We start from the raw sequence: 142,308 nt of genomic DNA on the forward strand, positions 1-142,308 counted from the left end.
TAAAATAAAACTGCCTTAAAAAGAGCCTGGGTGATGCTGCTCCAAGGAAACGACCATGCCGTCTGCAAATATTACCGCCGTACAATTTAAATAGATAAAGGGTCTGGACTGCAGTCGATATCGATGGGTTGCTGCTTATCGCACGTCAGCGAGGTCTCAAAACATTTATTCAATTATAAAGCGCTGACAAAAGTCCAATAAAAATGATGTCTTACTCATTTTGTAAAGAATGACATGCTAACTATGCTTGTCGGTTATTATAGGTACATTTACAAATCAAATATTTAGCCGCGTTCAGTGCCCCTAGCAGAAAAAGAACACGAATCAAAGTATACGACCAAATTACAGTCGCTACTGCGCGCTTCCTGCTGGGACGCATGGTGATGATTTAGTGGTATTTAGTGTTCGGGGCCTAAAACACTCATTCACCCGTTTCGTCACTTCCGGCTCCTCTTTCTACCATTCTACCTCCCCACTGGACTGTTGTTGCGCGTGAGTACGAAGGTAAGCGCTGCAGCTTCTGCGATACTTTTGCGCAGGTTCGTGCGCAATTACAGCCTTCCAGAGTGCATTGTGTCGATGGCCAGGGAATTTCAGATGGCATTGTGGCAACCGCCAGGAAGCTCCGGAGGGCATTGTGGTGACGCCCACGGAGCTGTTTGAAAAGGTCTCATATGCAACTCTCGGCGTCCCCTCAACCCCCCCGTCGCAGAGTGTAAAAGACAGCGCAGCAGCAGCGGAAAAATCGAGGGAGGAGGCAAAGAAAGCTGCGCTTTAAAGACGCGCCTTCACTTTATTCCTGCGCGCTTAAGTACGTGTACGGTGCATAAACATTGCATGAGATAGCACGTTTGTATAACATTTCATTATTCACTTTGCCAAAGCCTCACTTTGCATAGATTCCAACATGCACTTTAGATATGATTTGTTAGATATGCTTTAGATATGCAACATGTTTAGATATGCGTAATTTTATTTACAGAGAGGCAGAAAGGTCGGCTTGAACTCTGGTCGGCTACTCTGCACTGCAGGGAAGGGAAACGGGGAAGAAAAGAAGTGATGATGATGAAAATATGAAAGTCCCTATATACAACTGTGCGCCACGTTGCGGCATCTCTGAAGCCGCGTGTCAAGGCGAACGGCTTGTAAAAGGGCTAGAGCTGCCGCCCTTATAACCTGGGCTGCGCTGTGTGCGTTAGGCCAAGGACTCAAAACAGACTCATCAGATAGCGGTCTGCTATCGACACGTGCAGTCGAGGAGACTAGCTTCTGTCGTTCTTACGTGTACGCAGGACAAACACAAAACACGTGTGCAAGTATTTCTGCAGCACTTGACAGTGTCGACAATTTGCACCAGTGTCACTCCTGTGCGCCAATTCTGAAGAAAAACTGCAGTAGCGTAGGTTCCACCGGCTACCCATACAAGTATTCCTTCCGGAGCCAAATGGGTCCCTTGCTGTCGTTCGCGTCTATATCGTATGGGTTATTTGTCGGTAGAGTTATCGCTTATACAATGGCTGCATTATCTCCACTATCGTCGTAGAGGGAACCCTCCAATGTTTGGTGGAGTGTAGGTTAGAATCGCAGCTCTCACTGCCGTATATTTGTAGGCAACCCGCGATGTGCCGAACAGTGTCCAACCACTTTTCTAAAAAATGAACCTACGGGACGTCCGAAAAAAAAAAGCCCTACACGGCATTCCTACAGGGCATTCGTCTTGACCCTGCGTTTGGCTCTACGCGCAAATTTCTTGTTCAAATACTTCGCTACATGACTTAAAACAACAGGAACGTTAACAAAATATAGCAGGCTGTTGAAGTAAATGACCGTAACCGTTAAATAATTTCCTTAAATATGAAACTGTCTGCAACTTACGTCACATCAAGCAAAGTTTTATGCCTGAAGTTTCGACATTTCATAACCTGCATTAGGTTTCGCTTGCTCAGAAAGAAAACTAGAATCAGAAAACGTGCAATAGATCCTGTAGTAATGTTTTGAGAATTCTAATGACAGCGATACACACGATTGTCTTTTGACTATGGTAACAAAGTACAACGCCCAATAATTGATTATTGCTTGTTTATTTGGAAAACGGTGCTATTTTGCACAGGCGCAAGGAAACAGACTACGAAAGCAGAAATACCTGTTTACTCTTTCCTAAAACTCAAGCAAAAGTCTGTGTTCAGTATAACTAAATATACATATAAACAAATATAAACAAATAATTAAGTGCATTTACTTTCACTACAGTATAATATGTTGTTCTTATTGTTAGATCGATGCTCATATTGACACATTTCCATCTAATCACAGGGAAAATAGATATACAACGACTGCGTTTGGTTTTCAGCTGAAGGTTGTCGCGCTCCTTTTTTTTCTTTTCTTTCTTTCATCGCTCATGCTAGGAAGGCTCTTTCAGACGCAACGTAAAAGATGCGGTAAATGGTATACAAGTTGGGCCAACGTGGAAATGTTTCTGAACACTTTTGTGCCGTAATAAGTACTTACCTCTCCGATCTTTGCCCCCGAAAGATGCGGTTGACTTTTTTTTTTTCAATGTGACTCCCTTGTCGCTGGTTAAAGGGCAACTCCGGAGATTTTTCGATGTCAACGGATGTCGATGAAATTCGCTGGGTACATTCCTCTGGACAGTTCAGTCATGTCCTCAAAAAAGCAGGTTTGAGAGTTGCACAGATATATTACAAATTAATTTAATTAATTGCCTCGAACACTTTATCTAATTACCTCCTCAGCTACAGGCCACATTGTGTATGACGTCAAGAGTGTTCCATGCAGAGCATGCAGGGATCATGCAGACGACAGCGTCGACGATTGTGAGCTAGTGCTTGGCGAGAGAAGTTGCCGTCGCGAAAAGTTGCGTTCCCGGTAGACGGACAAGAGATGGGAGGCAAGTGGTGTTGCATTGTTGGCTACACGAACTTCAGCCCTCGCCATTCGCACACACAGTTTGAGCCGATGCCGATCGCGTTCAGTAGAGGTTAAGCCTATATGTCACAGTCGTGCAGTTCGTGCGTCTACTGCTGGCGGACCTCAGCGACTGACCTGAATTAAGCCACCACGATGAAGAAAATTCTTGTAGTTTAGTTTTGACCATACGGATCTGAAATAAACCATTACTCATTTCGTACAGTGCACACACAAAAAGCGAGAAGCGACGACAGGGATCTGTATCGACATCGGTACGCTGCCGCCCACGAAACACAGAACCTCTTAAAAATCTCTTGAAACGGCTACAAACGGCTATAGGCGCCTTGGTCTATGATAAGACTGAAAATAGGATTTCTTCTAAACATAACCTCAACACTTGGAATATGCTAGTACAAATTCTACCTGCGGTAAAACCCACTACTGGTGTCACTAGAGTTTATTTTAGTAAATACATTCAGAACGTCTAACTCAAGAACTTTTTCAGACCTTTTGTCTAAAAGTGCATAAAATGCCAAACGACGTGTTAAAAGTGCGGTTACCTTCAGCCGTCGGCGTTAATGAATAAAAGAAACCACAGACAAATCGAACTCGTTGGAAGCAACATAATAAGTTGGCTTTAATGTTAAATAATTTTACACCAGAACTTCAACAATCAAGGGCGTGTTATTGTTTTCCATACAGGGCGCGCACACGACGCGTGGAAACCATTCTTCTATGCTCGCGCAGCAAGTACCGACAGCAGCAGGAGCGAAACGCCGGTGTTGCAGTGACCACAGCGGTGTCACAGAGCCACCGCGCTGCGATCACTTCGGCGACAGTCAAGTAGGCACGCTACAAATTTGTCAGACATCTCATTCCGTGCTGGAAACACTGGGAGGCAGGAAGTTTGAAAAAACTGCCACTGCCGCCCGCAATGTCTCGGTCATGGGTTCGTTATGCCAGTTGTGCGTCATTCTAAGCCGTTCTGTACATTTATACTGGATATTAACTGGAGTCGTTTAGCTGTGCTGATGCTGTTTGCCGTGCGTTTTGTATCAGTGCTTCGTGGCATCGGCTGTATTGCGTGTTTTCGCCGATGGCTTACTACCACAATGGCGGGATCTGCGTTCGCCGCCTTCGTGTCTCGGTACGTCTTTGTACGTCGCACGTTCGAATAACACTTTATTTCCAGTAAGTGAAATGCATTGGACTTCGTTTTTCGTCAACAATGTGAATATTTTTAGGTGTTACCCGCGACAATTCTTGATGGGTGGGCTCTTCTGCCCTGCGGTTTTTCGTCGTCTTTACTTTTATACGAGGGTTCTGCTTGTTGCAAGGTTCTGGCTGGTGTTGTATAAGTCGCGGGCCGCTTTTCTTGTTGCGACGATTCTCGTTGCGACGATAGATTGGATTTTTTACAGGTACTGCTCCAGGAGGGCACATGTAACCGGCAAACGGAGGCCTCAGGAGAGCACCTGAGATTATAATAAAAGAGGCGGCGCAGGATCTCCAGGGCACCCAAGGGGTAGCGGGGGAATCAAAGGTGGAAGCCGGGCGGCCCGTGGGTTGGGGCTGTGAGCTCTTCGCTGGTTTCGTTCGCCCACCGGACGAGACCGGTATGCCTTGCGCGCCTTCCCCGCTGGGGACACTTGTGACGGCACAAGCCACCCTTATAGTCACTCAAAGAGGTTCACTTGGCAGCTTGGCCAGGTTTCGTTTTCGAGCTTTTTTGCTTATTTAAAATTATTTTCGAATTTGCAGAACAATGCTACTATCAGACACGTGACAGGGGGGTCTCGGGAACATAAATATTCCATTACCTCGACATGGCAAAAAAAATCCCCGAAGTTGCCCTATAAACACCCCACACTGTACACGTACAAATACCTACACTGCGAGACATACTCACCATTACACCACACAACGTGTGATGTAATGTTACCGCATAGCGAAACTTCTCCCCCACGTTCAACCCCACACTAGAAAAAGGGGGTTGCCGTGCTGTCCAGCTTGAACCTGCGTGACCTGCAGCAGCTGGTGTGACAGGCCCGGGAGGCAGCAAAAGCCGCAGGAGTCCAGAACTGAGGATCCCCTCCGCTAGATGCATGCTTAAGGACGGTTATTGCGTTTCACATGCGTTTTAATGTTGTTGTTTTTTTCGAATAACGTTATTTAGATCCTTTATTTAGATCCACATAGATCCTTCCTGAATTAGGCAACAAGCGAGCACAAGCTTAAGAAGTATGGTCAGCTTCATTCTGCTGTTTAATCTAAATACATGAGTTAGTGGACAATCTAAAAAAAAGGTTCAGAGGGCAGCATTTTTATAACCTCGTCCGCAGCTGTCTTATAAAGTAATTGACAGTGAACTCGGAGGTCGCGTTCTTGAGTTTCCTTACCAGCTTCAATGCATGTTTTTTGATGCGATCTCGGCCGGGTAAGGTGGGTCTTCACCACAAGAATCAGGAAACGGCGACGAAGCCGGGCATAATGATGATGAAAAAAAGCAAAAAAGATTGTATTCACTTCATTCGTACATGGTTGTGACTCTCATCCGAGTCTTGAGCGGTTCTGATTAACACGGGGCCAGGACGGCCCTTGCGGTCTTGCGGTCGTCGGCGTCTTCTTGGGAAGCCTGTGAAAGTAGGTTCAGCCATCGACGACCTCCAGCCCTTCGGCTTTTCTTTCCTTCGTCCTTCCTTTTGTGTCAGCTCGGGGAATAAAAGGGGTGACGCTGTTTCGGAGAAGAGGGCAATTATGTCGACATGGGGACTCCCACTTGAACCCTTCTCACACCTGACAGGTCGATCATAAACGTCTCATAAAATCATCATAAAAGCCTCATAGGTCTCATAAAATCAGATCATGAAAGTGTTTTCAGTATTCACCCAGAGGCTATTTATTGATTTATTTGTTTATTTGTACATACTGCAGCGCAAGAAGAGCTATATAGCAAGAGTAGGTTAACCGAGGGAAATATACACAGCAAAATACCATACATCTTGGATGCTGGATACAAAAGTTCGGGAGGGTCATGAGCGAATAGACCCAGGTAAATAATTCCAGTCTTCTATGGAACGAGGGAAAAGGCTGAATTTAAACATGCGCGCAAAGTAGGGCATCAAGTTTAAGTTGTGATGTCGCCTCGTCGATGACTGCGGCGCGGGGTTCGTATAGTTGTTTTTTGAAAGTCTAACCGAAGTGTTGATGATACCGTGCAAGAAATCCCATGATGCTATGCGGCGGCGTGAATAGAGCCAAGTTAAATTCAAGGAACCAAGTGTAGAAGAGGGTAAAAAGTCACGATCATAACGGTGACATAGCGCTCGTCATGTCTGCTTCTAGTCTCTGTCTGTGTCACTTCGCGCTACAATCCAAGAATAGGTGACATATAAATCTTACAGCTTTTTTCTTAGTTGCTTCTAGCCTCTTAATCTTACACTGCATATAAAGCGGGAGACACATGGTGCGATTTTGGGTGCGATCGGTCGTACGACCATTCGCATCGGCAGCCGCACTCAACAGGTTCTCAACCAAGTCCGCCGCACGCGGCGCAGAATTGCACGCCGCGCATGCGACCAACTTGCTGAATATTGTCGTGCGAGTGCCGCATCGGTCGGGCGACCGCAGCCAATGACAGCGCCGATAGCGCGAACGTCACGGCCACGTCGTAGACCCGACGGGGCGGAGCCGGCGAGCGAGCGCCTCGCCGCTCCGATCATGTCTGTGTTCTTTTTCTCCCTGGTCGAAACGAAGGCCTCTTTCGCCGCTGACGGCGGCACATAAATAAGCTGCAATTTGTTTCTGACACGAAATAACTTATAGAATAAAGTGGCCTCGAAAGAGTGCATGTTATAAAACTTTAAAAAGAAGAAAGGGGCTGACAGATGGAGTAGCACACTGTGGTATAAAGTTTGTAAACAGGGATAAGGTGCCTCAGAAAGGCTGGCCAACGTTTCGATAGGAGGACCTATCTTCGTCAAAGGCGGCCTCGTCATCCTCGGCGTGTTAGTTTTAAAGGGTTAGTGCAGTGACGTCACGTGCGGGTGTTGTCGCTGGCGGCTAGTTTTAAAGAGAGATTACCAGAGGAAACAAGCGCTGTCGTTCGACGTCTGTGAGCTTCATTCCCAAGACGAGGGGACAAGAGCGTGAGAGTAGGCACGCGGGGAGAAAAGAAAAGAAATAGAAGCAGAAAAAAAGAAAAAAAGGGGGGGAGTGAAAGAAAAAGAAAAAAGAAAAATGAATTTTTAAACGAAATACGGGGGCTTGGGAAGCGTGTTGGGGATGCGAAAGGTTAGGAGGTATTCAGGGGGAGTCGTTGGCGGCATGTTTTTGAGGCATTAGAACGGCCGGTCAAGCTGTCAGTGCGCGAGTAACACAAAAGACAAAAAAGAAAAACAGACACACAAAAAAAAAACCATGAGTTGAAAGTGACTTGAGTAGCATAGCAGCAATACGTCGAGTAATTTTGAAATAGTTAAGATGGCGACGAGGAGGCTGCGGTGCAATGTATGGGGTGACTGAAAGGCAGCGGCATGGTCTTTCAAGGGGCAGTGGCCCAGTCGCTCATCGTAGGTGTCGTTACGGCGGCATCCAGAAATGGCGATACTCTGGGTTGAGGCGCCGAAAAAGGCATATTGACTTCGGAATGTGTTGATGAGGGGGTTTCAAAAAAAGATTGATTTAAAAAAAAGGGGGGGAAGGGAGAGGGGGGACCGAAACCGGAATAACAAACAGGAGGGTGACGCGCGCAGAAGCGGGCGGGGGCAAGTGTACATGGAAGAAGGGGGTCGTACAGTTGGTATAGACGTAAAAACCTGAAAGAGTACAATAAATTGAGTAGTAGGCAGGAAAAAAATTTTTTTCGAAATGGAAGAGTAGGTGAGGTTAAAAATTATAGTTAGCTGGTGGCCTAATGTGTTTTGTGTCTTGGTTGATGATATGAGAGTTTCAGATTTAAGTTACCGCTTTTAAAGATTCTAAGTTGCCGCGTGCCAAATTAATTCCTGTCGGGTGTAGGCAATTAAACTTGTGTATGAGGTATGATTTCGTATACTTCCTTTCGCGAGGGGAACGGAAATTTATTTGTAGTATATAGAGCCTTGCTTTGTCAAATATATGACCATCTTCATTAAAGTGGCTGGCTACTGCTTTGGGTAAATTGTGTTTTGTGTCCGCGCGGTGACCATTGAGTCTTGTATTAATTTGTTGCCCAGTCTCACCTATGTATTGTTTGCTACAAGCGGCGCATTCTAGACAGTAGACTACATTGCTTGATGTGCAGGTGAAAGCCGAAGTTACCTTGTGTGTGTAATTCGACGCTGTACTTTTTACTGTAGTAGTAGATTGAATGTGTTTGCATGTAGAGCACCTGGGGCGGCCACAGGGATTGGTTCCCAACTTCCTCTTTTTCTGTAGTTTGGCGTGCACAAGAACATCTTTAAAATTAGTGTTGCGTCTGTAGGCTACTCTGGGAGGGTCGGGAAAAATCTTCTTAAGTTTCTGGTTGCTGGTGAGAATTGGGTAGTATTTACTTAGGATGTTATTCACGCTTGGGAGTGCGTTTGAGAATTTAGTAGTAAGAAGAGGCGTTGTTGTTCTTGTGATCCTCGGGCGGGGCTTGAGGACCTCGGCTCGATCAAGTTTGGTTGCAGCGATGTAGGCTGTTTGAAGGTCACTGTTTGGTTGGTTCCTGTTTGATAGCGTTTCTTTAAGGTGATCGAGTCTATCTATGTAGTCTTGGTTTTCAACGCAAATGCGACGTAGTCGTGTGGCTTGGCCTTTAAAGATGCCTTGTTTACAATGTCTGGGATGGTGGCTGGTATATTCTAGGTACTGTTGTTTGTCGAAAGGTTTCCTATACAGCGTTGTCTTTAGCTCACCATTGTCAATGTATATTGTTGTGTCCAGAAAGTTTATGCGCTCAGTTGAGGATTCTGATGTGAATTTTATTGTTGGGTGAACAGAATTTAGAAAGGCTACATATTTATCTAGACTGTCTTCACCATGTCCCCAGATTATGAGTATGTCGTCTATGTATCGTAGGTATGTGTGGGGCTTGGTAGTGCAGCGCGATAGGAAATCTGTTTCTAGAATCCCCATAAATATGTTCGCGTAGATTGGTGCAAAAGGCGTACCCATGCTTGTACCATGTATCTGCAGGTAGTAACTCTCTTCGAATTCGAAGTAGTTATGTGTTAGAACTAATTCAAGGAGAGACAAGTAGACTTCAGTAGAGTGTTGTACATTGTGTTTAGACAGCGTTTGTTTTATCGAAGATAAACCATCAGGGATTGGAATGTTGGTGTACAGCGCCGTGACGTCTAGTGTTGCGAGAATTGTGTTGTGGGGTAGTGTGCCTTTAGTATTAATGTCCTCTATAATTCTCAGCAGGTGGGGCGTATCTTGTACAAATGACGAAAGTGATTTTGGCAAGTCACCAAGGTAGTGGTTAAGGAATGTGGAGATGCTCTCTGTCGGGGTGTTGTTGTTTGATACTATCGGACGGCCTGGGATAATAGCAGTGTATAGTTCAGCGGATGGAATTTTATGAATTTTCAGAAGGAGGTAAAAACGCCCGGCAGTTTTGTTGCTTGGTTTAAGAAATTTGTATTCTGACGGTGTTATCAATTCATCAGCCAAAAGTGATTTCAGCCTGTTGGTAATTGTCACTGTGTAGGACCAATGTCGGATCGTTATCTAGTTTGCGGTAATGTTCTGGGTTGTTTGGTTGTCTGTAAGCCTCGTGCTTGTATTTTTCTATTGGCCAAATAACTATACTTCCACCCTTATCTCCTTCCTTAATAACAATGTCATTCCGGCAACTCAGATTTGAAATGATATGACTCTCCGACGCAGTTATGTTTTTAGGTCGCTTAGATGTCTTGGATTGGCTTATAATTTCTTTAGTGACAGTTTTAAGGTATATGTCAAGTTCTATGGCTTGTTCTGGTTCGCGAGTCCAAGTGGATTGGGCTCTAAGTGGTGTCGTCCCGGTGTCTGGTGTGTCTGCAAAAAAGTGTCGGATACGCATTCGTCGGGAGAATTCTGAGAGGTCCTTGTGAAGCTCGAATTCATTTATTGTGTTGTTCGTGGGGCAAAAGTTTAGGCCCTTGCTGAGTACGTCTATTTCTTTTTGACTTAATGTTTTTGAAATGTCTATAACATTGGAGCGGTTTAGTTCTGTGGAAGTTTCCTTCCTGTCTGGTACTTCTAAACTCGAGGTCCCTCTTGTCTGCGTGTGGTGGCTGTTTGGCTGGAAGGTTGTTTTTTGATTAAAATTTGCTTTTTTCCTTTGTTTTTGAACCAATTTTCTAGAATGTTTTTCGTCGTAATGTTCTAAATCTCTCTTCTCATCTGGTGTCAGGGTTATGTTCCGAAGTCTGTGGCTAAAAGTTTCGATTTGCTCTTCGCAGTGTTCTTTGAGGATATTCAAAAGTGAAAGTGAGGCATTATGTAATGTTGTTTGCCAGTTTGCACGATGCTGTGGTGGGAGTGTTCCTAGAGCTGGTACAGCCTTGAGTGTTAGACCTTTAGGAATTATATTTTTCTCTGTGCAGATTGTGTAGGTTTTCAGATGGGAGCCTTTGTGCGATATAGTAAATCGTTGGCGTGATTTCTACTCCGACGCGGTCAGCGCAGACGCGCCAGCAATCGTTTATACGAAGCGACTCGCCTGACTGGCGTGTTTACTCATCGCTACTAACGGCACCGAGAAAACTAACCGTATTTTCATAAATGTCTGAAATGTTCAATGTCTGAACATAAATGTTCAGACATTGATTGTGCTGATGAATTTAGGCGCTTTATTACGAGCTGCGGACGCATCGGTATGGGCCATCGGCCTCGGATAGACGGCCGGCGAACTAGGCCTACACAGTCTCCCAGCGATCGCAAGCTCGCCTGGCATGCTCGTTCGCTTCCGTCGGCGCCAATGAAATCAAATGTGCTGCAATTTAAGCGTGAGATAACTGTGTACATGTTGTGCCGACTAACATAGACGCTTCGTTATACGAGCTGCAAGCGATCGTGTCACAAGCGCCACCGGTGTCGGATTCGATGGCCGAGCGAGCTATGCCTGCCGGCTCCTATTGGCGGCGAGGAGTTACGGAGTCGCCATCTATCGGAAGCGCCTCGCTGGCGTAGTATGAGGGATCACGTGGCGCGCTCCTCATAGGTTTTGCTGTCAGCGCTCACTGAAAACACCACGCGCGAGCTCTCCCGGCCATTTCTGTAAGTACTTTCGAAACGAGAGAAGTTTCTTACTGTCTAAATAATAATCTTGGGCAAACTGAAAGCACACAATCGTTTACAGACGCTATCTCTTTACCGAATACGTATAGTGAACGCCACTGCGCGCGGTCGCCGCGATGGAGTCTCCCGAACCGGCTTCTTGCGTGAAAGGTAGGTAAACGCTGAGAGAAAACTATGTGAAATATGTTCTTATAGTGTTTGTATAACTAAATGGAGTGTAATAGAACGAAGCCTCAATGCAGCGATCGCGCAGATTCGCAGCGACCGAGTGCGCGTCTGCATGCTTGTCCGCGCACTGTTTCGCTTTCTCCGCGCGCGCGTTTTCGCTCCGTGCCTTCAGCTTTAGGCCGCAGAATATGAGCATTTGACAGTATACAAGCAACCATTGTTGCGTGGGCGCTATCAGAGCTGTTCAAAGATAATTTCATTGTAGAGAGTTCGACGCCTACGGGGACTGTGATGTGCCGTCGCGACGATTCAATCTTTTTTTCTTCTAAATTCTTTGACCTTTCAATACTATTTCTCGAGTTGCGTCGCACTGCATGTTTATCGGTGCTCTCAGCGTGCAATTTCCCTCTGCTCCTTTTTTGTAATCCAGTGCATTAATTTATAACACAAACATGACCATATGCCATGCTTTTTTTTAAATGTGCTTCTTACCGCTGCCTTTCCACTCCACTGAACTTGCCAGTATCTATAGCATCGACAAGTTCATACACCAAACCGTCATGACATTAGTCGGGCAGCGGACTCGGGCGAGCATCTCAGTGCGCGTTTTCAGAACATCGCAGACCGGGCGCCGCAGCAGAAATCTTCCTCGCGTCTGTGCTTGTTGCATACCCGAGTTGCAGCCGATGACTGTTTGCCGGTTTTATGTTTCGCGAGCCAAGCTTCACGCAGCGTCTTGTCCTGCGGCTACGTGTGAATAAGGCTGACACCGGCCTCCGTTACGTGCGTCCGGCCCTGCGGCACCGAGCAGTAGCCTACCATGTTGCGCGCCTTCAAAGGCAGCCACTACCTATTGTAATGCTTTCAAGCGTTGTAAAGGAGACACTCGAAGCGGGAAAATTTCGCCACTAAATGAGGACCGCAGCGTTCGAGGGAATTTAAACTCGTTTTCAGCTCCCTTCGGCGCGCCCGAAGCAGCCGACGCGGCCGCTATGTCCACGTGATCCCTCCTAGCACGTCACGCCGACGGTGGCGCCAGCTTTTCCAGTGGTGGAGCTCGAGGCCAATAGCCATCGGCGGCTGTCAAAGGAGCCGTTACTGCTAACGCGGCCTTGCGGAAACACGTCTACAGTGCTTCCATAGGCGTGTTTATATTGTCATCGTTTGTTTCAAACAAGAGAGCTGTGCAAATACGTTTGCTTTCACTTTCTGTTCGAAGTTATGCAGCATTCCGAACTTCCACGCAGGGGCGCCGGTTCTGGGCGGAGCTACCCGCCGCTCGGTCATTCGTACCACGTGTCCCGATTCGCCGCATGCGGCGAGTCGCACACGACGCGCCGTACGACAGATCGCACGGAAAATCACACCATGTGTCTATGCACAACATATGCATAGTGAACAACAGGACGGATTAGCGATTTATATAATAGTGGTTTAGTATCTTTTGGGGAGTTGGATAGATAACATAATTTTCATAGTGATTTGTTACATATGTAATCGGTATGCTTAGAACATGACATGTTATGCGTAAAAGTAACACCGAGATACTCAGATCCCGTAGCCCATAGCACGGGTACTGAAGGAGTAATGAAAAAGTGAACCAGAAGAGAGAGAAAGCAAGATTGTTACAAAAGGACATAAGGACGGTTTTATCAAAATTAATGTTCATTTGCCACGTGTTGCACCAACTGCAAAACCTAGCAAACGACTCCTCGAGGCGGTGATGATTATTATAACAGTTAGTCACTTCATATAAAACACAGTCATCGACATAAAGACGAAAGTTAGAAGAGATTTTACCAGGCAAATCATTTATGTAGATTAAAAAAAGCAGCAGCCTAAGAACGGAGCCTTGGGGCGCTCCAGATGTCACATCAATAGCAGTAGAGTTCGTCGAGCTGTAAGCAGGGCTGGGCAAAGATGCTTTGCAACTGTATCATGATACAAGATACTCGGGCAACAAGTATTTGAGATACATCTACAAGATACGGCCGCAATTATTGTATCGGATACGATACTTTCAATTTGTATCTTAAGATATTTCAATACATTCATAAATGTCTTATTATAGATCTTTATAATCTAGCAGCAAACGCACATGCACAAAAATGTTTGCTAGGAAATTTATTAACTCCGACCAACCTCGTTTCATTTGAATGAAATGTCTGTTAGTACTTCGTAATGTTTGTTTTCTTGTTCAAAGTATAATATTTTCATTCCGAAAAAAATTATAGGGGTTGCTTTAGGTGCTTAACATGAAAGCTCTTTGTACGCTGCGCTGTCTGCGGTTTTTGCTTGTCGCTTTTGTAATTGATGGGAGTCGCTGATCTGCTTGCCGAACGGCTAGCGGGTCGCCATCTAATTAAAAGAAATTCAATAAGAATCCTCTGCACGATGGCGCAAATACCGTTGTGGTGTTTTACCTTGTCTGTAAACGTATTGAAATACCACGGTCGAGACGACACTTTATTCCAGGAAAGAAAACTGGCACCGACTACGCAAAAGCGAACACGAGCCGATGATTGATTATGACTTTGTACAGATGAAGATGAAGTCCGCGTAAATGCTTCCACTAATTTCCCCCGTGGACGGAAGCGGCTAGCCTGGCCGCACATTAGACAGTGGAACGGAGATGAAAGGGCTTCAGGCGGGAAACGTGCACGATCTCTGTTCTGCGGCAGCGTCGGTCAGTTGGGGAATCAACAGGTGTAACCCGATAGTTCACCGGCAAGGTCTGCTCTATGACTTTGTAGGGGCCAATATATCGAGACTCAAGCTTCTCACATAAACCGAGTGTTCGTGCAGGTGTCCATAGGAGCACGTCGTCACCAGGGCGGTAGAAAACGACACGGTGAGAGGCATCGTACCGATGTTTGCGATCCTCTTGGCTTGCTTCAGTGCTCATACGGGCGCGACGACGAAATTGGGCAAGACGAGACACAAGCTGGTCGCAAATGAATGGTGAAGCGTTGATGGGGCCAGAGAAAAAAGAAACGTCGAGTGATGAGGTTGGGTGGCGGCCGTATACTAAGAAAAACGGAGAGTATCCGGTGGTCCGTTGAACAGACATTTTACATTTGTTACAAATGGGAGAATCGCATCCCAGTTATGATGGTCAGGTTGAATATACATGGACAGCATGTCGCACAGCGTGCGATGAAATCGCTCTGTGAGGCAATTGGTTTGAGGGTGGTAGCTAGACGTTGTCTTGTGCACGGTGCTGGACGCTTGCAGAAATTGATTAAGAGTGCTTGAAAGAAATGGCTTGCTTCGGTCGCTCAAAAGAACGTGAGGCGCCCCGTGACGTAAGTAGGTAGCCTGCAAGAACAAAGCCGCTACTTCTGAGGCAGCTCCTGAACGTACTGAGGCTGTTTCAGCGTACCGATCAACTGGTCAACAGCATAAACGATCCATCTGTTACCGTATGGAGTAGTTGGGAGTGGCCTCAAAAGGTCAATGCCGACGACAGAGAAGGGTTCTGCTGGACAAGGAAGTGGTTGTAGCGTTCCAACCGGAGCAGTAGTAGGTCGCTTGCGGTGTTGGAAAAGCGTGCACGAGGCAACATATCGCTATACTCGTGGAAAGACCTGGCCAAAAGAATCAGCTGCGTATGCGCTCGTGTGTTTTGTGGTAACCCAAGTGGCCTGACGTAGGGTCATCGTGTAAGGCCTGCAGAACTGCAGCGCGAAGAGAGCGCGGTATAACGGGAACCAATCGATGGCCTTCCAGGTGAAAAATGTAACGGTAAAGCGCGTCGTCTTCGAACTTGAACAGTTTGAGCTGTTTCCGTAGCCTGGCATTGGGTGGAGATGAAACACCGCTAAGGCGTTTGATGATACCATGGCAATAAGAACTGGCGCGCTGGTGAGCGGAAAGCACTGAAGGGCGGTTTGATGGAGTCAAGGAGGAAATCGGTGTAATAGACGATGCGTCCTCCGTGCGGCCAATTTGGCAAGGTGATGTGATGTGCTCTGATGGTGGTGGTAATGGGCATCGTGAAAGAGCATCGTCATTTTGGTGCTTCCTTCCGGACTTGTATATGACATCGAAATCATATGCTTGTAATCGGAGTATGCAGCGGCCAAGGCGTCCAGACAAGTTTTTGATTTTCGACAACCAACATAGGGCATGGTGGTCGGTCACAACCGTGAAAAGTCGACCATGGAGGTATGGACAAAAATTTCTGAATGGGCCAGACAATAGCCAAACACTCTTGTTCGGTGATCGAGTACTTCTTTTCCGCGGTAGTCAGAACGCGGCTTGCATATGCAACAACCTTTTCGCAAAATTCGTGGTCGCGTTGCAGCAGCACGGCACCAATTCCTTCACCACTAGCGTCATTATGCAGTAATGTGGTCGCCTTGTCATCAAAATTACAAACAGGTGGGGATGTTAGTGCGCGCTTGAGTTCTTGGGACGCGGCTTCACACAGATCGTTCCAATCGAAGGAACTGGAACTAGCAAGGAGCTTGTGGAGGGGCGAGGCAATGCTGGCGAAGTTCCGGATAAAACGTTGAAAGTATGAGGTGAGTGCAAGGAAGCTGCGCAGTTTTTTCGCACGAAGTGGGTGTGGAAAGTTTAGCACTGCGGAAATTTTGTCCGGATCGGGCTGGATGCCGTCTTTTGCTAACGAGATGACGTAGGACTTTATTCGTTGTGCTTGCCAAACGGCACTTCCTAGTGTTTAGTTGAAGTCCGGCATTAGAAAGGCATGTGAGCACTTCATCTAAGCGTTGCAGACGGTCAGTGATTCAAGACGGCAAGTTGGACCAGTTCGTTGGAATTCATAGGAAGGTTTGTTTACGAGTTTACGTTTACGAGTTTAACGTAATGCCTTTCGGCCTATGCAATGCTCCCATCATATTTGAAAGAATGATCGCCACTGTTCTTCGCGATCTCAAGTGGGAAACTTGTCTACGTTACCTCGACGACATCGTCGTGTTTCCTCGACTTTCACTGACCATAGTAAGGTACGTTACAGCTCAACACAAGACAAGGACAAAAGGAGGTATAAAACTACGACACGGCGCTGACTCTAAACTGATATTTTATTGAAGATATGTCTAACATATATATAGGTGCCAGTTGATAACCATGACATGCACGAGACACAGAGATGCATCGAAGCAACTGTGACAAACTGACGCATAATCAAAATTGACATATAGGTAACGCAGTTCCTTGTCATGAAGAGTGATAGACGGTTCGCTGATACATGCTTTGTCCCTAATCATTATATTGTAAGCCTCGGTGATTTCCCTTGTCAATAGGCTCGCGTGTTTAAAAATGACACTAGCTTTTTTTTAAATTCAGGGGGACAACCGCACGACTTGCAATGCCCCGGGAGATGAAGTGGCGCAACCGCTTGAAGCGATAGCTCATGATCCCTAAGTCGAACACTCACGCATCGCTTCGTTTGTCCCACATACTCTCTACCACAAGATAATGGAATGGCATACACACCCTGCTTAGCACAAGTGATGTACCTGTTCACATGTTTGACAGTGCATTTTCCCTTCACTTGCTTATCCTTCTGCAAATTATCAACTAACGGGCATATGCGACCTATCTTATGTTTCGCAGAAAAACGAACATTAATGCTGTCCCTTGAACCAACGTTCTTAAGCCCATGGGGTAACTTGTGTACATACGGTACTACTGCGTTGTTTTCTTTTTCCGTCTAATTTAGTTTTAATACCTTGGTCATTTATGCTCTTGACGCCGCGAACCATACTTTCACTCACAGATGAAATAATCGCTTCGGGGTATACCCAGCGTCCAGTAAACGATTTACCTGATCAGAAAAAGCAGCCTTCGACATATGAAAACACGACTTCTTTAATGCAGCATTTAGGATAGTCTTCGCTATAGCTCACTTCGATACTTTAGTATGACCGAATTTGTAGTTGAAAATGGGCTTAACCGACCTGGGATCATATTTCCAGCACACATGATTTTTACCAAAGATTAATCTCCGGTCTAGAAACTGCAGTTGGGGGTCCTTAGGGACTTCGAAGATAAAATCAAGGCCCATGCCGTGCTGCCTGAATAACGTTAAAATTTCATCAACACCCTCGGCGTGAATGTCACTGGTAAAAAAATATAACGAAACCATCAACATAGCGAAAAACCCTATTGGAAAGCTCAGCAAGGAGGCCCCCCATCTCTAGTTTCCTATCAATATAACCTAGAAAAATGTCACTAATGATAGGAGCTACGCACGAGCCAATGCATACCCTAGATTTTTGTATATAGAGACCCCCTCTCCATGAAACAACGGTAGATCTGAAGTAAAAGGAAAGAAGTTCAAGGAAGGCTTCTACTGAGATACCGCAACCATTGATGAAGGCTTCTTAATCATTGTCACACACTATGCAGCCTTTAACACATTTCATAACCTGGGCATGTAGAAGGGAGTAATATAAGTTTTACACATCTACGCTGAAGGCACGCCGAATGTTCAACGAACTGTCTTCCAGATACTTGAACACATTATCCGAATTGGCTATCCTGAAAGGATCAACTATTGTTCAGCTCACAATATTTCTCTGTAGAAATCCCGACACGCTTAACTGTCAGCTGTCCTTTTCCGAGACTATATATGGCCTGGAACGGCATGTCATCCTTGTGCGATTTCACAGTAAAGAAAACCTTTAGCTCCAGAATTTTTTGCTTTCTTTACGCTGGCCGCTAAACGTTGCAAATTCATTGCTTCCAACAAAGTTAATGCTTGCTGCTTGACTTTCGCAGCCTTAACCTTTACACTTCTGAAATTTTTCCGAATTGCATCCTCAGACTTCTGTCAATACACATCAGAATTCATGACAACGAAGTCCCCTTCTTTGTATGCTACTAACACATGTAAATTGTTTTCACACAGAAAGTAAACTAAGGGCCTAAACATGTCTTTGCCACCCTTACCACTTCCTATCCTTGCAATGGCATCTACACACTCCGAAAAACACCTTGAACGTTCGTCCTCTTTGGCACACCTTGAGACCTTGCTGTGGCCACCTTCTCAAAGGGGTTCAGGTGAGGTTCGATGCAGTACTTCGGGCCGAGAGCCAATACCCGCTTGTGTTCCTCCGGAATAGGCATCGTGCTCAGGTTAAACACATGACCCTGAACATGTTCTTTCTTCTTCACCGGGAGCGTACCGGCCTTGATTTTACCGTCGAAGTCCCTAAGGACCACCAACTGCAGTTTCTAGACCTGAGATTAATCTTTGGTAAAAATCATTTGTGCTGGAAATATGATCCCAGGTCGGTTAAGCCCATTTTGAACTACAAATCCAGTCATTCTAAAGTAGTGAAGCGGGCTATAGCGAAGACTATCCTAAATGCTGCATTAAAGAAGTCGTGTTTTAATATGTCGAAGGCGTCTTTTTCTGATCAGGTAAATCGTTTACTGGACGCTGGGTATACCCCGAAGCAGGGACGTAGCCAGGGGGGGGAGGGCCTTATGAGGCTTCAGCCCCCCCCCCCCCCCCGAAATTTTTTCGTGCTGTCATGCGCCGCCGACCAAAACAACTCCCGGCGCCGGAAATCATGCTCGATTTTGTCTAGAATGTCCTTTACACGCTAGAAAAAACATTTTAGCGCGAACATTGCCAAATCGGGCTGGATTTCGCGGCAACGCCCATGCATCTGGAGTCACATATCGTAACGCAAGGCGCCCCACCGAGCACAAAGTTTCAAGGGCGTTTTGTTGGCGAGCGGGCTCGTCTCGGCATCTCGCGGAGACCGCAGAATCTACGGAGCGCTTGGATTTCAGTTCTGAAACGTTATGGGTATAAAGTTCTCATAACCTTTTGATGCGAAAGGTGCATTAACATATCCAAAGTCGTGCTTTAGATTTTCAATTCCGGAACTTTGCGGGTTTAGTGATGTTATAAACATTTGACGCTAAAGGTGCATTGACTTTTCTAAAGTCGTATATCGGACCATACAAAGAGACAAGCCAAATCAACGCGCTATCAGACAAGTTGACAAAGCACGCAGCGAGGTCCGATGACACGAAGCGTTGTGGTGGTTCATTTGTGCCGTCATGTCACAGGAAAGAATATCATCATTTTTTTTTCACCTGTGCCAAAGCATCCATGTCAAGACACTAAAGCCAGCAAAGGTAATTAAGCTCTTATTAATTTTTCTACTTGGACTTTTACTCGCGATGACACATTGAGCCTCTTTTTCTTTTTTTCTTTTTTGTTCTCTCTACCCGCGGGCTGCCGATCCAGCCAGAGCGCATGCGTTTTTCTCGTGCTGCATCGACCACCGCGCGGCGCACTTCGATGCGCGTTCGTTTTTCTCTGGCCGACTGGATTTTCGCCTGGCAGAGTTTTGGACGCTTTCTGGCTCACAGGCGAGAAAACGAAACAATGCATAGTCGCTCGCCGCCATCACTGCGGGGACTCGACGGATTGCAACGCGTTCGCTTGAGCGCAACCTCTCCGGAAAATTTTGCCTCGCCGGTGTAGGATACCGCGAGCAGTGTGCGTATGCTTCTCTGTGGACCAAGCGTCTTACGTTTTCTTCGATATTCCTTCGGTAGCCACATTAGGTGCCCAAAGTAGGCCGTCGATTGTGGCCAACATGCTTTCCTTTGCGTTTTTTTTTTTCATTTCCGTGCCCCCACCCCACAAAAGAAAGACTGTTGCGGCGAAGCAAATTGTCGCATAGTGAAAGTTCGATTTTGTGACTTCTTCTTTTGCGGAAAGTAATGGCCCACGGGACGCTTCAGGTGCCGGATAGTTTTATTATATTATTGTGATAGCAATTATATGGGCACTCCAGACGCATTCCTGCCGTCGTCATGGCCCTCACGTTCCGTATAAAGTCCAAGGGCGATAACATCGTAACCGCGCGCCGCATGCTGCATGTGCGAGTGAAAGCGTAAGGGCGGGGTGGGGGTGGCATGGGTGAGCCGGCGATGGTGGCTCAGTCTTGTGTGCGCAAGGGAGAAAAGCAGGGAGAAAGCGCACCGCCTCCTTTCGCGCGCGATACAGCAGGGGGAGTAGATGCATAGGATGTACCCAGAATCGCACCCCAATGACAAGTGCAGAGCGTGCTGCAGGGAGACGACCACATTCGAGCACACTAGGTGCCCAAAGTAGGCACTCGACTGTAGCCAACATGCTTTCCTTTGCGTTATTTCATTTCGGCGCCCCCCCCCTCCGCCCTCAGAAGAAGAAAAAAAGACATTGTTGCGGTGCAGCGAATTGTCATATGGTGAAAGTTTGATTTTGTTACTTCTTTTGCGGAAAGCAATGGGCCACGGGACGCTTCAGTTGCCGGATACTCTTATTATTGCGATAGCAGCTATATGGAGACTCCAGGCGCATTCCTGCCGTCGCCGTCCGCCCTCATGTTCCGTATAAATAAAGTCCAAAGGCGATAACATCTTGACCGCGCGCCGCACGCTGTATGTGCGAGTGAAAGCGTGAGGGGGGGGGCGGCATGGGTGAGCCGATGATGGTGGCTCTGTCTTGTGTGTGTAAGGGAGAAAAGCGGGGAGGAAGCGCGCCGCCTTCCGTCGCGCGCGATACATCGGGGGAATGGAGGGAGGGGGAGGCTGTGATCTGTGAATCTGTGGTTGCGTAACATGTTTATTTGCCTTATTTAACGCATCATATATAGGGACTTTTTCTCAGCTACGTACATTTATTGGAGACTTATACGTATATTTAAATATCTTGTTGCGAGGTTTTGTGTGTATGCGCAGTTAACTCTGTTTCTACTGACAGCTTTTCGCCCTTTCTCAAGCTGTATCTTCACATTTCTATATTCGCTATATTGGATTGTATCGTCGCATTTCTAATTTACGAGGACGATTCAAATGAAACTGCGCCAACCAACCCCGCGCATTAATGGTTCTGTTCAATATCTGCGAGGCATGTGCATAGCACATAGGCATCTCATTTACAAAAGTTACAGGCAGGTGCGAGGATAAATGTTCTTTAATGCTCTCATACACTGGGTTGAACATGGTTGCGTGAAATAATGGACGCTCCAGTAGTTCAACATGGTGGTGTCGTGAAGTTTCTGAGAGATGAAGGTGTTTCCCAAAAAGAAATTAGTCGGCCGTATGGCTGTCGTGTACGTTGAACATTTCGTTACATTGACCACTGTGAAGCGTTGGAGCAAACTGTTCAAAGAAGGTCGTGTAAGTTGCAAAGACGATCCAAGACCGGGCCAAAGCCACCGTGCAATCACCTCCAACACAATTACAAAGTTTGATGAGCTGATTAGACAATAACGGAGGATAAGCATCAATGAACTGGCAGAGCTTATGAACATTAGTCACGGTTCAGTTCACACCATAATTCATTAACATTTCGGTTATCGACTCGTGTGCGCAATGGATGCCCAAGATTTTGAACCATCGCCAGAAGACGGAGAAGTTCAGCGCTGCCTTGACTCATCTAATCCGGTATCACGATGAGGCTGACGACTTTTTGTCTGCAATTGTGACCGAGGACGAATCACGGTGCCGCTACTACTAGCCTGAAACACTGCGGCAAAGCTTACAGCAGAAACATTTGAATTCACCACCCCCAAGGAAAGCAAAGGCCGTCATTACTGCCGGAAAAGTGTTGTTGACTTTACTTTTTTTGATCGTCAGATGCCATTATTGATCGAATTTGCTAAACCTGGAGAGACTATCAATCGTTTCCGATATTGTGAAACAGCAAATCGGCTGCTTGTCGAAATCAAGAACAAACGACGTTGAAAATTGAGCAATGGGATCATGTTGCTCCCCGACATTGCCCGTCCCCACGTGGCTGATGTGGTTAATACAAAAGGGGAAAAGTTCAAGTGGGAAACGCTGCAACATCCGCCATACAGCCCAGACTTGTCGCCTTGCGACTTCCACATTTGGGAGCATTTGAAAAAATTGCTCAAGGGAAGCAGATTCGTGTCGGACGATGACGTAGCCAGTTACAGATTATTGAAGCAGCAACCTAAGGAGTTTCATGAGATGGGAATTACGCGACTCGTTAGCCAGTGGGACCAATGTCTAAACGCTCATGGAGACTAATTTTGTATAAAGCACCCCGTTTGTCATACATTCGCATTGGCTCACTTTCATTTGACTCGCCCTCGTATATTTTGCAGAACTCCTGCTTTTTATATGTGCTCTCTGTTGCGACTATAATTCGGAGCAGTTACTCGCAATACACGACCGGTGACAGCTGCTCCTGCGCAATACATTCTAATAAATGACAGCGTCATTGAGATTTTTCCCTGGCCGTTGAATATGTAAAAAAAATGCAAACAAGGTTCTTGAATGAGAGAGAGAGAGAGATGCAAATGAGAGAAAGGTCGGGAGGCTAACAAATTTTCATTAAAAAATTTGTCCTCAACTTGTACAATTCATGGCCTTTACATTTTGCATATCAGCGGCATGCACTGCTTTGCTGGTTTCAAACTGATATAGTTCTAAGGTTCGTGTGACATTTGCTTCACTTATTAAATATACAGAAAATATGGAAGCATTGATATCAGTTATTTCGGGCACAATTTTGTGACATACGAGTATAATCTTTTATGGAAAAATACATACTTAACTTGTCTTGAATTCGTTTGCAGCATCTTTGGCAATGAAAACGCAGTTATTATTAATGTTTAATGTATTTGATCCCTCGACTATTTCTATAAGGAGTACGCCGAGCTGGAAAGTGAGCCCCCCCCCCCCCCCCCCCCGAACGAAATTTTTGGCTACGCCACTGCCCCGAAGCGATTATTTCCTCCGTGAGTGAAAGTATGGTTCGCGGCGTCAAGAGCATAAATGACCAAGGTATTAAAACTAAATTAAACGAAAAAAGAAAAAAAAACGCAGTAGTACCGTATGCCTCGGACAGCTTGTATTTTCGACGTACATGTTCGAACCGACAGCCGATACGGAAAACGATGGCGGCAACGGCGGCAACGACGATGTTGAGTGTGCCAAAAGCGAAAGCGATGTGCGCACCTTCTCGCGCGTTGGAAAAAGCGCTAATGTGTCACTGGGAACTTGCTGCTGGAAGAATGCCGAAGCACTAACTTCTCATTAGATTGTAAACACGGGTGCAATTCCGCGATGTCAAGCACCTTGCCGCTGCTTGTCTAAAGTCCCGTGGTTTTTTGAGTGTTGATACACGATCGCGAACATAAGTGCCGCGTTTCAAAGCGCGCACATGCAGTGCTGCGAGGTACAGTCATGGAAGTTGCTTATCATACACATCCAGAGATGGCCAGAGGTATTATATGTGCAATATTCATACTATGGTTCGACGACTTTGCGATTGTGGCTCAATCAAGAATCGGTATGCGTGCTCCATGCTAGTGTTGACATAAAGATATTAGGCAGTTTTAGCATCGCCGTGTGGTAAACACGATAACTGCAAGCGTACGTCGAATGTCGCTAGGCAAGCCTATATTCCATTTCATACCTCAGGTGCAACGCTGTGGAAGCTACGCACGAAGTCCGGTCACCAAAATTTATTACTGCGCGCGTTTCCGTCTATATGCTTCGCAGCGTGCCAGCGGCGTTTGCTCGCGCGAGCATGCACGTGAAGCTGCCGCGACGGGCTGCAATTAAAAAATGCCGAAAAGAAAATTGATTTAGAAGAACGTGTTAGCAGCCGTATTGTTTCTATGGGTAAATTCTTTTTTTTTTATTCAGAACTACACAAAAGCGGCTGCGTCTTCCCGTTGCCGAAGGAGAGTGGACGCATTTCACGTCGGCTCCATCGAATCGATGTCCTGCCGCCAAAAATTTGTTCTGCACCGCCCGAAACCAGTTGGACTACATCCGTGAAGTTACCAGGAACCCGTGAACATCATTATTATCCAGGTGGGCCAATTTTTGGCAGTTCTACGGGACTCTATTCTTCAACCACGCGAACGCCGTAGGCGCGGTAGCCGCGGACGCGGCACCAGACGCGGCCTCCATGGCTCTCGTACGAGGCTATGACCCAGACAGCATGCGAGAAATGGAGCTTTCGACCGCGGAGACGCCAGTTTTTGATGAAACTACCGAGTATACCATCCAGAAAAAGTTGGAACAGTGGGAGCGAGCAACCTCGACGCGCGCCCGTTCCGAACATCAACGCAGCCACGGCGGCGGCAGTGACGGCCACGTCACCACTCTGGCTCTTGGCAAGCAAGCTCAAAGTAAACGCTGGAAGCCACAAGTCATGCCAAAATTCGGAGCGGAAGACGTACGCTGTGGTCATCATCAAGCCAAAGGGAACTCTGAAACTCGCACAATTTAAGGGCAGCAACCAGATCGGGGAAGCAACGTACGCTGCCGCCGGCATTCCGCGGGCGTCGCAGGCGCTCGCTATTTGGCCGGCCTGGGACCAGAATATAATTATTATTGGCATCAAGAACGCCCAACTCATTCGTCAGGTCCTTGCGATCGAACAGCTCCAACTTGGAGGACAGGCCCGAGCGGTTCAAGCCTACCTCAAGTCATCGGACAACACAAGCCGTGGTGTTATTCAAGTGGATCCCACAGCCACTGAAGCGAATATTACTCAAGCCATTTATTCGCCAGAGGCTCCAGTAGTAGGAGTCCGAAAATTAGGAGAGACCAACGTAGCAGCGATCACGTTCGAGGGCCGGAAGGTGCCTTTCAACGTTTATTATTGGGGCGAAGCTGCGCCGGTTCGCTTCTACCGCAAGACGACGCCAGCCTGTCCCCGCTGCGGCACGATCGGACATCGCGCCGATGTTTGCCCTAATCCACAGGCCGGTCGATGCCAGGCTTGCGGCGAGACGGATCTAGAAGAGGGCCACGAGTGTCAACCCAGCTGCCTCATTTGCGGGGGCCCTCATGCCACGGGATCAATCCAGTGCACGCAAAAGTACAGGAGAGGCGGTGCTGGAACTGGGGCCAAGCGGAAGCCCGTCAATGGAGAAGCCAGTCAGCAACATCACTCCAGGAACGCTGAAGGGAGCGAAGCCCCCGACCTGCAAGCTCGGACGCAGGGGGTGACCCCTTCGCCTCGACCGCATGCAGGAGCCTTCAGAGGGGGCCCTAAAGGAGGCGGTCGTCCAGCAGACAAGCACGATGGGCCCGAGCCAGAACACAGTCCCGGAAACAAAACGAGCAGCAACAAGGTGAGCTGGGTCAGTGTGGTTGCCTCCCCTCCCCTCACGTTGTCTAATGAGAGACTTAGGGCTGAGAACGAAAGGCTCAAACTAGAAATACAACAACTTAGAGAGAAGACGGCAGTGAACGATACAGGAAACTCTAGAGCACTTCAGGTACCCTCAGCTCAGGCGATGGAGGAGGGCAACCCTCCCCCGCTGCCGTCAGGTAGTGCGACTAAGTCACCCCCTCGTAAGTCAGAATTCGGCCGAGGAGCGTCGGGCGGCAGCGTAGCGTTGGCGGCTGCACCCTCGACAGAGGAGTGTACGACACGCACAGATGTGGACGCAATTACAAAAAAAATTTAGTGCATGGATGGAAAGCATGGAAAAGCGCATGCGAGAGGAAATCGAGAAAATGGAATGTCGCATGCTACAAAGCCTACAGGCTAGCGTAGAAAGAATTGAAGAGACGCTAAGCAAAAAAATTGAGCAGAACTTACAAGGAATGACAGAGCAGACAATTCATAAAATGTTAGAGCCGCATCTCTCAAAACTCCACGCTTACGAGATTAGGATTGACCGTAAGTTACAAGAATTCGCTGAATGCTCGCGCACTAAGACACCTAGATTGACAGGAAAAATGGGCACCAGGCAGATTGCGTCTGATGATGCGCTTGACCTGAGTAAAGAACAAGGACTGACCTCTTCCAGTTTGCAATATGGCTCGTCAAACTAAGTTAACAATATTACAATGGAACTGCAGGGGTTTTAAACGTAAGCGGGAATCTCTGCAACAGTATGTGGACTGTCTAGATGAGAGGCCGGATGTAATCGCGCTACAGGACGTTAATGTGGCAGTTAAACTCAGGTCTTACAGTACGCATCAAACTAACACTTCGACTTGCATACTTGTACATAAAGACAGTACGGCTTCAACTATAGACCTCGAACTTAATGCCGAAATAGAACATGTGTTTATTCGTATTCTCCCTAACACTCGTTCGAGTAAAGGGGCGTACGTACTTAACATATACAGCCGCCCTAAACACAGGACAGCAGTCTTCGACGAAATTTTTCGGAAAGCAATGTAGGCTGCAAAAACTGCGCCTCTCATTATAGTGGGGAATTTTAACGCGCACAGCTTTCTTTGGGGTTACAACAACGAAAACGTAAAAGGCAGGAAACTGGCAGCAGCAATATCGGATATGGCTCTTACTATTCTGACGGACCCGCAGCATCCTACAAGAATAGGCAATAGCTTTTCAAGGGACACATGCCCCGATTTAACGCTAGTCAAAAATGTTAAAAATTGCGAGTGGCAAAATAGGCACGAAACCTTAGGCAGTGATCATTATATATTCCGAATTTGCCTAGACCACAACAAGCATCGTAAACACAGGGGACAAGCCCGGCTTACGGATTGGTCGCTTTTTCGAGAGTCCAAGGGCCCTCAACTCTACTCGCCCATTGAAGATTATGAGCAATGGGCTGAGTCACTTCTAGCTGCCAGAGAGAAAGTCACGAGAACGCTGCACACCTCAGAGGATGTCCCGGCAGTCGACAACCACCTTCTCCACCTCTGGGAGACTAGGAGAGGCCTCACCAGAAGGTGGAAAAAGCAAAAACACAATCGCAAGCTTAAAATCAAGATCGCTGAAATTACACGACAAGCGGATGAATACGCGTGGACCTTAGCCAAAAATAACTGGCTAATCAAGTGCGACTCATTGAGAGGCGGGCTTGGCGTCAAGTCGACGTAGAGCCTCCTGCGATGCCTCATCGAACACAGCAAGACGAGCGGAGAGCAGCAGCGGAACCTCAAGAGAGCCCTCCACGGCTATGAGGGTACGGACGAGCAGCTGGTGGCAGCCCTGACGAGCAAATACCTCTGTACGACCAAAGATGACGAGCCTGTGTTGCAGTATCAAGGCAAAGATAATCCAGAACTCGACAGAGACTTCGAAGTAGAAGAAATACAGGCAGCGCTACTAACCATGAGAAGAGGTACGACGCCAGGACATGACAAAGTTACAGTCGGCTTGCTCGCCAACATGAACAAGAAGATGCTAGGCCAGCTGACGGATTATATCAATGAGTGCTGGAGAGCTGGCAAGCTGCCCCTGGCGTGGAAATCGGCAGACGTCAGCTTTATCCCTAAGCCGGGCAAAGAGGTAAATATTAAAAACCTCCGTCCGATTTCGCTCACTTCATGTGCCGGCAAGCTGATGGAGAAAGCAGTGCATGCCAGACTTTCAGCGTATTTGGAGGAAAACGATTACATGCCCCACACCATGTTTGGCTTCAGGGAGCGCCTATCCACGCAAGACGTACTGCTGCAGCTCAAGATGGAAGTTATTGACCCACCCAACAAACGCAGTAGCAGAGCCATCTTAGCCCTAGATCTCAAGGGCGCTTTCGATAATGTGAAGCACTCAAAGATCCTGGAGAACCTGCGGAAGACACAGTGTGGAAGAAGGACTTTTGAATACATCAGAGACTTCCTACTAGACAGACAGGCTCATGTAAAAATTGGAGATTTTAGGTCCCAGCCAATCCCTATGGGCACCAGGGGTACGCCACAAGGAGCCGTCCTCTCCCCTCTGCTCTTCAATATTGCTCTTATAAATTTGCCTGAGCAACTCGATCGCATAGAAGGAATTCGGCACGCCCTCTATGCAGATGACATCACGGTCTGGGTGACGAAGGGCAGTCTGGGGCAGATGGAAGAGGCGCTCCAAGAGGCTGCTTCGACAGTTCAAAAGTATGCCGAGGAGTGCGGACTGCGCTGCTCTCCGGAAAAATCGGCACTTCTAATCATGCGCAGACGAGAAGATGAAGCCCCGGTCAAAATTAGGGTGCACGACGCTGCGATCCCTGAAGTGGAGACAGTGCGTATCCTGGGATTACTGGTTAACAACAAGGGTGTCAACGCAGCAATGATTACTCAACTCCGTACATCCTGCGAACAAGTAATGCGAATGATCACACGTATCACCAATAAAACGAGAGGGATGATGGAGAACGACACTCTTCGGTTGGTCAAAGCCTTTATACTCAGCAGAATTGTGTACGTAGCTCCGTACCTTCGAATGAGCAGGTGCGATTTAAAACATTTCGATGTCATGATCAGAACAGCATATAAGAAGGCACTAGGACTGTCGGTCAAAACATCTACAGAACGCTTGTTGCAGTTAGGGGTGCACAATACAACAGATGAGATAATTGAGGCCCACCTATTAAGTCAATATGCCAGATTGGCAGGAACGAAAACGGGACGCAAGGTACTAGAGGACCTAAATATCAGCTGTCCTTACTATACGGCAACAAGAAAAGACATTCCGAAAGAGTGGAGGGGCAAATTCGCGACACTGCCCCTTCCTAAAAACATGCACCCAGAACATCATCAAGCAAGGAGGAGGGCAAGAGCCAAGAAGATTGAGCAGATCTATTCTAAATTAGAGGGAGCCTTCTTTGTGGATGCTGCAGGTCCGGTGGGAAGAGTCTCCACAATATCGGTGGTGCATCAAGGGCAGACGGTCAATGGACTTTCTGTTCGGCACGGGGAAATTGCAGAATTGGAAGAGGCGGCGATCGCCATGGCGGCTTCGCATCCTAGTTCAGAATATATCATTACAGACTCGCAAACTGCATATAGAAATTACACGCGGGGCCGAATTGCACCGCTAGCTTGCAGGATCCTCAAACAATCTGGGGTCTTCGCTCCACGCAAAGAGCTGATTTGGGTGCCAGGTCACGAGGGTGTAGAGGGAAATGAGCGTGCACACGCTGCCGCCCGAGCTTTTCTCCCCCGGGGTCCCTCCTCCTCCCTCCCCGAAGACTCGGACTTCCCAGTGCCATTAATAACTTATGCAGCCGTATTACAACACTTGCGCTTATCGCGACGAAAATACCCGGGCCCAACTAAGGGATTAGACAAATCAGAAGAATGTCATTTACGAAGGTTACAAACACTGTCATTTAATAACCCAGTAAAGCTACATGCTATTGAGCCACAATCTTTTTCGGCCGAGTGTAAATTCTGCGGGCAGAAAGCAGATTTGTACCATATGGTATGGGCCTGTCAGGCTAATAGTGCCTTCATCATCATCATCATCATCATCAGCCTAGTTACGCCCACTGCAGGGCAAAGGCCTCTCCCATACTTCTCCAACTACCCCGGTCATGTACTAATTGTGGCCATGTTTTCCCTGCAAACGTCTTAATGTCATCCGCCCACCTAACTTTCTGCCGCCCCCTGCTACGCATCCCTTCCCTTGGAATCCAGTCCGTAACCCTTAGTGACCATCGGTTATCTTCCCTCCTCATTACATGTCCGGCCCATGCCCATTTCTTTTTCTTGATTTCAACTAAGATGTCGTTTACCCGCGTTTGTTGCCTCACCCAATCTGCTCTTTTCTTATCCCTTAACGTTACACCCATCATTCTTCTTTCCATAGCTCGTTGCGTCGTCCTCAATTTCAGCAGAACCCTTTTCGTAAGCCTCCAGGTTTCTGCCCCATATGCGAGTACTGGTAACACACAGCTGTTATACACTTTCCTTTTGAGGGATAGTGGCAACCTGCTGTTCATGATTTGAGAATGTCTGCCAAACGCACCCCAGCCCATTCTTATTCTTCTGATTATTTCAGTCTCTTGATCCGGATCCGTGGTCACTAGCTGCCTTAAGTAGATGTATTCCCTTACCACTTCCAGTGCCTCGCTACCTATCGTAAACTGCTGTTCTCTTCCGAGACTGTTAAACAATACCTTAGTTTTCTGCAGATTAATTTTCAGACCCACCCCTCTGCTTTGCCTCTCCAGGTCAGTGAGCATGCATTGCAATTGGTCTCCTGAGTTACTAAGCAAGGCAATATCATCAGCGAATCGCAAGTTGCTAAGGTATTCTCCATCAACTTTTATCCCCAATTCTTCCCACTCCAGGCCTCTGAATACCTCCTGTAAACATGCTGTGAATAGCATTGGAGATATCGTATCTCCCTGTCTGACGCCTTTCTTTATAGGGATTTTGTTGCTTTCTTTGTGGAGGACTACGGTGGCTGTGGAGCCGCTATAGATATCTTCCAGTATCTTTACATATGGCTCATCTACACCCTGATTCCGTAATGCCTCCATGACTGCTGAGGTTTCGACTGAATCAAACGCTTTCTCGTAATCAATGAAAGCTATATATAAGGGTTGGTTATATTCTGCGCATTTCTCTATCACTTGATTGATAGTGTGAATATGGTCTATTGTTGAGTAGCCTTTACGGAATCCTGCCTGGTCCTTTGGTTGACAGAAGTCTAAGGCGTTCCTGATCCTATTTGCGATTACCTTAGTAAATACTTTGTAGGCAACGGACAGTAAGCTGATCGGTCTATAGTTTTTCAAGTCTTTGGCGTCCCCTTTCTTATGGATTAGGATTATGTTAGCGTTCTTCCAAGGCTCCGGTACGCTCGACGTTATGAGGCATTGCGTATACAGGGTGGCCAGTTTCTCTAGAACAATCTGACCACCATCCTTCAACAGATCTGCTGTTACCTGATCCTCCCCAGCTGCCTTCCCCCTTTGCATAGCTCCCAAGGCTTTCTTTACTTCTTCCGGCGTTACCTGTGGGATTTCGAATTCCTCTAGGCTATTCTCTCTTCCACTATCGTCGTGGGTGCCACTGGTACTGTATAAATCTCTATAGAACTCCTCAGCCACTTGAACTATCTCATCCATATTAGTAACGATATTGCCGGCTTTGTCTCTTAACGCACACATCTGATTCTTGCCTATTCCTAGTTTCTTCTTCACTGTTTTTAGGCTTCCTCCGTTCCTGAGAGCCTGTTCAATTCTATCCATATTATAGTTCCTGGTGTCCGCTGTCTTACGCTTGTTGATTAACTTCGAAAGTTCTGCCAGTTCTATTCTAGCTGTAGGGTTAGAGGCTTTCATACATTGGCGTTTCTTGATCAGATCTTTCGTCTCCCGCGATAGCTTACTGGTTTCCTGTCTAACGGCGTTACCACCGACTTCTATTGCGCACTCCTTAATGATGCCCATGAGATTGTCGTTCATTGCTTCAACACTAAGGTCCTCTTCCTGAGTTAAAGCCGAATACCTGTTCTGTAGCTTGATCCGGAATTCCTCTAGTTTCCCTCTTACCGCTAACTCATTGATTGGCTTCTTGTGTACCAGTTTCTTCCGTTCCCTCCTCAAGTCTAGGCTAATTCGAGTTCTTACCATCCTATGGTCACTGCAGCGTACCTTGCCGAGCACGTCTACATCTTGTATGATGCCAGGGTTCGCGCAGAGTATGAAGTCTATTTCATTTCTAGTCTCACCATTCGGGCTCCTCCACGTCCACTTTCGACTAACCCGCTTGCGGAAAAAGGTGTTCATTATCCGCATATTATTCTGTTCTGCAAACTCTACTAATAACTCTCCTCTGCTATTCCTAGAGCCTATGCCATATTCCCCCACTGACTTGTCTCCAGTCTGCTTCTTGCCTACCCTGGCATTGAAGTCGCCCATCAGTATAGTGTATTTTGTTTTGACTTTACCCATCGCCGATTCCACGTCTTCATAAAAGCTTTCGACTTCCTGGTCATCATGACTGCATGTAGGGGCATAGACTTGTACCACCTTCAATTTGTACCTCTTATTAAGTTTCACAACAAGACCTGCCACCCTCTCGTTAATGCTATAGAATTCCTGTATGTTACCAGCTATTTCCTTATTAATCAGGAATCCGACTCCTAGTTCTCGTCTCTCCGCTAAGCCCCGGTAACACAGTACATGCCCGCTTTTTAGCACTGTATATGCTTCTTTTGTCCTCCTAACCTCACTGAGCCCTATTATATCCCATTTACTACCCTCTAATTCCTCCAATAACACTGCTAGACTCGCCTCACTAGATAGCGTTCTAACGTTAAACGTTGCCAGGTTCAGATTCCAATGGCGGCCTGTCCGGAGCCAGGTATTCTTAGCACCCTCTGCAGCGTCACAGATCTGACCGCCGCCGTGGTCAGTTGCTTCGCGGCTGCTGGGGACTGAGGGCCGGGGTTTGATTGTTGTATTCATATAGGAGGTTGTGGCCAAGTACTGCACCAGGGTGGCCAATCCTGCTCTGGTGAGAGAGTGCGTTACCGGTTCTGGTCACCGGGATCAGGCCGCAGTGCCTTAGAAGCTATAAAACAGCCAACGTGGGAAGGATGGGAGGCAGCCCTGTCCAGCTCAACCCTCAAGGACCAGCGAGCCCTCGTGGAAAGAGCTAGGGCGGCGGCCTTAGCCAACGGAATTCTGGAATAAGAATCCGACCACCCTTCTCTAACTCCCCTCTCCTTTTTTTTCTTTAAATAAAACGTTTTCATCATTCAGAACTGAGCTTATATATGAGAAATTTTCTAAAAAATCGGGTCAAAAAACACCGAACTTTTTCTAAGTGCGAACTCAGCCACTGCAAGAAGTATCTCAAGCCTCCACAGCGTTGCACCTGATGTATGAAACGGAGTATAGCAACGCTAGCAACAACGCGTTTCCGCATTTGTCGTAAGGCTATCCGGCTATCGCGGAAATGGTCCGAGCACAGCACAGTTGATTTCGTCGGCATGAACTTATCTCTCCTCACCGCACGGACCCACTGCGCTGCAAACTTCTTGTCCTTCGGGAACCTGTGAAACATCACATCGTCTCGCCCGCCTGTGTTCGCGCAGCCGAATGCTGCACAGAACGAGGGCATGTTGGGCGCCCTTGGCTGTAGGCACTCACGCAGCACCGAAGGAAAGAACAGTTTACGAAAATCGCAAAAGAAAACAAACGTGAGCGGCGGTGACGGCGGCGGCAAATCTCTCGTAGCGTCGTTCAGTAAAGCGCAGGACGGAAAGAGGCATGCCAACACACGCCAGCACGCCGGTCCGGCAGCTCGGTCCCCGCGCGTGACGTCACTCTCGCCGGTTCTCTCCTCTGGCAACCACCTCACCCGGCACTCCGGGAAGCGATGGGGGCGTGTCCGCGGGGGTGATTTAGAAAGCGATTTCCGCCTCTTATAGTAACAAAACGAAGAAAAAGATTTCGGAACCGTAAATTATTAGGTCTGTTCTTCCCAATCCCAGCAATTCAATGAAATTGAAAACCGTTTCAGCTTCCCTTTAAGAACGTTGGTTCAGGGGACAGCATTATTGTTCGTTTTTATGCGAAACATAAGATAGGTCGCATATGCCCGTTAGTTGATAATTTGCTGAAGGATAAGCAAGTAAAGGGAAAATGCGCTGTCAAACATGTGAACAGGTACATCACTTGTGCTAAGCAGGGTGTGTATGCCATTCCATTATCTTGTGGTAGAGAGTATGTGGGACAAAGGAAGCGATGTGAGTGTTCGACTTAGGGATGATGAGCTATCTCTTCAAGGGGTTGCGCCACTTCATCTCCCGGAGCATTGCAAGTCATGCGGTTGACGCCCCGAATTAAAAAAAAAGAACTAGTGTCATTTTTAAACACGCGAGCCAATTGACAAGGGAAATCGATGAGAGAGAGAGACAAAAGGGAAGGAAAGACAGGGAGGTTAGCCAGTGTAAATACCGGCTGGCTACCCTGTGCTGGGGAAAGGGGTAAAGGGAAAAAAGGAGACGGAAGAGAGCGGAATGACGTGGGAAATCGATGAGGCTTACAATATAAAGATTAGGGATAAAGCATGTATCAGCGAACCGTCTATCACTCTTCATGACAAATAACTGCGTTACCTATGTCAATTTTGATTATGCGTCAGTTTGTCACAGTTGCCTCGATGCATCTCTGTGTCTCGTGCATGTCATGGTTATCAACTGGCACCTATATATATGTTAGACATATCTTCAATAAAATATCAGTTGAGAGTCAGCGCCGTGTCGTCGTTTTATACCTCCTTTTGTCCTTGTCTTGTGAACCTTACTATGGTCAGTGAAAGTCGAGGAAAACACGACGATGTCGTCGAGGTAACATAGACAAATTTTACACTTGAGGTCGCGAAGAACAGTGGCGATCATTCTTTCAAATATGGCGGGAGCATTGCATAGGCCGAAAGGCATTACGTTAAACTCGTAAAGACCGCCCGGAGTAGAAAGAGAGAGCGAGAGAAACAACTTTATTGAGCCGAGCTCGACATCTTCTTAGACGCCGTCGATGGAAGTGGTTCCCTCTTCACGGGACCCATATGCTTCCCTAGACGCCTGGCCCCTGTAGATCAGGACGAGCTGGTCTTCCAGGGCGGGGCTGGTTAGCAAGGTCTCCCATCGGTCGGTGAGGGTGGATGAGAGATGGGGTAGGGTAGTGGGGCAGGTAAGAGGTGGGGGGATTGCCTTGATGAAATCGCATACTCCAATGACGTGTTGAAGCGTGCCTAACTGAGTCTTGCAGAAATTACATTCCTTCTCGTACCCTTCCGGGTACATCTTCTTTTGAAAGTAAGGGTGCGGGAAGGGTCCTGCCTGTATGTGCCTGTAGATCGCTTGCTGTTCTCTGCTAAGCGATTTGTGAGGATCGGGGTAACGGCGCCTCTCCCTCTTGCAATGGTTCGTAATGTCCCTATAAGTAATTATGGACTGTGGCTCACCTTCCTCTACCCGGTGTTCCATCTCTCGGGCAAACTGGTGGGCAAGTTCGTTGCCCTCCAGCCTAGAGTGAGCCGGTGTCCATACCAACTCAACTTTCCTTTCAGGTACGTCGCGTTTACTCTTGAGAATATCTAGTGCTGCAAGAGACACCCACCCTTTTCTGTAGCTGTTATACGGCTTTTACGAGTCAGTGACAATTCTTCCTTGGGCTGTGCGAGTGCTAGCGCTATCGCGGCCTCTTCTGCCACCGCCGGAAAAGACGTCTTGATGGAGGCGCAGGTTACGAGCACATCCCGCGTCGTAACTGCCAGCGTGGCTTTCGATGAAAACTTGGGTAACGAAGCGTCTGTGAAGAGAGTGACCCCCGCTCCCTCTTCTACTATTTGATCTAAAGTCTCCGTCAAGGCCGCTATACAAGCCGCTCTGCGGCCGTCGTTACGACCCGACATCATGTTTCGAGGCAGCAGCTTACTGTCGATTTTATGCTCCCATAACCTGGGTAACGGCCCCGTTTCCTTCCGCTCTGCCTCTTGCCAGCCCAACTTGGCAAGAACGCGACGTCCCGCCGAAGTTTGACTGAGTCGAACTCTTTGGTTAGACAGATGTCCTTCTATTCACTCTTCAACGACATTGTGCTTGGCCATGCCGAGAAGCTTGTCGGTCGAAGAATGCTTCGGCATCCCCAACGCCATCTTGGTTGCCTTGCGTATAATGACGTTCAACTGGTCCCTGTCTTTCTTGAGTAACTTGAAGTACGGCGCCGCGTAAACGATGCGCGATGTCACGAAGGCCTGGACAAGCGTTTAGTGCATCGTTCTCCTTCAATCCTCTTTGTCGGGTTGTGACTCTTCTGATCATGTTCGAAATTTGTTCCGTTGAAACCTTGATTTTGTCGATCGACGCCCCCGCCTTGCCATTGTTCTGGAAGATGACACCCAGGATACGTGCTTGCGTGGTTGGCGTTATGGTCGTCCCGTCGATGGTGATGCGAATGTTCTCTTGGTCTCCTTTCTTTCTTCTTGGCTTGATGACGAGTAACTGATTTCTGTGGCGAGCAACTGAGGCCGCACGATTTAGTGAACTCGTGCACGGTCTTTGCCACTCTCTAAAGGGTCTCCTCCATCCAACTCTCCAACCCTGACCTCGACGTCCACACAGTGATATCGTTTGCATAGAGAGCGTGATCTATGCCCTCTATGTCTTGAAGCAAAGCCGGGAGAGGGAGGAGTGCCACGAAGCTAGTTTGGGAAACCAGCTGATGCGCACCGCCGGCAATCATTGCTAAGAGTCAATGTGTCCAAGACGAAATGCATATTATTCAGGTCAAAAGGAAGAAATGTAACTGCAAATAGAAATATAACCTTACACTCTACTCCGATCGAAATTGTTTCTACATTTAAAACGTTAGGAGCAATTTTGTCATCAAACTTTGAAGCGGCGGAAGAACCGATCCTTGTGGGATGCCTCTGTCTCCCAGGGCTATCGGTTTCGACTTTTCTTTTCTTTGTCCGCTTCGTGGATTGGAATTTGCCAACATCCGGAGCTAAGATCAAGGCTGGAAAACTATTGCGCTCCTTGCGAAGAATCGAGGGCATCTTCGATACGGGGCATCGGACATACATCCTTACGGGTGATCTTGTTTAGCGCGCGGTGGTCAACACAAAATCGTACCGATCCATCCTTCTTCTGCACCAAAACGACGGGTGATGACCAAGAACTGGCGGAGGGACGTATGATGTTTCTTTTCAGCATGTCGGAGACGTTCCCCTCGATGATTTTGCGTTCGGGAAAGAGACTCGGTTGGGACGACGGCGTACAATAGTCCGGCCATCGGTGTCGATATGATGGGACGCAACGGATGTCTGTCCGAGTGACTAAGTATTCATATCAAACGAGGCCTGATACTTCGTGAGCAATTTTAGCAACGCTTCACTCTGAGCAACAGTAAGGTCAGGACTTATCACGGAAGCAAGGGCAAATGAAGCAGATTTGCCCTGTTGAAGAAGAACTTGCGAGGCGGCAAGAGGAAGCAGGGAGACTGGTTGGGTGTCCACATAATAGGTCACTGCAGAGCCTTGAGGTAGGAGAATTGTCTCAGTGGTCGTGTTTACTCAATACCGTTTATCGTACTTTACCGTACAATACAATACCGTACTTTACCGTTTACTCCCTACCGGGTCACCGGACAGGTGCACAGCAGCAACAGTTAACACTGGTAGCGACATTTTTTTTTACGCATCGTGTATACACAGAGCACAAAGTTGCAATGACCTTTCATATTCTACTCATCTGCAGGCGTATAACGTTCGTTAGCGGCATGTACATTAACGTGCAATCCTTTTACGTTTTTTTTTCTTCTACGAGAAAACTTGTACAGCCCAAAAACGTTTCATACGTACTGTAGTGGCACAAATCGTCGCACATTACCGCCGCTATTCACATTACTGCCACTTATAGCCCCGGTTACCTGGTGCTTTGTAACAGTAAGAAATTTCAGGGTGAGCCAAAATAAGACAAATATGTAAGTAAAATAGAAAGGTGGTTCCGTATCAGACAGTCACAGTGAATACGCAGAAACACGCTACGGCCGGCACCGCTAATAGCTATGGCATTTAAGCATGAAGTATTGTCTACGTACCTGTTAAGGTCAGACAATAGAAAATTCTGTGCCTGTGGAAATTCAGGTGGCTGCGCGGCAGAAATATCAGCTTGGGAAGCGGAGTTCAGCCAACGTTTATAGTTTCGCACGGTGATGTTGCGATAGCAGTATCTTGCACCTTAAAATACACAATACATTTATTCATCTATCGGAAATACAGATACTGATACACGTCTTGCCAGACGTATCATGATACAGATACAAGATACCCAAAGAGCATCTTCGATACTGCCTAGCGCTGGCTGTAAGTGACAAACTGGGAGCGAAGTGAAAGAAAGCTTCAAATCTAGTTAACGAGTTGAGGATTGTACATCATATTGACCGCAAATAAAGACGGGGACAGCGGAAGAGAACACAAAAACGACACGGGCGGTGTCGTTTACAGCCCGTGTCGTTTTTGCGTAAATATGCAGTAAATACCAACTAGGCCAAACTGAAGTTCTTCTGTAGTTGAGGATTATTTAGTACAGTGTTAAGTTTACCAAGGAGATTAGAATGTCATACTGTGTCAAATGCTTTGGAGAAATCTATACAAATAGGGTCAACCTGGTTGCCAAGATCAAGGTTAAGGAAAATACCTTGCGTAAACTCAACTGCGTTGTCGTACTAAGTGGCGTAGCTAGGTCGTCTGGCACCCGGGGCCCATAAGTCTTCTGTCACCCCCCCCCCCCCGGCTGGGTGTAGTCAGGAAGGCGAAGATATCGAAAATTTTCGGGGAGGGGGGGGGTGATGTTTCAGCACCAGCACAGCCGCCTTGGATATCGCGCGTGTCTCCCCCCCCCCCTCGCTTTCGTTCCCAGAGATAGCGAATGTAGCAGGTATACACGTTGTTTCATTTTCTGCACCAAATAACACATGGTTCTGTACTGATAATTTGTGATACGCGCATTTGCACATCTGCTGTCAGACTGCAAGGCTTGGCAGCGAATACAGATGCGGCATTGTGGAAAATATGGCTCACAATTAAGAACAATATTTTAATAAAGTTTTAATTCGCGATTTCGGCGGCAATATTGCATTTGCAATATTGATGCCCGACAGTCATGTGTTGGCCAGCAGCAACTTCGCAGAATTCATTGTAGGACTACCGCGAGCAGTGTTTTGGATAGTGGGCAGTCCTAAACCCAAACGAAAATTGAATAGCGTGTCAGTGACGCTGATCTTACCAACCTATTAGAAAACACCACCAGCTTCGCTGTTGTGCGGTCGTCAATGCTTTGACAACTACCAGTTCTCTTCATTCTTATCCATAGAGCATTTCTTTATTTGTTGCTATTGTCAAACGTGATTATCCGAGCTGTGGTACCGCCACAATGTTGGGAACGGAATAGAGCGCGCTCCGTGTCGGTTCCTGGCTTCACCATGCAAAAAACGAGAAGGCCACCGTGAAGCCCATGCCAGCGAAAGCTTGCGCTACTGTTCGTCTGGAATCGCAAGGGAGAGGATAGAGAGATCGACATCACTGGCGCACTATTTCATATTTCTTTCGGTAATGCCATATACTGGGCCGCCCTTGGTGCCAAAGTACTGCAGGCTCTAGCAGCCATGACGATTTTGTTTAGAGAATAAGTTTTTGTTGAGTTACTAATACGACTTTGGGTCCTCAATTCCCTAGTTGCGATGTTTCCTCTATAATTACTATTTAATTTATTTAAGATATCCTATTTTAAGATGGTGCGGACTGACTGGAAGAGGAACCCAAGAGCCACATCGCTAGACTGTATATGTTTAGCGAGGCCCGCTCCGAGCACGAGCGCGCCGCACATGAAATGTTCCGCGAAGGCGAGTAGTTTAGCGACCACTTAGCGACTTAATTTTTTTAGCCCGCCCATTCGTGCAATTATTACGTAGGGTGTTGATAAAGCTTCAGCCGACAATGCTGCGGCACTATACACATCTGGTAAATCGGGTACATGAGCTCGGGCTGCTGGTTATACCGAAGCATTCTTTACCATTTACGCCCGGTCAAGCAGGCGGAAAGAGGGAGGTCTTCAGACATACATGTCACCTCCCCCCCCCCAACAAATGGCAGCCGGAGCCTACGGCTCCCCGCACCCCCCTCCCCTGTTACTACGCCACTGGACTCGTACTAAACCGCGCCTAAACCAATGTTGTATATTAGACAACAGATTATGCGATTCCAGAAAAAGCACGACGTGTTTATGAATGATATGGTCCACGATTCTGCATGACTATGATGTCAATAAAATCGGTCTGTAATTCGAGAAATACTGCTTAATTATCACCAGATTTATCAAGATGAAGCACTTTAGCTAACTTCCATGGAGAAGGAACAGTGACAGATGATAAAGATTTCTTGAATATGACCATCAGATATCTTGATGGCCACAAGTAATAGGGAACAAAGAATGCATTGTGTATCCAGTCTGGATCGGTGCATTTATTGGTATCCAAGTTTAATCAATGACAAGCTCAATCAGCTTCTCAAAAATGCGACACGAGGCAGTAATATATTAGACCTGTTGCTGAAAAATCTCTGATAATTCTGAAACTCACGTGCTAGAGGAACTAAGCGACCATAACATAGTGCATAGCGTTCTTCCAGCTCCGAGTCCTGATAAATCAACTACTACAAAAACGATTTTGAACTGCTCTAGAATCGACTGCAGTAAAATGAATAGTATGTTGCAGGAATTTGGCCTCATATTTAAAGGTTCCTACCGCATCCGCACGGTCAATCAAAACTGGTCGCTGTTTCGTGACAAACTAAAACAAACTGAGTGTGCCTGCATACGGAAGTTAACGATTAGAACAAGCGACAATGCTGCTTGGTTCACGAAAGAGGTAAAAAGCGCCTAAATAGAAGAAAAAAAGAGTATACCGTGTTACGTTTGACCGGCGGGAGCTGGCGATCTTCGGGGAAGCGACCGACGGAAAGGCGCCACCATTTCTGCTGCGACGACTCGCTTTGAAAGGGCAATACGTCAGTCCCCAGCCCATCGGCGCCACCAGGGCTGCGGCGGCGACTCGTTTTGTAGGGAGGACAATGCGCCGCTTCCTCTGCCGTGAGGCGCCGAGATGTCTAGACGCAGTCGGCGGAGCAAGTGTTGTTAGTGTGTACGCCGACACTGTCACGGTCTGTTTGGAGCAGGGGAGCTCCGGAAAGATTATTTGCGGTGCCGTCTCACGCAGCTTAGAAGTCGTCAGTCAATGGACAGACGCGGCGGCCATTGTCTGCGGAGTCGACTCTGGGATAAAGAGGCGCCTGCTCGGGGCAGCACCGTGTCTGCGAGAACCCACTCACCTTGGTGTGGTCAGTGCAACCTGTGCGGAAGTGTGTGTGTAAACCCTCCCCTCAAAAGCGGGTCGGCGACGATGACTTTGGACGCTCCGTTTGGTCGAACTGCCGTTTTTCCTCACCTAGGGATCTAGGGAGGACAGAGTGTATTTAAGGAGCCGTTGGCGGCTCCTCAGAGTGCATTCTCTCTCAGTCATGCTAGACTGATGAACCGTAACGTTCTCATGTAGTTACTGTAAATAAATCCCATATTCCTCGTTCTCGATGAGAAAAAGTCTCTCCCTTCAACAACGTCATCAGCGTGGATAAGTTGGACGACGGCATGGGCCAGCTACCATCTATTTCATGCCCGACCCCAAACATTACAACCGCAGGACCAAGCAAACAAACGCAGATCGGGACTGCGAAAACTATAAAGAGTCTTCGAATAATGTTGAGGCTTCAATTATAGCAGCTAAAGACCAGTAATTTACCCAAACGTTGCCCAGTTTACTCAAAGCCAAACCAGCAAAATTTTGGCAATACATAAATCCCAAGTCTGAATTTAAGACATCTGCTCTAAAGGGCGAAAATAGTGATGCGCTGTCCATTGAAACTACAAGTGAGATATTTAATTAACAAACATTTTGCACAAGTATTTGCAAATGAGGCTCCACTACGCGAATTAGCCGATGACGTTGACCCAATAATACTTCACCAATGTCAATCGATTTTAATAAGTGAATTTGGTGTAGCACGCGCCATCGAGGGACTGCCGCAGAATAGCAGCCCGGACCCTGACGGTATCAGCAATAAGCTACTCAAACTAACGTGCCACATGTCAGCTACATTATTAGCGCTCATATTCCAGCAGTATTTGGAATCGGCACGTTTTGCCGACGATTGGAAGATAGCGCACGCCGTTCCGGTATTCAAGTCAGGCGAACGCACGTGTCCCAACCATTATAGACCAATCTCGCTGACCGCAGTTTGCTGTAAACTGTTGGAGCATAATGCACATAATGTCCCACCTAATCGATAACAATCTGCTCCTTGATCAACAACACGGACTTAGATCCGACAACGGGCGCCAAGTCCGTCGTCGGACCACAAGCCCGCCGGCCAGCGCAGTCGCACGAAAACAGCTAGAGTAAACCATTATCTGGCGCTCGTAACTCGCTACTTTTTTACTGAACAGGTTAAGAAACGATGAAACTACCCGTGCCACCAAATTCAGACAAGCGCCCAAAAGCAAAAAAAAAAAAAAAAAGAAAACGCAACGTGTGAAGGGAGCGTACTGTAACAGATGAACTTTCTGTGCACTTCAGGAGCTGCATTGCTTTGCAAGTGAACGCGGCATCGGGAAAAAAGATATTTATTGATAATGATAAAGTAAAATAGACGTGTCTTTTCTTTCGTCACGCGTATAGAAAACTGATTAGGAATTTTATATTCCTTGAATTAATCTGTGTCTGGTCTTAATTACAAAAATATTTCCTTTCGCAATGTTTGTTCCCTCCTCAGCTAGTTGCACTTCAATCGTTGCTCCCATAACCACCCCTGCTGATGTCGGTGGAAATTCGTTCTGAACCACTTTTCGCCAGAAGCTTCGCGCGCGACCTATTTGGGGGCGCTATTCTCGACACGTATGGCGGCTGCACTATAGTGCCTAGAGCATATTCTAGGCACTATAGCTGCACGGCCGCCATTATCCACCATGTTTACTCTCTGATTGGCTGTCGAGAGCTCATGTGCCTTGAAATTTGTGCCGGGAAACGGAAGTTTGCATTTTGCGTTTTCATCAAGATAACTAAACGTGACGCGGAGCTGCAAATTTTATCGACTAATACATTTTTTGGGTCCTTAGTAGCTATATTGCGACGTTAGCGCTTGAAAAAGAAAGTGAGCGGTAGCGTACAGAAGCCAGTGAAATGCATCTGCAATTTCGCGAATATGTGGTGGCGATCCAAGATAGCCGCCGTGCCAGCTTGTTGAGTGGCTGAAGGAATATGCTGTGGGGAGCGTCACAGGAGCGCCTTGAAGATTCTTCCCGCGGTGCGAGTAACCAGTGAAGTGAACAAGAGATGGCAGCGCCGGCGCTTGCGTCGCGCTAGCGGAAATCTCTGGCGCGCGCAACGCTATCGGTGATAATCGGCCTTTCTCAGCCAGCCGAGTCGAGCTGAGTCACGTTTCACGAGACAGTGATAACGTGGCCTAGAACGTGCGCGCATCACCACTGGTAGGTCGCGTATGTTGTCTCAAGGAAGAAAACAAGCGCGTTGGCGTCAACGTACGATGACTCATTCCATTTCCCGTGGACAGGCATCCTAGCTAATGAAGCAGACGACGGCTTGTACGCAGCAGACGACGGAAGCAAGAAGCGTTTTCGATGGAATAATCATGCGCAAAAATAACGTACAGCGCAAAGGACCAGGACAGCGATAGACGACATACACAGCGCTGACTTCCAACAATATTTTATTGCGTTGCCACATCGTGTGTATATATACAAGAAGAGGCATGCGCAGAAAATGTACGACAGTCACATGGGGTGTTCTAACAGCAAGTCATTGAACGATACATGGTCACCTCAAAAAATAATAATAATAAATAAAACAAATTAAGCAATACAATTTCTATCTGTCTAGAAACGCGACTTCACCAGGGGTCAGCGCGATTGAGGGCGCACTAACGCAAGAACTGCCAAGTTTTCTGATGAAATCAGCTTCCACTATTTCGCGTGTGAGTTGTGAGCAGTGTCTCGCTAAAACTTGCGTATCTTCAAAGCATGGCACGCAGCCGCAGTCCCGGCAATGGATGCCCAAGTGGCCTTGTACAGTGTTGCGGACGTTGTTAGAATGCTCTCTTAGTCGATCATTTAAGCACCTGCCCGTTTGTCCTACATAATTACGGCCGCAAGACAGGGGAATCTCGTAGACTACATTGGTTATGCACGTCACAAACCGTTTTTTGTGCCCGACAGAACAACAACTCTGATGCGATTTAGGCGTGTTTACACGACTACAGAGCCTTGCCAATTTTTCCGGGGCCGAGAAAACGACTGCGATTCCTACACGCTGCCCAATTTTCTTTAGCCTATGGGATACATCATGCACATATGGCAGCACTGCAAATCTGCGTCTTTCAGCCCGCTGGTTTCCTGATTGAGCGGGATCATCACGTTTTGTGCGCCTCAGAAGCTGTTCAGCTATGGCTGAAATTAAGACCAAAGGGTAACCAGCCCAAGAGAGGCGATCAACCTGAGCAGCAAGACTATGTTGCATCTGGTGTGGGCACGATTTATTGAGGCTGTTAACGATACATAACTTTATAATACCTCGTTTAACGAGTTTTGAGTGTGCGGAGTTAAAGGGCAAGAGTGGCTTCTTATTTCTCGGCTCGAAGCACCAGCACACATGTTTGTTAGCAAGGCTCAGCCTGAGATCTAGAAAGCGCAAGGAATCATCGATGGGGAACTCATGCGTAAGTTCTAGAGGCTCCAGCTCCTTCTTAAAGATCTCCAAGACTTCAGAAACAACAGGCTCAAAAGCGGGATTAGTGCAATCAATAAATATCAGGTAGTCGTCCACAAACCTGCATACCTTGACAACAGGGGACGCGGCTAGGTGACCATGAATATTGCGATCATGATGAGCTAGGTAAATATCACTTAATACGGGCGCAAGACATGATCCTATACAAACACCATTCCTTTGTATGTAATTTTGTTCATTCCATGAGACGTAAGTTGATTTCAAGTAGAAGGTGAGCAATTCGAGAAAGCCGCTAACAGAAACACCCGTAGCATTTTGAAAGCCAACTGATCCAAAGTCATCAATGCATTCTTCAACAACCAGAAGCAACTTGTCATGCGGAAGTGAATAGTACAGATCTTTAACGTCGATCGAGAACATGTTGAGTCCCTTTTCATTCTCTTTTAAAAAGCTAGTAACTTCACCAGAATGTCTAACGAGAAAAGGATCGTCAATGATTAGAAGGTTTAGTTTGTCTTGCAAAAACAAGCCAACAGCTTTCTGCCAGGTCGTTGCTTCAGTTACGATAACCCGCAGAGGGCAGTCATTCTTATGCGTCTTAGCTGAGAAGAAAATGTCTAGGCTTAGCTTTTTAGTTTTTTCTATCACTTTTGCTAGCTTGTCAAGGTTAAGGGATTTGCATAGTTTTTTTGCTTTCAATTTCACGTTTGCAAGGGAAACACTGTCAACACGTTTAAAAACTGAATCAATGGCAACGGCAGCCTTCGCATTGAAGTCACCTAACGGCAGGACAGCAAAACCACCTTCTTTGTCAGAGGGTAAAAGTGATAACGAGTTCGCTTTCAGAAACGATGTAACATATCCGACCGGGAGAACCTTTGTGGAAGGTTTGCAACGCGTTAAAACATCAACACCTTAGGGTCTGCAAGATTCTGCGCTCGGAATGGCAACGCCAGGCCCACTTCTACCGTGACGTCTTGTTTCTTCGACTTCACAGTTCTGACAGACCGTCTACGGCAAAGAAAAAGTGGCGTGAGTTGGCGACCGGGAGAACCTTCCACAAAGGTTCTCCCGGTCGGATATGTTACATCGTTTCTGAAAGCGAACTCGTTATCACTTTTACCCTCTGACAAAGAAGGTGGTTTTGCTGTCCTGCCGTTAGGTGACTTCAATGCGAAGGCTGCCGTTGCCATTGATTCAGTTTTTAAACGTGTTGACAGTGTTTCCCTTGCAAACGTGAAATTGAAAGCAAAAAGACTATGCAAATCCCTTAACCTTGACAAGCTAGCAAAAGTGATAGAAAAAACTAAAAAGCTAAGCCTAGACATTTTCTTCTCAGCTAAGACGCATAAGAATGACTGCCCTCTGCGGGTTATCGTAACTGAAGCAACGACCTGGCAGAAAGCTGTTGGCTTGTTTTTGCAAGACAAACTAAACCTTCTAATCATTGACGATCCTTTTCTCGTTAGACATTCTGGTGAAGTTACTAGCTTTTTAAAAGAGAATGAAAAGGGACTCAACATGTTCTCGATCGACGTTAAAGATCTGTACTATTCACTTCCGCATGACAAGTTGCTTCTGGTTGTTGAAGAATGCATTGATGACTTTGGATCAGTTGGCTTTCAAAATGCTACGGGTGTTTCTGTTAGCGGCTTTCTCGAATTGCTCACCTTCTACTTGAAATCAACTTACGTCTCATGGAATGAACAAAATTACATACAAAGGAATGGTGTTTGTATAGGATCATGTCTTGCGCCCGTATTAAGTGATATTTACCTAGCTCATCATGATCGCAATATTCATGGTCACCTAGCCGCGTCCCCTGTTGTCAAGGTATGCAGGTTTGTGGACGACTACCTGATATTTATTGATTGCACTAATCCCGCTTTTGAGCCTGTTGTTTCTGAAGTCTTGGAGATCTTTAAGAAGGAGCTGGAGCCTCTAGAACTTACGCATGAGTTCCCCATCGATGATTCCTTGCGCTTTCTAGATCTCAGGCTGAGCCTTGCTAACAAACATGTGTGCTGGTGCTTCGAGCCGAGAAATAAGAAGCCACTCTTGCCCTTTAACTCCGCACACTCAAAACTCGTTAAACGAGGTATTATAAAGTTATGTATCGTTAACAGCCTCAATAAATCGTGCCCACACCAGATGCAACATAGTCTTGCTGCTCAGGTTGATCGCCTCTCTTGGGCTGGTTACCCTTTGGTCTTAATTTCAGCCATAGCTGAACAGCTTCTGAGGCGCACAAAACGTGATGATCCCGCTCAATCAGGAAACCAGCGGGCTGAAAGACGCAGATTTGCAGTGCTGCCATATGTGCATGATGTATCCCATAGGCTAAAGAAAATTGGGCAGCGTGTAGGAATCGCAGTCGTTTTCTCGGCCCCGGAAAAATTGGCAAGGCTCTGTAGTCGTGTAAACACGCCTAAATCGCATCAGAGTTGTTGTTCTGTCGGGCACAAAAAACGGTTTGTGACGTGCATAACCAATGTAGTCTACGAGATTCCCCTGTCTTGCGGCCGTAATTATGTAGGACAAACGGGCAGGTGCTTAAATGATCGACTAAGAGAGCATTCTAACAACGTCCGCAACACTGTACAAGGCCACTTGGGCATCCATTGCCGGGACTGCGGCTGCGTGCCATGCTTTGAAGATACGCAAGTTTTAGCGAGACACTGCTCACAACTCACACGCGAAATAGTGGAAGCTGATTTCATCAGAAAACTTGGCAGTTCTTGCGTTAGTGCGCCCTCAATCGCGCTGACCCCTGGTGAAGTCGCGTTTCTAGACAGATAGAAATTGTATTGCTTAATTTGTTTTATTTATTATTATTATTTTTTGAGGTGACCATGTATCGTTCAATGACTTGCTGTTAGAACACCCCATGTGACTGTCGTACATTTTCTGCGCATGCCTCTTCTTGTATATATACACACGATGTGGCAACGCAATAAAATATTGTTGGAAGTCAGCGCTGTGTATGTCGTCTATCGCTGTCCTGGTCCTTTGCGCTGTACGTTATTTTTGATCATGAATTACCAACTAGCCCAAGCAACCACCCTAATAATCATGCGCTTTGAGCCAGCTGCTTTGTTTTTGCTGCGGAGGAAAACTGCTATGCTTTACCGAAAACCTTACGCTCAGTGCCTCCATTTCAGTTTCTTAGGCAAAATGTCAAGTTAGCGTCACATTACGAAAGCAAAATGGGGCCATCAGCGCCATTTTATTCGCGTCGCGTCTACGTCACGCATCGAAGAAAATGGCGGAATGTCCAGAATAGAGCCCGCCCTGGGGCCGAATCTTATAACAGTTCGGAATACGAACCGATTGCTTCGCCGCTTACGTCACTAGATGTGCCACTCCCAAGCCGGTGGTGGAAGAAGGGGAGGACGCGACCAATAGATGAGAGGGTGCCACCTCTGAAGTAGACGCCATTATGTGACGAGCTAATTGAGGAATTGCAGAATGTTTCTGGTTGCTAAATAAATGTAAAATATAAATTAAATACCATACGCGAAGTTCTGAAGTGTAAACGTGTGGTGCCGGGTGTTTACGCAATGCAGAAGTAATTTATTAATGTCATTCTTTTTCATTCTCAGCCGACAGGCGGTATCGCAAGCGTAAATGAGTTAAAAGCGTAAAAAAGCATATGACCAAAATCACCCATATGACGTCAGTGGGGCGAGCTATCCGATTGGCTGACCAGGGCGCGTGATCGATAATTTTTCCAATTTTATGATAAACAAATGATCTTCGTAATAGTTGGAATGTTAGTTAATTTGTTTTTATGAAAAGAAAGTAACATAAAGAGAATGCACAAGAATAATTTTTCAGTACACTTAAGCACTTCCGGCACACAGCGTGTGTCGTCTGCTTGTGTTAGAACGTACTCCATTTTGAAGAGAGCTCCGCGGTCAGAGTCGGTCTCAGTCTTTTCGCGAGCACTATGATTCGACTTTGTTGCCTTGTGGACTGCAAACGTAGCGACTGGCAATATGCCAAGCTGCGACATCGTGTCCCTCTGCAAGGCAGCGTACGAGCGAACTGGCTGCTGCGCATCGGACTGCCGCTATCCGATCGGCGCCAGGATTTGCGCGTTTGTGGCCGTCACTTTACACCGGAAGATTACTAACGCAATAGCGTTTCCCGAGTCCGGTATTAGGGAAAACGCAAGCGCAAGGGGACAGAGTCTGGCCGCTTGACTTTGCCGTAACGGGATGAGCCACGAGATGAGCAGAAGGGCAAATGCGAATGGTCTAAAGCCCCTTAAACTTCGTAAAGTAGCGACACTCTCCTCCTCCGCCTTCACTCCTCCTCGTTTCTCCTCTCTTTCACGCTCCCTGCATGACCGTCGCGCCGCCTGCACTGCTCGAGCGTATCAACGGCGCCAACATGTGCTCCTCGCCACTCCGTAGATGCTTCTCGAGCAAAAATGGCGCTCATGCACGGCGCGAGGGCCCACGTGATGCTATTAGGCCAATAGCGACGCGGTGGCGGCCTCGGCCAGAGCGCGCGAGGAGGAGGCGGCATTCTTCAAAGCGTGGCACTACTTTACGAAGTTTAAGGGGCTTTAGAATGGTCTGCACGGTGCAGCCACCTGGTGGCACAGAGCTCAACCATACACAGTAGCAGCAACGAAGTGTATTCTTCTTTGCTGCTGGTGTGTATTTTTCGCAGGAGTGTAATCATGAACACGTTTTTATAAATGTTTAAAATGTTTTACACTTGGTTAGAGCAATATTAGCGCTTTGTTTGGCTGGTTAAGCTCTGCACCAACAAGTGTATGGACCGTGCAGACCGATCAGGCCACTCACGTACGTCTACGCTGAAGTTCCTTCATCAGCTTGAGTTTATGCCTACAGTCATTTGCCGAAATGACCAGCTTGCCTGTGGTTACCGGAATACAAGACACGTTCGGCGCTACGACAGAATGCTCGCAACGCACGCTGCTTCGATAGCTCTCGCTTGGGGTCGACGGCCAAGCGGCTAGCGGAGCGGTCTCGCGCGGGCGGGGGCGGGCTCCAAAACAACCGGAAGTGGACGATGTGACGTCGCATCGTGACGCTGAACCAGTGAAGGCGGAGCTTAGCCCCGCTCGCTCGGCGAACGAGTTGAGGAGGAAAAGCATGGCTAGGGAGGAGGGTAACTTCTAATCGCTTGTAGCTCCATTAATACGTAACGCTTCACTTAAAATTCTGGTGCGAATGTTCTACTTAAGTTGTACCCTACGCGTGTACAAAATTTGTCCGAACCGTTTCAGGGGCCCTTTAAATATTTATTTGCAAATCATTTTAAGTAGAATTGATTGCGAACGATCTTCACAAGTCTCCATTGAATATGTGCCACGTGCAATTTCATAACGACGCAAGACACCTTGTTAAATGAGGAAAAATTAACGTTTATTTTATTCTTTGTAAATGCTCGTCGCGGGCTTTTTGTGCATTCATCCAACGTTGTGGCACCAGGTAAGCAGTAGTTTGCGCAGGAAGCTCCACCAGACGACGTGAGCTGAAAAAATTACAAGCGTTATTTTGGTATTAACATGCAAGGATAATGCCCGTAGAGGCGAAGCGTGCGAAAGTGGTGAGTGGGCGGCATTACAAACGAAAGTAGTTCGTATTTACACACACGGCGTAGAAAATGCCCGACTTCCAACCCAAGCAATACCGTACATACCGCAAACACATACTAATTCCAAGCATTCCCCTCTTCCCAATAGACCTCAGACTCTGCCCAGGCGGCGCTGCGGAAAAAGCCGTCACCAGCGCCCCCATCGGAGCTTTGGCACGAACTGAGTAGTGCAAGGAGAGCTGTCCGCAAGCGAGGGTGCATAGGCCACAATGGACCCCTCTCTTTCGTTTGTGTTGAGGCACGGTTTCCTAAAAATCAAGGAACTGGAAAGCTTCTTCCGCCCATCCACGCTTCGGAAAGGAAGCTCAGCAGAGCGAAGTACGTGTACAATATAAAATAAAGTCTGAAGTGTTATTTCGGCGTGCTGCAATTCGCAAGTACAGAGAGCATCAGGTTTGTCTGTATGCACATCAGCATAAAAATCTGAGCATTTCAAATTGGTTCATATTGAATATGTCCTGAACATAAGACTTAAGTATCTTTAATATTTTTATGTATTTTATCGTAATGTTTTGTCTCGCAATTATTTAGAGAGAGTATCCTTTCATAACTTTTTCCAGGGCAGCAAACAGCGTGAGACCATAACGAAAGAAGCTTCCTACAGTGCTTACGCGCTGCTTCTTTCTTTCTCGCAGGAGCTACAGCATCGCTCATACCTTAATTTGAACTTCTCGCAGACGCTTCGAGCAACAAGCGCGCACAAATAAATGTAAATACACGCGACATTTTTTTTTTCTTTACACACGTGCGTTACTTCGCAATTACTCGTCCAGTGCTCCTACAGCAACTTCATTGCTCCCATTTGAAAAACGCAGTCGAGCAGGCTCAGTACATTGCGAAGCGTGCTTGTATCGGCGCAGGACATACAAAATACCGAAAGTAGAAATGAGCTCGCGATACAACGATGCTCTAGAACAGGATTTTGAGTTCATAAATGAACCAAAATGTTTCGTTAAGCTGACCTGCCAATCTCTCCGTTCCACTTGTTGAGTCAAGCGGAGGCGGACGTCTGTTAAAAGGTGGAGATATCGATGGCACATAAGCAGGATGGTTCGCAACGTTGTTTTTTCTGTTACCAACGAAGTGGCGGCTGCAAATTCTTGAGTTTTCGCTTGGTTACCACGGTCCTCCGTCAGGCCTACGCAACACAATTATAGAAGAACAAAATTGTCGCACTTTCTCGTGCGAGCCGCTGTGTTGTGGGGAATGCAAGTAACCCGATTACCCAACAGGTCGAACGGCCCGTATCCAGCGCTCTCGCCTTTCCCCTTCATACGATCGCGATGTAAATCGCTAAAACTGAACGTTGTTATTCCGTCCTTCACGTTCATGGCAATTTACAACATAACAGTAGCGTCGATTGCGGCGTTTCTTCGTAGCGCGCGGAGCTATCGCGGTTGCCGTCGTTTCCGCCATCAGTCTGAAAAGTGAGCCAGCAAGCGCTTTATGGCAGTTCGGCGGCGCGTCCGACTAGCGTAGAAATTCATAGCTCTCTGTCTGGGTGTTAAATGCGCAAAACACTCGCAATGTGGACCAAAATCTAGTTAAATTGTTGTTTCGCCGTCGCTAGCTGCATAGGCAACTTAGCAAGGGAGTCGGGCTTCGCACTACTCAATTACTGCCTCTTCGCACCGGCAGGTGGCGCTACGTGTCTTGCAAAACTCCAGAGTCTGACGTCCATACTTATTTCCTGCACTTTAATAGCGCGAATGCGCGGGCAACGGTGCGTTTCGCGAACTTGGCTACAACCGACGCGAAAGTACGCTACGAATACACAGAGGTGGCCACAACACAGGCTCTCAACCTGAGCATGCTGGACGCTCGCAGAATTCCTTCTACTCGCACTCAAGACAAAATGCGTGGGTGCCGTTCAGAAGACAGAATTTTCGAGTTACTAGTTCCTGGCGTTTGAGCTCCTTGGCTTATCTCTTGTGCGTTCTGCAAGCGCAAGCAACGCACTCCCGTGTTATCACTCCTCACGATTGCTCGTCGCGTTTTCGACAAGCGTGGGTACCGATAGAAGGCTTAAATTGTTGCGGGGACATAAAAATTGCCACAAACTTGTCGCAGTACGATTCAGTACGCGCCAAACTAACTTTGTCACCACGGCCGAGCTGCTTTTCGCTGCGTCACAAGAGGCGCGGCGAGCGGGCCTCATAAGAGTATCGAAAATAATTTTCAATAATGTTGGGCGTCAGAGAAAGAAAAGCGCCATGAACTTTTAAGTGCATTAAAGCGCGAAACCGCGCACCACGGCCGATTTGATTTTCGCTAACCGAGTCACAGCGCCAGGCGCGCCCACTGCGCTCGAAAGGTAGCCCAAAAAGTAATGAAATTTGTTTCAATAATCTTGGCAGTCAGAGAAAGCGCCAAAACTTGTCGCAGTAAAATTCAGTACACGCGAAACTTCGTCACAGCACCCTGTGCGACTAGCGTGCCCAAAAACAACCGAAATTAGTTAAAATAATATTGGGGCTTATAGGAAGCATCGCAAACATCTCGTAGTACGATTCATTAATGCAAATTAACTGCTCCACGACGGCCACGCTGTTTTTCGTTAACTGCGTCACAAGTCTAGCCTAGGTGCCGGGCAGTAAGCCTAATTGCTTGAAGTGCGTCGCAGACTGTCCAACAAAGTTTCTCACCTTGCCGTAGTCCAATAGTGCAGTGCTGCCATGTCGAAGTTCCGAAAAAACGCAATAATTCGCCGGGAGGCCACCAAACCAGGCTAAATCCCAAAATAGAAAAACAGGCAGACGGGTGCCCGAACAATCCAACGCTCAGATGCGCGGCCGGTCGCTCGCGCTTCGGCGGTGTGTCCGACGAATGACGCACACATCTGGCTCGTCATTCGCCGGTTCGCCCATTAGAGGTTCGCCTTCGCTAGGCAACGGAAGTAAGCCGCAAAGTTTATTTTAATTTATACGCAGATATTTTTAATTTTTCTCCGGGAAAGAATAAAAAAAATAAGACAATTTCTGTTAATCTCATTTCACATTCTTTTTTTCGATGCTCGCGGCCCCAATTCGTCGGATGTTAATACTATAGCGTGACGTGTTTCCTATTTCCAATTTTCGCCGAGTGTCCGCTCTTGTTCTATCCCTTTCTCTATGATATCAGTTTTCCTTCTTTTTTCGCCCTTCGTCATCGGCTCGGACATGACTCGCTCGCCGCCGCGCTGCCGCTATCACTGCGATCTTCCCCACGGCGCGTCGCGTGATAGAAGCAATGGAACTTGAAATCGAACATTACGATGTACGGGCCCTGTATGGGGCTCTTGCATTGCCCAGGGGGCGCTGTGAATGGATGGATGGATGGAAGGTAGGAGCGTCCCCTTTGAAACGGGGCGATGGCAGTTGCCACCATGCTCAGATTTTTATTTTGCCTTTTATTTTTATCTGTGTTGTGTGTTATTGAATTTCTCGATTTTCTTTAAATACGTCTGCCTACCCTTTTAACCTTATGTCACCTCTCTGCTTTTGAGCCACCAATCCTCCAATCGCCTTTTGCTAATTTCCACCGCATATTTATTTACATGACTATCATCTCTGAACCCTAGGGCCTCAGGAAGGGTGACTGTGGCCGCATCGACATCGGGATTGATACCATCACATTCTAGTATGAGATGTTCCATCGTTTCTACATATTTACCACACACAGTACATGTGTCTTCTTCTTCGTTAAATTTCTTTTTATAGCTCCGCGTTCTAAGACATCCTGATCTAGCTTCAAAGAGTAGGGCACTGCCTCTTGAGTTATCATAAAACGCTTCCTTCCTGATCTGCTGTTTCCAGTATCGATATAGTTCTACACTATGCTTCTTTTCCATTGAATTTATCCAATTTTTACCTTCCGCATTTTTAACCTGTCGTTTAATGCTCTGTCCTTTTTCGTCCTCGTGTCTGGCATACTTACTGGTTAGCTTCCTAGTTCTTATCCGCCATTGTGAGTCAACGCTCTTTCTGTATAGGTATTTAAACACCTTAGCTGCCCACCTGTTATCATCCAATTTCCTCAGACGTTTTTCGTATAGGATTTTACTCTGAGCTTCCCGTGCTTCCAATGATGCCCAGCCCATATCTCCCTGTACTGCTTCGTTTGTGGTTTTCCCGTGGGCACCTAGTGCTAACCTTCCCACAGATCTCTGATTTACTTCTAGTCTTGAGTGAACCTCTGGCCTTAAACACAGGACCGCATTCCCGAAAGTAAGCCCCGGCACCATTACTCCCTTCCAAATGCCTCTCAGTACCTCATACCTGTTGTAACCCCACAATCCCTTATGTTTCATTATCCCGGCATCTCTTCGCCCTTTTGCTATTAGAGACTGTTGGTGCTTTTCCGTGTACATCTGCCCTTTGTTTATCCATACCCCGAGATACTTGTATTCGGCCACTCGGGGTATTTCGTGGCCTTGTATTGTAAGCTCCTGATCAGTTGTATCGTTGAAAAACCTCCCACCGGACTTAGCTGCACTAAAACTGAAACCTAAACTGTCTCCTTCGTCCCCACAGTAATTAACCAGAGTTTGCAAATCTTCCTGGTTATCTGCTAACAGTACAATATCGTCCGCATACATTAAACCCGGTAGTCGTTGCTCAACAACCTTTTCGCCTAATCTGTACGACAGATTATACCCTAGATTGCTTCGTTGTAACCTTCTTTCCATGCTTATCATATAAAGCATGAACAGCAGCGGTGATAGAGGACAACCTTGCCTTAATCCTTTGTGAACCTCGACAGTTGTCGTACTCTTGATTCCTTCCCATGTTATTTCAACATTATTTTCTCGATATAGTTCCTGTAGAAAATCAATTATCTCATTACCGATACCTTCAGCTTTTAATATGTTCCACAGGAGTTCCCTGTTCACATTGTCGTATGCACCACTTATGTCCAGGAAGGCTAAATACAGAGGTCTATTTTCCGCCTTAGCTATTTCTATGCACTGGGTAAGCACGAACAGGCTATCATCTAAGCGCCTACCACTTCTGAACCCGTTCTGAAGTTCTCCAAGTATTCTATTACTTTCTACCCATGACTGCATTTTTAATTTCACCGCCTGCATCGCCAGTCTATATATAACTGATGTTATCGTAATTGGTCGGAAAGATTTTATGTTCTTCCTATCACCTTTCCCTTTATAAATCAAATTCATTTTACTCTGTTTCCAGCTGTGCGGAATTTGCTTATTTGTTATGACTGCCTCCAATGCTTTTATCAGCGTTTCCTTGCTTCTTGGGCCAAGTTCATTAATTAACTTGATTGGAATTTCGTCTATCCCCGCGGACGTGCATTTTGGAACATTTGCTTCCGCCTTTTTCCAGTTAAGGTTAGTCAATTCTAAGCTGTTTTCTATTATGCTATTCTGTGTTGCTCCCTCACTTGGGGCGATTACCCTATCGTCTTTCCTAAATGACTCTGCTATAACTGAACCGATGTAGTTCACAGCGTCATCTCCCTCTAAACAATTTCCTTCGGCATCGTGAATCTGTTCCTCTTTTCTGTGATTAGCTTTACCCAGCCAGCTTATATGGTTCCAGAATTTTCTTGACCCCCCTTTAGTTGCATCGCGAACTTCAGCCAGCCAGCGATCAGAGGACTGCTTTATTTTAGCCTGGACGAGGACCTGCACTTGTTGTTTCTTTTGTCGATAATATTCCCATTTTTGGCCTATTTCCTCTTCAGATAACTGCGCCCTCTTTGCTTCTCTGTGTTCCCGAGATGCCCACCGTCGTTGTTCGATGGCCTCTCTAATTTCCTTATTCCACCAACTTCGTGGCTTCCCCTTTCCTCTCCAGCATTTTACTCCTTTTACACCTGCCAGACAAATCTCCGTGCTCTACAGGCTATTCAAGCTCGGGCTCTCAGGGTTTGTCTTGGTTTGCCAAAATGCACATCGATAGCAGCGACTATTGCGATTGCTCGGGACCAACCTATACAAACACACATTGCGGTAGAAGTGTTGAGAGTGCACATTAGGCACGTTGCCCGTGCCTGTTCCCACCATCTGGCAACACTACCGTCAGAAAGGCCGCAGGCAGCATTTTGTACTACGATTTCGGAGTATTCCACCTGCCTCCCGTCAGGCTTCACCCCCGCAACTAAGCCATCGATTCCTCCCTGGTGTTTGGCTCGACCCGCAGTGCACCTCACCGTACCAGGCATCAGGAAAAAATCTGAGCTGTCATCACCTGCTCTTAAACAACTAACTCTGCTCCTTTTGCACGAGAAGTACGCCGAACACGTACATATTTATACTGATGGATCGGCAACTCTCCAGTGTTCCTCTGGAGCCGTGGTCTTCCCAGCGAAAGCCACCACCATCAGTTTCAAGACATGTCACCCAACGACACCGATGGCCGCGGAACTTGCAGCCCTTCGCGCTGCACTTCGTCTCGTCAGCCAAGAGCAACCTCGAAGGTGGTCAATATTCAGTGACTCGAAGGCTGCACTGCAATCTTTGCTATCGGCCCTGCAGCGCGGACCACACGAACAACTGGTATTTGAGATTAGAGAACTCATTCATACCTTAACTGAGAAAGGACACCACGTGACATTTCAGTGGCTTCCAAGTCACTGCGGAGTCATAGGGAATGAACACGCTGACAACGCTGCTCGGTCGGCTCTTCAAGGGGACGAAGAGGAGCCGATACCGTTATCAAGGACAGATGCCGCTCGAAAACTTCGAATGATCAGCCGTGACATCACGTTCTCCTTGTGGAACGCTGGAAGTTTTCACGACTACCGACTCCACAATCTTGACTACTCTCTACGCCTTTGTATTCCAGCTGGACTCTGCCGTCGCGAAGCTACCCTGCTTTGTCGACTATGGCTAGGGGTGGCTTTCACCAAGTCTTTCGCTTACCGAATTGGATGGGCCGACGACGCCACGTGTGAGGACTGTGGTAACGAGGAGACTTTTCACCACCTTCTTTGTGACTGTCCTCGATATAATTTACAGAGACAATCACTCGCAACCGCGATAGCGCGCTTTGACCAAAGACCTCTCACAGAGGAACTTATTTTACAAAACCGCCATCACAAGCCATCGCAGCAGAGGGCGACGAGGGCACTGTTGCTGTTTTTGAGGGCAACAGGATTGGACAGGCGGCTGTAGCCTGAACGAATGTTGATAGTGTGGCAAGTGTCACTGTGCTGTGCGATGACAGTATTCGGTGCCAGTGACCGATGGTGACTGTGTGTCTAGGCTCCTTCCTTTCCTTATCTCTACTTTGTTACCACTTTACCTCCCCTCCCCTCTCTCCCCAGTGTAGGGTAGCCAACCGGATCTTTTTCTCTGGTTAACCTCCCTGCCTTTCCCCTTTCCTCTCTCTCTCTCTCTACTCCTTTTACCTCTTTTATTTTTGTACTAATGAGTAGTTCTAACTGATTATAATCCCACCTTTCCATGGGATGTTTCTTTATTGCTTCCTCTATGCCAGCCGCTATTTGCGCTATTTGCGCGTCATTTAATTTTGCGTACTCTTTTTGGCTTCCCTGCATTTCTCTTTTGAGTAGGGCTCCCAACTGTAGACTAATACGCTTATGATCACTTCCGAGGCTGTACTTCCCCTCTTCGTCTATTTCCATTATTGCTAGCTTGCTATACAATCCCTGCGACATTAAGCAGTAGTCAATGGTCGTTTGTCTGTTACGGGACTCCCACGTGATTTGTCCCTCACACTTAGTTTCTCTATTTACTATAACTAGGTTGTGTCGTTCACAGAAGTCTAGCATCAACTTCCCATTACAATCTGTGTATCCATCCAGGTCCTCGGTGTGGCCATTCATGTCACCCAGCAGACAAATATCGGCACCTTCTCCAAACTGCTTTATATCGTCATCTAGACACTTCACTAGATCTTTGTTCTCTTGCCTGTATTTGTCCCCTGTCCCTAAATAAACTACTCCTAGCCATGCCTTTTTACCGGCAATTGTACCTGATACCCAGACATATTCTTTGCAAGTTAACTTTATTCTTTGCCAATTTGTTCCTTGGTGTATGAGCATACCTACTCCTCCTCCCTTCCTCTCCGTTGTTGTTCTATTGCTCCCTTCCCAGACGTAGCCTTCAATAAACGGTGGGTGTTCTAGATCCCTGAGATGTGTTTCGCATAGCGCGTATACACCTACTTCTTCGTCCTTTAACTGCTGTTCTATTTCTAACCACCTCGCTCTCTTTCTACCGCCTTGCATGTTTATGTACCTGATCCTGGTGTTAAATTTATTTGTAGTTTTCTTCCTGGACCTCATAGTGGCCATTTTATTGGCGTCAGCCTCTATTGTCGCACTTTCTACGCTGTTTCTACCTACCCCTACGCCCTGAGGCGCAGTGGACCCCCTAAAAAAGCTACTGCCCGACCTGCCAGGCGCCAGCCGATCTCGGCTCCTAGCCTTCCATTAAAGTGGATGCCATCTCGTGTAAAGCCTCCGCCAAAGCCTGCTCTATGCAATTCTCTGTTTATGTCTGCCACTTCAAATCCTTTCTCCTGGCTTAGCTTTCTTATTTCACAATTTACAGCCACAACGTCCTTGGCAATTGCTCCGTTCCTTCCTTGCACCTCCGGCACTGTGCATACCACGATCTGGACTTGCTGTGCTATCGCCCTTAAATCGTCAACTCCCTCCGCTAATCTTTCCACTACTTTTGCAGCTTCACCATTCAACACATCATTTAGCCCCGCCGCTACCACTACCAAACTGCGCTCTGCAACATTCTCAGAAAGCTCGCTTTTTGTTTCTCTCAGTACTGCGTCCATTGTCCTGCCTGGGAACGTCCCGACTGCTACCCGCTTATCACCCTTTGCACGCTCCATTATAGCTCTTTTGCACCTCCTCATATTTGAATCACCACCGACAAGTACTAGGGCATTCTTTCCCTCCCTCCTAACTTCCAGGTCGTGCTCATCATTGACTATGAGCTCATTCCTTGGGGTTAGCTTGTTCCCCTCCTCTCCTCGCGCTCGCTGGCGCCCCTGTGGCTGCAGCGTCGCCTCCCGCGGGGCGTGTTGCGCTGCTTCGCTATAACTACGCCGATTCACCGGCGGCGAGCTGACTACCGCTTGCTCTGCCACCCTGCCCCCGACTTCGCATGTAGGGTCTACCCTACTTTCTGTGCTTTTGCCACCGGCTTGGTGTCCCGATCCATCATTCTCCGCTGCGCTCGTCTCAAGCGCATCGAGACGCCTATGTAGTTCTGCTCTCCTTTCCCTCTCTTCTCCAAGCTCGGCCACGGTTCTTACTAATTGCGCGGCCTGCACCGCTTCCACCTTGACCAACTCGGCGACTTTCGCTTGCAAAGCTAACCGCCTCTCCCGCTCCTCCCTCAGGTCTGCTTTCAGCTCCTCGAACTTGGCTGTCCAATTTCCTTCCAGTTTTTGGACTGCTTCCCTGACCCCTTCGCACAGCCTGCACGTAAAGCTAGACTCCTCCGCGTCTGCTAAGCTCTGGAAACTGGTCTCGTCGAGGGAGCACCAGCGCAGGCACTCGTCGCACTGCACTTGCTCCGCGTCCCCCGCGGCCTTCCCTTTCTTTGGTTTCATCGCTAGGCCTACGTCCTTAGGCTCAACGAGCACGTCCGCCAAATCACTTCGAAGAGCTAGCTGAGATAGTTAAATAGGCCTATCAAATAGGTCCCGCCTAGCACCTAGGCCTAATGAGGGAAACCGCCAGACCTAGACAAAGCCGGTACGTTTACCACGCTTACCACGATTTCAAAATTTGCGCTCCTGCTCCATGCAAAATAAAACACTTCAAAAACATCAGCTAATAAGAAGAAAAAAGAGTACTTAGCTACGAACGAAGTCGCTGAAGCCTCGACACAGGAGCGTCCGCACGCCCAATTACTATTTAAATGCAAAAAAACCAGCAAATAAAAACAGTAGCAAGCTCAAAGCATGCTAAAAAGCGCCCTCTGTCTTAAATGGGTCGTACCAAGCTCGGTCGTCTGCTTCGGAAAGCACGTTTACAATATGGACCCGCCACTTTCGGTTGTGTTGTATCACGGCCTGCAGCAAATATCGGGCGCCGAAGATTTTTTCAGGGGTGGCACGCTGCGTAAAGGCAAGAAATTATGCAGTGCCGAATACATGTACGCCGTTCAAAAATTAAGCGGCGAAGTTTTAGCGCGGTGTCAATCGCAAGTGAAGCGAGTCGCGTACGAAGTGGAACTTCAGTTAAGGTTTGCACGCTGCTAGATTCAGGCGCACAAACGCGAGGAAATGCTTGCTATAAATGAATCCACAGCAGCGGTAAGCAGACATCATGTGTACGGAACTGCTCGAGAACACGACGGTACGCGCCGCGATATACGAACTGATCGAGCGCACGATCGTACGCGCCGCGACGGCAGCGGTCTTTCGACATGCCGCGAAACGGCGGGCTTCCTGCAATCTTTGTTGACTGCATGCCGCTAAACAAGTAGTTATGCCTGCGTTGTAGTAGCGGCCATCTGTCCCTTTTAGTAAAAGGTAATAACTGATGCAATGCATATGAGCTCGCACGTACGTGCGAATCGCGCTGCAGCGCGAGCTCGTGCGCAGCTCGCTTGACGTAGCTTTTAATGACAGCGCTCGAACATCGATCTGCTGTAATCAATACTACCTTGCTGCGCTGCCTCAATATGCTGGCTTGAGGTCAAGTATGAGCACATTTAACTCTGTAACCTGTGCTGCTCGTAGTGGGGTAGTGAATTGTCACCGAATCAGCCCGGCCATTTGTGGTCATTTGCACACACCTGGTCACTTCACCACTTCGCATCGGTCGAATTGTTAATTAATCGCTGTGGCTGGGTCTCGAATCGTGAATTACCAGCCATGCCTGCTGCTATGTCGGTCTGCTGTCGGGACTGCAGGTGCAAAAGACCGAAATTTAGAACGCAGATAATCAAGCAAGCTTCAAGACAGGCGAAGCAGTCAGCATGGCGCGAAGTTTCGCTTACTCAGCGCGACGAACTGCAGCTGTGCAGCGCGCCCGTCGCACTACTTCGTGAGGCCTTGAAGGAAAACGGTAGAATCTGATGTTGGGATTTAGGCCTTCTTGTTCATGGCAGCCCACGACGCAGAAGTAATGACGGTGACGCCTTTTAGAGGCTGGGCTAGGTCTCTCCGGATCGGCGTCACCGATTCCTTCTGCTCCCAGCATTACGGCACACGGAGAGTCCGTTTTCGTTAAACTATAGGCTGCGGCGAGCTCGTAGCGTGGTCGGCATGGTCTGTGAGAAGTGACGAACCTTTTCGCACTCGCAAAAGGGCAGAAAAAAATTACCGACGATTACGTTACTTCCTAATGCGAAATTTGAGCGCAGCAAATAAGCTGTTTCACCTTTTCGATAGATTGAGGCAAAGAAATCGAGCAACACATGTATGCGCTATCACAGAATTTTTTTTTTATTTTTCACACGTATTCCTTTAACAAAGACTCCACTAGGTAAGCTTCTGCTTCGGCGGCACGCACCTCTGGATTCTGACGGCGACGGCGCTGGGCCTCTGCTCTGGCAGCTCGTTTAGCAGCAGCAGCAGCAGCAGCAGCAGACGGAGGACTTCCATCGGTCGTCTCGCTCATGGCTCAGAAAGAACTGGCAGATAATTTCGCAGTGGCGAACGGCAGCGGCAATTTCGGCTCGGGCGGTGCACATATACAGATCCGCCGCCACCGATCTGGCTCTCTGATTGCCACCGCACAGGGCGAACGGCAGCGGCAATTTCGGCTCGGGCGGTGCACATATACAGATCCGCCGCCACCGATCTGGCTCTCTGATTGCCACCGCACAGGGGTTGCATTGGAGGAGGAGCGAAGAAAGGAATTAAGTTCGAGCCGGCGCTTTGACAACCGGAGACTCGCAGGAATAGGGGGGAGGGGGGCGGCGTGTACACCCAGCGGCAAACGATGGGGGCAGAAGCGCGCGCAGCAAGCGGACAACTCTTTCTGCATGGCGGCGACGGTGTTCTATGCAGTCACGTTATCTTGACTCTCTAGCGGCGTCAGCGGCATCCAGCGGTATCAGTCGGTCGCTGCTAGTGCTGGGGGGATGAAAGGGGGGCGGAGCTGGTTACGAGGCCGACGACAACGCCGACGACGACGCGAAACCCAGGAACGGACGCCAAAGAGCTGCGCTCTAAAAAGTGCGAATCGACGCAAAACTCGGCCTAGAAACGTGCTTCGCCACAGCCAGGGCTTAATACGACCCAAGCTGGTACGACCCAGATGTCGTTTCCCGCGCCGCCACCAGGCGCCGCTACTATACCTCAAACTCTAGTGCAAGACGCCCATTGCCTGCGCGAAGTAAAATCGAAGAGTGTGGTCGTATATAGGTGTTCTGTGGTGTGTTGCTGACGGTGCGCGCTGTGCCGTGAAATTGAGGAACAAAGTGTGGCACTCCCGGAACTAGAGAAAAAAGGGCAGCCAAATAAGAGATCTCCACAATATCTTCCCATCCTGACTGTATAGTTTTATTAGCCGAACGAAGGAAGCGCTGAACCAGCCTAGTTTGAACCCTTCTGATTGCTGAACGGCGATCTGCGAGCTATTCACGCTGGTGATAGCACTGGAAATTCGATCTCACCATGCAAATATCTCCTTGGCATTGGCTTTGAAGCGGCGGTCACGGGAAAGCTGACCCAGCCCTTCTACCGGCCAACACAGTAATTGCGAGAGCAACTTTGTGGACAGTGTTGGCAGCAGAGATCTAGGTCATTCCGTTAAATTCTTCGCGTCCGACCGACCTCTGGGAGCTGCAGGCCGGTGGCGATGAACCGCAGCGCTCAATATTCCTTCCTCTGCCTGGAATGACCACTGGTACGCTTGCACCCGAGTCTCTTCCATTTGATAGCGTAGCCTGCAAAAGGTCTACTTAGAAAGCCGGCAAGGGCGATGCAACTCATTATCCGTCACTTCTTCGGACGCGTATCGCACTTCCAGCCGTGGTCGACACCGAAAGAGCAACGCCAAGCAGACGACGAACGCAAGTAATAGCCTCCGAAGCAACCAACGCGCGGGCGTCGCAGCCGGGGTCGCGCGACCGGCGCACGCGGCCAGGGTCGCAAGCCAACAGCCAAGCCACAGCAACGGAACCCAAAGGGCCTGCTTAGGGCCGATTTACGCTCGAGCCGCCCATCGCCGCAAGCCGCACCGCACGCTTGCGGTCTCACGAAAAATTGCACGTATCCAGCACTTGTGCACAAATTGCCATTTACACTGTGTGCACAGTGTATACCTTACACATTGCAAACCGAAATTTGTGCACAAGTGTTTGATACATGCAATATTTCGCGCGACCGCACACGTGCGGTCGCGCGGAAAATTGCACATATCGAACACTTGTGCACAAATTTCCGTTTACATATGTGCACAGTGTAAACCGTACATATTGTAAACGGACTACCCCTTCGCCGGTTCCTACGACCGGTTCGCTTTGAAGATGATTGACAGATGCGTGACGTATTCATAAATTGCGATACCACCCCGCTGCCTCTGACGACCTGTGACGTAACCAAAATTTCGGCCAATCAGGTGAGGCCAAACGAACGGTTCCCCACAACCGAACCGTTATAAGATTCGGCCCCTGGATCTACCTTGGAGTGTGTTTGGCTGCAAAAACGACGATGCGATGTGGACACACCGTGAACACTCTGCTCAATGCGCCCGGTGGCGGAGGCAGGGCGGAGGCGTTCTGCATTTCCGCTGCTAGCTGGCATGAGCGTTGTGCACATGCTCTGGCCTGAGCAGCGGACGTCAAGCTAACGTTATCGCATATTTCACTGCGTACTCACTAACGCCGACGGTCGGTCTCGTCATCGGTCGGATCACTGAAGCTGCAACACCTTCAATGGTGACGTTCACCACGCCAGTGTTGTGAGACCCCAGAACCGTGTTCCTTTTGCCCCGCAGCAGTTGCTGCCTTGCCTGCTACGTCGTGCCAACATGTCGCACCCGCGTATAGTTACAACAATACAACGAGGAGTTCGAGCCCAACGATAAACCCAAATTTTTTGCTATATCGCTGTCCGTGCTTCGCCCTTCGGGCGATACTGTCATTTCTTTTTTGTGCCTTTAGTGAGGAAGCTCGGAAGAAAAACCGCTTGCTTTGCGAGGATTAGAAATTATTTTCCCCGTCACAGGTGGGCGTGCTGTGAAGCGTCGGTGCTTTAGCGGGCTGACGATATATTATGTACATGAATAATTGAATTATATGCACTGCAGGTTTGGACCATCACGTGTTCTCCGTCGTGTGCTGAATCAGCGGATATGGAGAAATGCTGGGGAAGGTTTGTCGCTCCTGATTTTGCCCGACTTATAGAATTAAATTAATATGGATGTTTAGAATAGGAGCCTAGAGCTATAGGGTGCCCTACCAAGAAATATGATTAAGTTATGAGGTTTTACATACCAAAATCACGATCTGATTATGAGGCACGCCATAGTGGGGGACACCGGAAATTTGGACCACCTGGGGTTCTTTGACGTGCACCCAAATCTAAGTACACAGGTGTTTTCAGTGAGGAGGCGTTGACGCGCTTTTGAGATGCTCGCGGAGACGTCAATTGAGACGACGCAGTTAAGCAGGGTTGGGGCGTTTGGGACACCCGAGCTATTTTTGAAATTTAGCGTTAGCGACGTGCAAGAACAGGGTTCCCAAACACGGTACAGTTCTATAGCGTGGGCGAAACGCCTTTCAATTTGGCAATGGCATCGGTTTGGAAGCGGTAATAAAAGGCGCAAAAGTATCGTATCTGGTGCAGGTTATCGGGGGCATCATAAGGGACCCAAGTGCGGCGGTGTCACCTTCTTGGTGGGCGACCGGCCAGCAGGACGCGGGAGTGCGCTCGCAAGAACCCGGCTACGCACGAGCCCGCGGGGGCCACGGAGTCGTCGCCGAGCGCACCTTGAGGCCGGAGAGGGAATCATCGCCTGGCCGCGATCTTTCCTCCTATCGCTCTCGGCCTTCGAACGACGAGAAACACTTCCTGGTATCGACATTGGCGATCGCGGTCGGTTGAGCGAGGTCCGGCGTGGCGCAAGCCTCCCGGCCTTGCGTGCTGCTGACGGCGCTACACGTACACCCATGTTGTCATGTCGGCTGCGATCATAATACTGCACGGTCTGCAACATATCCACCGCAGTGGACTCACACGCGTCTTGCCGTCGGCAGACACTACGGAATGTGGCACGCAACACGTCGAGCCAGGCTCGCGCTTTACCTGTTTTGGTGTCCTTGGAGGCAGGCATAATGCAAGCATGTGTCCAGTTTCCTCCATTCGCGAGTCAGGGGTACGCGTTTTCGTGCGTCTGGTCTGCGTTAACGGGCTGAGATTCAGTGAGGATATAGCGCTAGGCTACAAGAATACGCTGCATAGAAAGGCAGCCGGCATGCGTTGCCGCGATTATTTTTCTCTTTTGAGTGAAAGGCACTGAGCGAGTGAGAGTGAGTGAGACTGGTAACCAGCTCCCACAGCGTTTCCCATTGCCCATCGTCGTGGTCGAATTAGGAATCGCCCTAGTGCCGCACTGGGGCAGCTTGTAAATATCTATATGGGCTCGTAATTATATCAGCTCGATAAGTGGGTTGCCCCTTGTGCCACTTATCTGTTTCTTCTCTCTTTCTTTTTTCTTTTTTTGCGTGCCGTGTGGTGCATACGCAATCAGTGCAATTAGCCTAATTGTGAAGTGGCGATGATGACGCATTGTTGATAACTGTGGTCACCTCATGCTCACATCGCTGCCTCGACGCACATACCTATGGTATTCTCGCTATTATTTTCGTTTGCTTAGTGGATACTGTGACTTATGATGTCGCCTTGTAAGAGCATTGGACTTTTTAAAGAGATCATTTAGCTCTCGCAAGACACCCCTGAAAACCTCACGTTGGCAACGGTGCCTTGTGAATTGCGCACTTTTTAAAGGTGCTCCTCCCACACAAAACTAAAAGCACCATTGTGGGTGCAATTTTATTTTAGCATTCACAATGATTGGCGCAGCCTGAATCGTCCTAAGGTGCTCTCAAGTGAGCGCGATGTTTCTTGCCTTATATATATATATATATATATATATATATATATATATATATATATGTATATATATATATATATATATGCGAATGCTTTAGAGCAGACATATTTGTTCAGTATGGGAATACCCAAACAAATGTAAAGTTTGAAGACCGTGGTAGCAATTAACAATTTTTGGGGAGCTTTGCTCACTCGCACACCTTGCAGACCTTATCTTACGACGTCATATTTAACACATCAAAACCAGCTTTGTTGCTGCTAAAGCGTTTATTAAAATAACCAAAGTTTCCGCCCACAGGAGCTGGATCCATCAGGGCGGGGCGAACTATGCTTTACGCGATACAAGCCTTGAAGTTATCGATGGTGTCATTTTATTTATTTATACCCTCAAGGCCCAAAGGCATTACAGAGGGGAGTGGTATAGGATTCAAAAATAAAAGAGAAATTCCTGGTTATAGAATGTTGGTTCTTGGTTTTACATGTAATTCCTAGTTATGCAATGTTAGCTAATGATTCACGCAAACGGACAATATGTAGGGGGTGCATATTAGCGTGACGCGAAAACAAATACTTTAGTAGGAAGGAGCAGCAAAGAACAGAGCGGGCGCTAATAGAGCTTAGCGCCCGCTCTGTTCTTTCCTATAACTCCCTCCTTCTAAGTCTTTGTTTCCATGTCGCGCTAATATATACCGCCTAGACGTGAACCGACTCGCCAAGCAACATATTCTACAGGGTGATCATGTTTAAGCTTTACGGAATTTAAAAAAATCACCTGTGGCAGCTAGAATGCATAATTATTGTCCTTGAGCTTGATTATTCGAAGAGAGGGACATTACTAACACGAGAAATCGAAACACAGATTAACATAATTAACGAAAATTCAATAATTAACTTCTCACTTAATTACCTAATGGCACATATTACAATTTAATTACGAATTGTAGCTGGCATTGTGAAGTCGAGGGTCCGTGCGGCCACGAGGGTTACATGGATGGTGCCGCGCCAGGTGGCGGGGGAAAGAAAGGTCCCGAGCGATGTTCAAGGGACGAGAAAAAGGTTTATATATAACTTTACATGATCGTGGTTCACAAAAACGGCTCCATGACTCTCGGAGCACACTGCATGCTCAAGTCCTTGCATGTCCGAGCACTCCGACTACAGTCCAGCTCCGCTTTTTATCCAGTCCATTTTCCCCTTTCACTCGTCGAGATAATTCCCTGTTCTTCGCAATCACAATCGTCATCCTGTTCGCAAAATCCCGCCCATGACGTCGCGTCGTACCGCCGGACTCTGTCTCCAATGTTGCACAATCGCCCCCGCACATGGACAACCACGTGGCACACCGTGAACCTGACGTCGACGCTGTTCCCAAGGAAGTCCTCGTCAATGGCCCCTTTCTTCAATTAGTGGCCTCTCCGTGACGGTCAACTTGTCAGGGTCAGGAGACTGGCCTTCGCGGTAGTCGGAGGGCGGCGGTTGTTGTCGTCTCGAAGTGAGCTGCCATTGTTTGCGCATCACCGTCGGCACCGGGTCCAGTCGTAGTCCGGGTGGGCGCTCGTCTCGCCCGACAGCTCGGGCGGTGGAAAAGCCGAATATACGGAACTGCTTGTCCATTAGTCTCAGGTGACGCTGATTTATACGCCAGCTCCCTGGCGTTGCGAAAACGACGAAGCGTGAGTAACACTCCACAGCTGCACCTCGGCCGATGAATCGTCTTTTGTCCCGAGGGACTGCCAGGAACAACACCGGTGAGCTTGCAAGACGCATAGGAAGTATGCACTGACACTCGCCCGCAATGTGGCGCTGCGGTTCCCCGAGCCCGACGAGGTTGTACTTGAAGAAAAAAAGAGCATGAAAGCGACCCAGGTGGAAAAGGAGCTGGTGCTGACAAATTTCAACTGGAAGAAAGCAGAAGAGAAAATTCCTAAGCGCACAGTCACAGGGCTAGACGAGGTTCCCATTAGGCTGATTAATGAACTAGGACCAAAAACTGAGGAAGCTCTGGTAAAAGTAGTGGAAAACTTTAAAAGATAGACGAATACCAGACAGTTGGCGACAAAGTAGAATGAATTTAATTTATAAAGGTAAGGGGGAGAAAGATAGAATTCACTCGTACAGAGCGTTGAACATTACATCGGTAATATACAGGCTAGCAATGCAGGCAATCAAATTAAAGCTGCAAGCATGGGCAGAGAATAATGGCATTTGGAGAGAACTTCAGAATGGCTTCAGAATAGGTAGTGTTGCGTTCTCCAGGGTAGCGTACCCCACCGCTGCCGATCAGTTACGACGCCTGTTTCTCGAAGCCCGACCGGCGTTATATCAGTCATTCCAGCGACGCAGGAGGCGCCACGCGGCCGCCTTCGAACCAGTCACCCCGTGGCGTATTTCCAATTGCTAGTAGGTATAAGCGGGGCGTGGCACTAGCGGAAACGACGGACGTTTGCGCGCATGCGCGAGTAAGCGGGTGCGAGAGAGGAAATGTGGGGACTTTTGCTCCTTGAAAATACGACTCTGCCTAGGTACTACGGAGGAGTTTCTTGGCGCGCGTTGTATGCGCTTGTCCCTAGGCGTGGCGGCAGAAGTCGCGGGGCGCGGTAGTGCTGAACTTAGCATCGCAAGTTGGCGGCTCGACGCAATTATATTTATTCAATCATGTTTTAACTAATCAAAACAGCGTGTCATTATTTCGAATTATTGGCGGCGCCTCCAGGACACCAAAGCGGCAACGGGGACATCAAAGCTAGAACCCGGACTGGTCCGTGGGTTGGGGTTCGCGGAGGCCCAACCCACGTGCCGCCCTGCTTCTAGCTTTGATCCCCGCGCTACCGCTTGGGTGCCCCGGAGATCCTGCACCGCCTGCCTTAATATAACCTCAGGTGCTCTCCAGAGGCCTCCGTTTGGCGGTTACATGTGCCCTCCTGGAGCAGTGCTTATAAAAAATCCGATCTATCGTCGCGACAAAAAAATCGACCCACGACTTATACAACACCAGTCAGAACATTGCCCCTTCAGACGCAGCGATCACCAAGCGGCGTCCGCACCCACTGCCTCACCAAGAGGGCAGCCAGCGGCGGAGCGTATAAACTAACTCGAACGCACTCCGCAATGCCGGCATGTCTAGGGGACAAACGAATACAACGCGCGCTAAGAAACCTCCTCCGTTGTGCCTAGGCAGACTCACATATTCAAGGAGCGAAAGCCCCCAGATTTTCTCTCTCGCGCCCGCTCTTACTCGTGCCTGCGCAGAAACGCCGAGCGCCGTCAAAAGTGCCACTCCCCGTTGTACCTTCTAGCAATTGTAAAAATGCCACCCGGTGATAGAAATCTCCGACGCACTTCGGCGGTTCGGTCTGGCGGTGCGCATGGACGCGCCGATGAGGAAAAAAGGGAATAGTAATCACATATGCAGCTTGCCGCAGCACTCAAACAGTGCCGTAGCGACTGTTCACTGCTACGGTATCTTTAAAATGTACTTCAAGACAAGCGTAACGACCTGAGGCACTGCAACCAGTTATGAAGCTCGTACTACATTTGCATGACACTGAATCGCGTACGGAGAGGATCCCACTTGTCTACAGCGATCGAGCCGAGCTCTGCGCAAGAAGAAACAAATTTTAAGGGAGGTACCGAGCTACGAAAAAACAACTCGAAACGCAAGTGAAAAAACGTGAAACCCGTACAGGCATACGTACTTTGTCCTTAGTCAAAGAGCTACGCTAAAGTGCAGTTCATTTGCTCCGCCGTACGCTGCTCGAGGCTCTAGACGAGTGTGATCACCCCTGTACGTTACGAGTTTCGTAAATTGTTGTGTTGTACAGCCTTTCATTTAGTTTACATTTCGAAATGCACTAAAGCTTGTTTCTTATTGCACAGGATTAATTTGTTGAAAACAGGAGCGCTTGAAGAACAGCTAACGTTTGTTACCGGAATGCGCTTGCATTTATTAAGTGTTTGCGAAAACGCAAATATATGGCTTCATGCCCGTGAGCATTTTCAAGGCTAGTAACGACATACTGACCTTTACAGAGCCTCTACCTTCACGTACTGCGGCGTTAACGCAGTGCCGCGGGCCCTTGATTGCACTCGTCTGCAGGCACAGCGATTCCACGCTGGTCTCGGTGTGTCTAATGGAATAGTAAGCTGTTGGGCTAGTTAGTTTGAAATGATTTTTGCAAAGGGGAGCGCAGAATCATTGCGGAAAAAGGGAGACGTGGACAGGAAAGACGCTCACTTGCAACTACGTATATGTTCAGAGGAAAAACGATTTCACACAACCTAGAAAGAATCGGGAAAAAACACGGCGTTGACCTCCTCTTCGCAGCTCCTCTCAATCTTTCTCGGTTGTGCGCCTTTGCAAAGCGGCCACAACAAGAACAAGACCTGTGGAAAGAAACACACGAAACCGCTCGCCTCCTGTGCTACCGAAGTGGTATACAAGATGCCAGTCGACTGTGGGATAGCTTACATTGGGCAGACGGGGCGCTGTCTAAATGACAGGCTAAGAGAACATTCTTCATTTTTAAAGGCCCTGAGCAACTCCGCGCACCTTCCTGCGCACTGCAGCGATTGTGGCTGTAAGCCCCTTTTAGATAAAAGCGAGATTAAAAGCAGATAAAAAGGCAGACTCGAAAGGGAAATCCTCGAGGCAGGCCAGATTCACGCTCGTGTTAACCTTTGCATTGGTGCTCCGTCAGTGCATCTTATGGGTAAAGAATTTACATTCCTCGCCCTTGGCTAAAATTTCCGCCACCTCCCCTGTCACTCTCCCCACGAATGTTTTTTTGGAATGACTTGCACGTGCCGTTGTTGCTATCACCTACACTATAGCTGTCATTATTGATGTAGTGATGCATGCCCCGTTGTTAGGCAAACTTTATATATATATATATATATGTGACATTTTTTTAAAAATTCTGGATGACAGCGTATGCGCAATAACGTTCCTGGTGGTTTGTCTCTGAACATGTACTTAGCCGCGAGTGAGAGTCTTTCCTGTTCACGTACGTCTCCTTTTTCCGCTACGCTTCTGTGCTCCCCTTTGCAAAAATTGTCTCTAATGGTCTTGATGCCGCAACATATATCATGTGACCGGCGTTGAACGTAGCTTCGCCTTCATTTACACACCTTTGCGTCTCTTAAGCGAGAGAGAAAGTATAATTTGCAGCGAAATTAGAGGGCCTGACGTGCTTTGCTGCTCGATATGCACACGCTTGCGAGATCGCCTTATCACCGTCTCGGCAGCCATTTTGACCTACCGTCGCGCTGCCTATAATAGCTGGAATGACCGAATTGGGTAGCGTGGCGTTGTCGGCGGGCTGCAGGCATCCGGTAGACCATAGCGACTAGGCAAGGACGAGACGATTTCTAGTGCGAAACTTGCACGGTTTATTCAATGGTTAGTGAAAGATGAGAAGAAGAGAACGAAGTTAAAAAGTACATTGCGGGTCCCCTTAATTACTAAAATTGCAGGCGGGATCTTGCACACGTCAACGTCACATGATATGCAGAGTCCCACGGTGCTTGGCGGCGGCACCCACTCACCCGGCGACCTTTCACGAGCCTGCCTCCGCAGGGGGCAACCCTTTCCTTTCGCGCGTCGTTGGTTCGCGGGAAGGGCGTCTGGTTGTGGATAGGCGGGTGATCCACTGTCCCAGTGGACGTCTTCAAGAGCGTGCCTCTGCTGGCGGCAGCCGCGGTCCTGGGAATCGTAGACAGCTGAAACTTCCTGAAACCGGTTGACTGAAGTCCAGTGTTTCCTTTATGCTATTGGAAATTACCTTAGTGAACATTTTAATATGATACTGAAAGTAAGCTAATAATTTTTCAATTCTTTAACGTCTTAGTTTTTGTGAATTAGTATAATGTTGACATTCTTCCAGTTCTCTGGGACCCTTGAAGTCCATAGACACTCCATTTTTCAAGCATTATGTCTCCTCCATCCTTGATTAAATCGACTGTTATTCCATCTTCTCCTGCCGCTTTCCCCCGTTTCATGTCTTGGAAGGCCCTTCTGACTTCAACGCTAGTTATAGAAGGAGCCTCTGTAACCTGTTCATTACTACTTCGAATGGAGGTATCGTGGCTGCTCTGGGTACTGTACATGTCAGTATAGAATTATTCCGCTGCTTTCCCTATATCTTCGAGATTGCTGATATTACCCTGCTTATATTTCGGTGCATACATCTTTGTTTGTCCTATGCGAAGTTTCCTTCTCATTGATATCATGCTACGTAAATTTTTTTCGAGCTTCCTCTGACTTTCTCCCGTTATAATTTCTAATATCCCTTACTTTTCTGCTTATTGATCAGTTTTGACAGCTCCGCGAATTCTATCTGATGTCTTGAGTTAGACACTAATCCTTTGTAGTTTCTTTATCAGGTCCTTTGTTACTCGGGAGAGCTTACCTATTGGTTGGCTTGGAACCTTACCTCCCACTTCAATTAGTGCTTCTGAAGCCAGCCTAGTTCCGGTTTAATCCATTACCTCTATGTCATCTTCATTTCTTTGTTCCAAGGCTGCATATTTGTTTGCAAATACCAGCCTGAACTGGTCTGCGTTTACTGCGTCTAAGTTGACCTGTTTCTTCTTGAGCAATTTTACTCTTTCTCTATTCGAATTGAGGTGAATCCTAGCCCTCAGTAGCCTACGATCACTGCACTTTACCCTACATAACACTTCTAGATCCTGAACTATGCTGGGATTGGCAGAAAGTATGAAGTCAATTTCATTTCTTGTTTCACCATTAGGGCTTCTCCAGGTCCACTTTTTGTTCCAACGCTTCCTGAAGAAGGTGTTCCTTATTGGCAGCTTATTCCTTTCCACGAATTCTACCAACATCTCTCCTAGAGTGTTCCTAGAATCGACACCGAAGTTGCCAATTGCTTGTACAACAGCCTGCGTTTTCCCCACTTTTGCATTGAAGTCGCCCATTACTACAGGATACTGAGTTTGCACTTTATTCATCGCTAATTCAACATCTTCATAAAACTGATTTACTTCCTCATCATTGTGTCTGGATGGTGGAGTGTAGGCTTGTAGTACCTTTAATCTATACCTTTCATTAGGTTTTATTACGACTGCTGCTATCATCTCATTAATGCTGTAGAATTCGTCAATGTTGCCCACTATGTCCTTATGGATTAGGAACCCTACTCCGTACTGCTTCTTATCTGGAAGTCCTCTATAGTAGAGGACTTGGCCATTTGTCAGCATTGTATAAGCCTCACCAGTTCTTCTAGAGAGAGAGAGAGAAGGGAAGAAGGAAAGGCAGGGAGGTTAACCAGACTGAGTCCAGTGTGCTACCCTACACCAGTTCTGCTAACGTCACTAAGGCCAATGATATCCCAAACAATGTCTGATAGTTCCTCAAAGGATCCGGCTAAGCTTGCCTCATAGTGAGCTTGCCTCACTGAGTTAGATGCCTCACTAGAGTGAGTGAAATGTTTTGCCCGCCAGTTCTTTGCACGCCTCTCGTAGCTCGCTTTTCCGCGCGCTCCGTCACGCCACGCTGATTACGAAAGGGAGAGGTTCATCTTCGTTGAACAAACCTAAGCTGCCCGGAACTGAATGAATATAGGAATTTCTTTGATTTCTACACTGCAGTGGAAATATATACTAGAATTGCAAATACTCGGCACATTGTAACTAGGGTTCTTCGTGTTCGTGTTTTGTTTGTTTTTAACTCGGTGGGGGGGGGGAGGAGATTAAAACTCGGGAAGAATTAATTATTGAGCTTGTTCATCTTACATTGCTGAATGCTGAAGAGGAAGATTAGTGCAACAAAAAATCATTGGCGATTACGATACTCCCTAACGCGAAATTTGAACTCAGCTCTATACGTGCTTTCATTTCGCGATATATTGGCTGGCGCGGATAATCTGTCTCGTGCGGCACGTTGCAAGCGGAGCGAAGTGTGGCGCGACTACCTCACAAATCGGAGGATCGCGAGAGGCAGCGTGTGGGTGACACGTGGGTGCTATTCACAGCAGCAGCCGCAAACAGACCACTGCTCATGCAGCGCTTTGTTTCCATATATGGACGCGCTCGCCGCATGCCTTATCGATGGCGTCATTGGTGAACAGACGACAGGCGCTACACTGGCACCATCTCGTAGCGATCGTCGCCGCAGAACACGTCTTGCGCGGCACTGCGCTTCTCACGCTTTCGCCATACTCTCCTTCGCTTTCCGCCTCGCGCTCTCTTCGCTATCGCCGTCATTCATCCCCCGCTATGCTCCAGGTTCGCTCTTTCATCCTTCGCTGTGCTCGTTCGCTTGGTTACGCCGAGGTGCGCCAGTGCTAAACGCACGAATGACCCCCTGAGCTGCGCTCTAAAAGACAACGCACGCAGGAAGGAAAGACAAAGACAAGCGCTTGTCTTGCCTTCCTGTGAGCATTGTCTATTTGTTGCGCCAATTTGTCATGCTTACACTTTCTGTGTTCGTTGTCTTTTTGTTGCGCTAATTTGCCTCTTCGGCAAGGGTAAATCTCTGGTGCTATATTTAAAGATTAAAACTGGGGAGAAATCGGGGTTATGTTGTCTACAGTCCAAAGTTCGGGATTTTTCTGGTAAATTTCACAAACGATTACCACAGACAATGGTCTAGTTTAGGAGACAGACGGTTTATGTAAATAAGCGAGATCGCTGATGCGAACATAGATTGGCAACGAAAGTCGCTCGCAAGTGATGTGAAAAACTTTTCAAATCCTCGCTATGAGGCATTATTTACACTTTTAAAAGAAACGACATAAAATTGAAAAACAGTTGGAAACGTTTTTGGCGATCCCCTGTTTACTTTGTTCTCTACACATTTTTTATCAAAAGAAAAGAAAGAATTCAGAGCCATTCGATTCTGAGAAGGTGGATGACCAGCGGAGCTGTATATATGGTGATAAATATGTTTATAATACATATCTTGATTGAAACAAGACATATGCCACAATGAATTTCGGTTTTTCACGATTTCTTGTTGTTTTATTAAATTGCATACTCAATACTTATTTTTTACCTTCTTTTGTTTGCTTTTTTATTTATTATTTGGTCACCAAGGTGACTATCGCTTTATCATGGCTATGATATACGGCCAGTGGCTCTGTGGCGACACTGGGAAGGTTCTTGGCCAACGTGAGGTGTATACACAACCGATGACGCGTCGTGGACAAACTGTTGTTTGTGTAACATTGAATGCCGAACCGTTCCAAGAGAAACGCCACGAACCACTTTCCGTCTGGTCGGGACACATGTTTACAATTACTAGTAAGTACAGCGGGGCGTGGCACTTTCGGAGGCGCCGGACATTTCTGCGCAGGCGCGAGTGAGAACGGGTACGAGAGAAAAAATCTGAGGGCTTTTGTTCCTTGAATATCTTACTTTGCCTAGACACTACGGAAAAATAGTTTCTTTGCTCGTGTTTTATGCGTTTGTCTCCTAGGCGTGCCGGCATTGCTGAGTGCGGTCGAGTTTGTTTAAAGCAGGAGACACAAGGTACGATTCGGCGTCCGATCCGACGTGCGGCGCCGCATGCTCCAGCATGCGGCATACGACGATTCGAGGCACACGGTGCGTGCATCCGGAAGATTGAGCGGCGCGTAAGCTCCGCCCAGATCCAGCCCCCCGGCTTGACTTCATAGCGACGTCGAGAAACGCAATATAAAGAACTCTGCACAACACTGATTCGCTTTACGCTGTTAGATACGGGACCGTTTCCTGAGCCTACTTCGAGTTCACCAGACCACATCGAATCGCGCCACAGCTAATTAAGAAGCGCAGAAGCACGGATACCACATTCCAGAAGCGCGGTACGTGCAAACAAGTTGGCGGCCCCCTCCTCGTGTGCCGCAGGTGGAGCTATTCACTGCTTGACTCTGCCCGAAAGTGAAGTGAGAGCCTGGCACTGTTCCAGGTAACTTGTGTCCAAGAGGCAAGACGGGTGTAATGCACCGTGAAACCCTGGCAGCGTCGCCCCCACCCGCCTATTATGACGGCGCATTGCAAGTCAGCAAGGCAAGACCGCAGGGAGAAGTAAGCCCTCGGACAATTGGGGACCAAGCAGCGACTCTCTTCGCCGGGTGTGACACAATCGCACGGGCGCCTACCATTGGCCGAAAATGACGACACCGGAGCGGGCTCGCCGATTGGCCGAACGTGACGTGTCTTCGAGACACCGAAGGGCTCAAAAAGACCAGGACCGAGAGCATTCCTAGAGCATTCCTTGATTCATATCTTTCGAGCTTCTTGCCACGGGCCGCAGCGTCCGAGTTGCTGCCGCCCCGTAATGACTTCTATGACTGTTAATTTCTTGGTCGTCTCACTGTAAATACTGTAAATAAACCTCAAATTTTTTCATCCCGAAGTCCTCCTCAACTCTTACAACTGGTTGCCAGCGGTGGGATCACCTCCAAATGCAACATCTGGTGGCAGCGCTACGGATCAACCTTCGTCGAGAGAAATCCTGAGGAACCCGGAAGCGTATTTACAATTGCTAGTAGGTACAGGTTGGCGTGGCACTTCCGCTGGCGCTGGACGTTTGCGCGCATGCGCGAGTAAGAGCGGGTGCGAGAGAGGAAATATGGGGACTTTTGCTCCTTGAATGTATGACTGTGCCTAGGCACTACGGACGAGTTTCTTAGCGCGTGTTGTATGCGTTTGTCCATAGGCGCGCCGGCATTGCGAAGTGGACTCCAATTTGCTTACCTCGGACTCTGGCTGCCGGCGCGGTGAAACAGGTGATAACACCGCAGATGTTTCCGTGGGAGCAGTAGTGACCGTGGAAGAGGCCGACCCGCATATATTGAAACTGTAGAAGGCACAGCACTTTAGCAACCGCGGTTGAACGCGAGTGGCTGAAAGGCTGCCGGCGACATTCGACAGCCCCGCAACCGCTATAATTAATACGCCGCGCCTCCCTAACGCGTTTTACGCTAACCTAACCGAACGTCAACCTAACCTAACGTTCCCCTAGCCTAAAGTTAACCCAACCTAACGAGGCCGAGACAGAAAGACAACAATGGTCACGACGTAACCGTTGTGAGAACACGCCGCGCCACGCCGGCTTTTACGCTAGCCTAGCGTAACGCAACGTTAACGTAACCCAACCTTAGTTAACCTAACGTAACGTAACAAAGACAATAATCCACACAGCATAACCGCTGAGACGCCGTGGCACCTAAACGCTTTTTACGCTAACGTAACGTAACCTAAGCTAACGCAAGCCTGACCTAAAGCTAATCTAACCTACCCTAACGTGGACGAGACGCAAAGCCAGAAATCCTCACGGCGTGAAATCGGGCAACTGCGTTCAACCGTGGTTGCGAAGGCACTGTGCGTTTATTTCACTCAAAGGGAGCCACTCCGAAGTGCGCCAGAAACGTCCAGGAGAGCAGGCCCGGCCTTTACTACGGCCCCTATTGCTCCCCCGGGGAAATCATTGGGGTTTTTTTTGTTTTTGTTTTTTTAGGTGAAGTGCCGTAAGGCGTGACAAAGTTATAATCCAGCATGACTGACTCAGCCCCAGCGCCACACGCGCGAGAAAGTCACTCCGTTGTACCTTTAGACACAGCGATCACCAAATGAGGTGTCAGTGCGCGCTCGTTCACCTGTTTCTTCGCGCCGGCAGCCAGCGTCCGAGCGCAAACTCGATCCCCCTCCGTCATGCCGGCACGCCTAGGGACAAACGCACGCTGCACGTGCAAAGAAACTTCTCCACCGTAGTGCCTAGGCATATTCAAGGAGCAAAGGCCCCCAGATTTTCTCTCTCGCACCCGCTCTTACTCGCGCCTGCGCAGAAACGTCGAGCGCCGTCAAAAGCGCCCTGCCCCGCTGTACCTGCCAGCAATTGTAAAAACGCAACCCGGAACAGCGAAAAAGAGCCTTCGTCCAAAGGAGTCCCGAGGAACTTGGAACAGCGAAGAGAGAGCCTTCGTCCAATGTAGTCCTGAGGAACTGGGAGTAGCGAAGAGCGAGCCTTCGACCCAGGGAGTCCTGAGGAACCGGGAACAGCAGACCAATGAACCAGATGGCAGGGTGCTGCAACCGTAAGTGAGCGCGTGGTTTTTTCCTTTTGATTCGCCAGACTTCAAATGTTGTGTGTTCATTTTGATAGTTCTAGGAATCGGGAATTTGTTGCATTGTGTGTTTGCACAAATTAATTAAGGAAAACAGTTGGGGCACCAGTCGGGGCAGCTGCCATGGATCTTAGAAGGTTGGCGAGGTTAGACTTGTCGTTGGTGTGCGACGATTTGGGAGCTGAGGCGGACGAACAGATGAAATGCCAGCTATCATAAAGGCGATTAGAGATAGTGGCAATGATGATAAAAGCATTGAGCTTGTTTGGGAGGTGATACAAGAACCACGGGAGCGTGAACGTCGTGAACGTGAGCGTGAGCGTCGTGAACGTAAGAGTGAACGTAAGCGTCAAGAACGTGAGAATGAACGAGAACGTATCAAGAACGTAAGCGTGAGCAAAAGAGAGAGATAGCAGCATTGGAAAAACAGATACAATATTTTCAGCAGTTAAAGGAACAAAGGCAACGCCTGTCTGAAAATTCTGTAGGCAGTGCAGAGCACAAGAATGAGGAAGTATCTAGCGGATTTTCGCCAAAAGCCGACGAAAGGAGTAGTGCCTGTGAGATTGGCTGCACATTCATAGGTGAAGGGAAAAGGCTAGCTGCTAACGATACCTTAGTGGCAACAGAGGCCGTTAAAGGCCGTAGTGAAAGCGACGAGGTGCTGTGCCAACAGAGCACTGTAGAAACAGCTAGGCCAGCTGTGAATGAATTGGCACAGTCACCGCGCGTGTGCGTCGCAGGTAATGTTAACGAGTTAGTTAACGAAGTACAGAGTACCGCTGACCCGACAGACGCGAGCACCCATGTCGAGTCAGATCTGCGTGCCGAAGTGCAGTGCCAGCTGGACGATGCAGTTAAGGGCAGCTCTCAGGATTGCGAGCTGCGTAGCTCAAGAGAAGACAACTGCATTGTTCAGGGATCGGTGCAGCTCTCCGCCAGTCTAGGTAGCCAAGAGAGGGATGATTTAGTTAAGGATCATTCAGACTGTGCGGGTAAGAGACCGATCCGGGCCGACGAGATGTGTACCGGCCAGCACGAGGCGCGAGAAGGCGACATGAAAGCGAGTGCAAAGAGAAAGCGCCGTAAAAAGAAGCGCGGGAAAGACCGAAAGACGGTGACTAGTGTAGCGAAGCCAAAGACGGCGACAGGCGCGAAAAGGCAGGGCGCGGAGAAAAGAAAGGTCCGGTCGTCATTGACGATGTTGACGCACCCAACACGTTCGAGCCACCGGTCAAAAGGAGACCGAGAAGCATGTTCTGCACGGACGCGGACAAAGGGCACAGGGCAGTTAAATTCCTCGTCGTTCCGTCGTTCTTTTCGAAGCTCAGCGTGTAGTACAAAGAAGCGCAAGGTGGCAATACGAGACCAGGTGGGGAGTAGCAACGCGGTCAATCGAGGTCGTGATGAAAACGGGGCGCCAGGACGCAAATTGGCATTAGACTGTAACGTCTTGGGGGAGCTGATAGTGAGTCAGCCCTTTTGTTGTTCTTCGGTAGCCAGAGTAGCTTTCGGACCGCGACCACCTCGGGTACGGCTCAAAGTATGAGTCAGACGTAAGTATTTGGAACCGGAGGCCAAGAGAGCTTCCTTAGAAGTAAAACGTTCTGTTTTGTTTTATTTTTTGAGCATTTTCGCGATTTAAGTTTCTTTCAATATGTAAAAGTATGAGCTTTGTTTGTGTTTTTGTTCGAGAAGCTCGAGATTTGAAAGACGCGTTTTTTTTGTAAACATGTAGTATCGCGAGGTGTTCATTAATAAGTAGATAGGCTTTCTTTTTCTTGTGTGTGAGTAACCTGAATGTCAAGGTTGTCGGTGAGAGGCCTATCGTAGCGCGCGCGTGTATTAGTTAACCTTCGTTTTTTTATACGCGTTTTTTTTATTTTCTAAGGTTAACCGCGTAGGTTTTCAGTAAGTGCATCATTTGGACTGACAAGCGTTCTTAGTTCCATTAGCGCGTGTCCTGTGTGGACGGAAGGAAGCAGATTTATGACTGGGTTGCTCGTGTGTGTTGAGGGCAGCCGTATTCTGAGTTCTCTAATAAGCATGCATGGAACGAGTTATTAGGAGACGCATCATTTTAAGGTTTCTGCGGAGTGCGTAAGCCCCGCAAGTTTAATTGCTCGCGTAAGTTACGTGTCCTGTAGGGACTAAAGGAAGAAACGTGAGTAAGCGTAATAAAAAGTTTGCCTACGACGCAAGTACGCGTTCTGATTAGTGACCACAAGGCTAGCGCGCTTGTGATTACGTACTTGTGAAGTTGACCAGACTGTTCAGCGGCACCAATACGTGCGATAAGTACGCCACTGCGATAGGTTGGAAACATGCTGTTCGAGTAGTTAGGCCACTTAAGTTATGTTCAGTTGTTTTCATTGTTTGTTTGCAACGGCAACGACCCATTGTTTTACTACAACAATGACACTCTGGTCTTGTCCGCGTTCGGGGAGAAATGGATAGCGGTTTGGAAAGGTGGTTGGAACTGCTTTGTCAAAATTGGGGAAATAAAAGATCAGGGTTCATTTTGACTCAGTAATAGCCTGGCGAGTCAGGGGTGAAGAGCCTGCGCTTACACGTGGTGCAGCGCTGTGTTGTTTTGTTTGTTTGACGTACGTTCACCAGTGCCCAGGATCCCGAAGTTCGTCAAACGAGGCTCGACACCAGTACCCTGCAGGTTCTTTCAGCGTTCCTCATGGCCAGAGAATTGAGTTCACCGGCCATTCCAAACTTCCGGGGCGAGGATGAGCTGTTAGATACGGGACCGTTTCCTGAGCCTACTTCGAGTTCACCAGACCACATCGAATCGCGCCACAGCTAATTAAGAAGCGCAGAAGCACGGATACCACATTCCAGAGGCGCGGCACGTGCAAACAAGTTGGCGGCCCCTAGCGGTACTGTATATGCTACCGTAGGTAGCAGAGTTGCGCGTAGGTCCGCCATCTTGCCTGAGAAGCAACCAAGTCTATGCGGCGAAGCCGCACTCCGTTTTTGCAGGCGACATGCCTAGCGTATCGTCGATCGACCGTGGGCGCTTTTGCATCGCTTATGCACCGCTTTACCGCCTAATCGCAAACAAAGCGCATCGAAACAGCTGACTGGATTAGATTGTGAAGAAAAAGGCGCTGCCCTTTTTTAGCGCGCGGCGTAAGATGCAGCGCGTATATTAGTTTTTTTTTTTTTTTTGGACTTGCATTCACCTGTTTCTCCGCCCTAATAACGTATGGACACTCGCGTATCTAGGATAGATTGTGTATTCTATATACGCCGATCAGATGCAGCATTCGTGAACCGCGACGGTAACGATTAGATCGCACCGAATAAACTTAGGGAATATGGTGATGTTATATTATAGATTCCGGAAATCCTACAAAAAGTTTCGTGCGAGAAAGCTACTTCACAAGGTAGTATAAGGTTCGAAATAACATAACGTATTAAAAACTGGACAAACTTTAGTAATTGAGGTAAACAATCAGATACTTTATTAACTTTCCTTCGCTTGAATACTGCTTGGCACTTAGGTTTTGTTTCAACAGAGATAAATACGCTACTAAGAGCAGTTCAGTGCTCTTTTAGCATGTAAACAATAACAAAAAGCACCGAGCCGCAACTACCTCTTTCTTGGCAATAAAATCACAATGCAAATTTCAGAGAAAAAAACAAGAACACTAGTGTATGCGCGTGCAAATACTTTGATATAGTGAGCTGTATTTTTTTATATAGAGTTACTGTATGTGCTACCTGCGGTAGCACATACAGTAACTCTAGCGGCCCCCACCTCGTGTGCCGCAGGTGGAGCTATCCACTGCTTGACTCGTCCCGAAAGTGAAGCGAGAGCCTGGCACTGTTCCAGGTAACTTGGGTCCAAGAGGCAAGACGGGTGTAATGCACCGTGAAACCCTGGCAGCGTCGCCCCCACCCGCCTATTGTGACGGCGCATTGCAAGTCAGCAAGGCAAGACCGCAGGGAGAAGTAAGCCCTCGGACAATTGGGGACCAAGCAGCGACTCTCTTCGCCGGGTGTGACACAATCGCACGGGCGCCTACCATTGGCCGAAAATGACGACACCGGAGCGGGCTCGCCGATTGGCCGAAAATGGCGTCACCTGAGTGGGCTCGCACATTGGCCGAACGTGACGTGTCTTCGAGACACCGAAGGGCTTAAAAAGACACAGACCGAGAGCATTCCTAGAGCATTCCTTAGGTCTCCTCGATTTGGCTGCACTTTTTGCACTAGTTCAGAAAAGTGTCGTGCCAGTGCAGCGCCAGTTCTTCAAGTGTAAGTGTAGCGCGACGCTAGCGCTCTCAGTGCAGCGATCAAATCGAGGAGAAAAGTGCAAGAACGTACAGGCCTTCGTCTGCTGCGACTGGGCGACTGTGGCTTTTCTTTTGTTGGTGTGTGCCGCGAGCTTAAACGTGTGCGCAATGGCCTTTTTGGTCCTGTGGAAAGAATTTATGTATTAGTACCTAGAAATTAGCTCAACTTCGGCATCATTATTCAGAAAGCATGACCGAGCGCGGTTTCCACACATTTCTGAATCATATATGGCACAACGTTTCAAACGACTGACCGATGTGGTTTTTAACGTCGAGGTAGCGGTAAGCTCGTGAAAATTAATACAAACGACTGTGACCTGAGGGAAAATCCCGGCCTTCAGTGCACTTAGCAGTAGCTGAACCCGGAAAGCGCCCTTAACAAGATGCTGCGTACACATTCTGAAGAAAACTGGCGTCCGTGCTGCGTTACTAATAACAGGCGCCGTCGATGCCTTCTACCAACACCCGCATGGCCACGGAGGCGCATGTGTCGTCTGCTATCAAAAGCCTTGCACTACGTGCACGAGAAAAGAACTTGCTGAGAATCTAGTGCCGAAGTGTACATGAACTCGTGCAGCACGACGTCAAATCGAGTGCCGAAGTGCAGGTGGCGCTAGCTGCACTGGCAAATCGAGTGCTAGAGTGCTGCACTCCCTGAACTAGTGCAGAAAGTGCAGCCAAATCGAGGAGACCTCTTGATTCATCTCTTTCGAGCTTCTTGCCACGGGCCGCCGCGTCCGAGTTGCTGCCGGCCCGTAATGACTTCTATGACTGTTAATTTCTTGGTCGTCTCACTGTAAATAATGTAAATAAACCTCCCAAGTTTTCATCCCAAAGTCCTCCTCAACTCTTACAACGCGAACACTGTCAATAAAATTATGCCCTGCGAGTGACAGAACACTTCACGACGGCGCGTTGTGCACTGACGATTCCGCTAACAGCCAGCGATAGGGCCCGTAGGCCTAGCTAGGCAGACGCCGCGGCCGACGGCGCTTACGATCCAACCCGAGCTCGTCGAAGAGCGCTTATGTTTGCCAAAACAATTAACACTGTATGCTTAGGTCACCCGTAATTAAATACAATTGGTTTACTCGACGCAGTCTTTGCGAAGGGCAAACGTGCAAGCGAAGCGAGCAGCCTCGCTCAGACGGTCGGTGTGTGATGTCTGCCCGCGAAATGCCCTCGCGTCGCGGCTCCCGATCTCGCCAGTAGCTTAGTGCTAGTGTACTAGACGCTGCTTTGCATAACAGGCACACGTTCCAGATAATTTTACTGAACTGGTAACTATTTCGTGTCGGAAACAAACTGCAGCAGGCAAGGAAAAGAAAGGACACTGCGAGAAACCGGCCAGCCAGCGCTGCCTCCGCGGAGGGAACGTCAGAGAACGTCACATGCCAGCCGCGCTGTCATTGGCTGCAGCCAGACGACGGTGCCGTTGTCGGACGCGTCGGACGATGAAAATCTGCCCGGTTTGTCGCACGCCGGACGTCCGGTCCGGCGCTTCGGCACGGCAAAACACCTCGATTCCGGCTGCCGTTCCGGCGCGTCGGACGCCGGATCGGACACCGAATCGGACCGTGTGTCTCCCGCTTTACGCTCCGACGCTGGCTGCCCGCGCGGTGAGGCAGTGGGCACGGACGCCACATTTGGGGATCGCTGTGTCTGAAGGTAGGTCGGACAGACTTTCTCGCGCCTGCGGCGCTGGTGCTAAGTCAGTGATGCCCGATTAAACATTGCTTACCCTTTACGGCGCTCTACCTTCAAAAAGACATCACTGATATTTCCGGGGGAGCAGGGCCGTAGTAGAGGCCCAGCCTGCTCTCCTGGTGCAGTATCTTCGGTCTTGGCAGGCTTTTCGTATGCTGCTGTCCGTGACTTTTCAGGAACATTTTTGAGAGGTCCCCTTTGAGTGAAATAAACGCACAGCGCCTTAGCAACCGCTGTTGAACGCCACAGCCTGATGTCATGCCATGACGATTGTTGGCTTTGCGCCTAATACCGATGTCTCGCGGTCACCTTTGATCGCGATAGGGCGCAATGCGTATCGAACTTCTTGATCGCGATCTACAATTATCGCTGCAACACGGGCCAACAACGATCCGGATCGAATTTGGGCATCTATCGTCTTGCTGAGATCGATCCCACTTGAGTGGGTCCAAAGCGCTTATCAAATATGCTGTAAACATCGTAATATAAAACTATTATTTTCCACAATATATTTTTTCGTTTGTCCTTGTGGGTAATACTATCATCGTCTACAACTCTTAGGACTACATAGTCGTCATTGTCTGGATTCTGATCGAGCAATATCACGATCGAAAGTTACCGCGTAGCAGCACTTGACGCGGATCGAGCTCAATGCGGATAGGGCCTGACCGCGATGAAAACTGACCGTGTGACACCGGCAATACTTTCGGGCACCTCCTTGCAGGACCATGGCAGCGGAGCGCGCCGGCCGCCGGGTGTTTGTGGTGGGTGTGGGCATGACCAAGTTCGTCAAGCCAGGCGACAAGAAACGTGACTACCCAGTATTGGCCAAGGAGGCTGTGACAGCGGCACTGCAGGACTGCCGTATGGAGTACGCCGACGTGCAGCAGGCCTGCTGTGGTTACGTGTACGGCGACTCGACATGCGGCCAGCGCTGTCTCTACGAACTGGGGATGACGGGCATCCCTGTGTACAACGTCAACAACAACTGCTCGACCGGCTCGACGGCGCTGCTGTTGGCCAAGCAGCTGGTCGAGGGCGGCCTGTCCGACGTGGTGCTGGCGCTAGGCTTCGAGAAGATGGGCCGCGGCTCACTCACCTCCAAGTACCGTGACCGCGCCAACCCCGTCGAGAAACACGCTAAGGTGCTGGCTGCCACGCACGGCCTAGCGCCGGCGCCCATGGCCGCGCAGATGTTCGGCGCTGCTGGGATGGAGCACATGGCCAAGTACGGCAGCACACGCGAGCACTTGGCCAAGATCGCCCAAAAGAACCACCGTCACTCGGTGAACAATCCCAACGCGCAGTTCCGAGACGAATATACGCTCGAGGAGATCCTCGTGTCTCCCATGGTGTCTGCGCCGCTCACCAAGTTACAGTGTTGCCCGACGTCGGACGGCGCGGCAGCCGCCATTCTGGTGAGCGAGGCCGTGGTGAGGCGGCTGCACCTCGAGGCGCAGGCCGTCGAAGTGCTCAGCATGGAGATGGCCACCGACCTGCCGTCGGCATTTGCCGACAACTCGTGCATCGAAATGGTCGGCTTCGGCATGACGCGCAAGGCAGCCCAGCAAGCGTTCCGGCGTGCGGGCCTCACTCCCAACGACGTGCAGGTGATCGAGCTGCACGACTGCTTCTCGACCAACGAGCTGCTGGCGTACGAGGCGCTCGGTCTCTGCCCTGTGGGCAAGGCGGCGGAGCTGGTGGACCGTGGCGACAACACGTACGGCGGCAAGTACGTAGTGAACCCGAGCGGCGGCCTCATCTCCAGGGGCCACCCACTTGGCGCCACGGGGTTGGCACAGTGCGCTGAGCTCTGCTGGCAGCTACGCGGCGTGGCCGGCCCGCGCCAGGTGCCCGGGGCCCGAGTCGGGCTGCAGCACAACATCGGCGTGGGCGGCGCGGTCGTGGTCGCCCTGTACCGCCTCGGCTTTTCCAGGGCCGCCCTCTGAGCGCTGCCTGCTCTGTAAATACTATATGCTACGGTATACTTGGGCCACGGCTGTTCTCCTCCAGTCCGCCAGCACAATAAAAGAGGCTTTAACACTGTTGCTACTGTTGTACTGTATGCGATGGCCGTTGCTGGCAAGCGCCGACATGTCGTTCGCGAATGTTGTAGCGTCTGTGATATCGTGACTTAGCAGTTTTGGTACACTTGCTTTGATCTTCTGAGCGGACCGCAAAGAAAATGGGGAACAGCCACTGACAGCACCCTGCCTCGTGTTTGATACAAAGCAGCCAAAAGGTGTTTCGCTGTAGTAGTAATTATTTTATTTTCATAGCTACATAGAGAAATAAAGGAAATGGAAAGGGGGTGAAGTTACTAGTGACGCGCAAGCACCCAGTTAGTTTTAGTTTAGGGGACGCAAGGCGTTGGGGCCCCTAGCGCTTGGGTGCGTTTGCGTGCGCAATCAGCAACACGTGATATGCTAGCGGCCCCAAACGCAAGCCGCCCTGAGGTCGCATGCGCTCGCAGCACCATCAACGTCTGATCGGTGCTGCGTTATCATATATTTAAATATTGAAATCAAGCCTATGAAGTAAAGTAAATTAAACCATTTTTATTAAAAGTAGTTAATATATATAAAGACGATGTCTGTCGACACGAGACAAATATTTATTAGATTATCTACGCGCCTACGTTACGGCTCAGGCCGAGCCGAAGCAATCCAAACATACGTTTGGTAAAGTGTAGTTATGCGTCTCGTGCAGCATAATCCGTTGTGGTCTTTGTTTTGTTTATTTAGAGCCTCCTGCATGCCATGTTCTCCGTCTGTATGGCTATAGTATGGCGGAATGGGCAGCTTGCATGGGCGGCTTGTCTCGGCTGGTTTCGCTTCTCGTAAGTTCTCGTACACCACGAGAGTCACGTGGGTAAAGTGGCTTCTTTGTATGGTCCCTAGAATATTGGCTAGTCTACCGTCCGCACGCCGCTCCGTATGCAGCGGGACGACGCTTTTTGAATGAAAGCACAGAGGGCGCTGCGAGCAGTCCTACTGGGGCTTTATCCTACTGTAGTGTTCCCGTATATGCTCCCGCGGGCAGCAGAGTTGCGTATAACTTTTCCGGCGCCGCTCGCGCAGCTATTCGCCGAGAGCTATCATGCGGTGCAAAATGACGTCAAATGTTCAACTGCGCCGCTGCGAAGCCAACTTTACGGGCCGGCGCCGATTCGTTTCCGTCGGTGCTATCGATATTGCAATCAGCGGTCCGTCGAGCGTGCGTTGCACTGGTCGGCTCAGGGTTGCAGGTACGGTATTCGACGATATTAGGTTAACGACTTTGGTGAAGTGGTACGATACACATCATTTTGACAATCATATTCCTGTATGACGGGGTGCAGCGCGCTAAACTGCACAAACCGCACGGAAGGGGGCAAGGCTTTTTACGCGGTGCCGTGCGGACGGACGAGACCGGCCGGCTCCGAAAGAGATCAGGATATTCGAGGTGCGTTCGCCTTGTTTACACTAAAGCAACATTTATCACGAGTAACACTCCTCTACACGCTGAAATGCGCACGCCTGGCATGAGAGGTTGTTCACTTCTGCAATTCTTGGGGTATATGTGTAGCGCGACACGGCCGCGGGACAAAGAATGAACGACATATTTGTGTCGCGCTGCACATGTGCGCAAAGAATGTTAACTTACCAACTCTCCCAATTCGCTGTGTTTCTTGTACAGTTGTTCTGACTATGCAGCTCTATAACAGTGCGTTACAGCAGGTACAATTTGCCCGCTGCGCCCTGGTTTTTTTCTACTCTGTCTCTTTTTAAATTTTTTTGTCAGCGTTCCGATTTCTCATGTAAGGACGATTGATTTACTATAGTTTTCATTGTTTTGTAGTAAGCGAAAACATCGTGCGCTCCCGCTGATGAGACAGCTGTGATAGCGTGAGCATTTACCACCCGCAATATATTGCTTGTTCGATCGGCCTTAGTCGACGTAAGGAATGTAAAATTGTTTTTTTACGTTTAATAAGAGCTGTGTTATATAGTAAACTGACCTGAGTAATATGAAGAGATAAAGAAAAATATGTTGTCATAATACAGTCTGCAATGCGTGAATAATTATTTTGCAAGTTTGCCATCTTATGTGATTAGTGAAATAAAAATAACCTATTGTTACTCGTAATAACTTGTTGCCTTTGCAGTCGCTTTGAATTCTGCATCCAAGGCTCCAAGAACCAGTACTCATCCCTTGCTGCCACCAGCCATTGTTCATCCATTTCCTTGTACCAAATAAATTTATCTAGAAGCTAGTGCATCTTGAATCTTTTTCCTCTTGCAGATTTGCTGCTATGAAGCAGCTGTTAAGTTTGCGGTATAAATCGTAAAAATAAGCTTGGCATAAAATGCGCGCATGTGAACATTTCAAATGCGTTTAAATCTACGTGTCTGTACAGCATATATCGAAAACATGCAGCAGCTGTAAACGACGGTTAGTGATGAATGACGGTCACGATTAACGGTCACTGACATAACTGCAGGCAGGATAGTTCTCTTGGCGACGATCATTATTCGTCTGGTTTCGGCAGCCAAATGTGCTCACATAATTGTGCACCACACTTGTGTGAAATTTTCTTTAAACACCCTTCAGAACATTTCTTGCCTTCCGGCCTCCGCAAGAAAACTTCATATGCATGCTGAAAAACATTGCACCACTTTTTGTTGCAAGGTAATGCGCGTTTGCACGCGAGCTTTTGAGCTGTTCGAGCCACGGGCGTAGTCAGCGTTTTATTTCGAGTGATTGAGGGGGGTCCTAGTCCTTATACGCACGTTCGTGCGTGTGTTTGTACACGTGCGTGTATATATGTACATCCAAGGAAAAAATTTCGGGGGGTTGGTACCCCTTCCGCTACGCCAATCGTTCGAGCGTAGCCTGCATTAGAACGTGTCATCTTGCTTAGCGCTTGCGAACAATTGCCGCATGTAGCTTGTGACCAGCAGACAAAAAAGCAAATGGAACACCGCGCGGCATTTGCCTCGTGCGCGCGCGAGGTGTGGCTTCACTGCAGAGCAGGAGCATAACCGCGGACCTATACGTAACTCTGCCCCCTGCGGGATATACAGGTATATACAGCATATACACGAACACTGTCCTACTGCTAGGCTCTTCGCTGTCGTTTGCTTGGCTACCTGCATGCACCGCGGTGGGTTGGCGCGGGTGGGCTTACATCTTCTGCGTCTCCAGTTTTTCACGAAGTCTCTCGATAATTAAAGGACAGCAAAGAAAGAAAAGCTAGAAGATTTGAAAAGATGAAAATAATTGCATTTAGGCAATTGCGTTACATCGGGAACGCACGCTCAGCGGCCTTGGTAATTCTCTTTTTTTAAATAATTTATCTTCTTATTCACGAACCTCTTGCCATTTCATCGGATGTTGTGTGCTGTAATTTGTTTACACTGTTTTCTAAAGGTTCTTCATTCTTCCCTTTGCAATTTGTTTTGACTGTGTGTTTGATTACATGCGCGGGATTATCGCGCAGTGGAACGTGCTTCCACAATTTTATCTATTGTCGTAACATATTCGGGTGCTCGCTCTGACCATGCGCGTCATCAACATTACATATCGTGTCATTTCCTTGCATAACATCAGCGCCTGCTTCGCAAATGATATTTTTCTTCGTTTTGTTTACTCTTTCCATTTGCAATTTCATCTATTATTATGTGTTGACATTTGTTCTCACTGTTCTTGCTCACCCTTGATTGTAAGTGCTTTCTAATTGTCTTGATATGGGTTTTGAACGAGCTTGGGTTTGATTTCTATTTTTACCCTCTACTGCCACATCGCACACTTGTACAAACAAAATTCGACAATTAGAAAACCGACATACTCCTAGTAATTCCCCTAGCACAAAAAACGCGAGCGAGATCGTGGCTTGTGTTAAGCGTGGAGCGGATGCAGAAAACGACATGGAGGTAGATGGTGCGCGCCGCACTAAACGGAAGGCGGAAGGTCCCGCCGCAGTACCCGTGGAGAACGTCGCCGCACCGGACCCCCGAATTTCACAACTGGAACGCGTGATTGAGAGCATGGTCGCTGAGCCAGCCGCCCAAAACAAACAGCTGGTAGAGAGCGTTGCCGCTCTTAGCTCCGCCATGACTGCAGTTATGTCCCACATTGGATTAACCGCGGCACAACCCCAATCCCAACCTCACCTTCAGCCTCAGGTGGTAACTCCGCCTGCACCAACGTCAGAACCAAACATGCTACGCAATTCTGTGGCTCAACGCGCTTCCGGAGTGCTAACAAAAACACCTAGCACGGTTTCACCTTGCATGGAACCGCACAAACAAACGTGATGGCCAAAGCACCAATCGTAATCTGGCAGTGGAATTGCAGGGGCTTCCGCCGTAAACGCAGGTCTCTGGAATACACGGATCAAAATCACCAAACCAAACCTGACATAGTTGCCCTCCAGGAAACTGGGATAGCGGCAAAACTATCAGGTTTTGCGGCTTACAACGAAATTACCGCTCCAGATATCTCTCCGGCCACGGCGATCATGGTGAACAGAAATCTGACCGCAAGTCAATTAAACCTAGAATTTACGGCGGCGTCATACACCTTCGTTGAAATCCTGCCAAAACGACGATCGGACCAAACGCTCTACATCCTGAATGTTTATAGCCCTCCTAGGGATAAAAGCCTAGCAGCAGCTACACTAATAGGCAAAGCTTATAAAGCTGCAAAGCATGCACAACTCGTGCTGCTAGGAGATTTTAACGCGCACCATTCGGCCTGGAGCTATAAAAAATGTCAAAAGAAGGGCACTAAACTCTGGGAGACCGCTCAAGACCTTGGTTTTACTCTTCTTGTTGACCCTGAAAGACCAACCCGCATAGGCAATAGCGTGAGTCAAAACACCTCGCCTGATTTGACCTTCACCAGGAACATAGACAATGCCATCTGGGAGAATACCGAACTAAACGTTGGTAGCGACCATTACATTCTCTCCATTACGGTACCATCCAGAGGCTACAAGTGAAATAAGCTGACAATTAAGCACACTAAATGGGACGCTTTCCGGTATGTTCGCAATGGACGCGAACCCGCAACCATTACAAACCTTGAAGAGTGGATACCCACTCTTCTCAAAGACGCAGCTAACTCGACCACGGAGGTAGACCAGGAGGAGGACGGCCCGGCTCCTGATGCTAAACTGGTCCACCTGTGGTCTGCGCAGCAGAGCTTGCAGAAGCGCTGGCTCGCGCAGAAACACAACCGTGGCCTACGCAGACGCATCGGGCAACTCGAACGGGATTTCGAGAAATACTCACAACAGCTCAGTCAGGAACACTGGCACCAGCTATGCGACCGCCTTAACGGCCAGCTAGGGCGCACAAACAGCTGGTGCCTGCTTAAACACCTACTTGACCCCAGTCAGACTAAAACAGCATCACAAAAGAACTTTCAGAGGATCATACACTCTTTCCCGGGAGATAATGATGCCCTTTTTGAAGCTCTTAAAGACCGCTACTTTAATACAAGCGCCAATATTCCTCTACCCGTTGCTTATACAGGAAAAGAAAACAGGGAATTAGGCAGCGAAATTACGGAATCTGAAGTACGCGCTGTCCTAAACAACCTCAACATTACAGCGGCGGCTGGCGAGGACCGCATCACCAATAAAATGCTACGGAACCTAGACGATCAGTCGGTTACCGAAATCACCGATCTTTTCAACATCCACTGGAAAGAGGGAACTATACCCACCAGCTGGAAACATGCAAACGTAATTTCATACCCAAACCAGGCAAGAAGCTGGAGCTAGAGAATCTCCGCCCTATCTCCTTAACCTCTTGCCTGGGGAAGGTTACGGAACACGTAATTCTTAACATGCTAAACGAGTATACTGAAAGCAATGGGCTGCTGCCCCATACGTTGATAGGCTTCAGATCAAATCTGTCAACTCAAGACATTATGTGGCAAATTCAGCAAGATATCCTACACCCGGGCCCTATAAGAGCCACCCGTACAATTCTAGGGCTGGACGTGAGTAAAGCGTTTGACAATGTGTCACATGCTTCAATACTCACAAATCTAGCCCAAATGAATGTCGGGAAGCGCAGTTATAGCTATATTACAAGCTTTCTCAAGGATCGCACTGCAGGAATACATTTTGGGGACATTAAAAGTGGACAATTTCGATTAGGTACAAGGGGCACCCCTCAGGCTGCGGTCCTCTCCCCCTTCCTTTCCTTCCTGTCGGCGGGCTGCAGGCATCCGGTAGACCATGGCGACCGAGCAAGGGCGAGACGATTTGCTTGTGCGAAACTTTCACTGTTTATTCAAAGGTAGTTAAAAGAAGACCATGCGAAACCTGCCTCCATTACTGGAAAGGATCCCGCATATCAAACACTCCATTTATGCCGATGATATCACCATCTGGACCAATAGCAGTTCCGATGGAGAAATCACGGAAGCATTACAAGCGTCCGCGGATACCGTACAAAATTTTGTGCGACAGAATGGTCTAGCGTGCTCGCCGACAAAATCGGAGCTTCTCGCCATCCGAGATAAATCAACCAAACACGCCACCGAAAGGGACGCCACCTCACCTATACGAGTCAGTATGGAAGACGGCCCAGTTCCGCCCGTACTGACTATAAGAGTTCTGGGCATGCTAATTCAACATAACACACATAATTCTGAGGCGATTGTCCGATTACAGACGACAGCCCTCCAAATATGTGGCCTAATCAGACGAGTAGCCACACGACACCGCGGTATGAAGGAGGCTGATATCTGCCATCTGACGCAGGCTTTCCTCATCAGTCGAATCGTGTATTCCTTCCCTTACTACCACCTACGGCTTTCGGACAAGGAAAAGGTTCACAGCGTCATTCGCACAGCTTATAAAGCTGTCCTTGGTCTCCCGAGGTACGCGAACACTGAACGATTACTTGAGCTAGGTATTGTTGCGTACTCCAGGGTAGCGTACCGTACTGCTGCCGAGAAGTAGCGACGCCTGCCTATCGAAGCTCGACCGACATTACTTATTGGGTAGCGTGGCGTTGTCGGCGGGCTGCAGGCATTCGGTAGACCATGGCGACCGAGCAAGGGCGAGACGATTTGCTAGTGCGAAACTTGCACTGTTTATTCAAAGGTAGTTGAAAGAAGATAAGAAGAGCATGAAGTATGAAGTATGAAGTATGAAGTATCTCAAAAGTACATTTCGGAGCCCCTTAAATAGGCTCTCTACAAGTGTGGGCGGGATCTTGCTTCCGTCGATGACACGTGACAGGCCCAGAGAGAGTGCCCCTCCTCCTGCATTACCGAGCACTGGAAGGAGAAGTCGATCCTCTTTTCGACGAATCCGGGGAGAAGGTCGGGTGAATGACCTGTCACCCGTGGGCTCCGGCCTAGTAAAAGGTAGGGGGAACGACCTGTCGCCCGTGGGCTCCGGCCTAGTAGAAGGTAGGGCGAATGACCTGTCGCGCGTGGGCTCCGACCAAGTAGAGGGTAGGAGGAACGACCTGTCGCCCGTGGGCTCCGACCAAGTAGAGGGTAGGGGGATGACGTATCGCCCGTGGTGTCCGACGCCAACCCTAACAGTATATACAATACCCTAGACGAAATCGTGGAGGCCCATAAAACAGCCCAACGTGAACGACTCTCCAGCACCGCAACTGGCAGGGTCATTCTAAGTAAATTCGGGCTGAATTCCGTTATGAATTCAGCAGGAAGAACAACATTACTCGGTGCGGTCAAACGCCGTTTAGTTATAAAACCGTTACCCAAGAACATGCTCCCTGGGAGACATGACAAGAGGCGGTCTGCCAGAGCCAAGGCCATTCAAGAAAGGTACAAAAGCAACCAGCACACTGCTTATGTCGATGAAGCAAAGCAAAATCACCAAACTTACGTAGTGAGCGTCGTGACCGGAGAGGGAAGTATCCTCAACGCCGCGACCATAAAAACAGTGTCCACCGTGGAAGCGGAAGAGACTGCCATTGCTTTGGCCATCATGAATCCCTCCGTGCAAACTATCATAAGCGACTCAAAAAGAGCAATAGTCAACTTTTCGAGAGGCAGCATAGGCGTCTGTGCATCGCGAGTCCTACGGGACTTTACAAATGAAAGTACTGTAGAACTAGTATGGGTCACTGCCCTTTCAGGGAATCAAGGGAATGAGGAGGCGCACTGGGTAGACCGAGGTCTAATCAACCGGGAGGTGTGCCCCGCAGACTCGGATCCCATGGAAGAGGCACCGACGACATACTACGAGATAACAAACTACTACAAGCAAAAAAGGCGAATCTACCCGCCTCCAAACGCAAGCCTCACGCGAGCGCAAGCCTCAATCCTGCGTCGAATCCAAACTAAGTCGTTCCCCAGCCCACATTGGCTGGCCATAATTACCAACGGGCAATGGAACCCAATATGTCAAAACTGCACAAATCAAACATTCGCTACCCAAAATCACATTCTTTGGGGGTGCGAGGGTTTACCCCCTCCCAGGTCGCTCCTGCCAGCTCCCTCACAACAGACGTGGGAGGAGCTGCTCAGAACGCCGGATGAAAAACTACAAAAAGCCCTCGTTGCCTGGGCCGAAAGGGTCTCTCCTCGTGAGGGGCCATCCTAGGACTCGGGCCTGCCAGATAACTGAGCAGAATCTCAATAAAGTTGTTACCACCACCACCAGGCGTTGTCGGCGTTGGTGTGACCCCGATAGTTTAAAAAGTCAAGTGAGCCAATCAAGGCGGTTGATGACGTCAATTAATTCCAAGTTAATTGAGGCAATGTTAATTCAGGTAGAGTCAGTTAAGGCAAAGTGAATTAAGGTATGCTTAATTAAGCTAGAGTTCATTATGGCACTCAAACCCACACCATTGGTAGGAGTTGAACCCACGGCCCTTGGTGCTAAGGTGAAATTAATTAAAGCACAGTTAATTACGATAGAGTTCATTCATCAGCCTGTTTTATGTCCACTGCAGGACGAAGGCCTTCACTGCGATCTCCAATTACCCCTGTCGTGCGCCAACCAATTCCAACTAGCGCCCGCGAATTTCCTCATTTCATCGCTCCACCTAGTCTTCTGGCGTCCTCGATTGCCTTTCCCTTCTCTTGGTACCCATTGTGTAACCCTAATGGTCCAACGGTTATCTAACCTGCGCATTACATGACGTGCCCAGCTCCATTTTTTTCTCTTGATGTCAATTAGAATATCGTCTATACCCGTTTGCTCTCTGATCCAAACCGCTCTCTTTCTGTCTCTTTAAGTTATGCTTAGCAATCTTCGTTCCATCGCTCTTTGCGTGGTCCTTAAATTGTTCTCAAGCTTCTTTGTCAGTCTCCAAGTCTCTGCTCCATATGTCAGCACTGGTAAAATGCACTGATTGTACACCTTCCTTTTCAATGATAATGTAAGCTTCCAGTCAGGAGCTGGCAATGTCTGCCATATGCGATCCAACCCATTTTTATTCTTCTGTGAATTTCCTTCTCATGATCAGGGTTCCTTGTGATTAATTGACCTAGATAAACGTACTCCTTCACAAACTCTAGAGGCCGACTGGCGATCCTGAACTCTTGTTCCTTTGCCCAGCTATTTATCATTATCTTTGTCTTCTGCATGTTAATCTTCAACCGCACTCTTACACTCTCGTCTGCACTGTTGCTGAATAGAACAATGTCATCGGCGAACCGAAGGTTGCTGAGATATTCGCCGTCGATCTTTACTCCTAAGCCTTTCAAATTTAATAGCTTGAATACTTCTTCCGAGCACGCAGTGAATAGCATTGGAGAGAGTGTGTTTCCTTGTCTGACCCCTTTCTTTATAGGTCTCTTCCTACTTGTGTAGAATTAAGGTGGCTGTGGAATCTCTGTAGATATTTTCCAAGGTATTTATGTAAGCGGTATGTACTCCTTGATTACGTAATGCCTCTTTGACTGCTGGTATCTCTACTCAATCTAATGCTTTTTCGTAATCTATGAAAGCCATATAGAGAAGCTTATTGTACTCTGCGGATTTCTCGATAACCTGATTAATGACATGGATGTGATCCATTTAGAGTATCCCTACCTAAAGCCAGCCTGTTCCCTTGGTTGACTAAAGTCCAGTGTTGCCCTTATTCTGTTGGAGATTATTTTGGTAAATATATTATAGAACACTGGGAGTAAGCTAATGGGCCTATAATTTTTCAGTTCTTTAACGTCTCCCTTTTTGTGGATTAGTAGAATGTTTGCATTCTTCCAGTTTTCTGGGACCCTTGCAGTCGATAGACACTTCGTATAAAGAGCCGCCAGTTTTCCAAGCGTTATGTCTGCCCCATCTTTGATTAAACCGACTGTTATTCCATCTTCTGCCGCCCTTCCTCGTTTCGTGTCTTGCAAGGGCCTTTTGACCTCATCGATAGTTATAGGAGGAGTTTCTGTGTGATGTTCATTACTGTTTCTAATTGAGGTATCCTGACTCTCTGGGTACTGTACAGGTCAGTATAGAATTATTCCGCTGCTTTTACTATATCTTCGCGATTGCTGATGATATTACCCTGGTTATCCTCCAGTGCATGCATCTTGGTTTGTCTTATGTCAAGTTTCCTTCTCACTGATTTCAGGCTGCGTCCATTCTTTACGGCTTCTTCAGTCTTTCTCCCGTTATAATTTAGAATATCACTTATTTTCGCCTTGTTGATCAGTTTTGACAGTTCCGCGAGTTCTATCTTATCTCTTGAATTGGACACTTTCATTTTTTGTCGTTCTGTGGCGGCGCCACGGTCGAGGAGGGAGCGTGAAAGAGAGGAGAAACGAGGAGGAGTGAAGGCGGAGGAGGAGAGTGTCGCTATTTTACGAAGTTTAAAGGGCTTTACATGAGGATAAAGCCCCTTGATAATTTGAAAGTAGCAACTCTCTCCTCCTCGCGGCGCTTTCCTCCTCGATTCTCCCCGCCCGCCGGCTGCGCACGGCACCCTTTTTCTCCTGGGCTCCCGCGGACGGGCCGCAGCATTCTATGGAGGCGTGTAATTTTGGGCCAGTTGCGTGCCACAGTGGTGTTGAAAATTTTGAGAAATGCTGGTAACAGCATCGATAATGCTGAAGGCAACGTTTATGAGGAAGTCGGTGTTTCTTAAAGCCGTATGAACGGGGTATACTGATGCAGGTTTGAGGCGAGTTCTATACTCCAGACAATTTTTATGCCACATGATAAGGTGCTTTACTTTGTGCGTCTGACCTAGTATTGCTTGTGGCACATCCCTTTCTGTGTGACTTATTAGGCGAAAGCCTTAGATCTCTGTTTCAAGGTCGCGTTGTGAGCTACAGAAAATATGACGTGACCGAAGGAAGGCCGGAAGCGAACCAAAGCATATGCAGCCGTGTATAAGAGACGATTACTGATTAGCAAAGTTAAGTAATGATTGATTAGTGATTGGATTAAGATGAATTAAGGTGTGGAGGATTAGGTTTATTAAGGAGAATTAAGGTGCATTAAAGTCGATGAAGGTGGATTAGGGTGAATAAAGGTGGACTAAGTGCATTAGGGAGGATTAAAGTGAATGAAGAAGGATAAGGGTAGATTAAGGAAGATTAAGGTCAATGAAGGTGGATTAGGTGCATCAAGGAGTATTGCTGTGGATTAAAATGAATGAAGGAGGATTAGGGTGGGTTAAAGTCGATGAAGGTGGATTAGGGTGCATTAAGGTTTATCGTGGATTAGGGTACATCGAAGTGGATGAAAGAGGATTAGGGTGAATTAAGGTCGATGAATGATGAAGGTGGATTATGGAGAATTGAGATGAAGTACGGTACGTTGAGGATTAAGGCCGATTAAGGGGGATGGAGTAGCATGGATTACGGTTCTTTACAGTAGGCTTTACAACCTTAATCCTCCCTCATCCACCCTAATTCTCCTTAATCCTTGTTTATGCACCTTACTTCTTCTTAATACACCCTAATTTACTCTAATCGGTCCTATTACTCCTTCATTAAGCCTAATTCACCCTTATCCACCTTAATGCTCCTTCGACCACCTTAATCCTTTCATACACCTTGATTCTTATTCATGCACCTTATTCCACCTTAATCCTCCTTAATAGACCCTGATCCACCTTAATACACCCTAATCCACCTCTATCAAACCTAACCCACCTTAATCTACCCTGATCCATCGTAATCGATCTTAATCCACCTTTATCAACCATAATAGACCTTGATCCTTCTTTACCCACCTTAATCATTATTCATGCACCTTAATCCTTCTTAATACACCCTAATCCACTCCAATCGGTCTTAATACTCCTTCATTAAGCCTAATTCACCCTTATTCACCCTAATGCTCCTTCGACCACCTTAATCCTCCCATACAGCTTCATCCTTATTCATGCACCTTATTCCACCTTAATAGACCCTAATCCACCTTAATACACCCTAATCCACCTCTACCAAACCTAATCCACCTTAATCTACCCTGATCCATCGTAATCGGTCTTAATCCACCTTCATCAACCCTAATAGACTTTGATCCTCCTTTACACACCTTAATCCTTATTCATACACCTTAATCCTCTTTAATACACTCTAGTCCATCTTAATCTTCCCTAATTGACCTTAATTCAATCGCTAATGAATCATTAGTTAACTTGGCTAATCATTCTCACCATCATTCTCTTATACAGGGGTGGACATGCTTTGGGTCGCCTCTGGCCTTCCTTGGGTCACGTGATATTTTCTGTTCACAACGCCACCTTGAAACAGATCTAAAGGCTTTCGCCTTAAAACTTAAACGCAATGTGGACTAGCTAGCGCTCATTACTTAAAACACCACGGGTATACTTGCCACTAATTTTTTCAGGGCCTGCATTCATCGTATCTGACTGACGCACAGGTCGACGTAAGGTAGAAATAATAGCTCATTTACAAGCCGCTATTTCAATATTCAGTAAAACAGGCAGCGGATCCTAACAATCGCGAAAAGTGCGATCGAGATGCTGTATCTTCGCACATAATTGTTCACAGCGGAAAGGAGAATCTATAGTGCTGCGTTTCCGACTGAATAACAATTAACATTTGACGACGTGCCAGGTGACGGAGCCGCCGCGGAATATTAAGCATACTGAGGACAACCGCATTTTTACGCAACGTACAAATTGCAGCAACAAAAACGCTGGTGAGCAGAACGGAAGAATGAAAAAAAATGCAGCATTACGGGATGCTTTGCTACGAGCAATAAGAAAGACGTCTCACCTCGCAAACAACGCTGTTCTTTGTTAGAACAACGTTCTTTCGGCTAATGTTATGCAGCCACTGCTTCCTGCGCAAGCCGTCAGGCTTTCCTTGTGGTATCATAAAAACGGAATAACCACCATCATGCAGGCTTCTTACTGCAGTTATATGCGCTAGCACATAGAGCGATAAACACAGCGTACAGCGTTTGCTACGCCGAGCTAAAGCGCCGAGCTGAGGAGAAAAATGGCGCGAACGAGAAATAAAAACACAAGCCAAACGCAAGATCCGCACGTTTCCAAGGGCAACGGCAGGGAGACTAATCGCCGTGCAGAAAAACGGGGGCAAAACTGGCTTCCGCGGGGGTGGGGGGCGAAAGGGGTGAGGAGGAGGCGAGGAGGTCGCGCGGCGGCGACAGAGTTCGAAGAGTGGCGGTACTTTCAAATTATCAAGGGACTTTACATGAGGACTGCTTGCAGCGCCACCACCACCGTCATTCGAAAACAGTCCTCGCTCTCGTCGGTTGACGGCAGACTCTCCAATATTCTAGGGCCCGTACTCTTAGGCAATGATGTTTTGGGCCGCCGCAACCAACGTTTTTAGAGGAATCTAAAAACGTTGGGGCCCCAGCAACCCAAGGACGCAAGTAGATGTAGCGGTCTGATCACTCACACACACACACACACACACATGCGCAGTACCATCGCCCCTATTTCTTGCGTACGCAAGCCGCTAGCATCCCATAAACTAAAACTCTCGGGTGACGCTCAAGCACGCATAACGCTCGCGCGTCACCCACGTTAACGAAGTGAAACGCCACTATAATTTTTTAATGCTAAGGCATTATACGCGAAAATCCGGCGTCGTTAAGAGAATTAAAACATGTCAAAAATGCTGAAAAAGTAAATGAATGGTTTTGAAAATGTAATCTGGCAAAATTCGGTCTAGGTGGAAATCGAACCCGGGCGTCCGGGGTGCGAGACGAGAGCGCTTCCCGGACGCCTCGGCGGCTCCGTGGTTCTCGCTGACTAAAGGTGTGCCTTTGCGTGCGTCATTACACACGTCACGTCGAAAGGTGTGACCTATAGTGCGCGCGTAATTGGGCACGTAACGGCGCAGCCAATGCGGAGGAGGTGGCGCCACGTCATGAGTGCATAAAATGAGTGTGTAAAATAAAAAGCATTGGTGCCCAATTGAACGCGGCTGAACGGTCCTTCGACTTATGAACTCCTCGCGGGCAAGCGAGCGCGTTGAGACGCTTGGCGCGTTTTGATTTGTCCTATACCGAGGCGCAGTTAGAACGCAGGCAAAAGCTTGCGCGGACAAGGAACGCGCGGGAAAAAAACATGTCACCAAAGGAGCTATAATGCTTTCGCATTCCCACACGTAAGCAGTCTTAAATGTCTCTGCCGTTTTTTTTTTTCGTTTTTTTGTCTGTTGTGTATATATATATATATATATATATATATATATATATATATATATATATATATATATATATATATATATATATATATATATATACAGCCCGATATTCGAGATTTTTTCTGGTAACTTTCGGACAAAAACGGGTTATTTAAACAAGCGAAATCACTGGCAGGAACATATATTGACAAAAGAAGAGCCACTGGCAATTAAGTAATGTGACGAACTTATCTATACAAATCCTCGCTATCGGGTGTTAAGTATGCTTTTAAAGGAAGGCCCCTAAACAAACTTGACAGATTGGAACCTTATGAAAACAAATATGGAAACTTCCTCAGCAAGTCTTTTTTATCAAGAAGGAAAAGGAACAAATAATAGTGCATACATTTTTGTAGGCCCGCGGTAGAGCAGTGGCTATGGCGCTGCGCTGCTGAGCACGGGTTCAATATACCGGCTGCGGCGAACCCGCATTTCGATGAGCGCGAAGTGCAAAAGCGCCCGCGCACTTACCGATTTACGTGCACGATAAGGAACGCCGCAGGTGGTCAAATTTAATCTGGACTCCCCCACTACCACGCGCCTCATAATGATACTGTCGTTTTAGCACGTAAGAACCTATAATTTAATTAATGAATTTCCTTATCGTACAAGCCCTTGTTGACGTATTGAGCATTTCTCTGTCCACCCTAGATCACTTGTCCTCGTCACCCTGTGTTACTGCTTCGCTCTATACGTGCTTGCAACAAAATGGAATGCCGGCTGTCCCAATCTGCCACCACCCTATTTTGAACATGTACGTAAGTTGAAGAAACAGCCGCGTCAGCCTCACAGCTACCGTTCGCAATGCAGAATAACGTTGCGTTTGCTTTTTAGCGCATCACCACTACGTGTGGGAACTGCGATGCGACGCGCCACTGTCGTGTTCATGTGCTAAACGCGGCTACTAAAAGGGCAACAAGCTTTCGCTCACTCAAGGCCGGCAGACGCTAAATATATTATAAATGCCGGCTTTTGCTTGAGCGTAGATCGAAAATGAAGCACATATTCGTACTCGAATTACATTTTTATATCTCGACCGGCCATTTGCATCAAACAAGTCGGGTGGTATTCACCAGTCTTACCGCGCCTGCATTTACAGATATTTTTTGCTTTTACGAATGGCCGACACTTCGGGGAGAAATAGGGTTTAGCCAGACTTTCATTAAACTTCTTCGGGGTGCAAAAATCGGGCATTCACGTGGACATCAACTGAAATGTGGAACTTGAGCGACGCTAGACTAAGAAAATCTGCGACACGGTGATGATGTACACAATATATATATATATATATATATATATATATATATATATATATATATATATATATAAAAAGACATTCCTGCATTTGCGCCTGTTTTTTCCCTGCGGAACGATGTCCATGTGCGCAACAAGGAAAAAGTGAAACGCTCCAGGCGAGACACGGCAGCAGGGCAGTTTCAAGTGCTCAGATGTGGTCAAGCGTGAGGTTACTTTTTTATTTTATTTTCGCGTTGTCGCTACTGACTCACCTGTTGCGGAAAAATACGGACTCTCAAAGACACATTAATCCGGCACGCGACTGATCGAGCTACTTCCTTCATAGTAATAGAACTGTAATGCGGCCGTGTTTTGTGAAATGTGACTGTTTGTGGCTGTACATGTGTGTATGTGTGTTAACTTCCCTGCTTACCTCTCATAATTTCTCTCTTTCCAAATACTTTCCCGGTTTCTTTGGTGACCCATGCTTATCTGTTATTATTTGTTTTAGCGGGTCTCGTAGCAAATTCTTCCAAAGACTTCCTTTCCCGCATTTAAGGTCCCCAACAAGAAACTTTCGAGGTATTTATAAACAAATAAATGACAGCTCTTAGGCTAAATTGTCGTCATGCACAAGCGGGCTTGTACTCTTGGGTATCCGATGCGAAATGTTCTAGAACCTGTTCTTCGACCATTCCGTCTCATCGAAGTTTGAACCATTTGATGTATGTTCTTTTTTTTATTACTCGCAGTCAGTGGCTTCATGATTGAAAGGTTCATCGCAAGTATTTCCCTTTTCCACTGGAGAAAGCCAATCTGCGCGCTATTTCCTCCGCAGTTGCTAACGATACGTGGTTTTGCTGTCCTGGCAAAGGACGAGTTAGCTCTTATCAAATCGGGAGCAACCGAGAAAATTATCTTGTCCCCTTCTGCATTCTTCTTCTTGTCCCTGGAATAGTATATAAAGACGAAATTTCCGTTAGTAACAAGGTAGCAGGCATAGACAAGCTTAATAATCTAATTGAAATCACAGGACATGTAAGATAACAATGGTAATATTAAATATATGTGCTACAAAAGTTTTAAAAGGAACTCGGAAGAATCTGATAGAAACTTTTATTGCCGTGTTCATGGCATACATGAACTTATTTAAAGAGAGAACTGCAAGTGTATAATTTGCAAGCTCGTTATACCTACACACCAAGCAGGGCAATATCATAATTAATATACAGTTCCCAAATTATTATGACGACATTGTTTTTTTATAAAACTTATATTGGGTTCTAAATGGGAAAGGGTGCGGATGCGTCTAATCCGTTCTCTTTGTTCATTATTTCGAACAGGAACTTAACTAAATCGCCCATTCAAAGGCGCTGCAAACAGAACGTTTGAGTCCGTCGCACGAAAAGAGTAAGATCTGTGCCTACATTGCAAAGAATGTAAGTGGAAACCGTTGCTAAAAGAAACCAAGGTGCTGTCAAGACACAAAGATAGCGATGGGAGATTGCTGAAGCATTCGTTATTCATAAGTCCGGTGACATGCGCGTGGCGAGGCCATCGGTGAGTCTGCACGAACTAGAAATTGATATTTTAACCACTAATCTTTAAGCTGCTACACGTGTTTATGCCAGGGTATATATTTGGCGTGTTTTTCAAAATAAACCATTGTTGCTAGTCTGCGCTCGTCCGTGTTTGCTATCTCGTCCCTGTTCGTTTGCGCCATTCTTCTTTGAGTATGGATTACCAACGCGCCCAACAGTTAGTATACTTCCGAATAAAAGAAGCAGCGAACAAAGATCCCTCAGCAACGCTCTAAGAAAAATTTCCAGAAATGTATAGGAAAATAATGTGCCCAGATGACATGTTTACTCGTTCAACGGCATTTTCTGCTTATGCCTTTACAAGCTAATTCATGCATTTTTGTTTTTACGGACGCTCTGTAATCTCCCTCAACAGAATACGACCACTGTCGTTCCCTGCGGCATTTTCCAAACTTATACGTTTAGAAACTAGGGGGAAATGTTCAACGTTGTGATTGATGAGCTGCAAGAGGGGACAACAGATGGACAGCTGTGCACACGCGGGGCGCGTACAGATGCAGCCACGAAGATGAAAACCCCACATTTTACAGGACCTTCCCGTAACCTTCGACACGCGTGTGTCTGTCCTATTTTACAAGCAATAGGGCGTAAAGCGCCTGCTGTTTTCACATCGTGGCGATTTTACAGTGAAATCTGTAAAGCGCCTCGCGATGCAGCCTGTTTCTTTCTTCTTATTTTTTTGTAAATGTGAAAAAAAGAAGGTGTTAAATATGTTTATTTTTACATTTCGTGATTTGAATTGAACTGAGCTTTTATTTAACAATACGTACAGTAGTGTGTACTGAATATATTTGGATCTCTAATGCAAGGGTAGTTGGGATCCCTACCAAAATACACAGTGCTATCGGAGCAAACGAAATAGTAGCACAGTTATGAATAAACTAGAAGGCAGTTTATACGTACATCACACAACATGCAACCTCACATAACAAATCCAAATAGAAACTGGCCAACTCATACTTAGAGGACTAGACCATCCCGGTCAGAAGAGGCAACAGGCTTGCGGAAACCAGCGGAGCCCTGAAGTAGGGGCCCCGACCATTTACAAGCCTCACACGAGGCCCAGCTCAATAACTAAATATTCAATAAAGATCATTCACTCACACTCAGGCTTTGGAAAAGCGCCATTGTTTTAGCTTAGCAAGTACAGAAAGTGTGCAGCTTTCCTGAAGTAGTATAACTATTTATATAGTTCTATATATGAAAGGCGCCCAGGATGCAACGCAATAAGAAAAGCGGCTGTATAGATTATACCAAAACAAATTAATCTGAGAGCTAGTGCGTCAGAATAGTCACAATACTTGCAAAGCAAAGAATAATTTGTGCTGATTTTTTTACAGATATTTCCAGCGTGATCAGACAGATAGGAATTTGTGTTTGGAATAGCAACCAACTTATTTCTGTTACTAACTATGAAAAAATTGAAGGGTTATGCCGTGAAAGCCACAACGTTCTAAGTTAATTTGCTGTATGCTCGCAGTATGAAGCATCATATTGACATCTAAAGAATGCCCAAACCGGTTTTATTCTCATTCAACTGGTAAATGACTATATCGGATAAGACCAACACTGCAGTACCGATTCTCTCTCTCTCTCTCTCTCTCTCTCTCTATATATATATATATATATATATATATATATATATATATATATATATATATATTTACTCCGCGGTTGACTAAATAAAAGTTTATTTGGAGAAGATGTCTGAAGGCCTATTGGGAAGAGAATATGGTCACAGCCGGCTTAACAAGTCCGTCTCAGCAAATATGCTATAGAAAGCGAGCTCAACACTTCTTCAGTAAATAGTGGAGGAGGAGGAGGAAAGAGAAAAGCAGAAGGCAGGGAGGTTAACCAGAATAACGTCCGGTTGGCTACCCTACACCAGGGGAATGGGAAAGGAGAAAACAAAGACGAGAGAGAGAGAGAGAGGAGGGAAGGAAAGAAGGAAATTAGCGGTGAGTTCGCTGACGCGTCCGGTCTAATAGAAATTGCATTAATAGTCACAGACGTTCGCACAAGCCCGTCGTCATCAAGAAGCACAAAAGCGCCTTCACCGCGTTATGGGCCGACGAGCGATGGGGGCGGTGTTCCAGCAGCACTTGCACAGAAAGCGGCCGAGTGCCCAGTTTTTGGGGAGCGTTAGCAAGTTCTTGTCTTTCAGGGGCATATCGTGGACAGTGGCACAGCAGGTGGTCGATATCTTCTTCGGTGCCGCAGACCTCGCATGTTGCACTGTCGGACACTCCAATTAATGTAGAGTATGCCTTTGTGAAGGAAAATCCTAACCAAAGGCGATGGAGAAGCGTAGCTTCACGTCGAGGAAGTCCGAGTGGAGGTAGGAGTTGCAGTGAGGGGTTTAATCGATGCAGTCGTGTAAGTCGTAAGTTTGGCGAGTTCCACTCGGTCAGTGAGAGACTGCGTGGCAGGTGTTGAAACTGCCTTGCGGCGTCTGTCCTCGAAAGCGGAATTGGAACGTTGTGCTCTTCTTGATGTGCTGTGCGAGCAGCGTTATCGGCGGAATCATTGCCCCTGATTCCACAATATGACCAGGTACCTATTGAAAAACAACCTTGTGACCTTTTTGTTCAACGTGATCGTGAAGTTTCACGATTTCGAATGTGAATTGTTCATGACATCCGCGTCGGAGATCTGACTGCGTGCACTGTAATGCCGGTTTTGAATCACAGAACACAGCCCATTTCATAATCAATTAATTCCAGTGCACGACGCAGAGCCGTTAGTTCTGCCGCCGTTGAGGTCGTGACATGCGATGTCTTGAACCGCAGTGTTATTCCTCGCGTTGGTATAACCACGGCACCAGCAGAACTGCACGACGTAGTCGATCCATCGGTATAGATGTGCACGTGGTTGCTGTACTTCTCATGCAAAAGAAGTAAGCTCAGCTGTTTTAGAGCAGGGGCCGGTATATCTGTCTTCTTCTGTAGTCCTGCAATCATTATATGTACTTGTGGACGGCTCAAACACCACGGAGGAAACGCTGGCTTGGCCGCAGTTGCGTACCCTGAAGTAAACGACGCACGATGTGCACTGACAATACCGCTAAATGTCGAGCAGGGCCTTGCAGCAGTGAGGCTCGCCAGGTGGTGGGAAGGGGTCCTAACATAATGTCTGAGATGCATACGAATTGTCTCAACGCTAATGTGCGTCGTGACTGGGTAATCCTGCGCAATGGAAATGGTTTCAGCCGTTGATGCACTGCGTGGTAAGCCAAGACATATCTTAAGGGCTTGGGCTTTAATACTCTGAATCGTACGCAGGTTAGTCTTGCAGGTGTTGGATATTGCAGGCAGACTGTATCGCAAGAATCCAACGAACAACGCTATGTACAGCTGTAAAATAGCGTGTATAGATACTCCTCAACTTTTTCCTGCAAGGAACCTGAACAGGTGACAGATAGCAGTCAGCCGCTTTTTCACGTAATTCACGTGCGGTGTCCAAGACAGGTCTCTGTCAATTACGATTCCCAAGAGCCTGTGACTTCTGCTGTATGGTATAAGTTGTCCGTTAATAGATATGCCGTAAGCAGACATTGCCTTCCCCGTGAGTGCCACCATTGCGCACTTTCCGCATGAAATTTCAAGTCCTTGTTGACGAAGGTAGCAAGATGTCATTGTGGCTGCCTTCTGAAGCCGAGCGCGAAGCTGAAGTCGTGTTACACCTGATGCCCAAATGCAGATGTCGTCCGCATAGATGGAAAGTCGTACGGTGCTTGGCAGGTTGTAACTAATCCAATGAGGGTCAGATTGAAAAGCGTCGGGCTAAGCATTCCGCCTTGAGGGACTCCTCGGCTACCGTAATCCTCGGATGTCGGGCCATTTTATGTGTGCACGTAGAATGATGTCCTCTCTTAATAGCTGCACACCCACATATATATCTTACAACCAAGTCCGACAGCTTCTAACACGCTAAGGATGGCTTCATGGGTGACATTATCATAAGCCCCTTTAACGTCTAGAAACAGAGTAGATAGATAGATAGATAGATAGATAGATAGATAGATAGATAGATAGATAGATAGATAGATAGATAGATAGATAGATAGATAGATAGATAGATAGATAGATAGATAGATAGATAGATAGATAGATAGATAGATAGATAGACAGACAGACAGATAGATAGATAGATAGATAGATAGATAGATAGATAGATAGATAGATAGATAGATAGATAGATAGATAGATAGATAGATAGATAGATAGATAGATAGATAGATAGATAGATAGATAGATAGATAGATAGATAGATAGATAGATAGATAGATAGATAGATAGATCCCTTTGGTGTTGCACAAATGTTACTAAGTCAACAACGTTGTTTGTTGACGAACGGCCACGCCTGAATCTGGCCATAGCATCTGGGTAGATTTCATAGTACTCTAAGCACCCTTCCAGACGTGTTAAAATCATTCTTTCCGTTGTTTTCCCGACACAGCTGGCAAGCGCGATCAGACGGTATGAGGAAATGTCCCACGGCGACTTGCCAGCTTTGAGAAGTGGAATGAGGCGAGTCGACTTCCATTCTTGCGGAACCGTACCCGTCTGCCAGGAGTCGTTGTACAGGAGCAAGAGAGCCTTCTGAGCTTGGTATCCTAGGTTACACAGGGCACGGTATGTAATGCCGTCAGGTCCTGGCGCTCAAGAACGCTTGCACAAAGCCAGCGCAGCTTCTAATTCTTCCATAGAAAAAGGGCATTCCATGCGGGGATCGCGTGAGAACAGCGTGTGGTCGAGCGTTTCCGTACCCGTTCCATCGGAATTTGCTTCGCCAGCAATCTTTCTGCAGAAAGATTCAGCGACGTCAATATCTCTACATTTTAGATGGAGTGCCAGAGGTTTAAACGGGTGGCGCTGACCAAGGGTTGTGCGAAGGCCACGAACAGTCCTCCATACAAGCGACAAAGGTTTTCGCGGATGCAGGGACTAGCAAAAGGATACCCATTGTCGCGAAGCCAGCTTGTTCATGTGAGGCTGTATATTCTTTTGTGTTCGTCTAGCCAATCTCAAATCATGATTTGACTTCATGCGTCTATATCTTCGTTCCGCACGACGGCGAATTGCTCGAAGTTTCTCGAGTTCGATGTCGAAATCGGTGCGGGAAGAACTCTTCGAAAGCGAATGCGTGGTTGTTTGTATGGCATCCTTTATCGCGCCCTGTAGGTTATAGGAGCTGCCATCACGACAACAGTCTTCCATGATTATTTTGTATTTAGGCCAATCGGTGCACTGGACGGTTCTGGAGGACTTGGAGCTAGTCAAACCTTCGATCTTCAAATAGGTTGGGATGTGGTCGCTACCCCGCGTTTTTAAATCCGAGAACCAGTGCACTCTTCTCGAAAGCGAACGTGAAACGAAGGTAAGGTCCAAGCAGCTACTATACGCTGGTCCACGCAGATAAATAGGGCTTCCGTCATTTAACAGGCAAAATTCGCGTTCAGAGGCAAAGGACACCAACGTTCTGCCTCTAGAGTTCACTTTGGAACTTAATTCCCCATGGGTAACGGTGGGCATTAAAGTCGCCAGTGATCACCCACGGCTGTGGAGTCGATGTCAAAATTTCCCGTAAGCGCTCACAATCTAGACGGCTTGTTGGAGATAAGTAGGCTCCAAGAATTGTGAACGTGAGCGTTTTCTTCTACACTGTTAAGCAAACGTATTGATTTACTTCGTAAGGAGGCACCGGGTTTTGCAGATAAGTTAAGTCACGGCGTATAAACATAACAACCTTGCTGCACTCTCCGTGGGTAGAGGACGTAAAGCACTCGTAACCGGACAGTCTGATGGGAGCTGACAGGTTGGGCTCGCAAATCACGATAATGAGGAATTGGTGCGTAAACACAAACTGTCTAAAGTCGGACATGCGTGACTTAAGCCCTCTGGCGTTCCACTGAAAGACGCATTAAGACGCAAACACGCATTATTGACCTCCTCTTGAAACGACGGCATCTCTCGGGCCGTGGTTTGACCCTAGAGCCGCAAGCACCGGACTCAAGGTGTCCAGCCCCTGCAGTGCGCTCTGTGCCGACGGCGTTTTCATGTTGCTCAGTAGAATGCGCATAGCGTCCATAAGTTACTTCAACATCACTATGACTTGACGACCCTCAGTCGTCGTCACATCCGCGGTTCGTGAGGGCATTGAGGGCGGCGCAATTTGATGTGACTCCGAGGCAGGTTGTGCTCGTGGAAGTGTAGGCCACTCTTCAGGAGGTGCCAGTCTTGCCCCTTTCTTCGTTTTCGCAGTGTCCGTCTTTGTGGAAGTCGGCGTTGATATGGTAGCCGCTTTGCCGGAAGCTGGTGTATATCTTTCGGTAGATGCAACTCTTCGTGATGCTCTTCGGTGGCAATGTCGTCGTCGCCTGAGAGTAGCGGCAGCCTCTCTGTATGTTGAATGGTCCCGTACCATAGGTTTCAGTGGGTTCTTTGACTGCCAGTGAAGCGCCTGGGCAGCGGAGTGAGCGGCACTGGGCAACCTAGCGACAGTCTGGTGACACGGCCTCGGCAGTGTGAGGTGGACTTCACCGCAAGGTGAGGAGACGACGACGGAGGTGGGCGTCAAGATGACAAAAAAGAAAAAGAAAAGAAAACGAAGTAACATATTTACAGGTTATTTACAGTCTCTAGAGTCTTTTCTGATCTAACAAGTCCAACCTTCGCGGTCTTAATTAAATAGGGTCCCGCGCGTGGAAGGAACAGTCAGTGGGAGAGTTCTTGTGGTAGGGTCGTCAAGGAGTGGACGCAGTGCTTCATTGGTCCGCGGCCCCGATGGCCAGTTGCTCCTCTCCGCTCCAACTATCAGTAGGGTGAGGCTGTTGTTTTGCACAATGGCAGTGCAACACAATAAACGTTGTGTCTCTGGTCGCAGAAGCGGCCGTGGCATGCGGGCTCGCCATCGCAAGGACCACATCACTGAGCCTATTTCACGGCAAGGACACCACAGTGGTGGTGGTGGTGGTGGTGGTGGTGGTGGTGGTGAAAACTTATTTATTTGCAGTGAAATTGCTGTGGGCAGACTCCAAGTGATCGGAGGTACTTGGCGATAGGTGGGGCCCTCAGTCCAGGGCTCCGCTTGCGGCTGCTGCTCTGCGGGCCCGGTAAATCAGACTCAGCTTATCTTTCAGGCTCTCGCTGGCCAGTAGCTCCTCCCATCGCTCCGCTGTATGGTGTTGTTGGAGGGTGGGGCAGTGACTGCCTGACATGCCCACGTGATGTGGTATAGGGTGGCTTTAGCTGAGCACCATGAGCAGTGAGGAGGGTATGCCGTAGGATGTATTTTATTGAGGATGTGCAAAATGGGATACGTGCCAGTTTGGATTTCCCTCGAACTGACCGATTCTTCTTTATTTAGTGTTCGGTGGGGTGGGGAATAGGTTCGCCTAAGTCCTCTATAGTGGTTTAAAATGGCCGAGTAGTCGCACGCGACGGGAACGGGTTCCTCAGAGGCAGAGTTGGAGGGCGCTCGGCTCGTATACCCTCGAGCTACCCTATCCGCTACCTGGTTTCTCTCCAGCCCCATGTGTCCCGGGGTCCATATGATCCGATGCTGAATCGTTGGTGGGGGGGGGGGGTGTATTAGGACGCTCGCCAATGTCTGTCGCGCTCAGGATGATACGGTGGGCAGGTTGGCTGATGCGCCCTTGTAGGTAGTTGCGGCAAGCCGCCTGGGAGTCCGTCAGAACTGTGAGCGATCGTCTATGCCTGTAGCCGTGGGCAAGAGCGAGCGCAATGCCTGTTTCTTCGGCTCGGTAATGTTGTGGCAACGTATGGAGGCGCTGGTAAGTTCTTGGAGTGTGTTGTCCAGAACTGTGGTTACTGCCTTGGAGTTCGCGAGGTCTTAGTTGGCGGCGTCAACATAATATGTGGTGTTCTGCGCGCTGGAGCATGCAGCTCACACGAGCCGTCGTGCACGAAGAACTATCGCGACCACCTGCAAGTGTACACTGACGGCTAGGTGTTGCAAGGCGACCGATCACTCAATGCGGCGGCCGTCATTGCAGCGCTCCAGTGCCACAAAGAGACGCACCACGGGAGTAGAGCTCTGTGGCCTGAGCATGGGCGTTGCTCTTCTCCTGGAGGTGACGCCGGCGCCGCCGAAAGTGCGACTATCGCACGGCGCTAAGTCGCATCCAGGCGAACGGCCGCGGATCCCCTCTAGTGCGCGAGATAGGCAGCAAACTCTTCGTACTCGCGCAGAGGGGGGTGGCGGGAGGGGGTAAGTGTTCGATTGAAGTGGGTTCCAAGCCGCAACGGCGTGCCCGGCAGCTACCGCGCCGACGAGCTTGCGGAAAGCGCCCACCACTTGCCACCCGCCGACGTCCGCCTGAACAGCGAAGGCATGCGTTTCCCCATCTGTCGCCACCTCCTACAACAGCACCCCGACCCCTCATCGCGCGCGTCGAGATGCTGCCCGCGATCACCGCGCAGAATATTTCGCGGCTGCTACGGTTGCACATCGGGTGCGTGTGGTCACAAGAGCGTAGGCAACCCCTCGGCTTCGCCGCTACGGACGTTTGCAACAATTGTAATGAAGCGGAGATCCTCGAACACTTACTGCTGCGATGCAGTGTTTCACGGCACCGTGGGACGAACTCCTGAGCTACTAGCGCGCGCACCGACAGCCGGTTGACAGCGCCGAGGCGCTATTATGGCCACGCGGTCCCCTTCACGCACGGGCGGAACTCGCAAATCACTGCGACTTCCTCGAGCCGTCCGGCCTCGCCACCCAGCTGCTCGACGTGACTTAACAGTGCCGGTGTGCGGTGCCAGGTGACAAACTCTCTCGACGAAGTCGCTCACAAGCGAAGTATGGACATTTTTTATTCAATTATAAGGACATTCTAGGCGCATTCCTACCGTCGACGTGATGTTCTGTATAAAGTCCAAGGGCGATAACACCGTCGCGCGCGCCCTACGCTATATGTGCGAGCGAAACGTGCAAGGGTGATCCGACGATGGCGTCTCAATCTCGCGCGCGAAATGGAGGAAAGTGGGGATGAAGCGCGCCGTCTTCCATCGCGCGCAAGGCACCGGAGGGAAGGGAGGCAGGGGGTATTCTCCTCGTCCGGAGGGAAGGGGGGCAGGGGGTATTCTACTCACGAGACGTTCATTTGAGGGATTGCCAGCCGTTTGTGTGCAGGCGCGAGTAAAAGCGGGCGCGAGAGAGAAAATCTGGGGGCTTTTTCTCCTCGAATATATGATTCTGCCTAGGCACTACGGAGGAGGTTTCTTGGCGCGTATTGTAATCGTTTGTCCCCTAGGCATGCCGGCATTGCGGAGTGCGGTCGAGTTTGTTTACGCTCCGCCGCTGACTGCCCGCGCGGTGAGGCGGTGGGCACGGACGCCTCATTTGGTGATCGCTGTGTCAAGAGGCAAGGTTCTGACTGGTGTTGTATAAGTCGCGGGTCGCTTTTTTCGTCGCGACGATAAATCTCATTTTTTACAAGCACTGCTCCAGGAGGGCACATGTAACCGGCAAACGGAAGCCTCGGGAGAGCACCTTAGGTTATAACAAAGGAGGCGGCGCAGGATCTCCAGGGTACCCAAGGGGTAGCGGGGGGATCAAAGCTGGAAGCAGGGCGGTCAACGGGTTGGGGCCGCAGAGGCCCATAGGCCACAGAGGCGTGCCAGGGGTATATAAGATCGGCTGTCCGCTATCGCGGACAGCCAATTTTTTTATGCGAACACCCCCTGGCACGCGCAGGCCTCGGCGAGCCCCAACCCACGGACCAGTCCGAGTTGTAGCTCTGGTGTCCCCGTTGCCACTTTGCTGTCCTGGAGGTGCCGCCAATAGTGCGAAATAATGACACGTTGTTACAATTAGTAAAGAACACGATTGAATAAATATAATTACGTCCAGCCGCCAACTTGCGACGCTAAGTTCAGCATTACCGCAGCCTGCGACTTCTGCAATACCATTCAGAACTGCCTCTGAAGGCACGTCGGACAGACTTTCTCGCACTTGCGGCGCTGGTGCTGGGTCAGTCATCGTCACCGGCGGCCTTTCAGCCACTTGCGTTCAACCGCGGTTGCTAAGGGCTGATTTACGCTCGAGCCGCCCATCGCCGCAAGCCGCACCGCACGCTTGCGGTCGCGCGAAAAATTGCACGTATCCAGCACTTGAGCACAAATTACCATTTACACTGTGTGCACAGTGTATACCTTACACATTGTAAACCGAAATTTGTGCACAAGTGTTTGATACGTGCAATCTTTTGCGCGACCGCACGCGTGCGGTGGGGCTTGCGGCGATGGGCGGCTCGAGCGTAAATCGGCCCTAAGGCGCTCTGCCTTCTATATTTTCAATATATGCGGCCCGGGCTCTATACTACGCTCGCTACTGCTTCCACAGAAACATCTGTGATGTTATTTACAAGGTGCATCGCCCTAAGGCGCGAGAAAGCTATGATCCGCTACGACTGACTTCAAGGAGCAAGAGCCCCCAGATTTTCTCTCTCGCGCCCGCTCTTACTCGCGTCTGCGCACAAATGGCTGGCGATCCCTCCAATGAACGTCTCGTCATTCTACTCAGGCGGCTGCTCGTGCCCTATTTTGAAAGTGATCTGTGATGGGAGAGAGTGAGCGCCGAGCAGGTTGTAGGGACGAAATGTTTTTCGTTCTGGTTTTAGTTTCGTTTTACTGAAAAAGTGCCGTTTCGGTTCTACTCCGCCTAGAAAAATAACGGTTCGTAGCGTGGGTTCGTAGCGGTTTTGGTTCATATGCAAAAATTTGCGAAGAAATGTAACGATAAAAACACTTTATTTATTTTTTTCAATTAGTGAACTATGAATTCTGAGATCATGCTCAGTGCCTTGAGGCTAGGCACTGAGCATGATCTCAGAAGTACACGTCATCGAGTGTACTCGCCGAATTGCGAGACCGCTGTGCTGATAAAAAGAACTTAAACGCACATAAACAAACGCTAAACCTTCGGTAACAAAGGGTTGTACCCGCAGTAAACGAAACGATAAGCTCTTCAGCGTGCAAGTCCTGGTTTTGCTATGATGCCGATGTGTCCAGTGCACCGAGCGGCAGGCTTAGATTAGTGGAGCGCTCGACCGGCTATCACTCGCACTAACCCTGCCTGAGATACGCGTTAATGCTGACGTCGCCTCATGCCGGTTGTTTCGCACTGCCGACTTTCCCCTTGAACTGAAAACCGATTAAAAATATTTCGCTTTCAGCTCCGAAAGAAAATAAATAATGTTTCGATTACGGCTTCCGTTCCGGTCAAAAATATCGTTTTGTTTAGTTTTTCGTTTTTGTTTTCGCTCCGTTGCGACACACTGGCGCCGAGTGCGGATAGCTTCGTGTGCGTTATGTTTTCGCCGCTTAGTTCGCGTTGAAGCGAGAGGCAGCGCGAAGGTCAATTCGCTCGCAGCTGCGCTTCCTCCCTTCAGCGTTGACAGTGAGTTTCCGCGGTCATCGTGTGAGATGTGTTCATGTTTTCTTGTGCGCGCTAGACACCATGATTGTTAATTTAGTTAGTAAGCGAATGTGAACAAGTTTACACGGCCGATAAAACTACTATCCTTACTTCGTATAGCTGGTCGATACTTGGCGCTTGTTTCGCCCTGGACAGTCAGGAATGACTTAGACAGGAAGGGGCTTGCAGAGCCGCATCGATCGTTTTTACGTATCATCGTCACTGGCTTCCAGTATGCATTCTTCATGGTTGGTTCATTTTGCTCTTAGCGACCACTGTTTTCTAATTCTGCGGTTTCCCGATTCGAACATAGTCTCGCAAGGGAAGAGACCGTGGTGTCTAAATACACGGCTCCTAAAGGACAGGCACGCAACCGCAGAGGTATCATCCATTCTCTTTCGATCGGTGCAAAACAGAGAGAATCTAGATGGCATAGAACGGGATGAAGTGAAGGGAAGTGTGCGGGAGTGCTTCAGGTCTTGGGGTAAGCGTCGAGCGCGCGAGGAGATTAAAATCGTCTCCGACGCGATCCCCCTGCTCTCGAAGCCACTGCCCTGTGGGCCTGGTGTTGCTCTGGCGCTGGCCTCACTCCGAAAGGAACTTCGGATCCTTCTGCAGCGACGCTGGGATGACTTGAGAGCCACAACCCGAGCAGAGCAGTGGGAAATGGAAGCGTGGTGCAGCAGAAATGTCCTATACGTAGACATCTTTCAAGGAAGAGCACAACTCTCTCTTCCCTAGTATATCCAAATGATGGAAGAATAGTCGATTCACCAGACGGAGTTCTTGCACTGGCGAATCAGTTTTACACGAACTTGTATGCCAAATCAGCTGCCACTCCAGGTGCCTTTCCATTCGTTTCACCAGCTGAGCCGCCGGAAGTCCGTGACTCAGCCATAGTCGAGGACAAGCTATTTTCGGCTTTGAAGTCTATGAAGCATAACCGCAGTCCAGGATCCGATGGTCTGACAGTTGAATTTTATGTGAAGGTTGTGGAGTTCTCACCGGTGCTCTTGGGACAAAGGAACGACAACACAGTAGTGCAAACAATCACAAGGGCATTTATTGCACCTTTCATAGACTAATGCCTGCTAGCCGAGTTGCTATCCACAAAACATGCCGATGGGCGCAGGACAAATTGCGGAAGTCCGACTCACCGCGACCGGATAACGAGCGAATATGTTCGCCCCATGCTGGGCACCAACAACTGGTAGTTCGCGCGTACGGTCACGCGAATGGTAGCGCGTTCGAATGATCGTGTTCGTCCATTCCGGGGTAGGTCTCCCGAGACGGTCTCGCAGAAGCATGGATCGGCGCACGCGCAGAACGTCCGCGCCGCTTGTCGATTCCAAGCCAAAGAGGAAGAGCCGTCTCCTTTTTGCGCACAAGTAACCCCGCCGTTAGGTGGCTTTAGCAGAGCAACACTCGCGCCATCTCTCGTACTACCTGCAAGCATAACGACAGCCGCTGTAAAGCCACGCGGCGAAGCCGGATTACATGAGACGGGAGCTATGCGGGAAAACAACATATCAGGGGACGCGTGAGAGTCGCGCATCCCCACAAGTTTTGAACACTGTTAGGGAAGCCGTTCACATCATTGGTGTACAGGCTACTCAGCGAAGGGACTCTGTCAGCGTCTCAAAAAAAAAAGGAGCTAATCACTCTCCTTTGTAAGGATGAGTCGAGAGGCACCGATTTAAGAACATGGCGTCCAATCACACTTTTGAACTGCTATTGCAAGCTCATAGCAAAGTGTCTGTGTATGCGACTCACTCCAGTACTCAACACTGTTTTGAGTCCATACGAGGCATGTTGAGTCCAAGGACGTTCCACTCAGCTTCACGGTTTAGCAGTCAGGGACCTTCTCTTGTGGGCAAATGTCAGGAAACTTCTAGGTATTCTGTGTTCCTTCGATCAGAAAGCTTTCAATATCATTAGCCATAGGTACCTGTTCCGGGTTTGGAAGAGGCTGGCTTTAGCGCGGGTTTTCGGTAGATGGTCCAAGCTTTGTATTCTCGACCGACTTCTGCTGTTCTCATACAGGATCACGTCTCGGAGGCATTCATTGTGGGACGCGGTGTACGGCAGCGGGGTCCTCTCTCGTCTGCCATCTACGTGCTCGATTTTGAACCGCTTCTGCAGAGGTTGTACTTTGACAGTAGAATTGGCAGGTTCCTACTTCCACCAGGTTCCCCTCCGGTTGAACTCTTTGCCTATGCAGATGACTTGTCTATTATCGTCCCGGACGAGGCATCAGCTTGCACTGTCTTGGATGTCATGAACTGTTACTGCGCGGCGAGTGGTGCAAGGTTGAACAGGTTGAAAAGTGCAGCCACGTACTTGAACTCCACTCCGTCCAGTCCGCAGCCCGTTCATGGTCTTCCCGTGAAAACGCGGTTGCGCATTCTAGGTTTCCAATTCGATCCTGACGGTCTGTCTCCTAAAAACTATCAGCAAGCTAAGGAGAAGCTTGAAACCAGGATTCAGGAATTAAGCGCGTTAATTGTCATGTCCATTGACGGCTCGAGCGACAATTCTTCGCTCACTTCTGTTTTCCTTCCTTACGTAGGTGTCGTGTGTGTCTCCTGTTCCTACCCGAACCAAGCTTATCTTGGAGAGGGCCCTCTTTTGTTTCCTCTGGAAAGGGACAACTGGTTGTGTAGCTCCGCAGGTGCTTAAAGGGGCCCTGAACCACTTTTTATCGAACTGGAGAAAGTCATTTGAAGTGAAGATAGGCTATTTCAGAAACACTTTGCCGCAAAATGTACTTCAATGCGTTCAGCAGAAGCAGAGTTATCGGCAATCAAACACGGCCTCAGCTGTGCTCCCCTTCCTCCTCCAATGCCTTGCACTGCGAAGGCTACGTCATAGACGTCACCAGGGCGCGCAGCTCAAATTTCCTATTTGGTGCCTATGCCGCGCTAAACGTAAGCCAAACGCGTCTGTCCTCAGAGAGCCGCAGTGCGCTTAGCCACTGGACTCGTGGCGGCACCTCGCGGCGGCCGCGGTGTAGCCGAGCGCAGCGACCAATAGCAGCCGCGTATTGGAGTGTGCTTTATGACGAAATAAAGCACACAAGCACACAGAAAGGAGCATGGGGTTTTTGAAACGAGAGCGTTTGAGAAAAAGGTGACTTCGCGCTCCGCTTGCGAGCTCCACGGACCGCGTACGACAGCAGAACTTGGCTGAGATGTACACAACAGCGTATGCTACCCGCGGACTATGTTATTTGGCCAAGCCCGAGGGGTGGTTCAGGGCCCCTTTAAGTTGCCCAAGGATAAGGGAGGACTTGGAATCCCCGACCGAGGCATCGTGGCTACTGCACTACATGTCAGGTCGCTCTTAACTCGGATATGCTCCTAACTCGAAGCTTAACTTCCTTTTTTCTTAGCACCCGACTCCACTTGTTTTCGCAGAACACATTTTACCGCTGTGTGCCTTGTTCAGATTCTTCGTCCACCATTTATGCAGCGGCTGCCAACTATCTGATATGCCTCGCAAGGTTCACCCCGGCATCGATGTAGTTTCAACTCTAATTCAAGAACTAGTCGATATCCTCACCCCAGGTCTCCCCCCGCATTGCCAAAGGTACGATCCGTCTATCCACAGGCCAAGCTGGAAGCTCACTACGGCGAGTTTCCTCGACGCCAGACGAGCTACGTTCATGTACCGCTTGGCGCGAGGATGCCTGCCGTTGAGTTACAGGCCCTTCACACCATTCCGGCTCGTGGAATGTGCCCTTTTTGTGGCAGTCGTGAAGATTCGGTTCATATCGTTACACAGTGTTTCCTTCCCGCAGTTCTTCTCCGACGGATTGCTAGTCTTTTTAGTCTCCCAGGTGTTCCGTATCAGACTGTTCGATTTTTGCACACTTTGCCTAAGCAGGCGATCAACCAGTTCGTGCTTCTTGTCGAGTGCTCATACCAAGTTTGGTTGGCACGCTGTGATACGGTTTTCGGGGGGCGGGCGCCGTGCCTTCACGAAGTGCTTGCGAAAGCAGGGAACGAGGTTCGGTTCCATTTCACCCGCGAGCGACGTCACTTGGGCGACAAGAAGCTTTGAGGTGTGGGCTCGTCCTGCCGTGATTTTTGATGAGTCAGGTGGAAAGCTGTCCATTAAGTTATGATGCGTGCTCCTCGCATGCTCGAATTGCATGCGGATGCATGCAATTCGGATGCATCCTAGAATTGGCCGTGCGTGCCGGTCGATCTACGGGATTTTGTTTGGCTCAGTGGAACCCAGAGCCGGAACCGGTCGTGGCGCACCCTCGTGTGGTCGCGCTGCCCCGCGGATGGCTTCGGTGGTCTCCACGGTTGCATGCCTTCACCTCTTTTGTGTTAAGGAAATCCGAGGGTCTGTCAGGCTCGAGTCCTGTAAGACCGACATGGCTGTTTGTGTGTTGAGTGCAGTAGCTCAGTCGCGCTGCGCCACAACAGCCCCCTTGTCCGGAAAGGACCGTTGGCCCGAACCAAAGATTCCCCTCCCCCCACCGCCCAGTCAACCCGAGTAGAGGGGGAGTGCCGGGGTCAATGTACCGAATGATGTTGAGTTGATGAGTACATGTAAGCTCTGGGAAGCGGCACCTCCGGGTGCCAAGTCCTCTTCCCGTCTGACAACGGCACCAATGGAGTGAATCTTTTCAACTTTTTTTTTTCATCATTACGATGCCCACCTTCATCGTCGTTTCCTGATTCTTGCGGTGAGAGACCCACCTCGCCCGGTCGAGATCGTATCAGCACTAGAGCCACAGGGACACTATTGACGCCACTGCGCAAAAATGAGTCTATCGGTTTCCAGAAGAGGGTTGTAGCGCCGAAAAAGACAACACATAGCAAGCGAGACGGGACAGGCCTGTCCCGTCTCGCTTGCTATGTGTTGTCTTTTTCGGCCCTACAACCCTCTTCTGGAAACATGCACCAACTAGCCCCCCAACAAGTATTACTGAGTCTATCGGCCACTCGGGCAGGGATAGAAGCTACCCAAGGCGAATGCCCTTGACTGTGAGAAGAAAAAGACATCAGGTTAGTCTGACTGGCTTAAACTCGCGACACACTAAACGGAAAGAAAGAAAGAAAGAAAGAAAAATAAACGATATACAAATCAAAAGAACAACGAATACGCGAAACGAACAGTATAATACAGCCGCCCGATACTTGACCACACTGTCGACGGGTGGCTGCTGCTACGAATGAAAGCAGTACTGACACAACATTTCAAAGTAGAGTTAACCTTTGAGCTCGATTTATGTGGGCACACACACATCGCCTGCAAAATGTCAACGGCGAATACATCTTAGAATAAATTAAAAATCAATTTTACAGTACGTGCGCGCAGCCAACCGCAAAACGCAGCACCTCGCGACATCGATATCAAGAAAGGAATGTAAACAACCGAGAAAACGCTACGTCATGAGTTTGCGCTGCAGTCGGGGCCCTGCAAACAAATTGCTCGGCGCTCCGATCGTCCCGGTGTCTTATATTTCTTTTTCTCCTTGGTCGTGACGCTGATCTCTTTCGACGCTGACGGCGGCACAGAAATCGGCTAAAATTTGTTTCTGACACGAAAGAAACTTATAAAGTGACCTCGAAAGCGTACATGTTATAAAACGTTGCGCAATATAGTAAATCGTTGGCGTGCTTTTGACTCGGAAGCGGTCAGCGCAGCCGCCGCTGCAATCGTCTCTGCGAAGCGGCTCGCCTGGCTAACGTGTTTTCTCATCGCTACCAACGGCGTCGGGAAGACTAATTGTATTGTCATTTATGAGCGGCATAAATGTGCAGACGTTGATTGTGTTGACGAATATAGATGCTTTATTACCAGCTGCAGACGGGTCGCAAGGGCGGTCGGCCTCGCATCCGACGGCCAGCGAGCTAGGCCTACATACCGTTTCCCAGCGAACGCCAGCTCGCTTTGCTTGCTCGTTGGCTATACTGTCGCCGTCGATAAGCGGCAGAAGTGGTTCGAGTTCGTGCGCGCCGCTTGTCGCCTAGAATGGACCCCGATGAAGAGCAGCCAGATTTGCTCGTTTCACTTCGAGCGTGCCTGGTATAAACAAAACCGGCCGAGCTTAGAGCAGTCTGATGATTTCCACCAAGACTACGTACCCCCAAGCCTGATACTGTGCCGACTTTTACCTCGCCTTGTGTCCTGCGCCCGGAATATACTTCATTCCCAAAGCGCCCACGACGAACGGCTTGTACTACTTGTACCGGTGCGTACGCATATTGATAGCGGTCGCTAGCCGCACTTTCTGAGTCGCTGCATTGTAGTGGATCCAATCAAATGTGGATGGCCACGTCTAATTCGGCGGCGACTACCGCAAGCAGAAAATAGTCGCCGCTGGACGACGATGATGGCGAGGACATCCCAAAGCACGTGCAGGCGTAGCAGACGAACTAGTAACACGACGCTCGCGCGCCGGCGAGCGCGGCGAGCGCACGTCACAGTTTTGTGCGATCACGTGTCCAGCTGCGTTTACATTCCTTCTTTGGCCCATCTCATTGCGCTCTCAAACCGAAACTTGGACTGGTCGCCACAAACAAGACTCCAAATAATTACCTGTCGAGCTCTGAAGCCAATGATGTTTTGTGCCGCGATTACTGGGTCGTTAGCTATACTTATTGCAGCAGAAAAAACAAGATCGAAAATTTTTGTGTGTGTACTCCTTTAAGAGTCGACTGCTTGGTGTTGTTTGAGCGCGTTTTCTTCACCCAAAGAACTGTGGACACGAAGGCTTAAAAAATGACAACCATTCCACTCTGTGAAGATGCAATGGCAGCGAAAGCTGACGACAGTCAAAGCTCTCAAAGGAAAAGCAAAGTGCTTTCGCTGCCATTCCATCTTCACAGGGTGGAATGGTTGTCATTTTTTGCGTTGCGAGTCTAGCGTCGTTGCTCGTTCGGAGGTGCCCGAGCTCGCGATTGTCGTTTTCGTTCAGCATCGTGGGAACGTTCTTTGGCGGTGGTCGTTTCGCGCCGGCGCCGTTTACATTCTCGTCGCCGTTCCCTCCGGCGCTCCTTGTACGCATGTTGTTCTTTGGGCGCACGAACTATACGTGTACGCCCCATCGATAACGCAACTGTTTTTAGCACCGATACCTCTCCTGCTTATACATTGCGATAACCTTGACGTCACGCTATTATTCACGGCGAGCTTTCTAATCTGTTCCGCATTTTGACATCTGCGCCGCTGCACTGCATCCGTATAGGTTTGTTAGAAATCTTTAAGTTCGCTTCTGTTGCCGGACCCCCCAAAAAACTACGTTCTTACCCTTGTGCCTGGGATCTCTTTTTGTCCCAGCTGTGAAAAGGGTAGTTCAAGGGCGCGTTACAGGTCCCTGAGCCCACAGGGATATGTGCCATTGAGCTTGGACCCTTAATTTCTCCACTATCACCGGGATCGGCACACACGATTATTTTTTTTCTGTATATATACAGCTTTCGCTGTAAAAGGGCAGCACGAAGTGTGTTGAGGAATTAGAGATTCAGCACTCGCACACAAATTTCGCTCTTTTAAGAGCATTTCTGCCTCTTTTTCTCTGGCGCTTGCCTCTCAGTACGTAAATAAATGCAAGTTCAATTTCCTCCTCGAGCGTCAGCCTTTCCTTGGAATGCTCTGGCAGGGAGAACGTGAGAGAAGATTCGTCCATGGTAGCGAGATGCACTGGGCGTCCAGCAGGAACCTTCGAACCACGGAATCCCGACAACGTAGTGCCGGGTTTACATGATCAATTAGTGTGGATCTAAATGTATGCTATTATATGCTATTATGACAGCTGGCGTGCGTATCAGCAGGTTGCTTCACTGTTTAAAAACGCAGTCAAAGAAGCTAAACGCGTTTTATTTTACAATACACTTCCATCTATGCTGACTGAAAATACTAAAAAATTTTGGAAAACTATCAAGGGTTCCGAATGTAACACAATATCGTTAACTGATGTACATTGTGCTGTTGTTCCACAAGAAGAATGTTGTTCTGTACTCAATTAAGTGTTTTCTAAATCATTTTTGAATAACGTGTTGCCCTGTGCTTCTCTACCTGAAGTTGTCAAAATGAATTTTCCTCAGATGGAGCCCTTGTTAATTGATTACGATGGTGTCGTGAACTTGATTCGTAAGTTAAAGATTTCGTCATCGTCAGGAATAGACGATATTAATTCAAAATTTTTGAAAAGTACCGAAGTGTACTCATGCGTAATTTTGTGCAACATCTTTTCGCAATCTATTCTGTCGTGCTCATTACCAAAGGACTTTAAAGTCGGCAAGGTGGTTCCATTATTTAAGTCTGGTGACGTGCATTCACCTTTAAATTACAGGCCAATTTCTCTAACAAGTGTGCCATGCAAAATTGTAGAGCATATGATATACTCTAATCTCATCAACTTCCTAGAAACAAATTCATTTTTTTCATCTCGTCAGCATGGGTTCCGTAAATCGTTTTCCTGTGATACTCAACTTATTTCATTTACACATGACAACTGTGCCGCGTTGGATAATGGATTTCACATTGACACCATCTTCTTTGACTTTTCTAAAGCATTTGATCTCGTCTCTCACCAATTACTTTGTCTAAAATTAAATACACTTAACATTGACCGTAATATTATCTCATGGATTGAACATTTCTTATCTAATAGAACACAATTTGTCTCAGCTAACAATTTTGACTCTTCGCGTTGTCCTGTCAGTTCCGGGGTGCTGCAAGGTTCTGATCTCGGACCTTGCTTTTTCTAATTTATATTAATGATTTGCCTAACTGTGTAGCGTCCTCCATAAGGTTATTTGCAGACGATTGTGTCATTTACAGAGTAATACCATCAAATTCTGACACTCTAAAACTACAATCTGATCTAGACAAGGTAACTAACTGGTGCGACACTGGGAAAATACGACTTAACAGCCAAAAGTGCAAACTAATGAGGATTTCCCGCGATACTGCTTCGTCTAACCTATCGAACTATCACTTGAAGAACTCTGCACTCGAAGAAGTCAGTTGCTATAAATACTTAGGCGTCCACATAACACCTAATTTTTCCTGGCAAACACACATAAACCGCATCACTAACAATGCTAACCGTACGCTTGGTTACCTGCGTCGCAATTTCTCTATGGCACCCGCTAACCTAAAGCTACTTCTATACAAAACACTAATACGTCCTAAGCTTGAAGATTCCTCTTCTGTATGGGACCCTGGATTGGATTACTTAACAAACGCAATAGAATCTATACAAAATCGTAGCGCGCGTTTCATTCTTACTAACTATTCTCGGACATTAAGCGTACGTACATCTATGAAGGATTCTTTAAACCTCCCTGTTCTCTCATCCCGTAGGAAGTTAGCACGCTTATCGCTGCTGCGCAAAATTTATTATTACAATCCGGAATTAAAAAGTGAACTTTTGTCCGAACCTGCATATATATAATCTCCTATTGACCATCAGCATAAATTGAGCGTTCCACACTGTCGCACGAACCTATTTTTTTATTCATTTATTCCGAAAACTACCAATGAATGGAATCATCTGCCGGCCTCAATTGTTAACATAACCGATACATCTGCTTTGAGAACTACTATTGAAGAATAGTTTTGTTAATCCACACTTTCAATTTTTTGTTGTTATTATTATACCCTGTTATCTGCACATGCTCTGTATTTCGTTCCACTCCCTTCTGTAACGCCTTCGGGCCTTGAAGGTACAATAAATAAATAAAATAAATATGCCTTCCGAAATACATTACAGTATTCACAATTCGGTCTATTCAGGATATATATCATTATTCAAATCACTACAGGATGCTCTTCCGTCAAGAAAATTACATTGCGCTCAGAGTGATGCATATAGACGCATAATTGTTTTTGTTTAAAAGACTATAGATCACCATCGCAACAAAACATGCGCATCTCACTACAAATATACATCAAAATCATTCATGCATGAGGACGAATATCCATTCACAAAAGAATACGTTATAGGTGACTTGACATGTAATGTTAAATCATCACAGCCGCCGTTTGCTGGGGAACGCAGAAGAACTGAATGTGACGTGGCTCGCCTGGGAGAAGCCGTGTTTCCGAGGCAACTATTTTGCAAGGAAATTGCTTGTATAACAATAGAAGCGCCTGATGAAAGTTTGTCAATATTTGTGTGCAAATGTTGCACGTTACAATGAATGAGAGCGTAACAGCAAGAGCGAGCACAACGTTATTATCCGGTTGAATAGTGTGCCGTTCGGACCAACCTATATGGCTAACAAATAATCAAGAGATCACGTTCGTTATCGGATGTTGACAATGCGCGCCTAATATGCGTCTTACGCGCAAGCACTTTTCATCTGAAAACCCAAGACAAAATATGGTCTGTATAGAGTGCCTACAACGTGGTTTATCACGTCAATACGTCATTGAGTCATTAAAATGCCGTTCCTCTGACCACAACACCACCACCACAACAGATCCTCCGCTTTCTTTTGAAGAAAGTTCCTTAATTTCTCTGTTCTGCAGGTATGGCTTTAGCTTGATGGCCTCATTACGAGCGATCTCAAGGCAGCCCTCAAGATCATTGTTGTCCTTCTTCAGCCCGTGGCCTGTAATTCCGTTTGCGTGTCTAGCAGTCGTATTCTTAAAATCCTAGAAATGACAGTTCAAAAATTTAAGCGTCTGCCAGATCTAACAAATCTTATCAAGTACAGGCGAGATCAATCATAGTTAAGAGTTTAGAAACTTCCTTTATCGTGCGGACGATGCTTTATCGCACATCTCCTTTGTTACGTCTCAACACGGCAAAGGGACTTCCCACGAGGCACCTTTCCTTTCATCATCCATCACCTTTCCTTTCATCCAGACGTCGACGCAGCCCTGACGCCGACCGTTGACGGGTCAACAAAGAAGCTCCCCTACAACGGCCACCGGATTCTGTAGACGCGGTAACAACCGTGAAGGGTCGCTGCAAGCTGACCGTCACTAAGAGCCCACTCATTGATGAGAAGGGCCAACGTCGAGAACTACCGTGGGAATGGCGTCGACTTGAGTTTCCCAGATTGTGACGTGGTTGCCTCGTGTGCGGGGGCCAGGCTGCAACACAGGAGGCGTAGTCCGACGGAACGGCGCGACAACACGGGATGGATATTGCGAGCGGTTCTACGATTATGACTGGCCGAGATACAGTCATCAGATTCCCCAGTCTAGTCTGCTATAGATAAGACGACGGTTTTAAACGCGGACACCTTTGGTGCAGTGAGGAGGTGTCCTAACGTGTCCTGATGTGAGCTCAGACATTCAATGTGCTCCTACATGGAGTGGGCTTCCATATCTGGAGCTAGTGTAGAATATGTAAAATAAACCCTTTTTCTTTCACTCCTATTTCCGGACGTACTCATCAATGCGCCTGGAGAATTCCTGGCCTGAACGCTACCCCGAGCCGCAAAACAACGTCTAATGCTGCCTAGATTCTGTTTCAATTGGAAACGAAGACAAGTAGAAACAAATGGTTGGCGAAATTGTTCTCGCGTTGTTAGTTTCATTCAAGTATACGATCTTGCTAGAAAATGTGAAAGAAGCCAACGCTGAATGATAATACCTACAGTGTCGCGATTCTTTTCACGTTTCTCACAGGAGAAGAATAAGAAAGCCACACGCCGATCGGGATCAAGCCAACAAACAGTACAATAAATGGGCTGCTTCGCCAGACGCAATAAATGATAACCCTAACGGTTCACAGCCATCACTTGATAGGAACAGTGGATGTGTGTATCACACAAAAAATACACAAAATTGTGTGACGCGTTAGTGAAACATATCGTCTACGCTTATCTATTCAGGGAAGCAACGGAGAACTGCTGTTTCAGCATCCTGCAAAACGCAGCCGTTCGTGAAAACAATATGTACCAAGACTAACGTCACAAGACATAATAAATCATTGGCTAAAACAGGTATGCGTCTTTACTCACAACGCCTATGCCAAGTGCGCCTTTTCTGCTGCTACGGACTTAGTAAATATTGTTGATTTTGTTCTTTCTTTCTTTTTGTCTAAAAGTGGCAGTTCTCGTCGTGAGACGCTCATTGCATCGTGTCTATTAAAATTGGCGTTATATCATCACTGTTCTTGTTATTTCTCTCAATTGAACGAGAAGATGAATTTTGGATCATTTTCATCCGTTGAACTTGTGGTAACTGATTAAATTAAATTCTGGGGTATTGCCTGTCAAAACCACGACATGATCTTGAGGCACGCCGTATCGGGGAACACCGGGTTAATTCTAACCAGCTGGCTTTGTTTGACGTGCGCCCAAAGCACGGTACGCGAGCGTTTTGGTGTGTACCCCCGTCGGAATGCGGCCGGGATCGAACCCGCGGCCTCGTGCTCAGCAGCGCAACGCCATAGTCCTTGAGCTACCGCGGCGGCGGGTAACTTCAATGGTGTACATGCATGCCCAATAGTTGAACACACGAGAGAATTAATACACGACAGCGAGAGAGAAGGTTGTCCGTCCCTCGCTGTACTACATGCATTTCAACCTTCATTTGCGGAGTGCACGGTCATGGTTACGAGGAATCTTGTTGAAAATCAGCATGCCGCGCGTCAGCCAGTGTGCATGCGGGCGGCCGCTAACTGCGATGCAACTTCTAAGCACCATGTTTTTCCAAGCAAATAACCAAAGTTTGAATTTGTCTCGATGGACGAGATTAGTATTCACGACCCATTCGTCCCTACAAATGAGCAATAATGAATACCACTAAGCGACGACGGCACATGGCCGGTGGCATACGCAGGTCCCCTGTCATGTTGGCGCGAAGTTCGCGAGGCCTTGTTCGTCCTGGCGCCATTCGAGGAAAACAACGGACGCATTTGGCGCGCGAGGTCCTTCACTCGAAGCTGTCGACGGAAGAAGGACGCAAAAATAAAGGTCCGTCAGCGACGCTGTTGACTTGTCCCCGAACAAGACGCGAAAGGCGCCGACGCTAATGCACTCAAGAGATGTTGCACTTTCCTTCACCGCGGTCTGTGGCCGTCAGAGAGGTGTCGGCAAGCTGCGCGCTCTCTTACACTGAGCCTGCAAGTTGGCATAAATTTTACAACTGAGGTTGCGAATATGAAAAGGAAGCTAATAAATTCACAACAGCCTGTCCCGTAGTTATGCCGCAAAAGTGCGCGATGTGGCACTGTTGTCGGCGTAGCTAACTTCAGCGCATGTTTTCATATAACCAGTGGAACCGCCGCGGTGGGACCAGTGGCCATGACATTGTGTTGCTAAGCTCGAGGTCTTGCGAGTTCGATCCCGGTCGCAGCGGCCGCATTCCGATGGGGGCGAAATGCAAGAGGATTCGTGTGCCGTGGATTGGGCGCACGTTAAAGAACCCCGTGGGGTCAAAATTAATCCGCAGCCCCACACTACGGTGTGCCTCATAATCAGATCCTTGTTTTGACACGTAAAACTCCAGAATTTAATGAATATAACAATCGAAAAGAGACGACAGTTCAGATATGTGACGGTGGCGACGGAAGTTTCGTTACCGACTTGCGGCAGAAAGCTGTTGAGGACTTGGCCTAAAGTATTCCGCGTTAAAGCTGCAGATGGCACTGTATGAGTAGGGAAACTTTTTCGGTAACCTTCCATGTGTCGACTGCGCGTGCACGTCACGATACAGGAGGCATGCGCCTTTCTGCCGCATTGTGGTCGGAATGGCTACGGTAGCGGCGCGGCGCGAAAGATATAACCTAAAATTAGGATAAGCAAATGAGAGCGCTATCTGCGTGCCTTACCCTGTCCCTTCCTTAAAAGCGCACCCCCGCCACAGTATGAAATTCCAACTCGCACTGTCAAACTGACGTAGACCTCCTGAAAAAGCGATAACGCAGAGCACGGAAATAAACGGCAATCTAAACTGGATGACAGCCAGTATAATATTCTATAGACACCCCCGCCTCAACTATTAATCGTGTGGCGACAATTTAGTTCAGTTTGGTTGAGCCTATAAAGTGGTAAGCTTGAAAGCGATTCCGACTGTACAAACAAGTGAATTTTCAAGAGTGTTTTACATCTACGCTGTAAGAAATGTTGCACAATTTATATTGCAGTTTGTGTAATTCTGACATGATAATCTCCATCATTCCTGTTGGCGTTTCCGCGTTGCAACACTGTGTGGTGTTGCGGCTCGGGGTAGCGTTTAGGCCAGGGATCCTCCCGATACATTGATGAGTACGTCCGGAAATATGAGTGAAAGAAAAGGGGTTTATTTTAAATATTTTACACTGGCTCCAGATATTGAAGCCCACTCCATGTAGGAACATTTTAAAAGTCTAAGTTCACATCAGAACACATCAGGCCACTTCTCACTGCACCAAATGCTTTCGCTTTTAAAACCATCGTCTTCCCTAGGAGACTAAACTAGGGAATCTGATGAGTATCTCGGCCAATCACAATCGTCGAATCGGTCGCAAAATCTTTCCCATGACGTCGCACTGTTTCGGCAGCTCCGCCTCCTATGTTGCACCATTTCCCTGGCATATGGCGCAACTGCATGGTAATCTGGGAAACCGAGGTCGATGTTGTTCCCACGGTAGGCGTTGACGTTGGCCCCTTTCAGTTTCAGTTTATTGTTCATTCAACATACACAGTTGGTTGTTAGTAGTATACAGGCGAGGGTCCCAAAGTCAAAAACGACTGCAGCGGGACCCTCGGTTAAGAGAAGATTGATACAAAATGATTAAGTAATACAGCAGTGTAAAATTATGCAATCTACAAGTAAATAAAAAGTGAACGAAGTAGTGAAAAGGAATACATTCAATTTTTATACAAGGAGCCATACATGTAAATCTTAAAAAATCGCACATTACCAATATAAATTGTATAAACCTATTTAACAAATGAAGTACACACTTTATATACAAAGTAAGTTAATCAGGGCAACTAGTTACACAAAAGGAAATTTTTAAGCTTATATTTGAATGCATGCAAAGATGTTGATGATTTAAGAGCATGGGGTAAGTCATTCCACACTCTGCAGGCAACTGCCAGGCAAAAACTTCTAAGTGTCCGAACTGTCAAGGGCCCCACAATGCCTCATCAAAGGAATGCCCTAGAGTTAAGCGAGAACTCTCCATCTTGAAGAAAATGGTGAGGGACCGGTCGACACATCGTGAAGCAGCTGCTGACGTCAGGCGACGTCGTTCTCGTCGCAGACGCTCATCAAGGAATTCTGCTCTCCGCACAAAGAATACGCGTGCCGCACAGCCTCTTGCTGTTGAATCTGCTCCAACCTCAGTGCAGAATGTTTCCAAACCGTGTATAGATAACGGAGCATCTGAAAAGAATGCCGTGGATGAAGAATGGCCACCACTGCCAAGGATAAGCCCTGTGGCAAAACCCCAACAAGGAAAGACACCACAATGCTCACCCCTCACCCCTACCCAGATGAGCTGACAGAGCATGACCGCCGAATTGTAACAATGCTCAAGTCTTTGATAAATGCGATTCGCACGCTTGTGGGCAACTCGAATACGCCAGCAGCTCGAAGCGCACTGCAAGTGTTGGATGCCCTGAGCCCAGTGCTCGCAAATCTTGCGTAAGCACAATGGCTCTTCCACTGCCTTCACTCCGTGATGAAGTGCGTAGCGCGACGATTTTCCAGTGGAATGCCAGAGGACTTAAATCACGGATTTCATGTTTCCGCCAATAAGTTTTCACGAACCGATTTCCTGTAGTGGTAATATGTGAACCGAACGTGTCAAAAGCGCTAAGACTCTCTGGATACGAAGCCTTTATGGCGTCGACGTGCGGGCAATCCAGCAAAGTAATTGTTTACATCCGTACAGAACTGACTTACATTCCCCACTCGGTGCAGCCTCATGATGGAAACCAATACGTGTGTCTCCGCATTACAAAGAATAAAGTGGCCTTCACCCTTATCGGCGCCTACATATCCCCATATAGTCGGTTCGACGGCGACCGATTGCGAGACATCCTGACGGCGACTACTGGACCCTGGATTATCACGGGAGACTTTAATGCTCATCACTTGGCTTGGGGAAGCTCCAGAATAGATTCTATTCTGGAGCTAGGTGGTCCTTATATTGGTCTCGCTCGTACAATCACGTTAGGTTGCTGGCATACACCACAGAACTCTAAGTGTCGTTTACACAGCCTCGACCCATCACTGAAACTTACATTACCAGCGAACCTTCCACGACGTGACGCAACACTGCTGTGTCGGCTGTGGGTAGGAGTAGCATTCACCAACTCCTACAGCTATCGTATTGGAATGGCGGATTCACCTATGTGCGCTAAGTGCAAGTGTGAAGAGACCATCAGTCACCTTCTGTGCCACTGTTCTCGCTTCGATAATCAACGTGCGACTCTCCAGTGTGCCTTCAATAGACTGGATGACAGGCCATTTACGGAAGCGAAGATCTTGGGAGCCTGGCCTCACAGCTCATTGGCCCAGAAAGCAGTTCGAGCGCTTTTTCGCTACCTGAGGGCAACAGACTTGAGTGCCCGACTATAGACATCCTACACCTAAGTTCTCTCTCTCCCTCTTTCACTCCCCATTCCCCTCCCCACGTGTAGGGTAGCAAACTGGACTCAGTCTGGTTAACCTCCCTGCCTTTCCGTCTTCCCTTCTCTCTCTCTCTCTCTCTCTCTCTCTCTCTAATCGCTGAGAAGGAGGAAATCATTTTGCCGTAGTTTGTATTGAATTTAGGTAATAGAAAGTTGTGATTATGGGCGAACGTAGTGCTCTTAGTATTTGAATTAGTGCTATTCATCAATAAGTTCAAAAAGAAACAAATCGACGGAGACAGCGCTACTTTCAAGTATCCATTTTATTTTCGCACGCATCGATAAATATATACCGTACGGGTGGAAACAAATGAGACAGCAAAAATAAAATTCAGTGGGGCATCTCGATGAACCGTACACGTGTCCAAGACATGGACAAAACATACACTGCAATAGTTATAACGATAAACCGAGGAATCGTATCTCTTTTTCAGATAGCGACACTGATGGCTTGCTCACGCACCTTTCTTCTAATTTTGCAATTTCATAGGCCTCCAGAATCTCCCTTGTCATCCTGATATGAGCCCTATACAAAAGGGTTAATTCAGAGAATAACAAAAGAAACGCATGTTCTATTCAGCATCGCAAACAATTTGTAACCTGCAGTCATACGTTGTCTATGCCATTCCGCTTTCGTGCGGAAGAATGTATGTTGGTCAAACTGGCAGCTGCATCAATGAGAAACTAAAGTAGCATCGATATAACGTCCCTAGAGCAATCTCGGATCATTTAGGCATTCATTGCCCAAATGATCCGAGGCTGCGAGGCTTTTCTTTCGGGGAACCCGTATGGGTTTCCTTTGTAGCAATTGCTACGATTGGGTGGATGTCTCATTTTGCCTTTATTAATTCTCTCCACCTTGCGGGTTTCCGCAGAACTATTACGTCAAAGTCATTGACGAGTTCTCCGAAATGAGAAATTCGTAGAACACATTTGACACTGTCCGGGCGCAAACTTGCAGAGTTTCTGAGGAGAACTGGGTGACCCAAAAAGAAAAGCAGAGAATGACGCGCCTTCCGCTGCATTTAGAACCGTGCGCATTGAGCGAAGGACGGCCAGTTAAAGAAGAGTCTCCAGATTCAAAGGAAACGTTCCGAGTAAAAGTTTTTCTACCCGTTTTGGACCACCTGATTGCGGAGCAGGCGGTTCACGGAGAATAACGAAGTCCTTTGCGGAGTTAGCGCCCGGCCTCCACCCACGGAGCGAGAATCTTGTGGACATCTCCTTACTCGAGCCTTTCGCCGAGCACTATGCATGCGGCATCGAAAGCGTTGAAGTTGAGTGCAAGCTGATAAGGAAACTTCTTCAGCGCATCGAAGCCGAAAGGAAGTGCGAGGGGCAGAGCCACTGCTGTAATTGGTGACTGTTTTGAGAGAATAGAAACTAGCCTTCGACGACCTGCACAAGCTAGGTGTTATCGCCGTGACGATACCGGCATCGTCATCATTTTTCAAGCGCACGTTTTCGTGCCTTCGAAGATTGAATACTTATCTTCACAGCAAGTTGACGAATAACTAGCGACCTAGCTGTGCTTGCGGTCGAGCGATCTCTTGCCGATAAGATAGATCTTCACTATGTTGTTGACATGTTCGATGCTGCGCACAGTAATCGACGTATACGCCTGCACTAGTACACTAGTATGCGAACTATGCTAGTATAATGATATCCCATCGTATCCCTGCGGCGCTTTCGCGGGAAAATTGTGCGGCACGGACGTGGGACCGATACCTCTACCGGTGTCGGAACACCCGCTTCACCACCATCAAATAAATACCGGCTGTGTTTTGTCTTGTACTGCATGTCACAGCGCAGGCATTGGCATCTGTGGTTGTGTCGAAACCTTCCTCTTGTTGCGTTTCGCCTGCGACACGCGGTTTTGCCGGCGCGACTGCGGCGGGGCGGCAGACATTTTGGCCCGTGCGGCGTCGCCGCAACGCTCCCCGCCCGGCGTTTCCAGGCGTTTCCAGGCATGTTCCGATGCCACGTGTCTTCATGTGCGTGTGTGAGTGTATGTGCCATTGTGCCCGAACCCGGCGATGCGACAGCAGGGGTCACCCTCTCCTTCCAGTCATTGTGCCTGAACCAGGCGATGCGACAGCAGGGGTCACCCTCTCCTTCCAGTCATTGTGCCTGAACCAGGCGATGCGACAGCAGGGGTCACCCTCTCCTTCCAGTCATTGTGCCCGAACCAGGCGATGCGACAGCAGGGGTCACCCTCTCCTTCCAGTCTTTGTGCCCGACCGGCGGCAGTGTGCGTCACCTTAGCCCATTGTACAATCACGTGCTCGTCTATTGAGGGGTTCCTTCTTGCCCTCAACTGCGAGAGTATAAAAACAGCTGCCCCCGGACGCCAAAAGGAGGGCTCCGATTTCTTCTGTTGAGTAAAGTGCTCTCCCGTCTCTCTACTTCGGTCAACCTGACCGCCAACTCTTTGCGATGTTAAAATAAACAAGTTGTTTTGTTGTTACCAGTCGACTCATGCTTTGCCGGGACCTTCGGATGCTTCCAGTTGTATCCCAGGCCGCCAGGCCAACGCTACCCTTGGGGCTTGCGACCCAGGTACAACCACGGGCGTCAGCGCCGAGTTCCCAACAACCGATGCCATCGGTGGGATCCAAACATCTGGTTGACAGCGGTGAGATCGCCTCCGACTTCAAACAACTGTCTGCCAGCGGTGAGATCGCGACAACGGAGGCCAGCAGCGAAGAGATGCAGTTGACTGTATGCTGAGCAGCTCAACGACGATCCGGGAGCAGTGCAACGAGCCCTGTGTGACGACTGGTTGCCTGCAGCGGAACGACTGCGCGGAATTCCTGCCTGCGAGGTTTGGTGAGTGCGGGACTTTCTTCTTCTGAGCTTTGCCAGGCTTTTGTTAGTGTCAGAAACAGAGCTGGTAATTGTGGTTGTCGTTGCTGCCGGGTTAGTTTGCGGCAAGACAATAGTAAGCAGTAGAGAAAGCAGCATTCAGAGCAGCCATGGATTTGAAGTCGTTGCGCAAACCGAAATTGTTGGAGCTTGCAAGAGAGTTGGGTCTGGATGTCTCGGACAAACTCAGAAAACCAGAACTGCTAAAGGCTATTCTTGAGTTAGAAGCTGAGGATGACGAGCTGTCGGAATGCCTTGAGACCATTGAGGAAAGGGAGACTGCAAAAAGACAGGAGCGCGAACGTAAAGAACAGAAAGAAAAAGAAGAGCGTGAACGTAAAGAACAGAAAGAGCGAGAGCAACAAGAGCGTGACCGTCAACACGCTTTGGAAATGAAGCGTCTTGAGGTAGAGATGGAACGCGCTCGTAATGGAAGTCAGGCACACGGTGCAGGAGAACGAGTATTGTTCAAAATGACTGACCTGATGCGGCCGTTTAAGCTTGGAGAGGACATTGGTTTGTTCCTGGTTAACTTTGAGCGAACGTGCGAGAAGCAGGGGTTCTCTCGGGAAACGTGGCCACAGCGCTTGCTCACTTTGTTACCCGGCGAGGCGGCCGACGTAGTCGCTCGCTTGGATAGAGAGGAGGCAGAGGATTTCGACAAAGTGAAATCGAGTCTTCTAAAAAAGTACCGGCTGTCTGCGGAGGCGTTCCGTCGGAAGTTTCGGGAAAATGAGAAAGGCAAAAGTGAGTCATATACAGAGTTTGCGTATAGGCTTATGTCGAACATGCAGGAGTGGCTCAAAGAAGAGAAAGCGTTTGGTGACCACGATAAAGTTCTGCAGTGCTTCGGGCTAGAACAGTTTTATAGTCGGTTACCGGAGAACGTGCGATACTGGGTCTTGGATAGGCCAGACGTTTGTACGGTGGCTAAAGCCGCTGAGCTAGCCGAGGAGTTTGTGACGCGTCGGGCTCGCGGAGCTAAGGACGGTCAAAAGGGTGAATTTGGCTCGAAGTTTGAGAGGCCGAAGTTTACACCCATGAGATTAAAGGGAGACACGCGTAGTGAGGATGCGAGTGAAAGCAGTCCGACCAAACGTAAAGAGACGGCGGCAGCCAAACGCAGAAAGCGGTTCGAGATGAGGCGAGCGCGCGTTTGTTATACGTGCCAGAAGCCGGGTCACTTTTCGGCGCAGTGTCCGGAAACAACACCAAAAGTTGTGTTTTTTTCAATAGGCAGCACTGACGAGAACATGAAGCTTCTCGAGCCTTACATGCGAGACCTCCTCGTGAACGGCAAAGAGTGCCGGGTGCTTCGCGATTCCGCAGCTACGATGGATGTAGTTCACCCGTCTTATGTAGAACCCGATATGTTCACGGGCGAGTGCGCATGGATCAAGCAAGCCGTGGAAGCTCATAGCGTGTGTCTGCCGGTAGCAAAAGTGCTTATTGAAGGACCTTTCGGAGCGCTTGAGACGGAGGCGGCAGTGTCATCTATGCTGCCCCCCCAGTACCCATACCTATTTTCAAACAGGTCCGATCACCTCCTGCGCGAGAAGGGGCTTTTGTTTGGTGAAGCTAGTGTTCAGGCCTTAACCAGATCGAAGGTTCGGGAGCTCGCTGCAAAGGCGGTAGTTGCGGGACCGACGTTATCAAACAACGAAAAAGGGTCAGAGGCGCAGCAAGCCGATATTCAGAGCACGCCCGAACTGAATAAACTTGAGTCTGTAACGTTAAAGGCACCAGATACCGGAGAGGAAAATCCCGATGCGGGAAAGTTAGAAGAGCTATCTACTGATTTGCTCATCGTGCCTACGTCAGACGGACTTGATAGGTTGCTAAAAGTCAGCCGGTCGGCTTTGATAGCCGAGCAAAAAAAGGATGGCAGCCTGGAAAACGTGCGCTGCAATGTCAAAGAAGGTATCGCCAGGAAAACTGCGCGTTTTGTGGAAAGAGGTGGAGTCCTGTACCGGAAGTATCTAGACCGCCGAGGAGTGGAGTTCGATCAGCTGATCGTGCCTCAATGCTATCGTCAGGATCTGTTGCGCTTGTCACACGGGGGTTCGTGGTCCGGACACCTAGGAGTTAAGAAAACTAAGGACCGTCTCTTGCAAGAGTACTATTGGCCAGGGTGTTTTCGGGACGCAGACCACTTCGTGAGGTCATGTGACACCTGTCAGCGGGTGGGCAAACCAGGGGACAAATCGAGGGAGCCGTTGAAATTGGTACCTATCATTACGGAGCCTTTTAGACGGCTCGTTATTGATACAGTGGGACCTCTGCCGGTAACAGCCACGGGGTACAGACACATTTTGACTGTGATCTGCCCAGCGACAAAGTTCCCTGAAGCAGTGCCGCTTAAAGAACTCAGCTCAGTTGAGATAGTCAATGCACTACTGTCCATATTTGCGCGAGTTGGTTTTCCTGCGGAAATCCAATCAGATCAGGGCACAGTGTTTACTAGCGCTTTGACGACAACTTTTCTCGAAAGGTGTGGGGTAAAGCTGCTACACAGCTCAGTGTACCACCCACAGTCGAATTCCGTTGAGAAGCTCCACTCCGTCATGAAGCGCGTGTTGAGAGCGTTGTGTTTTGAACATCGAACTGACTGGGAGCTGTGTCTGCCTGGGGTGATGTTTGCTTTAAGGACCGCGCCGCATGCGGCTACGGGGTTTTCGCCAGCTGAACTGGTGTACGGTCGCTCGCTTCGATCTCCGCTTCGCATGCTTCGAGAATCGTGGGAAGGTAGGGGCGACGACCCAGTCGTGGTGGAGTACGTACTTAAGCTCCTCGAACGCTTAAGAAGGGCACAGGAGTTGTCAGGTGAAGCAATGACAAAGGCCCAGCAGAGGGCCAAGGTTTATTATGATCGGACAGCCAGGGCCCGTCGTTTTGAGGTGGGCGATGAGGTCATGATATTGCGCACATCGCTAAACAACAAACTAGACGTGCAGTGGGAGGGCCCAGCGCGAATTGTTCAGAAACTGTCGGACGTTAACTACGTGGTAAGTCTGCCAGGAAAGCGGAAAGCACAGCAAGTTTACCACTGTAATCTGCTCAAACCTTATAGACAAAGGGAAGCAGTGGTGTGCATGATGGTAAACGTTCCTGAAGAGCTTCCGGTCGAGCTTCCGGGACTAGGCTCAGTGACGAACAGGGAAGACACCGGTCAAGTCATTAGTGACCTTATCAGTAAAGCACCGCTGTCGCCCGAGCAGAAAACCGAACTACACCAGCTATTACAAGAGTTTCAAGGTCTGTTCTCTGAGAGGCCTGGTAGGACTTCTGTACTTACTCATGATATAGAACTTACCTCCCCAGAGCCAGTACGATCCAAGGCGTATCGGGTGTCACCCCGCCAGAGCGATATTATGGAGGCGGAGGTAAAGAAAATGCTACAGCTCGGTGTTATTGAGGCAGGTGAGAGTGATTATACCTCCCCTTTGATTTTAGTTGAGGTACCGGGCAAGGAACCTCGTCCTTGCGTCGACTACCGCAGGCTTAATTCCATCCCTAAGGATCAAATTTATCCGATCCCTAACATCGAGGAGCGCCTTGAGAAAGTTAGTAGCGCTCAGTTTATTTCCACCCTAGATCTTGTCAGGGGTTATTGGCAGGTTCCACTTACAGAAGAGGCTAGTAGGTATGCGGCGTTCATTTCACCAATGGGAACATTCCGTCCTAAAGTGTTGAGTTTTGGTTTGAAGAACGCGCCATACTGTTTTTCAAGCCTCATGGATAAAGTGTTGCGGGGACAGCAAGAATTCGCTTTACCGTATCTAGACGACGTAGCGATATTCTCCGCATCCTGGTCTGAGCATATGACACACTTGCGGGCAGTGCTAACCCGCCTGCGCGAAGCGGGCTTGACAGTAAAGGCTCCTAAGTGCCAGTTAGCACAGGCCGAGGTTGTCTACCTCGGTCACGTGATTGGTCAGGGTCGTCGCCGCCCCTCTGAAATAAAAGTGGCCGCTGTGCGAGACTTTCTGCAACCGCGCACAAAGACCGATATTCGGTCGTTCTTAGGTGTCGCCGGCTACTATCAGAGGTACATCCCCAGGTACTCTGATATCGCGGCTCCCCTGACGGATGCTCTAAGAAAAACAGAGCCTCAAACAGTCGTCTGGGACGAGACAAAGGAAAGAGCTTTTAGCGCCCTAAAGAGTGCCCTAACAAACCAGCCTGTGCTACGATCGCCAGACTATACAAAAGGGTTCATTGTTCAGTGCGATGCTAGTGAGCGAGGCATGGGCGTTGTACTGTGCCAACGGGAAAAGGGAGAAGTAGAACACCCCGTCCTGTATGCTAGTCGTAAGCTGACCAGTCGTGAGCAGGCGTATAGCGCCACCGAGAAAGAGTGTGCATGTCTCGTGTGGGCCGTTCAGAAATTGTCATGCTATCTAGCCGGCTCGAGGTTTATCATTGAGACGGATCACTGCCCTCTCCAATGGCTGCAGACCATCTCTCCCAAAAATGGCCGCCTCCTGCGCTGGAGCCTCGCTTTGCAACCATATTCCTTTGAGGTGCGTTACAAAAAGGGGAGTCTCAACGGTAACGCCGATGGCTTAAGTCGAAGCCCCTAACGTAGGAATCAGCCTCAAAATTGTTTGTTACTGATGTTTTTCTTCCTGAGGCAGGATTTTTTTTTAACATATTGCTTTTGTTTAGTGTTTCAAAGTGATGATATGCTTTCTAGTGCAATTTTTCAATTTGTGGACGCGATCTGAGTGATGCTAGACTACTGTAAGGAACTAGGCAGTGGTATAAAAAGGGGAAAGAGCCTGGCAGGGCTTAGTGAGGGTTGTGCCGTGCTTGCTGACTGAGCGGTTGAGTTTCAGCGTAGTTCTAACGCTTGCCGGGAACGAGAGCAAAAATGTGAACTCTCCCGAAGTCACTTTGCAGTGTCCCGTGCGAACCTGAACGAGAGAACGAGGCCTTCTCTGTGCGCTGCGCTCAAGAAACGTCGAGGGACGCCCGACTTCGGTTATGAGCATCATCGAGCGACATCCCTCCGGACAGCGGATGCAGTCCCCTGTCCATCGGGATCTCCTTCCCCCGGCGGGGCGGTCTGTTGCGTTTCGCCTGCGACACGCGGTTTTGCCGGCGCGACTGCGGCGGGGCGGCAGACATTTTGGCCCGTGCGGCGTCGCCGCAACGCTCCCCGCCCGGCGTTTCCAGGCGTTTCCAGGCATGTTCCGATGCCACGTGTCTTCATGTGCGTGTGTGAGTGTATGTGCCATTGTGCCCGAACCCGGCGATGCGACAGCAGGGGTCACCCTCTCCTTCCAGTCATTGTGCCTGAACCAGGCGATGCGACAGCAGGAGTCACCCTCTCCTTCCAGTCATTGTGCCTGAACCAGGCGATGCGACAGCAGGGGTCACCCTCTCCTTCCAGTCATTGTGCCCGAACCAGGCGATGCGACAGCAGGGGTCACCCTCTCCTTCCAGTCTTTGTGCCCGACCGGCGGCAGTGTGCGTCACCTTAGCCCATTGTACAATCACGTGCTCGTCTATTGAGGGGTTCCTTCTTGCCCTCAACTGCGAGAGTATAAAAACAGCTGCCCCCGGACGCCAAAAGGAGGGCTCCGATTTCTTCTGTTGAGTAAAGTGCTCTCCCGTCTCTCTACTTCGGTCAACCTGACCGCCAACTCTTTGCGATGTTAAAATAAACAAGTTGTTTTGTTGTTACCAGTCGACTCATGCTTTGCCGGGACCTTCGGATGCTTCCAGTTGTATCCCAGGCCGCCAGGCCAACGCTACCCTTGGGGCTTGCGACCCAGGTACAACCACGGGCGTCAGCGCCGAGTTCCCAACAACCGATGCCATCGGTGGGATCGAAACACTCTGTCCCTATCATTGACTCCATGAGTACACGTCGGTTGCCGAGCTTGTGTAGTGAACATTGTATAGCCTGAGAGCTGTTATTTGCGCTCGTGAAACCTACTGTACTGTATGACCAAACGTCGCACTGACTGAATTGCCTACTGCATGCTCTATTTTTGCAGTTCTCTCCTCTCTTCTATTTGTTTTTGTTATTCTTTTCCCACATACTTTTTCGTTATTCTTTTTCCCATTTCCAGCGTTTAGAATCACCAGTAGGCGCCCCAAGAGTGTATACATTTTTTTTTTAATCTAGCGCTTCTTTACCAAAGTTCGAATTGATATGCACTTTGCTTAGAGGTGTTATTTCTCTCTCCTGTTGTGAAATATACCCTTTTGAAGCTATATTGCGATCTAGTTAACTGATGTTCTTTCCTTGCTTCTAGGTACCTGTTTTCATTTTCTTTATTTAATACTGTTTTTATGTATGTGCTTTACCACATGTGTTATATAAATTTTCATGTTCTTAGTAGAAGCACTGCTGCGTAAATATGCTAAATTTTAATTTATATTTTACTGCGATATTGGAATAGCTTATTCAGACTGATGTGTTTAGAAGGCCTTCAGCCCAGTTAAATATAGTCGAAACACAACGCATAAGTTCCCCACCTCCCTGCACCCCCCCCCCCCGGACGGAACTCACTTGGTGTGGGTGCAACCCCCAGTCAAAAAATCCTGGCGCCTCCCTTGGTAAAGAGGCGTAATCACGGAATCGAATGCCACAGCTCGCGAGCACAGCGTTAGCGCGCCGCAGTTGCAGTGCCACCTTTCATTGTCTTCGCCACTACACCCTTCGCTGGACGCCGTCACCTCGTTCCACCTCACTGGAACGAGGGCGAACGTCGACGTTCGCCCTCTTTCGCCCAACGGCCGCAATCCCTTTGTGTGGAACTCGGGTGGTCTTGTCTCGAGGGTCAGGAGCCCTGTATCACGAAACTCAACGAGTGTGGTGTACCGCCACGCTGAGAAACGTGACGGAAGTCTCCGAACATATCACGCGCGGGTAAAATTATGCACGCCACCTTTGCATTTAATTTGCAAAAGTGCGGACATGTTCAAGTCTCGAAGTTGTCTATGTATTTAGACAGAGGTGACTAGGTGTGTGAAGTCACTCAGAATCCGGTACCTATAGGTGCCACAGGTGCAACGGACACATTTGACACGTATGGGGCCAGGTGCTTTTTCAAAACAGTCCATGTCACTGTACAGGTAAGGTGAACCGCAAACATTTGGAACGGCATATACTGCTCGTGGTTGCTCCACGCGCAGGCTGGCAGCAGATGCATGTTGCCAAAGTGACTTATTCATCGCACCAGGGTGCTTGGTCAATATTAGAGCGCCTTCTGCAGACCCCGCCGAATTAGTGGCTATGCCATTTCGCTGCTAAGCTTGAGGTCGAGAGTTCAATCCCGACTCCGGCGGGCGCATTTCGATAGAGGCGAAAAGTAACCACGCTCGTGTACTTAGAATTAGGTGTACCGCTAAAGACCACAAGCAGGTCAAAATTAATCCTGGGCCTCCCCACAACGGCGTGCCTCAATATTAATCAGATCGTGGCTTTGGCGCGTAAAACCACAGATTATTCTTTTTTTGAGGGGGGAAAAGCTTGGGTCATACCATGCCAACTGTCCCAACCTTGACGCTCGACCACCTGCAATTTCTTTTTAAAATTTGGAGGCCCTTCAACGTAATACAAAATATCATTTCATAAAGTATATTTCGCAAAACAAATTTTTCACCGGCGTAAGCACCACGTGAACTTTGTCGTAAGCCACCAAGCTACCAAGTAAAAGTCGTTGCCAAAAAACCCGTTCCTTCATTATAACAGCAAAACATTTTTTATTTGTTTTTGTCTGGAGGAATGATGAGATGCCATACACCAAAAATTGACTTCGTCGATTATTAGCCATTCCTCTATTTTTGACGGGCCGATAAATATGGGCAAAATGGTCTATTTTCGGGATTTCTTTTTCTTTTCTTCCGAAAACTGACTTC

General features: G+C 48.3%; 1 pseudogene; it reads left to right on the forward strand.

The window, feature by feature from the left end:
- Positions 1-399: 399 nt before the first annotated feature.
- Positions 400-86,182, forward strand: LOC142585881 (sterol carrier protein 2 pseudogene; annotated as a pseudogene).
- The last annotated feature ends 56,126 nt before the right edge of the window (positions 86,183-142,308 follow it).

This window comes from Dermacentor variabilis, chromosome 1 (genome assembly GCF_050947875.1).
Source record: "Dermacentor variabilis isolate Ectoservices chromosome 1, ASM5094787v1, whole genome shotgun sequence".
Taxonomy (NCBI): Eukaryota; Metazoa; Arthropoda; class Arachnida; order Ixodida; family Ixodidae; genus Dermacentor; species Dermacentor variabilis.